Source organism: Gossypium arboreum, chromosome 11 (genome assembly GCF_025698485.1).
Source record: "Gossypium arboreum isolate Shixiya-1 chromosome 11, ASM2569848v2, whole genome shotgun sequence".
Classification (NCBI taxonomy): Eukaryota; Viridiplantae; Streptophyta; class Magnoliopsida; order Malvales; family Malvaceae; genus Gossypium; species Gossypium arboreum.
The window spans coordinates 26,790,904-26,913,287 of record NC_069080.1 but is presented as its reverse complement, the minus strand read 5'-3'; the positions used below and the strand labels follow the sequence as shown (position 1 = coordinate 26,913,287).

Below are 122,384 nucleotides of genomic sequence, written 5' to 3'. Positions count from 1 at the left end.
ATTAAATATAATTAATCTAAGTTAACCTAATTTCAATCGTGTAATAATAATAATTGACATATCAACAGGATGAATACCATGCGATGACAATGTATATGCTATAATATAGAACAATCGACAAAATAAGCTAACAGAATAAAATTTAAAAGTTAAAGTAGTATAAAACGATGTCAGAACAAAGGCGATCTAATGAACCAATAATTTATACGACATGCGAATTAATGAATTGAGATACTTTAAATCTATATAAAAAAAAAACTAGGGATATATACACTTGATACGTATTATAAAATGAACGAATTAATCGGATATCATACCAAAACATTAAATAATATTGGTTAAAAAATGAGGATTTATAGTATGAAAAATTTAAAATATGTGTAAAATATATTACAAATAATAATAATAAAAATGTATAACACGATATAGTCTTAAAAAAACATAATGGTTCTATAAATTATATGTAAAAAAATAATTTAATTTTTTAAAAAAATAATTATTTGTAAAAATATAAAAATACATGCTTTTGTGTAAAGAAAATGTATGTATATAATGTATAGATTTAGAAATATATATATATATATATATATATATATAGAATATGTGTACTAATATAAATAAGTATAAAATAATTTAAACTTACAAAATGTGATAATAATATAAAAAAACGTTTAAAATGATGAAGAAACAATTATTAAAGTGATTAAAAAAAGGCAAAATAGTTTATTAAGAATAGAAAAGGGGATGAAACAAAGGAAAACTTAATAATAATTAAACTAAAATAGCAGGGACAATTCGAAAATAAAACAATAGCAGTAAAAGGACTAATAATCTATACGTGAAAACAGCTAGGGATTAAAACTGGTAATATACCATATCCCAAAATGCTGCGCTTGGGCGCGGATCCAATTGCAAAAGGGTGTAAATCACAGGGGTAAATTAAAAAAAACGAAACAAGAATACAGGCTGATCTGAGTACATCGCAAAAGGGAGGGACCAACATTGAAAATAAACCCTCACCGCCAAAACGCGCGGGTCATCAGGGTCAGGAATTGGGTCGGTCGGGTCTAGCTTTGAACGCAGTCGTTTTGGAGCCATTAGTTTGGCTTAAAACGATGACGTCTGGAAGCCCTTTATGACCACCGAAAGAAACCCTAAAAGGGTCTACAGCCATCTTCAAAGGGTGAGAAAAAAAAGAACTAGGGTGCCCTCACCCTTCGCCGTTCACTGGTCTTTCGAAGGCCTATTCTCCTGCCTCTCCTTTTGACTCATTCGAGAGTCAATCAAGGCTTCATCGAATCGAAAGACTCACGCGTCTTGCTCATAAACCCCGAATCGCCACTCGATTTCGATCATGGCGAAGCAAGCAAGGGTTCGAAGGCATCAAACGCAGGTAAGCTTCGCTTCTCCCTTTTTTAGTATAAAACGATGAAGAAAAGCCCACTGAAATAAGTGAAGAACGAGAGTTCAAAAGGGAAGGGAAATCACCTTCTCAGTTTTTTCGATTGCTTTCTATTGTCTCTGTATTCATACAATATGCGTTGATATTTCGTTTTTTTGTTGCGTAACCCTTTACAAAGACTGAAATTCTAGCTTTATAGTCGAAAAAGAAAGAGGAAAAATTTACGAAAAATCAAAAAAATACAATGTTTTTCTTTTTTTGTTTCCCTTTGCTGTTGTTGCTTGTTTGTCTCTTTGCAGGTGTGGGTGTGCTGGCGCTCGGGTACGGGTGGTGCGTGAAGGCCGTACGGAGGTGCGCAGGGGGCCGTACGGAGGCGCGGGCATGGCTGCTGGAGGGTACTGAGCGTATGGCGCAAGGAAGGGGGACGACTTAGGGTTTCTGAAACCTGTTAAGGATATGGGTTTATTGGGCCTGTTCTTGTAGTTGGGCTATCGTTTGGGCCTCTGGGGTATTGGGTTAGGTTTTAACTATTAGATTTTAATTGGGTCTTGGGTTATGTTTTGGGTTTGTATATGGTACTTGGGGCATCGGGCCCATTGTATTTAGTTTTGGGTAATGGACTGTAAAAAAGGACTGTTTATAATATCTGTTGGGTTTTTAATATATATATTTATTTATTGTTATATATTTGGGTTTCTAGTGGGCCCGGGCAAATTTGCCCATTTACAGTTTGAATACCATAAGAGTCTTAAAAACTGACACTTAGTTTCCTATTTCTTTTTAGGTTTGTGTAGCCTTTTTTTTAATCATAAGACAATGGTCAATTTTCAATTTTAGCCTCTAAACTATGTTGAAACTTGATATGTAATCTATATACTTTAATTTTTTGCATAATTTAGTCAATCTACTTTTATAATGTAATTAGTTAGTCTAAATAGTTAATGCTGTTAACTACTTCAATCAAAATGTTGATTCTAAAAGAAAAAACTTATCTTGATGATTCGAATAAGTGTTTTAAGAAAAAATTAATAAGTATTTTCAACATTATTTTTATTGTTGCATGATTATAAAATGATTTTCTTTTAATTTCAAAAGTCACATAAAAGAATTTAATAGAATATTTTGAAGGATGGTAAAATAGAAAACTATATTTCTAAAAATAAAAATAGAAGAACTAAATTATAAATGTATGAAATGTACATAAATTTATAACATATTTTAATATTCTAATTTTTTATTTTATAATTTTATAATTTAATAAAATAAATAATCAACAGAACACGGAACAAACCATTCTAGTTTAAGGAAGAGAAATGTACTCCTCTTGATACTAAAAAAAAAAAAAAAAGAAGTTTGATGAATGTGTTGAGTAGTTGCATTGCATGAAACATTGAAAAGGAAAAAAAACTGCTTGTGTCATTAATTGAAAATAGTTGTTAGCTAAATTATTAGTTCGTAACTAGAGTTCCATGAGTGGAGCCATATATTGGCTAATAGGGTAAATTTAATTTTAAGCTGGGCGCAATTAGGGGTTCGCACGGCGCTTGTGACCTTAAAATGAAAAAAAATTAAATTATTTAGATTTTTAAAATTTAAAATTAATAAAATTTACTTTATATTTTGTTATCTTAAAATAATAAAATTTAATTTAATCCTTTAAAGATGATAAAATATAAATTATTAAAATAGTAAAATTATATTTTACTATCATAAAAGTTACAATTTAACTTCGGTAGTCTAAAAAAATTTTCTGATTTCATCCTTGTTTTTAAGCTTACTCTACCTGTATAAGAAATTTGTTTTGCTATTTAAAATTAATAAAATAATAAAAAATATATTTTTATATAAATATTTTATATATATTTTATAATTAAAATTAAATTAATTTTTACATTATTTAAGTTGAACTTGAATAGGATCAAATAATTGGCTAGAGATACAAAAACTTTGTCTAAGATCAATCCAAGTAGAGCCAAATCTCTCAGCTGAGTAGATTGCCCGTTCTATTTGTGATATGTTGTATTTTACATGGAGTTTTTATTTGACATAATGACTTTTTTGACACTCTAACTTTACAAAAAAGTCATTTTAGCTATTCATTTAATTTTTTTGTTTTATTTAACTTTTGAACTTGTATTTTTTATCAAATCATCCTAAAATGAATAAAAAGTTAATAATTATTAATTTTGTTGACGTGACATACATGTGAATTATCATATGGATGATATGTCAAGATTTAATTAATATTTTAAAGTTTAAATTTTTTATAATTTTTACATTTATTACAATAAATTTAATATTTTAAATTTTTAAAATATATTTTAAAATTTTTAAAATTTTAAAAATTATTTAAATTCTTAGCTGTCATCCATATGTGTACGTTACATAATTTCTTTTATATATTTAAAAGTGATTTAATAAAAATATAAATAAAGAACAGCTAAAATAAATTTTTTAAAAGGTGAAATGAGTTTTTACTTTTTATTTTTATTTATCATGTTGGTGTCAACGAATATAAAAAACCTGAATAAGGGGAGCATATGCGAATAATATCTTCGAACATGACATAACCACAAAAAGGAAAATGATCGAAGGCCAAAGCTTTAACCTCGTCCTGAATCGTTGGTTTTAAAGAGACTCGCTTGCTCGTTACATCCATTTCACTTTCACATTTGGCATTGACCCTTCTGCTTAATAATCGAAGAAAATGGCGATGGTTTCGATGAAATTCTTTGTCCCTTCCTTAAATTCTCCTAATCTACGCCCCACCAAGCGGTTAGTTCCCGTTTTCTCTCATGTTTTCAAAGGCAACAAGCAATGTCCAGTTTTAACTCTAGTACTTGGATAGCTCCTAAAACTTTGAATCCAATTGCTTCATATTCTTCTGCAGTTACTCAGGCATGGCTGTTGCAGCTTCAAACCAGGATGCTGTTGCTTTGGGGGTCACAGTAACACAAGGGGAAGGCAATTTACCCAGGCTTCTCCTTACTTCTGATCATGGCAGGTAATGTTCAAATCTTCAAAATTTGAAAAAATGACGCACTTTTTGCAAGAATTTCTTTTCTGGGTCTTTTCCAAATTTATTCAACTCCCTTGCTGGTTTAATTGCTGGGTCTTTTTTTCTTTTTCATTGATTAGGGTCTGAAAGAAATTTTTTCTGTCTTTGTTTTTGGTTGTTTTAGTGAAGCTGAGATTTATCTATTTGGTGGTTGCATTACATCTTGGAAAGTTCCAAGTGGGAGAGACCTTCTATTTGTACGGCCTGATGCTGTATTTGACAAGAAGAAGCCAATCAGGTTGATTCTCCATCCCTTACTCTACTTATTGTGATTTCTAATAAGCCATTGGTAAAGCTTGCTAGAATTTAGCTGATTAAAGAAGTAGATTATGTTTTGTATTTTTTGGCTAGAATTTGATCTTAAACCACTTCATTTCCAAAATTTAGAAACATGTTAATGACAGATGATAAATGGTAAATTTCCCAGATACTAACTGTATTTTTTTTATTTGGATAGTGGAGGTATTCCACATTGTTTCCCACAGTTTGGACCTGGTCTAATGCAGCAGGTATGCCCTTCGAATTCTTGTTCAAAGTTCTAAAAACCTCTAGTTACTTTCATTAGTTATGCTGCATTTCATATTTAGTTCCTTTGGTTTCTCATGAGCCATTTAAAATGGTCTGTGAGGCCTGGTTAATATCCTTTCGAGAATTGATACTAGAGGAATGATTGTTATCATCATTACTTTACGCCTGCGAAAGACCATCTAAAAAAATGAAAAGGAACAATCGAAACTAATGTTATTCTTGGCTGTGTAAATGTTCATGTGATTCACAGCATGGATTTGCAAGGAATATGGATTGGTCCCTTGTGGAGTCTGAAAATGTGGAAGGCAACCCGAATGTAACTCTTGAGCTAAAAGATGGTCCTTACAGCCGAGCCATGTGGGATTTCAGTTTTCAGGCTAGATATAAGGTCCGTTATCGATTACTTGCCAGTATGGGCAGGGCAATGATATTATGCTTATGAGTTATGACAACAGTAATTTCTTTGCTAATTTATGCATTAGTTTAAAGGTAACTGGAATAGTCCAGAGTAGGTATGTTGATTAATCCATGCAATTGTAAGTCATGTTTACTAATTAAATTGGCACTTCTTTTCATTTTGTTTCTTCAGGTTGTTCTAAATACAAAGAGCCTTTCCACCGAGCTAAAAATAACAAACACAGACAACAAGCCATTTACATTCAGCACTGCCTTGCATTCGTATTTTCGTGTAAGTACCTATAATTCTGTGGTTGATAAATGCAGTTTCTCTTAACATTTCCAAATTGACATTTTCCTTGTACAAGAATGGAGATTTATTTTTGGTGATAATGAAAGAAAAAAGAACTTATTATTGGCAAGGGAAAACGAAAACGACATACACATTTACACATGTATATTACATGTTATGTCTTATAATTGAGTTATATGGCATTTAAACTTGGATGAAGCTAGTTAGACATTGATGTTAAGACATTTTGATGCAGGCATCCATAACAGGGGTATCCGTGAAAGGTTTGAAAGGTTGCAAAACTCTGAATAAAGATCCTGATCCTAAGAATCCGATTGAGGGTAGGGAGGAAAGGTCAGTCATCAGTGCATTGTGCACAGAACTATTAGTGGAGGATAACTCGACTACAAATTTTCAAACCATAGATATTAAGATCTCTAGGTCTTCCTTTTCTTTTTGACAATGACTAGCTTCCTTATGAACTGAAAATTTATCAACTCTTATCATCTTTATATTTCTACTTTTCGCAACTTATTTGAGAATACTAGTCTTAAAGGTACTTGTGAGAAAATTTTTCCTGCACTTTCTAACTGGTATATTCACAACTCAGGGATGCCATCACTTTTCCTGGATTTGTAGATTGCATTTACCTTGATGCTCCTAATGAGGTGCACCTTGATAATGGCTTAGGTGATGTAATAACCATCAGGAATACAAAGTACGTGAATCCACGCCTCGCATCTCTGTTTTATTAGAAGCAAGTCAAAATATTTTCCTCATCTTTCTACTTTGCCCTGCAGTTGGTCAGATGCTGTTCTATGGAACCCACATCTGCAGATGGAAGCATGTTACAAAGATTTTGTTTGTGTTGAAAATGCTAAGGTACTTACATACTTTCTTCAACAGTAACTTGATAAACTTAGTGGGTGATGGGTTATATTCATGATTCAACTTTTTTGGCTTGTTAATAAGCTGCACCGCTCAGACTCTTCATTTTGCTTGAAATACCCCTGCCAGATTCAAATTCGGACTTGGCTGTGGGGATATACCCTTCCAAAGATACTTGAAATATATGAAAAATGAACTTCGAAAAATTGAACTTATACCTGTATCCAATGCTTACCCTTGAGTAACATTGTTAAGGGTTCAGTCAATGCATCCAAAATAATCATATCAAGTGATTGAAACCATTTTTAAGCTGCATTTGGCATTATCTACTGCTTATTCCCACATTGATGTTTTTCATTTTTATTAATGGTCACTCAGATTGGAACCATCCAGCTCGAGCCCGAACAGTCTTGGATAGCTAAACAACACCTCAGCATTGCCTGAATTCCTCGAGCATAGATTGTACAGTTTCCAAAGTAAATGGAATAAGTGCAGTCCCTTCTTTTGTTTTTGGAGGCAAAAGATTTTGGCTTCGATTTAGCAAAGCTTAGTAGCTTCATGCTGAAGTTTCTGTATTAATAAATGAGTTGATGATATTGTAGTGTTGTTCTTCTTTTCTCACTGTTGATCTCGCCAGGTTTTTCTTTGTTTGATCATTTTACCCTTTAATGGATCGAAAACAGATTAATCATTTGAACGAGTTTAATATATTACATACTCAAGCTATTTTAAATAAACTAAGATTTTCATCCAGCTACGCAAGGGAATTTAAATAATATTTATAAATAAATTTAAGTTTTAGTTTATTAAATAATTATTATTGAACTTAAAATTTTATGTAAAAACATAAAATAAATTGACATATGATAAAATACAGTAAGAAATAGTTAAAAATCATATACAAATAGCATGTGTTATACGCTCGTGGCACGTCAAAAGGACACTTGAGCAGCAAGTCAATTCACAGCAACTCGGGAAGTCATCATAAACCGAAGTCATCATAAACCCTATCTTTCGACACAATCATCTGGGCAAGCACAAACTATCCTGTGCCCAAACCTTCAACCTTCCATTGAGAATGTGATGTCGTTGATCACTAAACATAACATGAATTCAACAGCTCTATACCATCAAATCAAAATGAATGACAAAATTTGTCTCATCACAGATATCGTCCCATAAAAAACATATGCCCATATATTCTTTAATAACTAGATAGCAAATCCAATATGTTAAAATCACTTTACATGAGACTCCACCTATAAATACCTCTAAAACTGATGAAGAAATGATTGATTCTAAAAAGATACCAATCCTATACTCGATCAAGTTACCTCCAGCTCTCAACCTTGGCACTCTCCATGCCTCCACTTTTTATAACCTCTGCCTCAGTTGAGTTAACTTCCATGACAACCACCACTCTCGCCTATATACCTCTTCCTTGTTATATTATTATATCAACAACACAATATGACACAGAAAAGAAGTGATGCTACATCAATATATAAACTTTACAAAATTTATATAAAATAAATCATTAATACATAAAAAATTATGTTAAACTTAGAAAGATCAACACAATTTTTTTTATACATGATCAACACAAAGTTTCTCTAAATTGAATAATAATTAAAAGAATTTCATTTAATGAATTGAATACACCATAAATATAACATAAATGATATAATTAAAATATAATAAAATAATCATAATACAAAATATATAAATGTATTAAAATGCACAAAAAATATTGAAGTAAAATTATTGTATTGACTTATATAGAGTGATACTTAAACTATTATCATATATTTATTTTATACAAATTCAAATCTTATCACTCATCACGCTCCAATGTTATATAAAAAACTATTCAGAATTTATAATATTAAAAATAAAATCAACAAAAAACATATTTTTCCTTTCTATTTATCTTTTCCGTAATTTTCCCTTTTTTTTCCTTTCGGTTCTCTTCTTTCCGTTTCTCTTTCTTTATTATCTTTCCGCAATTCCCATACAACCAAGTGAGGGAAAAAAATAACACGTATGTCAATTGAGTCTAAACATTATTATCAATATAAATGTGAGTTTAAGTGCACTAAAACAGTTGCTATAAATAATTTTAAACATTATATAAAAAAAAATAACACGTGTCACTCTTTCTCTCATCTGGCTGCCCAGCCAAGAGATAAAAAAAGAAAGAAGGAAAAGTTATGTGTCGCTTTTTAAAGGCCTTACTTCTAAAGTACTTACTACAGTAATTGGTGTACAGTAAAACCTCGATAAATAAATATTTGATAAATTAATAATTTCAGTTAAATAATAAATTTTTTAGTCCCGACTTGGGCCAAGGGATAACATAATTACCTCGCTAAATGTATAAAATAATAATTTTTAGAAAAATCATTAAGGGCCCAATGAAAATATAAAATAATAATTCATTAAATTTATTGAAAATTTTATATACAATAATAAAACTAAAGTACTTTCTAGACAATTCTTTTTTTTTTTTTCAATTTTATTCTTTGCTAAAATATGCATCAATAGTTAACTGCTTCTTCTTTGCATGTGAATCAAATACAATTTCATCTTTAACTTTTAGAAGGGCATAAACCAAATCTGGTATATTCTTCTCCTGTTGTATTAAATAATTCTTCAAGATATCCACAGCTAGAAAAGTCTCTTTTGGAGAAACACGTGATAAAACATTACGATCATCTGGATATTGCTCGGCATCAGATGACACATCTATTACTCCTTGAATAATTTCTTCATCCGTAAGTGACTCTATCAAAGATTCATTTTCACTTGGATAATTCAAAATTTTCTCAACATCCATGGCATTTCTATAGTGTAAATCAGATATTACTTCTTTTAATTTATGAATGCCTTCAACATCACTAATTTCTTATTCGAGAGGCATATCCTCCTCGGATCAAATTTTGTAATGTCGGAAATAATTTGCAATAGTTGTAGGCTTCACATTAATATTCCAAGCAGTATTAATAAAGTGGATTTCATCTAATACATTAATCTTTTCAGGATTTATTTCTCCTTTCTCATAACCTTCCAAGATGCTAGAATAAAAGCGATGCCGATAATAAATCGTAACTGCTCTAATAATTCCAACATCACATGGTTGAATTTTTTATGTTGAATTTGGAGGCGAAAAGAATAATTCAACGTTTCTCAAGCCTTCAATAACCTTGGGATGGGCTGGTCGACTTTCTACTATAATCAACACCTCTCTGCCAATTATTCTAGCATCAAACCAGCAAACAAAATCTTGAAAAAGTAATCCAGTCATCCATGCTTTTTTGGTTGGCTCAATTATGATAGTTGAGATTGTCAATATTCACATGTTTAAAACATTTAGGATTAGCAAACTTACTAATAACCCAAAGAGGCATTTATCTGAATCATCCTGATTGCAACAAACCATAACAGTAAGTCTTTCCTTGTCCTTCTTCCGTCCTCTTAATTGCTTTGTACGCAGTGAATGATCCGCTTGCAAATGATAAAATAAGTCTGTTTCATCCATATTATAAATATCCTTTCAATCAAACTTTTCCAATTTAGCTCTTATTTGAGGTAAAGCATCTTCAGTATTCTCCATAACAACTGAACTACTTTCACCAAATCTTCTATAAAGCTTAATCCCATGTCTTGCTTTGAACCGTTCTAGCCAACCAATTGAGAAGTTAAATTTGGAATTTGAATTACCATACATTTTTTGCAGAAACTTTTTTGTTTTAGTTTGAATCATTTCTCCAATCATGTTTACTTTCTCTTGATATTGGAGAAACCACTCATACAATACCTTTTCTAATTCGGGATATTTGGCTGATTTGTGCATTTTAACATTGTTACTCTTTATCTCTTTTGACAAATATTCAGATGACCTTTTAAGAGTATTTGATATTATTGTTTGGCTAATAGAGAGATCAAATGTTTGTTGAACCCATTGTTGCAAATCTTTTTGACTTGAAGAGGGATGCTCATTTTTGTACTTACATAATGCTTTTCTCATCTCATCTGCCAATGCAGACTTTTTATATCTTTCAAATGGCAAGCCATGGAGGAAAATATTATATGAATTACAATATTTTGATACGGACGAATGTTTATTTATAATAAATTTTTAATATATCCAATGAATATATATGTACTAGATTTTGAAATCATTATCTCTTCTTTTTTTTTCTTTTTGGTTACATGAACTAATTAATTAACTTTTTTTTTTGGTTACATGAACCAATTAACTTTGATTCATTGCACCTACATATGCATATTATATTTTGATAAAAAAACCCATGCATAAAATATGAAATATTCTCTAAATTAATTTATTGATAAATTAATAAAATATTTATTTATCGATAAACTAATAATCTCGATAAAATAATAATTTTTCGAGTCCCAAAGTAGTATTTTATAGAGGTTTTATTGTATTCTCTTTTATCTATCTTATAGATTATAGTTATTATAGATATGAAACATGTTGGATCATTTTGCCCTCTTAGGACACGAGAAAGTTAAAGACTATAAAATATATATATATATGACTTAGAAATGATAAGAAAAGAGTGAAGAATTTATATGCAGTTGCAAAAGGAAAATTTTCTACAGTCTTTATGTATAATTTATAAAATTTTAAATTAATAATAATAAAATTATACTTTGACCTTTTAAAATTAATAAAAATTTATTTATTTTTTAAAAATTATAAAGATATAAATTATTAAAATAATAAAATTATATTTTACTATCTTAAAAATATATAATTTAATTCGTTCAAATTTTTTTCCTAACCTTATCCCAATTTATATGAGTAATAAAAGTTGGTATTTTGATGTGGTCATTCAACAATAAACTTTTCATCAATTCCAACTTAGTTAAGAAATTACCAAATACTTTTTATTTATATGATGATAAATATTATTTTGAAGGTATTTACATTTTTATTTATGTGATATTTGAACCAAAGTTATGGTGTTCATGAACTAAGCTGAGTTCAAGTCGAGTTTAAGCATGATACTAACACTTAATGTTTGTCCAAGCTCACCTCAAAATATGTGCCTAAAATTGTTTAAGTTCGCACATATTTGCAAGGGCGAAGCCGTAAAATTCAGAGAATGATGAAATTTTAATTTTTTATAGTTTATATCTTTATAATTTGTAAATGATTAAATCAAATTTTTATAATTTTAGGGGGCCAAAGTATAATTTTACCTTTATTAATTTAAAATTTTTAAAAAAATTTAAAGGCCTAAACAACAATTTTACATTTTAAGGGAGTTGGGGCCCATGCCAACCCCCTGGCTTCACCCTGCATATTTGTAAATTGATAACTCAAATTCATTTTAAGCTCGTTCATTTTTTTTTGAAATTTTTATATTATTTTAATTTAATACTTTTCATTTACTGAAATTATATATATATATCTTAAATTTTTAATGTTTAAATTATACTATTATATATTATTATAAATTAAATTTTTATTTGTTATAAATTTCATAATATATAAAAATAAAATAATATGATATATTAAAATTTTAATAACATGCCAAGTTGAGCTTAAGTCTTGAATGCTCAAACTTAAATGCAACCCATATTTTAAATAGGTTCAATTTTTTTATCTAAACTTAATCTATAACTAGGTTTAAACCAAAACATCATAATTTTATCTATTTTAATTTTATTATTTTAACTATAACCACATTTAATTTTTGTATCAATTTTATTAAATTTATTACACAATTGGGTCCGCCATAATTTAGTTTAAGTTGATATTTGGTTTAGGATTGGAGAGAAATATAGGCATTGAAAGGGAAACAGTAAAAATTTAAAGAAGAAAAGGAAAGTAGTCAATACGACGGCGTTCCGATGTGTCAAAGCGGAAACACACGTGGCAGAAAATAATTGAGTCAAATGACATACTGTAATACAATTAGCCGTAGGGAAGGAGACGATGGTTGCTGCACGCGGGGGATAGTTCTCTTTCCATTTTTCTCCACTTCGAAGCTTTTTACTTTCTCAGCTGAGGAAAAAAAAAAAAGATTTCTCTCAGATCTTCAAGAGAAAACAATTATCTCCGTCAATCTGAAGTAGAATAAGGATAAGAAGATGGGAACATTGGGGAAAGCAATCTACACGGTTGGATTCTGGATCCGAGAAACCGGCCAAGCCCTCGATCGCCTTGGATGTCGCCTCCAAGGCAATTACTACTTCCAAGAACAGCGTGGGTGCCTTAAAACCTAACTCCCCCTTCATTCAATTTTATAATTTGATCGATTTCTTCGACGGATATATGCTTCATTTTCAACTGTGATTTTATAGTTTAAAGAAAATTACTTCTTAAATCGAAAAGGAGCAGACTTTGATCAATTTGTTCGGATTTGGTTTGTTTCAGTGTCGAGGCATCGGACGTTGATGAACGTATTCGACAAAGCTCCAATTGTTGATAGGGATGCCTTTGTTGCACCTAGCGCTTCTGTCATCGGCGATGTTAAGGTTGGACGGAGTTCTTCTATCTGGTATGGCTGTGTTTTGAGAGGTAAGCAGTCTCATTTTTTTTTAATTAGCTGATGAGTGTTAACGCACGCATTTATGTTGTAAATCAGGTCACTTTTTTTTTTTTGGAAGTTTAGGGTTTGAGGATTTTATAATTGAACTAGTTTTGTTCTTGATTAATAATTAATTTAATTTCTGAAACCAAAGTTCCGAATGCATGGTTACAATCATTATTGTCTTAGGAAAATGAAGCTAAGGATGTTTGTTTGGTATTCTGTGTCAAGCATGCAGCAAATGTTGTTTGGTATTTTAATCATAAATTGCACTTCTTGTCTCAAAGATGGGACCATTTTACAATCAATATCCATCATGGAATTTGAAAACACTTCTGATGTCCCAAACACTGCTGATGTTTGGAAGCAATTATGTGGTTAGGCGAAAGGATATGTTTTAGCACATAGATGAGATGATCACCATGATACCAATGACTGTAATGAACGTGTTAGTATGATATGATGATCTTAGTTCTTAATCCTTTTGTTAAAATTATGACATCTTGTGGCATAAGGGCAAAACTAAGGATTATTGAATGGCGGAGCTGGGGTTGGTTAGAAACTTGTAGTTAAACTGTATTCTGTATGATTAATGGCAAAGTTCATCTATTGTTTTTACTAAAGTCGCATAAGCTGTAAGCCTTTAAGTCAGTTCGTGTTGGATTGTGTTACTTCTATGACAAATAAAAATATGAATATCACAGGATAAGAGACTTCAAAAGTCATGATCTCTCATTGATCCATCCATTTATGGTGTTCTATTGAAAAATGAGATCGATGTAAAACTCCTCAGTTTCTTTCTTAAGGAACTTTATGAGTCCTTTGTCTCCCTCATCTCTGTGTGTTGTGCCATGCTATAAGTCCATCCTGGATTTCCTTTTCTGAATCTGACTTTTGATGTGTGTAGGTGATGTCAATAGCATCAGTATCGGGTCTGGAACAAATATCCAAGATAACTCCCTTGTTCATGTTGCAAAATCTAACTTAAGCAGGAAGGTTTTACCAACGATTATTGGAAGTAATGTTACCGTCGGTGAGTGATCCATCCTTGGAAGTGGTACTTTTCTGTGGTTTTAGCGTCATGAAAAAGTAATTACTGATAAAAACTGGACAGGTCATAGTGCTGTTTTACACGGATGTACTGTTGAGGATGAAGCATTTGTTGGTATGGGGGCTACCCTATTAGATGGTGTTTATGTTGAGAAGCATGCCATGGTTGCTGCAGGAGCTCTTGTGAGGCAGAATACTAGGATTCCGTGTGGAGAGGTTAGTGGCACTTCTTCATTGACATTTAGGTGTTAATCTTGATTTAAATCTTATAGATTCTATTTTAATATCATAACTTTCTTGTTAGATGCAACTTTTATAGTTCAAAGATATATGAAATAAGTAAAATAGATATGATAGTACTGAAGACAAGATTGAGCAATAAATATGATTCATTTGCTAAAAGCTAGGGAATGTAGTCATAACTAGTAGGGTTTACCACTTTCGAAAGTTGAAGCTTGAGCCAACCTGCATTCTCATATCAGCTACTATGAATGTGGAGTGAGGAAACTCGCCATTGTCAAGCTTTGACAATAATGTCTCACAAAACTAAGGCAAATGCCCCTATCAATTAATAGTATAGCTACGGTGAGTAAAGATATCGTTCCCATGAAGACTAAAAATACTAGTAATTATCGTTTTTCTATTATTTAACCGAATAATTCGAGTGTTTGATTAAAACTAAAATTAACTAAATTAATTAACTAACAAACACAATAAATAACAAAACACAAAAGTAATTGATTAACAAATAAGTAAAATAATAGCCAGGAAAGAATTCACTTAAATTTCATATATCACTATCAATCTAAATTAAGCAAATTCTTTACTTAGTATCTTGATCCGTAGAAATCCCTAAATTATCCACATCTTGTCGAGCATAAGGGCAACTGACTTTAGGTTTTGATTAATTGAAATTTTTTTCTAATTAAAACTCCTATTATTGCACTAATTCGTACTATGAATTCCCCTGTTAGATTTGAATTTAATCCAGTATATTTATATTGTCTTATTTCTAGGATTGCATGCAATTCCACTCAATTACGCAAGATCTACTTTTAAATAGGGTTTATTCAACCTTCGATTTAAGCACATGAAACATGGATCAATACATTAGAAATATCAAACCAAGAATTAAACATACATAATTGAGAACAAGAATTAATTATTTATTGCATAAAATAAAAATCAAATGACAAAATTCATCATATGGTTCATCTCCCCTAGTATTTAAAAAATTAGTTCATGTTTGAAAATGAAAACATCCAAAATATAGTATAATCGAAAGAAACAAAGAAAGTCATGATATTTTTCTAAGAAGTCAACTGAGAATCTTCAATATTAATGGAAATCTACTTCGAAGTCGGCTTCAATGGTGTTTTTCGAGTTGTTTTCTTGATTATTCTCTGACGGCTCTCTTCTATCTTCTTTTTTTTGTCATATATACATCTTAGAAGGCCTAAAAAACTCCAAAACCGTGATTTTTCGCTGTTCGGTGTGCAATTCCGCGAAATCGACACGGTCTACCACACACCCGTTTGGGTCACACGGTTGTGTAAAATGGATCAGCCCGTGTGGATCTTGCAACTTGCTTCGGTGCTTCAGTTTTTGCTCCTTTTGCTTCTAAGTGCTCTATTAAACATTAAATCATGAATTTAAAGAATTAGGGATATAAAACTCACAATTAACATCGAATATCCAAAAACGCATTAAAAATGAGGTTAAAACATGTTAGTTTTAGCACTTATTAGACAAGAAAACCTTGGTGGTGGCTTTGCTCGTGGTCCTCTCAGAGTTAAAATTTTTAGATTAACATGGGGGGAGATGAATTGGATCAACTTTTAGCTCAAAATGCAAACGTTATAAAGGAAGTTCTAAACTTGTTAACATATATTTTCCTTTACAAATACAGGTTTGGGGTGGTAATCCTGCCAAGTTCCTAAGAAAGCTAACAGAAGAAGAGATGACCTTCATTTCTCAGTCAGCTCTCAATTATACCAATTTGGCGCAAGTTCATGCAGCAGAAAATGCAAAGAGCTTTGATGAAATTGAGTTAGAGATGATGCTCCGCAAGAAATTTGCACGCCGTGATGAGGAATATGATTCAATGCTTGGGGTTGTTCGTGAGACACCTCCTGAGCTTATCCTTCCTGATAACATTATACCAGATAAAGCGCCAAAAGCTGCTTAGGAGTGGTAATTCAATTTTTTTTTTTTTTGAGATTCAATGTTACTGGATATTTTGTAATCAGCTGAGAATGGCTGCATTTCAGCTGCAATAATTTTGGTGGTGCTGGCTGAGGTGTTGAAAGTTGAATTATAGAGCACACTCATTCGGCTAACCTTATCATCCGTTTTGGCTATTTAGAAGTCGAACTTCATTTTGCAAACTAATCTCTGGATGTTCCAAGTCATCCAATGTGATGTCTTATGTATTTGTAATTGAGCTCAATTGCTTTGATCATGTTTACTGCCAATAAGAACGTGCAGGTAGTTGTTTCCAGTTATGCTGCAAACTGGTGTTTGAGGATCCCAAAGATGCAGAGGGATTTTTAAAATTCAGAGGTGATTCTTCATCGATTGGTGAAATAAATATTTGAATTTTCAAAGTTCTTAGAATTTGAAATAAAAAAAAATTATTTTCAAAACCCAACACTAAAGGTGAAATTTGTGAAATACTTAAATTTTTTTCTAAGAGATAAGCATTTACTACTATTTTTATGTGCTGATTTTTCTTTTAATTCTAACTTTCTTTTTCTTATTAGATATATATTATTTTTAGGTTAATACGTATGTGTTTGACGAGTAATTTGCAAGTATAGGGTTGATTAATCCCCAAAATTTTGAATTTTCTTTCTTCCTGTTTGAAAAGAAAAGAAATAAGGAAAACAAATATCATTCACAATGCGGCTAACTACCCACTTTACTGAACCATCCCATCCTTCAGATTTTGTGTTCATTTTTTTTATTTTTTAAATCTGATCTATGATTAAATTGGTTAGATAATTAGTTCATAGGTTCAATCAATTTAAAAAATCTGATTCAATCAGTTTAATAGATTCAATCGATTTTTTAATCATTTCTACCTATTTGTATGGATTTCTATTCTAAACGATTTAAAATCATTCTCTAGATTAATCTCTTGATTGATTTCGATCAAACCAGTCTAACTAATTTGTGCTTACCATATTTCTCCATTAGCATTAGTTTGCTTCTAGCTAAAGCAAAATATATACTACTTTTGTCCATTTCCCTACTTTATGGTAGTAATTGCTACTACTTTTCTTAATTTATGAAAGTAATAATTAAGGTTAACTCAACGAGAAGTTGTTGAAATTATAGCCCAACTTTTAAACTTTTATATTCAGTCACAAAATTTAAAATATTTTAATTAATTTTTAAAATATTAATATCATATCAATCAGATTATTTTATTAGTTCAGTCATTAATGTAAGAGTTAAATTTTAGTTTATATATTTCATGGAACATATTTAAAATATATTCTATTTACTATTTGGATAGTTTGGACCGACATGTTAAAAATGAAGAAGATAAGAAATAATCTTTTAAATTTTAATGATATTGTCTCTAAATATCTGAGATTCAATTTGGCCATTAGGTAAGTATATATACATTTATAATTTAATTCATGTGTTTTAAATATATCCCACGACATATTTGAATAGAAATTTAATGTCTAAATTAATAACCAGGCAGATGGAAGAATTTAAATAATACAATGTTGATATTGTGAATACTAATTTAAAATTTAAATGATAGGTTAAACACGTTTAAAAGGAAAAGTAATATTTTTGTAACCAGATCACCAGTCAGGTCATTGGTTCTCAAACCAATCGATTCGATCAATTGATCTGATTGATTAAATAAATTATTAAAAATTTACAAAAAATAAATTGAACAAAAAAAAATCGAACTTCTTTCTCCAGATGGATATTCTAATTGGTTCTCAATACAAATGGTCCAATCGGTTTGATCTCGAGAAAAAAAGATAAAATAAGAAAATGAAATTTAAAGTAGTAATTAATAAGCTGAAGAAAAGGGTATGAAAAGCCATATAAATGGATGCACCAAAAAAAAAAAAATCATAGAAACCGTCCATCTAGAATGTTTCTTAAATCCAAAAAAAGACTTCGGAGACGAATATGGATGGCCAACTCTATAGCTTTTTACCTGAACTCATAACAAACATCATATTCATCTTACAAATCATCCAACCAACAGAACCTACTTTTATTGATAATTGTTGTGTATTAACCCTAATAACGACATTGAGCCCGTAATCTGTCTTTGGTCCTGGTTGTTGGGTTCCCTTCCTTCTCTCTCTAAACAATTGCCAAACCTATGGCGAAACTTGTAAGACTAGTAGTTCCTTCTGATATTTTTGGTTCCGAAACCAAACCTGCTCCATATCAACCACTCAGCATCTCTGATGTGTGGGACCGATTCCACTGTGTTTTTTTTCTTTACCAAGCAATTTCCATTCGTATGATAATATTGTTTCCCACCCTCCTTTACTCTTCTTTCAAATCAATTCTTTTCTTCTTTTTTTTTTATTTGGTGGAGATGTTGAATGAAATAAGTAAAACTTGAACCTTCAACTCCAATCCTTTTAAACAGGCTAACAATAATCGAACCAATTATAGCCACTTGAATACTGAAATAAAGTTGGTCTAAACTGCTTCATACATGGTTTATGTTGGGCTGATAGTCGGTAATTGACCATGTTTTTGCATTAACTGGTCAGGCTTCTTAATGTGTAACCATTAAGAGATGTTACATGATTAAGCAAAACGAGACAAGTTTAAGTGCAAGAATGATGAGTTAGTTTTGAGCAGTGCATAGGTATACATTGATGAAAAAGTGGCAAGCATGAGGCCCCAATTAGCCATCTTCTATGTTATGGTCGTTGGTGTATATATGACTGAGAGGTAATTGAAGGGTCCCCGACCCTCACTCGGTATTTCAACTCTCCAATAATTCTACTTTTCTTTTTTCTCTCAAACAGATCAATTACACAGTTCCACTCCCGGACATATTAACAAGGGAACTTCCGTTTAATGTAATAATATAAGAGGTACAATTTTAAACTTAAAATTTAAAAATGAATAAAAAGTTTTGTAAAAATTAAGACATCTTTAAAAAAATGAAAAAATTATCTTTTCTTCACTAAAAATAAGTCAGAGAAGTGACTAAATATTACCAATAGAATTACCTACTTATATACTAAAATATGTGTAAAAAATAACATTGGTACAAATGCATGGAGCTTGCATGAAGCTGTCTAATGGACCGCTTGGAACCAGGGTTGCATACATGGATGCAAGTGCAACCAAGGCTAAACCTTGTTTTGCATGTTGACAACACATGGAGACTCCTTTTCCTTTATGCTGCAAAATCTACACTCACTTTCACTTCCTTTCCCAAGCTCCCACACCTTTATTTAATGCTACTGATTTTAGCTGATTTCACTCCTTAGTTCTTGTTTCATTGCAACTTTTTTTTTTCTTAAAACATAAATTTTTATCATAGATTTTAAATTTTCTTTCTTCATCGTCTTCCTCAATGCAAAATAAATGATTAAATCTTAATTCAAACAGCAAAAACAAAGCAATTTAAAATTGATTAATAGTAATAAATAATAGGCTTAAATATAATTCACCCTTTGTTTATTGAAATTCTTTTTATTAAAAGTAGTAATTTTTATTGCATCACGGTATTAATGGTTAGTTAACAATGGCAAATAATAATGTCACTAAATCATGTGTGATATATGGGTGTAATTGAGCCAAGTTCAAATATTGTTAAACTTAAATTTGACTTAAAATTTGGAATTTGATATTTGCTTCAAGTTCAATCAAACATCTATTTTTAAGTTCGAGCTCGACTAGAGATATAATCGAGCTACTCAAATTTGAGCTCAATTAAACTTGTTTACCAAATTTTGTACTTCAGCTCGAACTTCAACTTGGCTCAATAATTAAATTTAAGGTTAATAATATATATTAAGGGTAATAATGTAATTTAATAATATAAAAGCTCAATAACGTCTGAGAGCCATTTGAGTAAAGTATTATTAAGCTCAAGTTCGGCTTGATCGATAACTCGAGCTTGAGCTCGACTTGATAACTATTTAATTGAGTTTATTTTTTTCGAATTGAACTTGAGTAGCTTGCAAGTACCAGTATCTCTTTTACACCCTTAGTGCAACATTTCACATAAAAATGCATATATAGCCATTGTCATGTAATTATTTATAACAAGTTATTCCAAAAAATGAAAAATTCTAAATTTTGAAATAAAATTTTAAAAATATAAAATAAAATTAATTTAAAATATGTTTTAAAAATTATATATATTTTAAAAATTCTGAAATTTTATAATATATAAATAAAATTAAAATTATATAAAATTAAAATTTTAAATTTTACTTTTTATAGTATATAAATTATATAAAATAAATAATTAAAAGTAATTACATAATATAAATAACTCAAATATATAAAATTTTGGGATAAATTTCAAAATTATACATAAACTTTGATTTAATGTGCAATTGTATACATGAATTTTAGTTTGGTGAAATTATACACGTCAAACTCTAATTGTGGTTCAAATGTATAATTAAACTTTATTTTTATTTAATCATTTACATTTTAAAAATAAATACATCAATTTATTTTTATATTGGATAAATATAATTATTTATGTATGCAATATATAAACATAATATTATATTATATCAATAATTCTATTAATAATTTAAAAGAATTGGATCAAACTAAAATTTCATGTATAAAATTATACAAAATCAAAGTTTGTATACACAATTACAAATTAAACCATAATTCATATATAATTTTGAGATATATCCTTAAAATTTTAAAATTAAAAATTCAAATTAAAACTTGACGAAAGGGTCAACCCTAGTCAATATCAATCAATGCTAATCAAACTTAATTTGAATATTTTTATTTTTAAATATATCAATTTTATATATTTTTAAAATTTCTAAAAGCATCTAATTATTTTGGTTTTTCTATATATTTTCTATAATTTTTATATATATATATTTTTTAATTTTTAAATAATATTTTTGAATTAGTTATGTATTATATTTTTATTTATATAATTAATATATGTTTACAATAATTTTTTGAATTTTCATACATATTTTAATTTTATTAGAATTTTATATTTTATATTTTTGAAATTATTTGATATATTGATTAAATTACCAAAAAATGCCGATTTTTTCCCAAAATTACCTAAATAGGCCAATTTTTGAAATATTTACAGGTATAGGCCAATTTAGGGGAAATCCAAAAAAACGCTTCCAACTAGAAGCGCTTTCTACGTGTCACCAATAAAAACCCCCAACGGATACTTTTCCAACAACTATTTTAAATAGTTGTTGCCCCCAAGATAAAAACAAAAATAAAAACTCCCGCCTTACTCATTTCTAACCAAATTCTCTCAAATTCTCTTAAAATCTAAATTATATTTTATATTATATTTTTATTAATATTTTCTGAAAATATTTTAAAAATAATTTGTATTCTATATAATTAGCAATGATCGGTTCTCTAATTCGTCATGATGACAAACACATTTTAGTCATTCAATTGCAAATGGTAAGAATAATTTTAATAAATTTCAATTTTGTTTAATTTTTTTATTTCATTGTTATATATTAAATTAATATTTTGTATATTTTTTACGTAAATAGGTGAAAGATTGACTTTTACAATGCGATATTCTTAATCTACCCGGTCCTCCATCACTGTTGATTAAACCATACTTGAGGGAAGCCGGTTTTTGGCATGTGGCCCTTGTAAGCCAGGGATGTAAGTTTGACCTGAAACTCATAGGCGCATTAGTGCAGAGGTGGAGACCCAAAACACACACATTCCATCTTCCATACGGCGAGTATGTTATCACTCTGTACGACGTGCATTTACAATTGGGGTTACCCGTGGATGGGTCGATAGTCACCGGGTCTATTCAGTCTGGTGATTGACTAGGCATATGTGGCGAACTTTTAGGCTCAGTCCCGGGGACGATTTGCGGAGGTCAGATCGAAATGGCTTGATTACAAAGAAATTTCGCGGTGCTAGATTAAGATTCGACTGAAGTCAAAAGAGAACGACACGCTCGGGTGTACATCCTTCAGATCATCGAGGTATTTTGATGCCGGACATGTCACGAACACTCGTCCATCTAAGGTGGCTATTGAAACTCGTCGATTTTAGAGGAGTGGGCGAACTCCATTGAAGGTCCGTTGTGTTGGCGACATTGTACCGGGAGATGTGTAGGTCGACGCAACCAAGAAAAATCAAAATTGGTGGTTGCATTTTACTATTGCAATCATGAGCACAATACCGGTTTTCATTTTTACGTCCTTGAGCGAACTACCCGTATACATTCCCACTCGTAACAAGGTAAATTTTAGTATATATTTTAATAATAAAATTGATTTAAATTAATATTATTATGTTAACAAGTTATTTAAATAGGTGGAACCATGGCCGAGTCACGTGGGATTACCTACTGAGTTTCAAGATATATGGCTTCTATTAGACCAACGATCAGAAGTGGATGTATCTATTTATGTAAATTTGAACTATATAATATTAACGTAGTTTATTTCATATTTAGTTAGTATATATATAACTAATTTTTTAACACATTAATATAGTTTGAATGGACACTATACGAGGATGCAACAATTCAAGAAGTCATTCTTGAGGAATTTTTTGTGAATCTCAACATCTAGCATGTAAAGGTCTTATTGGTAGTGTACGCTACCATTGAGATGCACGAAACCAATAGAGTGTTGCAGCAATTTGGATTCCAACAATCGATTCTCGTGGCACCCCAAGACCTTGATGATTTGCATCCTATCGACTTGCGTTAGTTGGGTGAGAATTAGTAGGTACTCCACTCCCAACATATCAACATGTGGAATAATCAGTATGATTTCTTACCTACTCGCGAACCTATTATTGTTCCGGAATTAGCATGCGATCTGGAGTACATGTCATAGTTTAGTATCCATGATAAAGTCATATTTGTATGGAGAAGAGGCGAGGTGTCGGCATCCCCATATGAGTAGGCTATGACAGCCCCCTTTAAATTCAAGGGCTGGCGAGACTAGTCAATCATCAACGCCCACGCAAGAACTAGCACCGACGGCTGTAGAACCGATGCCTACACCACCCACTAGTCAGTTGTACCATCTTATTCTGAAGCGTATTCTAACTCTATCATCTTCACACAAGCACCATATATTGCACCACATTTTTTTGCTTCTAGTCCTATGTCACGTTGGAATGTAATACATCTGTCCCCGATGTATTACATGCTTATGCCATCGGCACCACTGCCAACGACAATGCCGATGACGATGTATAAGTTGTCTATGTTTCAGGCACCGATGGAGAGTCCACTCATTATTCCATCAGTGTACGAGACTCAACATAGTTATGTTCATTTTTCGTTTGTGACGCAAACACCTTCGGGATCTTTAATCTACCAAGCTGGGTCATCTTCCCAACCACCTATTCTTAGACCGAAGAATGCACAATGACAATCGAGAATGCAAGGATCGCAATCAACTAACAGCAAAGAAAAGAAGCTATCGAGACCACAACCTCGCCCAGAGGCTGAACCAAGATGGAATCTAGCGTGCAACTGTCGACCACCCCGATGTGGCACAGATTCTGGCCGACATCTAGGCTGATTAATTTTATTGTTGTATCGAATGTTTATATTGTATTGATGATTTTTGTTATTATGTTTTTAGAGGAATATTTTTTACCATTTTACAAAATGAAAGTTGATATTTGTTATCATTTCACAGAACCATGCGTTTACATTTTACAATGGAATTGATATTTGTTTTCTAGTTTGCATCTTGCTCTGTTGGTTTGACTTGTCCCGAATATTCATGTTGTCGCGTATTCAAGTCAACATCGATCGACCTTTTTGTTTGCGACGCAATAAACTATTGGTTAACAACTTAAACGAAGTGCTCGATATAGATAGCTAAATACGATTGATGTAAATACGAATATTTTAAATATTGAATTCAATAATTACAATTATTATGTTAAAATTTTAATCAATTTAAAGCTCTAAACTCTAAAACTCTAACCCTAAATCTTAACACATTAAAAACCCTAATAACCCTAAAAATCTTAATGTAACGTAGGGAAAATGCTTCTAACTTAAATAAACCGATTTTTTTAAATTATTGAAATATGCTGTGTTTTTTTAACTACCGAATAATAAAGAAAAATGCTTCCAAAAATCAACCATTTTTCTTGATTTGGTTGATTTTTTAAAAGAAAAAAAAAAACATGACATTTTTACCTCTATTTGTAATAGCCTAAATTTTCAGTGGTGTCGGAGCAGTAATTCGAGACCACTAAATCCGAAAAATGAGTAGAAAATATTATTAATTTAGTGAGTATAAGTTAAATGTGAAGCTAGGAAAATTTTTGAAATAGTGAATAGTGTACTAGAAATAAATATTAAAATAATTAGAATAAAAAACGAGGTATCGAGACTTTGGAAATTTTAAACCGAGCCATAAATATTTTTATAAATATTTATGGAGTGTTAATAAGTTAGTATTAAAGTTTGGTCAAGAAATTTTAAAGTTCCGATAGTTAATTGAACAAAAAGAACTAAATTGTAACAAATATAAAATTATGGGAAATGATTAAATAGCTTAAATGATAAAAGAAAGAGGGTTTAAAAGGCAAATAGACCCAAGGTCTATTTAGGCTGGACGACAAGGGCATGAAGATGGTTTAAAAGGCAAATAGACCCAAGGTCTATTTGGGCTGGACGGCAAGGGCATGAAATCAATAAGAAAATAAGGAGAATTAAGGGAAAATTTGGAATATTGCAAAATTTACTTAATAAAGCTAGGACTAAAGTGGAATTATCTAGATTTCTCTTTATTTTTCTGCATTCTCAACAGCAAAAACACCATATAAGGGTTTCCTTAAGTTGGGTTTTCATATTTTACTGCAAATTAAGTTCAATTCTTGACTACTTCTTGAAATTTTTGCGTTTTTGTGACTTTTACAACTAGGTCCACTTGTTGAATTCATTAGTTTTTGATTCTATGAAAGAAATTGAAAGTTGCTATGAATATGTGCTAGAAGTATATGATGATTTAGAATGAAATTAGAGCTTTAAATTGTTTATATGTTGATTTTATTGAAAGAATTGAATAGAAAGTGAATGTTTGGGACCTAATCGTAAAAGAGTTTGAAGTTAGAGTTTTATGTGGAAATTTTGAATTTCAATAGTTGTGAAATAACTTATAATGTCTAGGTAAAGTATTAATTGAGAAAAATTAGCTTAATTAAGAGGTTAGTTGAGCAAGGACTGAATTGTATGAACTGCTAAATTTGAGACAAAATGGAAATCAACATTTTGCACTAAAACAGTTTTGGATAGCAGCAATAGTATAACTTTTAAAAATCACAAAAAATTTTAGAAATCGAATTAGAGGATGAAAAAAATATTAAATTAAAGTTTATTGAGTCTAGTTTCTTATAGAAGAAATGGTGTAAGCAACAGAATTGTAAATAATGAGATATAATAAATTTTATGAGACAAGGTCAGAATGATTTTGGGTTTCCCTATTCTGACTTTGGAAAATTATAAAAAATTGGATAAAAATAATTAGGGGCTTAAATTTATATGTTTAAAATCCTGAATGAGTCTATTTTCATGAGAAACAAATAGAAACATCATCTAAATTCTGTACAAGGAGATAATTAATTTTTAGTGCAAAAGGGTCGAAACTGTTAGACTGCAGAATAGGGGTGACTTTAAAGAATAAACTGTACTTATTGGCTAAACCAAAAATTATGAAAATTTTATGATAAAAATATATGTGAGTCTAGTTTCATGGAAAATTATCGGATCCTAATTAGGAGTTCTGTATCTCAAGATAAAAATAATTTAGTGACTATGACATGGATGGACAACATTGAATATACATAAGTAAATAGTGAAATTATAGATAATGTTACTTATAAGCGGGTTATAAAAATTAAGGATGTGAAATAGAGTGAAGGTGAAGTCGATACTGATAAGTGAATGATTTTACAATGATAGATCCAGAACCCGAAGCAATTCAAGGAAAAGAAAAAGTAGCTAATTAGTCCCTGAACTTTCACAAATTTTGCAAATCGATTTAATGATTACATGTTAATTTTATGAATTATATAATATATGATGAGGTATATTTATTGATGAATTGAGAATAAAATAACAATACGAAAATCGAATAAATGATAAAATTAAGCGGAACGTCGGATTTAAGTACTTTTGATCAGTGACAAGTGATAAGTGGTAGCCTCAGCTACACTTATCTGATCAGTGACAAGTGACAAGTGTTAAATGTGATCCATGTAAGATCGTGGCAAGTCTATGGCTTTGGAAAATGATAAGTGATCATACGCAAGAGTGTAGTTATACTATGACAAAGTGGAAGTGAAGTACTCAATTTTTCGTAACCGTTCCCTAATTTGATTAAAAATGGTATGTGACAAATGGGCCCAAAAGAATTAAAGTAAATGGATAAGTGGTAGTGAGTTTATACAAGGGAACTCACCAATGATTGTGGTTAACAAATGTAGTAAGTTTATACAAGGAAACTCACCAATGATTGTGGTTAACAAATGAACTTAATAATTGTGTATATTGTATAAGTGTATGAATATTTGGTAAGATTTATGTTTTATGAAGCTTCTATAAGCTTACTTGAGTGTATCCAATGTCTCTTGTAGATTGACGTGAAAATATATGAAGGATCGGATCAACACTGAGGATCACACTATCTAGATTATCTCCGGTAGCTTTTGTAAATTTCTTTTTTGATTTATATGGCATGTATATGGTTTGATGATTAAATAAATGCTAAGACTTGTTTAATGAATATGTATTAAAGTAAAGAGTGATGAATATGCTAAATGGTATAGTTATAATAAAAGTATGATTTGGTATCAAATTGGTTAAAATGAATTGGTTGGTTTGGATTGGTCTTGGTTTTAAAATTGTAGGGAATGTTAGATATTTATAAAGGGGTTATATTGAGCTTTAAAAAAAAAACTTTGGGATTTTGCAAAAAATTTCCTATGGTTTTGATTTAATTCCGGTTTGTTCTCGAAGTATGTTTTGGGCTTTGGAGGCCTAGCTAAAGGACATCATGACATGTTTCGCTAAATGAATAGTATTCAACTTGTAATAACGAAAAACTAATTTGGTAAACTCTGGTGATGCCTTGTACTCTACTCCAGCGACGAATACGGGTAAGGAGTGTTACACTATTAAACGACCTATTCTCGTAACTTGATCTGGTTGATTTTTCTAATAGAGGTAAAAAGGTTAGGTAATTTAAATATATTAGGTAATTTAATTATATTTATCCTAAGACGTTTTTGGTCATTTCATACAAATTGTTTTTATTATTTCTTTTTCATCGTTGTCCCTCCGACACTCTCTTAAGTCTGCTAGTGGCTCTTGTAAATAATATATTGCTTTAAGGAAAAAAAAACTCTCTCGGTGAGAGAAACCTTGAAACTTTCGTTTTCATGGAAAATCTCTCGCATTCTCGGAAACCAAACAGGGATTTTGCTCAAGCTACACTCACCAAATGAAAAACTTCTTGCAATGTGGCCACCAACTTCTCCAGCAAAACCATGACGATGACGTTTTTGGTGGTCCGTTGAGTTTCGTTACATGTAGTGGTCCGGCTTTGTCGCCGAGGCCCGAGGACTATAATGAAATTTTCAACGGATTCCAAGCATCTTGTGGCGTGTCGGTTCCAGTATTAGATCTTCCACCGGTAGACGACGGTGTCGAGGTAATGTTTGATGTACGGGACCCCAGGTTTGACTACGGCGACGTTTTCGGTGGATTTGACTGTTTGGAATTCGTTTCTTCATACGAGGAGCTAATGAGATCAGCCAATGGTGATGATGATAGTCATGATCTGGATGGTGATTCATCAGAAGAAGCTTGGTATGCTCATTACTTCTTTTTTAATGTTCTAATATCTTTATTTTTATTTTTATCTTAGTTTTTAGCTTTATGCTAATTTTACAACTAGAAATGAGCAAATATTGATTTCTTTTTTCTTTCTTTGGTGGTTACTGCCTAGGAAAATAAATATGATAGCCGCTGCAGTGTAAAGTTTTGAATTCTATTCATATTTTTTAGTAATTAAACTTTAATGTTTTTGTTTGCGGGCTTTAATAGAATGAACTTTCGTCTTAATGAAATCTTAATGTAGATGAGTTTCGTAGTTTGGTTACTTGTTATAGGGAGCTGTTTTGAATAAGTTTATGTACCTGTAGTTCTTGGATTCTGGATTTTTTATTCTTCGCTGAAGTGTAGACCCGTTCTTTTGGTGTTTGAATCAACATTATTTCGAACAAGAATTGATGCACATTGTTGATGTGCCTGGGCTTGTCGAGAGCCCAAGTGCCTGAAACGGAGTAGTAAGAACACAATACGTGGCTTGTTGATGTATCCATTGGCCTATGAACCCACCGCATGTTCTTAGGCTATCGACAGAGCTGAGGCACATAAACACACATTGATTCTATGTGTTTTATGTAAAACTTCTGGATATGTTATGTTTTGAGATTCCATGACTGATTTTTCAATGTAAAAAGGGGTAAATTTTGATGATAGATATCCATTTGTTTCCTCTTATAGGATGCAGGCAGAAACTGAGTCTCTTTCAGGAGGATCAGATCGTTCTGGAAAATATCAGTACATCACCGATGGAAGTTGTTTCTAGCTAGTTGATAGTAGTATGGGATTCAATATATCATACTATAAGGCTAATCTTAGAAGCAACGAAGGCATGTCAAATAGGGTTAGGCAGGTTGCTTAGCTGCATGCTAATCCTGAATATGCTTGTATAATCGAAACTCCCTTGCAAAAGGCAGACAATAAGAATCCACCATTGCATGTGACTAATGATATTGATTTTGCGATCACCAGGGGAATTACAAAGAAAAAATAGCTTAGAAGAATTGCGCCCCATCCTTTTAGCAGGACTACTAGTGAACAAATATCTACAAACGATTTGACCCAAAAAGAATGCAGAAGAAATAACACTTGTTCTAATGAGATGTTTGTAACAATTTCAGATATCAACCTAAGAACGGTGCTATTACATGTGCCACCTCCCTCTAAACCTCCGCCATCTGTTAATGTCAAAAGTGGTGGCTGTCAATATGATCCTTCTAGAAGGAGATTGGGTGATAACTCACCTTCTTTCTTAGATGTTGAGGTAGATGTGAGCTCAGCTGCTGCATTCTCTGCCTCTGCTGTGAAAGAAACTATGGACAAAACTCAAGTAAAGCTAAAGAACGCGAAAGAAGTACTCGATAGGAAGAGGGATGGCATTAAAAGCTCTACAAAACTAGGCTCAAAATCTAATGGAAAAGTTAAGAAGGAAATGGTAGGTAAGGCTATTGATGGGTCCAGAGATATAAAAGATGAGAGAGCAGAGGGCATTTGCAGAAAAGAAGATAGTACCATGAAAATACCCGTTAGAGAGGAAAGTCAAAAAGCTCTGAAAAGCCAGGTACTTGAGTCACTAGAAGGCAAAAAACTCTGTAATGTGCCCAAAATATTTGCAGTTGAGGTGCACAGGAAGGATTCCCTATCAACTCAAGAGTTTAATGGAACTAATGAATGGCAGGAAGCAACCCAGTTTTTTGAATTTTTTTAGAACTGATAAGTCAAGTATGGGTTTCAAGCAGACAAACAATGAGGAGGATTTGGTCTAGTGTACGAAATATCATGAGCTTCAGCATAAAGCCAAAAAGGTGAGCATCAGAGAACTGGAGCATCAACTAAAAAGTGATATGAAAGTAGAAGCTGTCAGGGAAGACCATGAACTAGTGAAAGCAGAGAAAGATATGAAAACAACTAAAGAAAGTCATGGAAGAGGGGAGTTCCCTACAATAACGAAACCACCTAAAGAGGCTTGTAGGCATAAAGAGCAGGAGAAAAAAGTAAAAGCAGTTCAAAATTTTACTGAACTAGAGGAGAATGGGCAATTTATAATAGCACGAATCCTTTAGAAAATTGTGAGCAATCAACTAGAGTTGATGAATTAGGAAAATATGAGAAAGGGGTATATGCTCAACAAAAAGACAATGAACTTGAAGTTGGGCTAGCTATGGAACAGAAAGAGAATGGACGGCAGGAGAAAGAAACCGGTAAAAGTAATGAAAATATGAAAAGAGTCTACGAGCGTCAAGAAAGGGAAGATGAGAAGAAAAGCTAGACGGAGAGTTTTGGGCAAGAAAGAACCGAGACAAAGCACGAAGAGGTTCTTGTAAAAACAGAGCCTGAGAAGAGGTTAAGAGAGGGTGTTGAGCAGGAAGAAAAAGAGACGATGATAATACTCTAAAACATCATATTTTTATGTGCTAATTGCATGTTTATTTTGAGTATGTCCTACTAATTTGGGCTATTTTATGGTTCTTTGTCTTGTAGGGACTTAATTGAAGATAAAAGGAAAATTGAGGGTGAAAAGTATGAAATTAAAGATGAAATAGGTCAACATGCAACATAGGGAAAAATGTGGTGCCAAAAATGCAAGTATGGAAGACATAAGGGCAAAAGTACAAAAGAAGAGATTTTATAGCACAAGACTCTATTTAATGTTTTATTATATTAGGATAATTATTAAGGATAATTATTTAGATTTAAATTTAGGATTTATTTTCATTTATCTTTATCTATCTTTAATTATCTTTAATTATTTGTATTTATCTTTTAGAATTTAATTAGGAATAGGCTAGGTTTTTTAGTACTATAAATAAAGGATGAAATGGCACATATTGGACATCTTTTTTTTTTCTAAACACTTTCTCTCCCCAAAACTCTGTCTTTTGTTCTCTCTATATTTTCTTCAATAAAAATCCCATTTCTATGATATTTATTTCTTCCCCAAAATTCATGAGCCACTAAACCAATCTAGCCGAAGGTTGTCGAAATTTCCCAAAAAAGGTTCATGAGGCTTAGAACCCGCGCTTAGCCTTCTCAACAGGGTATTCATCGCTTCTCTGCAATACAGGGCTGAAGCTTCCGTCCATGTCCTTTAATAGGTGATCTTTTCAACTTGTGTAAGGAACGGCCGCTTTGTACGTTTTGGGAAGGTTGCACAGTCGGTTCGTTGGCTTTCTGCGTCAGAGGTTGGCGAGTCCAAGAGACAAAGCGGCATGGTATTCACCGTTAGGAAATGATGATCTAGCAGAAGATAGTCCCACAAAAGCGATTATTGGCTAGAGTCAGGCTCCTCCAAATTTTAAGTCTAAATCCTTGGAGTTAGTGCTCGTAGACATCCTCTTCCACTATAACTGGCTTATTCTACTCGAGAAGAGTTACTTAAAAGCCAATGACTGAACCCAAGGCGGATCGAGACAACTGGAGGCTGGAATCTCGCCACATAAGAAACTTTCTTTTTTCTCAAACTCTGTTTATTTTTATTCTTCATTTTAATTTTCGTAATTTATTTAATTTCGTAATTTCGATTCAACTTAAAATTCTGTTTTTATTTTTCTAGATCGAAAATCTTAATTCTGTTTTTATTTTTCCAGATCGAAAATCTTAATTCTATTTTTATTTTTTAGGAATGCGAGTTTTCTTGGCTAAAAAATTGTCCAGGATTTCATGAAACAAGCATTCGTACAATCCGGTCCCTGAAGATTCGACCCTACTTCCTCTTTACTGTTATTTTTACTATTTTACAAGGATTAGGATTTTTTTGTGCTCTCAACGACGCATCAAATTTTGGCGCCGTTGCTGGGGACTGGCAACGTACTAATCTTGTTTTTTGTTTTTTATGACCAGATCTGCTCCAGGTACTCTTGCGTTTGATTTAGAGATTAAAAAGACAGCGAGAGCTAATCGTAAGGAAACAAGGCTAAGGAAAAAGCAGTTAGTAGTGGTTGGGACAAAGTAATCCACCGCCAGAAATTGAAATCGATGATGAAGTAGAGTCTAGGGTTAACACCCTACTCAAACATTTGAAAGCTAAAAAGTAAAAGTCGGCTCCCCATAAGAAGTGCTTAACGCTAGGGTTAATGAAAACCCTAATCTAGTACCGCAACATATGGCTCAAACAATTCGACAATTGACCGAAGGTCCAGCAGAACAACCGCCACTATGCATCGCGTATCTTACTATGGATACTGATTTTAAATTAAAGTCAGGCTTAATCCAGTTATTGCCAACTTTTCGTGGATTACAAAACGAAAATCCCCACAAGCATTTGAAAGAGTTCCATATGGTTTGCTTTAGTATGAAACCTCAGGGGGTAACTGAGGATCAAATTAAACTGCGTGCTTTTCCTTTTTCCCTAGCAGATTCAGCTAGGGAATGGTTATCTTACTTACCTCCTAGATCTATTACAACTTAAGCTGATCTTTCTCATTTATTTCTCAACAGGTTTTTTTCAGCATCACGAGCAGCTGAGTTAAGAAGGGAGATTGTTGAAATAAGGCAAAAAGAAGCAGAGTCTCTTTATGACTATTGGGAGCGGTTTAAGAAATTGTGTGCGATTACCCATAACATGGTATAACAGAATAGTCTCTTCTCCAATATTTTTATAAAGGCCTGAAACCCGTGGAGATGAATATGGTAGATGCCGCTAGGGGAGGAACGTTAGTTAACATGACTCACCAACAAGCAAGAGACTTGATCTCCATAATGGCTGCAAATACTCAGCAATTCCGAGCCAATCCTGAACCCCTTATAAGGGTTCATCAGCTAAGTAATTCAACCTTAGAAGATAAAGTTGATAAACTTACTAATATTGTGAGCTTTCTTGTTGCAGAAAAAGTCAAACCAGTCCGAGTATGCGAAATATGTGCTACACTTGAACATACAACTGATGCATGTCCCAGTTTGTGTGATGATACTATGGCTTTTTTAGATGCTGTGGGAAATTTTCCTGGCCCACCACAAAGGCGATATGACCCTTACGCTAATACCTACAACTCAAGATAGAGGGACCACCCGAACTTGAGTTATGGGGTCAATCCACAATATAACCAACCATACCAAAATCAGGTTCCACAACAGCCACAAGATTCAGGTAATTCTCTAGAAACTTTGGTCAATAAATTAATAGCTAATATGCTTGATTTTCAATAGAAAACTGAGGCATCTATAAGAGAATTGACCATATCAATTGAGAAATTGAACTCTCAAGGGAAGCTGCCTTCACAAACAGAACCTAATCCAAGACAACACGCAAAAGCAGTGACGCTGCAAAGTGGAAAGGTACTGGAACCAATTCCTGGTAGGAATCTTGGCCAAGAAAACTCCTAGAAAAATCTCAAAAACGAAGAACATGTCCGAGCGAAACCTCTATTGCTGAAAATTCTACCTCTATTTCTAGGACGATTAAACCAGTGTCGGAAAGGTAAAGAAGACAAGGAGATCCTCGAAACATTCAAAAATGTCAAGATCAATTTATCACTATTGGATTCCATCAGACAAATTCCGCGGTATGCCAAGTTCCTTAAAGAACTCTGCACCAACAAATGAAAATTAGCAGGTAATGAAAATGTAAGTGTTGGTGAGAATGTATCTACAGTGTTACAGCGAAAAATGTCAACAAAATGTAAAGATAGGGGCATGTTTGCAATACCATGCAAAATAGGCCATTTAGGAATTAAGAAAGCTATTGGTGATTTAAGGGCCTCAATAAATGTAATGCCTTATTCTATATATGAATCACTTAACGTGGGTTTTTTGAGAAAGACAGGTGTTATCATTCAATTGGCAGACAGGTCCATTGTGCATCCCGAAAGAGTCCTCGAGGACGTATTAGTCAAAGTCAACGGACTTATCTTCCTTATAGATTTCTATGTGATAAAAATGGAAGAGGATAATGCTCCTGGGTCTTCAGACATCTTGTAGGGGCGACCTTTCCTTAGTACTGCAAATACTAAGATTGACGTACGAAGCGGAACCCTCACGATAGAGTTTAATGGGGAGATCGTGAAGTTGAACGTCTATGGCACTATTAGTCACCCAAGTGAAGTCTTGGACGTAAACTGTGTCGGCATAATTAACTTATCAGCATCAGATCCGAAATTAAAACCACTTCTCAAACATCTCAAATTCACATTTTTGGAGAATGATGAAACCATTGCTCACTTAAAAGGGATCAACCCCTTGGAGGAAAATTTGAAACCAAGGAAAGAGGTGCAAGAACAATTAAACCCAAATATGGTGGATGTGATAAAAAAGGAGAATTTCCAAACCTATACGAATGAAAGAATTCAGCTGGAACATCCCCTATACTAGTTGAGGCGTCAAGCTAGCGACGTTAAACAAGCGCTTATTGGGAGGCAACCCAAATTTTTTTATTTTTTTATTTTACTTTATCTTACTATTTATTATTTTATTTTATTTTATTTTGGATGTTGATAAAATTCTCTTCTTTTGTCTAGGTAAACCAAAGCAACAATAGGAAGAACTCATTACCATAATGCGCGAATGACAGTAATTACATGGGGAGTTCTTCTAAACTTTTCTTCTGCCTATTTATTTATTTATTCCACATCGAGGACTATGTGTTTTAAGTAGGGGGACATTCCTCATTATTTCTTTCGTTTTAGATGCTGATTTATTTTTATTGTTGTTGCTTTGGTTGTTGCTGTCCATATAATTTTTTTTAAAGAATATTCTGCCTATTTTCATACCCAAGAATTTGACCACAACTTGCCCACTGTTTGACCCACATGCATGATTTTTGTCTACTGAGTTAGTTATAATTTTGCCTGTTTGATCACATCTCCATTGTTTTATTTCTTTAGGCTGAATAATTTTGATTAATAGAGTTAACCCTATTTTACTTTTAGTAAATTTGATTAAGTCTAAATATAAAGAGGACACTTAATACAACTGCATGCTTAAAATATGTTCATGACTATTAAGGTGGTTATTAAAACTTATTTTTTACACTTGATTGTTTTTCCTAAGTCCTCCAAAATTAAAATTTCGTTTAACAATAATGTTTCCGTGGTTATGAGTGTAGCTTAAGACGTGACTAGCTAAGTAACTGGGGTAGGGTGCATGGGTTGTCATCCTATTTCATGTCAAAAGGTTGTGTGACGTGTTAGGTAAAACTCCGCTAACCGAAATTAATTTTTAAGAATGTGTTGGGATGAGTAACCGGGGTGAGGTGCTTGGCTGTCATCTCTCTTCGTGTCAAAAGGTTCGATGTGTTCTTAAAAAAAATAAAAATTAGGAATGTGTTGGGCCTTGGCTGTCATCTCTCTTCACGTCAAAAGGCTCAATATATTCCTAAGTAAAAATAAATAAATAAAATTAAAAAAAAGAAAAAAAAAGAAGAGAATGAGGTATTAATAAAATTTGGGGACTAAAGGGAAAGATAAATAATGTGTCTTGATAGGTTTGGTAAATTACCTAATTTTTATGAAATAATTCAAGTTGATCTTAATTTTTGTGTGTGTTAATTGGAATACTTTTTTCAAATTTTACTTAAAGCAAGCTAAGGGTTCTCTTTATTTTTCATATGCATTTTGACTAATTTTTATAAAACTTTGGAGTAGTATTTCTTTCATGGCAGGATTTAATTTTCACAGTGGACACGAACGATACTTGAGGGCAAGCATGGGCTAAGTAGGGGGAGTTTGATAATACTCTAGAAATCATTTTTTTTATGTGCTAATTGCATGTTTATTTGGAGTATGTCCTACTAATTTGGGCTATTTTATGGTTCTTTGTCTTGTAGGGACTTAATTGAAAATAATAGGAAATTTGGGGGCGAAAAGCGTGAAATTAAAGATGAAATGCGTCAACATGCAACATAGGGAAAAAAGTGGTGCCAAAAATGCAAGTATGGAAGACATAAGGGCAAAAGTGCTAAAGAAGAGATTTTATAGCACAAGACTCTATTTAATGTTTTATTATATTAGGATAATTATTTAGATTTAAATTTAGGATTTATTTTCATTTATCTTTATCTATCTTTAATTATCTTTATTTATTTATATTTATCTTTTAGAATTTAATTAGGATTAGGCTAGGTTTTCTAGTACGATAAATAGGGGATGAAATGGCACATATTGGACATCTTTTTTTTCTGTAAATATTTCTTCTCCTAAAAACTTTGTCTTTTGTTCGCTCCATATTTTCTTCAATAAAAATCTCATTTCTATTATATTTATTTCTTCCCCAAAATTCATGAGCCACTAAACCAATCTAGTCAAAGGTTGTCGAAATTTCCCAAAAAAGGTTCATGAGGCTTAGAACCCTTGCTTAGCCTTCTCAATAGGGTATTCATCGCTTCTCCGTAATACGGGGCTGACGCTTCCGTCCATGTCCCTTAATAGGTGATCTTTTCAACTTGTGTAAGGAACGGCCGCTTTATACGTTTTGGGAAGGTTGCACAGTCGGTTCGTTGGCTTTCTGCGTCAGAGGTTGGCGAGTCCAAGAGATAAAGTGGCGTGGAATTCGCCGTTGGGAAGTGATGATCTAGCAGAAGATAGTCCCACAAAAGCAATTATTGGCTAGAGTCAGGCTCATCCAAATTTTAAGTCTAAATCATTGGAGTTGGTACTCGTAGGCGTCCTCTTCCACTATAACTGGCTTATCCTGCTCGAGAAGGGTTACTTAAAAGCCAATGACTAAACCCAAGGCGGACCGAGAGAATCGGAGGCTGGAATCTCGCCACATAAGAAACTTTCTCTTTTCCCAAACTCTGTTTATTTTTATTCTTTATTTTAATTTTCGCAGTTTATTTAATTTTGCAATTTCGATTCAACTTAAAATTCTATTTTTTTTCCAGATCGAAAATCTTAATTCTGTTTTTATTTTTTAGGAATGCGAGTTTTCTTTGTTAAGAAATTGTCCAGGATTTCAAGAAACGAGCATTCGTACAATCCGGTCCTTGAAGATTCGACCCTACTTCCTCTTTACTGTTATTTTTACTATTTTACAAGGATTAGGATATTTTTTGTGCTCTCAACTACGCATCAAAAGAAATTGAATGAAACTTGTGAACGAGAAGAAAAAGAAAAGAAAGAGAAGGAGGTGTGTGAGCTAGATGAAAGTGAGATATGGTGAATGACTCTTGAACAGCTAGAGAATGAGAAAAGACTAAAACAAGCACATTTGCAGGAAGAAAATGAGAGAGGAATGAGAAATGCTCTTGAAAAGGAAGATACAGTGAATAGACAACTAAAGGAGGAAACAGTGAATAGACTAAAAGAGCCTTATGAAAAAGAAGCGATTAACAAAGGGCTCAAAGCAGCTTGTGAAAACGAAGACATTGAGAAAATGTTAGAGGAGGCAATCAAGCAAAAATATTATAGAAAACAAGCGAAAGAGGTCCCAGATACGGAAGATCAACTGAAACAAAAAGTAGTTGAGCAAGAAGAAATTGAAGAATTAAAGGGAGAAAACTATGTGTACCAGTAAATTGAAAGAGATAAAAGTGGAAAGAAATAGAAAATTGCTCAATGAACTCATCAACATGTGGAGGGAGAGCATTATGGGGCATCTGATGTGCTAAATAAACTAGATTATAGCAAGAAACATCAGGAAAATCAATTGTTTGGAAATAATGATGATCAAAACTGTGATTAGTTGGAAGAAACTGAAGAGTTCATTCTTTTAGAAAATGGAAAGATAGAGATTGTATTTAGATGCAGTGAAAAGAATCCAGAAGCAATGGGGAAAGGAGATGTTGATGGGAAGTTCAAAGCATCAGGAATGTCACCTTCTAACTTGGAATTTGAAGTTAACCAGTTTAGAAAGGATGATATCTCCATCCTATGTCCCGGAAATGAGAGCATGAAGAGAACTAGTGAAGCTAGAATTGACATAGGTCAAAGAAATGCTAAGAATATTAATAATGCCCCTAGAAGAGACTCTGAAAGTGACAAGCAGGGGTTGAAATTTTCTTATGAATGGAGGGAGAGAGCAAGGAATATCAAGGAGGCTCAGGTTTCCTCACATCTAGAAGAAGACAAGGATGAGTATGTATCAGCTCAAACGATGAAAGAGTCTTTCGAAACTAGAAGGAAATCAGAAGCTGCTAAGGCATCTGTGATGGCTAAAAGAAACATTTGCGGAACCTTTCATCACATTAAGATAAGCCAAAGCATAGAAAGTAACGACAAGAATATTGACGACAACCTTACACCTGAAGAGGAGGTTGAAAGGATGAAAAGGGAAAGAGAACTGGAAAATGAACATCTTAGAACAATAGAAGAAAGAGAGAGGGAGAGGGAAAGGAAAAGGGGAAAAGATAGGATGGCAATTGACAGAATGGTTCTTGAAGCTCATGAGAAGGTAGAAAGGGCTGCTCTAGAGGGAGCAACTATAGAAACTCGTCAAAGAGCAATGGTAGAGGCACATGACAGATTAGAGAAGGCATGTGCAGAAGCTAGGGAGAAGTCTTCTATGGAGGCTAGACTCAGAGCAGAACGTGCTGCTGTGAAGAGGGTAATTGCAGAGGCTTGAAAGCATGCTGTGGAAAAAGCGATGGCTGAAAGGGCTGCTTTTGAGGCAAGAGAGCGAGTAGAACGGTCTATGTCACATAAATTTTCCACTTCTAGAAACAGTGGAATAAGAACAAGCTTTTCATCCTCTGTAAGATTATCCTTAATTTTTATTTTTTTAATGAATTCCATGTCCGAGGCAGCAATTAAGTGGACCTTAATTCGCAGATCTACAAGATCAACATTTTTAGAGCGCCAACACTTTTGGTGGTTTACAAGTCCCATATGCCTCTGTATATAGTGGTAGTTTTTATTTTTTAATTATTAGATGGATCCTTTTGACACACTGCTTTATAAGATCAGTTAAAGAGAAAACATTTTAGTTTGCTTTTCTAATAATGAATAAGTTTCTTTTTGTGTATGAAGGGATTGAAGGAGAACCTGCTTAAAGGTGTAAAGTTAGAATAGAGAGATATCAACGAATGGCTGAGTGTGCAGTATGATTTCTTCTCTCACAAAATTTCTAATGCTTATATATGGATAGCAGAATAACATGAAGTTTTTCTAATTGCAGGCAAAAACTCTTGAAGAAAAGAGTATGCGTGATCTTCTTGCTCAAAAAGAGCAAGTAGAAAGAAATGTATTTTCCATTGTCCAGGCCTATGATATATCTCATGATTACAGATCTTTGCATTGTCCACTAACTGTCTTGTTTAACTTTTGCACTTTGCAACTATTAGCAGAAATTCTAGATGCTTGTAACACCCTGAAAATTTCTACAGTAAAATATTATCCTTAATATAGTAAAATAAGGAAATAAAGTGACAAGAAGAGGAAAATTGAGTTATGTCACTGGGAAGTATATTATGACATAATGATTCAAGAAAGGATTAAATTGTAAAAGTGAGAAAAGTTTTGTGGCCCAAGAGTAAATACTCAAAATATGAGAGATTAAAGTGTAAATATGAAAAAGTTGAAGGACTAATAGTGAAAATATTTGAAGGGTGGAATGATCTAGAAACCAAGAAAAATTGATGAATTAGGACTAAATTGAATAGGTGAAGAATTATGAGGGACTAAATTGCAATTTTACCAAATTAAGTGATGACTCAAGAATGGAATTTCAAAAGATCACAAAGGGCAAAATGGTCAATTGGAAGAGAGAGAAATGTAGAAAGTAATGGTGGTGTTGGTGATATTTTATAATTATTTAATTAGATAATTATTATTTATTTAATATTTTAATAAGATATTTTATGATTTTATTATTTTATTTAGTGTATATATATGTGTGTTTGGGGGGGGGAATACACACACACTCCATCATTGTCCATGCATCCCACGTTAGAAAGAAGAGAAGAGAAGAAAGAAACTTCTCATTCTTTACAATTTAGTCCTTCCATAAAAAATTCACCATTTTCACCTAGAAATCAAAAGAATTTTCATGGTTACCAAGAGAGAAAAATAATAAGAAGACTATGGAAAGCTAGAATATCAAGTTAGATTCAATAAATAGAAGCTGAAGGAGAGAGAAAATAAAGTTAAAAGATTGGAAACAATAAGACAAGGTAAGAACATTAAGATTTACATGTATTTTTAAGTTTGATATTATTGAAAAAGCATGGAAATGAAGCTAAAGTAGAGTTTTCTTATATATGGTTCTATGTTCTTGATATATTAGTGAAGAGAAATAAGAGAAAGTGGTGGGAAATACTGTAGAGAAAGGAAATAAGGGTGTTATAAACTTAATAATTAACATTTTCCACTAAAACAGTTTTGGGAAGCAGCAGTAGTCTAACTTTCAAAAATCCCCAAAAAATGTATAAATCGAATAAGAGAATGAATAAAATATTAAATTAAATCTTATTAAGTCTAGTTTCTTATAGAAGAAACCATGTAAGCAATGGAATTGTGAATTATGAGATATAATAAATTTTGTGAGACAAGGTCAGAATGATTTCGGGTTCCTTTGTTCTGACTTTGGAAAATCATAAAAAATTGGAGAAAAATAGTTAGGTTCTTAAATTTATATGTTTAAAAACCTGAATTAGTATATTTTTAATAGAAACAAACAATAACATCATCCAAATCTTGTACAATGAGATAATTAATTTTTAGTAAAGAAGGGTCAAAACTATCAGATAGCAGAATAAGGGTGACTTTAAAGAATAAACTGTACTTATTGGATGAACCAAGAATTCTGAAAATTTTATGTTAAGAAGATACGTAAGACTAGTTTCATGAAAAATTATGGGATCTTAATTTCACATTATTTAGCTCAAGATATAAATAATTTAGTGACTATGATGCAAATGGACAGTTTTGAATATACATATAAGTAAATAGTGAAATTATTGATAATGTTTCTTGTAGAATGTTATATAAATTAAGGATGTGGAATGGAGAGGAGGAGGAGGAAAATATGTATGAATATTAAGCTAGCATGGCTAATTTGCATGTTTTAGGCTCAAGGACTAAATTGAATTAAAGTAAAACTTTATGGACAATTTTGTAAAAATTTTAGAAATGATAAATTTGCATGAAATGGATTATTTTATTATTTAAAATTTCAAAATTGAATGAAATTATTAATTTAGTTCAAGATCGGGAAAAACATGTTTTAAGGATTAAATTGAAAAGTGTTAAAATTATGGAAAATTATGATATTTTATAGAATTCATGGGTTGTTATGAATTTGTATGAGAATAACAGCTGGAAATAATGATTAAATTGCAAGAATTTTATTTTTTGAGCCTAAGGATGAAATCGTCATTAATTAAAAGTTTAGGGGTAAAATGGTAATTTTATTTAGAGCATTAATTGAATGTATTAGAACATAAAATAAATGAAAACGATGATCAAATTTATTTATAAAGATCCGGATGACTCGAATACGAGACTTGAACGTGGAAAAGAAAAGATATTGGATTAATGAAATTATAAACATTAACAAGCAACGAGGTAAGTTAGTGTAACTTGAATTATATTTTTAAATGCATAAAATATTGATATAATGAATTACCTGATTTATGTTTATGAAGAAATGACAAGAGAATGATATTTATCATGACATGTAAATATGTGATTATCTTTGATACGTTGATACAAGGAAATTAAGTATATTGAGACGAGTAATAAATTCAAGTAAAATATGTCGAGAAAAATAAGTACGTTTAAGGGACAATATGTTTGATTTTAATTGGTTCCAAATATGAACGTTAGATGAAATAAAATATTTGATAAATAAATTGGTAACTCCGGTAATACTCCGTAACTCCATTCTGGCGATGGATTCAGATTAGGGGAGTTAAAATGCTGATGTCAAGAAGTGGTCTAGTGGGAAAGAAGGGAACCTGCGTGCCTTGCTTTCAACTTTACAATATGTATGTTATAGCATCCAATATCTTTTCAGCCGAGCATTTATCATCAATTCCTTTATTTACCAAGGCATTTTATTGGCTTGATGCCTAGGTTACCATCATCAGTTTTCACTCGAATTATTGATCTATCTATTTTTCTTGTTGCTAATGTAGTTTGGTGCCCTATCTTGACTTGACATCATATCTTTAGTTTTCACAATTTACAGCTCTATCAGAAATTATTTAAAACCTAAGAACTTTCTTTACCACAGATCCCTGGCCCTGACAGTGGTTGGCATCCTATTCCACTAACTGAAGTCATAACTTAAGCTGCTGTAAAGAAAGCTTACAGAAAAGCCACTCTTTGAGTTCAACCCGAAAAATTACAGTAACGGGGTGCAAGTATTCAGCAGAAGTACATTTGTGAAAAAGTCTTTGATCTTCTAAAGGTCTGTTTACTCGTGACACTTTGAGAACTGATAGGAGCTTTTAGAAATCAAGGACACCGATAGTAAGTTGTAAGCTAACCTTTTTGTTGCTTCTTGATGTCAGGAAGCTTGGAACAAATTCAACTCAGAAGAGCGGTAGTGCAGTTTTTATATGAATTCACTATGTTTATGTAAATTTACCCTGTCAGCAAGGTAAATATCCCCATATCTATTTTATATTTCTACTACTACATGTAACTATGTAAGCCATAAAACATAAATATACATGGAAAACGTGATTATTATGTTTATTTTGATATCTAATAAAATACATAAATTAGGCAGGCCCTGTCTATGAACAATATTATTCAATAGAATTCAAAGTCTTCATTGCATCAATAAATGTCAATTTGTGAAAGGATATCTGCAGTTCACATGTTCTTGGAAAGCCCCACCTAACAATGAAAATGGTGAAAAAGCTATATATTTTATAATTCATTGTCAACAATTGTCACCTACCCCTCTTTGCCTATATTTACAAACTAGCCAAGCTTATCCTTCTTCAATCTCATTACTCCATGGCCATGCTCAGAGCTTTCAGTACAAGAAGAAGCCGTCTTGGCTATGAATGGTTACTTGAAGTTGATAGGAACCTAGTAAGCTAATAGATTCTTTTACTAAGAAATACAAGAAATAGCAAATGACTGTATTCAATTTTTTATTGAAATCGCATGATGGAATAGTGTCCAAGTATACGTATATATACATTTGAGAAACCTTTTGAGAAAGCTGTTACCAGCTCACTAGCTGCTTAACCTCCTAACTAACTACACATTAAACACATGTGTAATCTCATACTATAACATTCATCCAGCTTCCTTAACTGGAACAACCCGAAGAAGATGACGAAACCGAGTAAATGCTGAAACAGACAATGGCTTAGTGAGAACATCTGCTACTTGGTCACAGGCGGGAACTTCACCGACAACCAACTCACCACTAGCCACCTTCTCTCGAGCAAAAAACAGATCAAGTTCAACATGTTTGAACTTAGAGTGCAGAACTGGGTTAGCTGCAACAGCAACAGCACTAGAATTATCACACCATATCGTCGGATTATCAGCCGAGCGTAGATTTAACTCTGTTAACAACGAGACCGGCCACGTAACATCGCTAGCAGCAGCTGCTAAACTCCGATATTCAGCCTCAGCCGTAGACCGAGAAACAACTTGTTGTTTCTTCGAACACCAAGAAATAGGTGTGTGACCAAAATATACACAATATCCCGTAGTAGATCGACGATCATCAAAATCAAGTCCCCAGTTTGCATCGGCATAACCGACTAGAGATAGCCGATACGATTTCTGAAAAAGTAGACCATGAGAGATGGTACCACATAAATACCATAAAATTCGTTTTAAAGCGACCATGTGAACAGAAGTGGGAGCATGCATGAACTGACACACCCGATTAACAGCATATGCAATATCTGGTCGTGTCAAAACAATGTACTGAAGAGCTCTAGCTAGGCTACGATATTCAGTTGGATCGGCAAGAGGTTCACCTTCATCTTTTGACAACAGAGAAGAGCTCACTATCGGTGTATGAACACTTTTGGCATTAGTCATAGAACTCCGGGCAAGAAGCTCACGAATGTATTTGCGTTGGCACAAATGAAGTGTACCTGAAGAAAATCAACTTACTTCAATCCCCAAAAAATAATGAAGTTCACCCATGTCCTTCAGGGCAAACTTGTTGTGAAGCTGTTGAACAAAGCAAGCTATTTCATCAGATGAACTGCCAGTGACAACAATATCATCGACATATACAAGAACATAGAGAGTAGAATCCGAAGAGGATCGAATAAACAATGACGCATCCGATTTTGACAACAGAAACCCAGCAGAAACAAGAAACTGTTTTAACTTTTCAAACCAGGCGCGAGGTCTTGGCGTAAACCATACAAGGCTTTAGTCAATCGACAGACAAACTTCTCACCATTTGAACCAGATTGCTCATACCCAGGAGGTTGCTGCATAAACACGTCATTGGTTAAATCACTATTCAAGAAGGCATTATTGACATCAACCTGCCGCAGAGGCCACCCCTTAGATACGGCAACAGATAGAATGATTCGAATTGTAGCAGGTTTGACTACCGGACTGAACGTTTCCGTAAAATCACAGCCAGGAACCTGTGAGCACCCCTTGGCAACTAATCGTGCCTTCCGTCAATTAATTGTCCCCTCAGGATTCTTCTTGATCTTAAATAACCATTTACAACCGATTGCCTTCCGGCCAGGAGGAAGGGGACGAAGCTCTTAGGTCGAGTTAGCCAGCAAAGCATTAAACTCAGCTTGAACTGCTAAGCGCCAGTCGGGATGAGCAAGAGCCTCCTCAACAGAACATGGCTCAACCTCAACTTTGTTTGCACACAAGGCTTTAGGTTTAAAGATTCCAACTTTAGACCTGGTTACCATAGCATGAGTATTAGTAGCTGGGACAAGAAGAATGGTAGGAGACTCAGTAGGAAAAATCGGAGACGGAACTTCTTCGGGAACAGCAGAACTTGAAGGAGATCTATGCTGAGAGGCACTACACATAGCAGAGGAATCACCAGGAGAACTAGCTAGAGGAGTCTCAATAGCAGACATAGGAGCTGAATGATCCTCGGTAGGTATAACAGACCGCATAACTGGTACATAGGTAGTAGTGTTTAGAGGCAACTTGTCACCAGTAGCAGAAGATAGTGGAAACAGAAACCGAGCCTCATCAAACACAACATGGCGAGAAATAATAACCTTCCCATCAGGCAGAAGGCAAAAATACCCTTTATGATGCGGACTATAGCCCAGAAACGTAGAGGGCTGAGACCGAAACTCAAGTTTGTGTTTACCAAACGGACGCAAGTGCGGAAAACAACAACAACCAAACACACGAAGATGATCATAAGTCGGTGCACGACCAAACAGACTATGAAACGGGGCCTTCCCGTCGAGAACTGACGTGGGCAGTCGATTAATAAGATGCATCGCATTACAGAACGCATAACCCCAATAAGTCATCGGTAGATTAGCCTGAGCCAGAAGAGTGAGGCCAATCTCCACAATATGTCTTGTTTACGCTCAGCAACACCATTCTGTTCAGACGTGTGAGGGCAGGTAATGCGATGAAGAATCCCCTGATTGGCTAAAACAGAGGAGAATGCACGAAACTCACCTCCCCAGGCACTTTGAAATTGCTTGATATGTTTTCCAAATTGAGTGAAAACCATCTTCTGAAATTGACCAAAACACTCTATAGCTTGAGATTTACGACTTATCAAGTAGACCCAGGTAAACCGACTAGTCATATCAATGAAAGAGACATAATACAAATTCCCTTCACAAGGAACAGCAGCTGGACCCCACAAATCTGAAACAACCAATTCAAACAAATCAACATATTTAGTACTAGAGGGTGAAAAAGGCAACTTATGTGATTTACCTTTCTGACAAGCTACACAAACACTATCGAGATGACTTTTATTGCAAGAAATCTGACAATTTGTAAGAACAGTTTTTACAATATTATCAGCTGGATGGCCCAGCCTTTTATGCCATAAACTAAACACAGCAGTAAGTGAAGAGCAAACTTGAAGTGCAGCACTATGAGCAGAAGGAGTCATACTATCCGACCTTGTCGAGAAATGATAGAGCCCATTACAAACTTGGCCCCGCATTAAGATTTCCCGGGTTTGGATGTCCTTAATCACACATTACGAGGGATGAAACTCAAAAAAGACATTATTATCAGTAGCAAACTTAGAAACAAACAGCAAATTCTTTCGAATGCTTGGCACACACAGCACGGTAGAGAAATGTAGTAATTTTTGTTTCGTAGGTATAACAGTACTCCCGATAGAGAGAATATCAGTAGATACACCATTTCCTATTAAAAGATAGGACTTACCAGAGTACGGAGTGGAATCATGTAAATCTGAAGAATCTCGACAAACATGATGAGTAGCCCCCGAGTCTGGGCACCACGACGTACTTCCGACTAGCAATGGAACATAAGAATCATTAGTATTAAAATTGGAATTATAGGCCGTAGCATCCAAATAGTCTGAAGCATGTAACTCAGGAAGTCTGGGGGGAATCCCAACAAACTGAGACGAGTCATACGGAGAGGAATCCACACTAAACACACAAGCACGCGATTTGGTGCGCCACGGAGCTTCATGCACAGTCTGCCAGGAGCGATCAACATTTACACAATTAGCAAAGGGCCCAGGCAGAATATGATCATCATTTAACCGAGATCAAACCAACCCACTAGGCCCACGCGGTCGGAAAGTAAGCCCACCATACGGGTGGCCCAAAGAATCACCATCAAGGTGTGGCCCAAAGAATCACCATCAAGGTGTGGCCCAAAGGAACGACGTCCAACATCAAAGTCACGCCCATGAGAGCCAGAACTGAAGTTTGGGCCATCAAAATCATTCGGTCCATTACCACAATAACCAAATAGATTAAAACCATGATTGCCATAACCAAGTGGCCCACGTGAGACAACATTATTAACTCCAGCATTTAACCAATTGTGAGACCATCAATTTTGACCAGGAGACCCCCAATTTTGACCATAGGCAGGGGGTCGATTCTCACGCTCCAGCTCGCCTCTGTTTGCACCAAGATCAAACCCACGATTATGCATAGCCGGAGTATTTGCCTCCCACGTCGGAACCGACTGCCCATCACGATCATAACGGTAGTAACACCGCTGTGCGAGATGACCAAACCGATTATAAATCTGGCATTTTATGCGTGGACGAAAGGTTCGACCACGGCCACGACCAAATGAGCGACCACCACGAAGACCCCCGTCCGTCAGCTGTAACGGAGTCCCTTCCACAGCGTTCGCAGCCACCAAAACATCCTGAACAGAGTGGATCTGGCGAGCCTTACACTCAAGCAACGCATCAACTAGTCGTTAAAAAGATAACGGAACTGGAAAAAGTGACGCGTGAGATACGATGGCTTCAAAGTCAGTCGAAAGACCAGCGAGAAGAACCGCCGTACGTTCAGCCTCTGAGATCGGAGATCCAGATGCTGCAAGAAGAGCGCACAAATTCTTGATCCTGTCAACATATAACCGAACAGAGAGAGTACCTTTTCGAAGAGAATGAAGATCATGGTGCAACTGTGATTGCTTTGCAGTAGTATCGGCGGTAAACAAGTTATTCGCCATACGCCAGACATCACCGGCAGTGCTAACATCCGTGAATGAAGAGAGAAAGGAAGAGCTGATCGTGGACAGTAACCACGAGGTAAGTAAGTTATCTTGTTGTTCAAAAATGGATGCCGCTGAATTGGAAACAAGAGCCCTATCGGAGGACAGAATAAATCGCGATGGAGCCGACAGTGTTCCATCAAGAAAGCCGAGTAAGCCATAACCACGAAGAATGAGACGAACCTGTTGTTGCCACTGAATAAACATCTCTGCGTCAAGCTTTACAACCTCATGTCGAGGGAAGGACGTGACTACCCAATCACCAAGGAAACTGAAGCCAGAGTCAGACTCGACGGAATGCGCGGTAGCCATGGCTTAGGATCACCTTGCGACAGATACCTTGATAGGAACCTAGTAAGCTAATTCTTTTACTAAGAAATACAAGAAATAGCAAATGACTGTATTCAATTTTTTATTGAAATCGCATAATGGAATAGTGTCCAAGTATACGTATATATACATTTGAGAAACCTTTTGAGAAAGCTGTTACCAGCTCACTAACTGCTTAACCTCCTAACTAACTACACATTAAACACATGTGTAATCTCATACTATAACAGAAGTTGATGAGGATGTTACGAGCACTGGCCAGTTCGAAGCACAGTTGAAGAGGGCTCGAAGCGTGCCTGCCAGAGTTTTTGGTTTATCAAGAAAGTTTACTTCTGAAATATCGGCCTTGCCAGAGAATCATCGAGTGGAATCCTCTTCATCGACTAACAAAAAACTTACTTCCAAGTCCAAGAGTATTATTCACCCACTTTTCAGCCTCTTCGATGTTCGTCGTAAGAAGAAACCAACAGCAAAACCAGAATTTGGTAGGTATATAGAGTATTTGAAGGAAGGAGGGATGTGGGACATGAATGCTAATATGCCTGTCATGTACTACAAATGATCAACTGTTCTATTTTGTTTGCAAATAACACAATCAAACCCAGAATTTGTAGCATGGCTGTCAACTAGTATTTTGATTTTACATTAGTTGATTCAATATGTAGTTAAGCTTCCATTGATTTTTGCAGTTCCATATATGGGTTATTTCAACAGTCAACTCTAGTTTTCCCAAATTTTTTATTGAATTAAAATGAAATTAATGCATTAATTACAATTTTTTTTTTACAAATCTCACTTTCAAATTACAATAATCCTGAACTTTAGAATGGGGAAAAAATGATAGTAACAGAATTTAGTGAATTTGTATAGAATCTAGAAAGGCAAGGCAACAATATTAAGATTGTATAGTGAGTGGCTACAAATAATGAATATTTTTGGATAATTAATTTAAAAAATAAAAGAGATGCAATCGAGAATGTTAAAGACTTCCATAAAAAAAGTTAAGATCCCTTCTTTTTATATACTTGAACACAAAGTCAATGCTTGCTGAATGAGTTTGGGCTTTTTCTAGGCCCATATTTTTTTAACTCCTTATCCATTGATTCCATTCCATGACTCTTATTTTTCCAAATTGTTTGTTTTGTTTATAAGGGTAAGTTACACTTAAAGGTAACTCAAGTTTACACATTATTCATTTAATTTTAAAAAATTAAAAAAATAGTAATTAAACTATTTGAAAGTCATTGGCTCATTAAGTTCCAAATGGATGTTAGATGTAGGACAAATAAATTTACAATTTAATCACTCAACTATTAGTATATTTACAATTTGATAATTCTCGACATAATTTAATCATTTTTTAAAGGTAAATTCATTAATTCATTCAATTAATGGAACCATACAATTCAGAGAAAAAAATAGCAAATACTCATCGTAGATGGTGAAGGACAAGCTTCATCAACACAATGAAGATTTTAGCCTCAGCATCAATAGAACATTATGACACATTGACAATTGACTTTGTCACAACTCAAGCACGACATATCTAGAGTGATTGTAAGTACTTAATACGATAAGAAAATAAGCCTTGGATGGTCCAAAGCGGCGAGCAAAAATTGACAAAAGAATCGAGCATTCACTAAACTAGAGAGGACGACAACAAAATCATCCCTAAAATCATTTATAAAACTAAGATTACATGCATAAGGAAGACTAAAAAATATGCTTCAAGAGCAAACGAAAGCTTCTAAAACTGAAGACTTATTAAACAATGAAAAAATAAATAAAAAAATATAAAACTTAAGACAACACAAGCTCAAATCGACACGTGAAATCATTTATTATTCTAAAACAGTCTTAAAACATAAATAGATTAAGACGTTAACGAAGAGTCACCCACTTTCCAAGAAAACCTACTGGTGGCTGGTGAAGTTTTAGCGAATGACAAGCACTGTCATCTGCTTATCACAACTTGTGAAAACAACAAAGATACCCAGAAGCTGACATTAACGTTGAGCAAAACAAAAAATAAGAAGCAAACTGCTTAATTTAATATTTTTAATTGAAACAATTAAATAAAAATGTGTTATCAAGTTATTTTGATCCTACTAAAGAAAAGATTATTAAATTCTAAAAATGTCATTTTTAATAGAGCGTTAACTAATATAAATAGCCCTAAATATTATATACAAAAATAACAAAATTGGCTAACAATATAGCTTTTATCTTGTTGACTGATTTAATTCTGACAATTAATATGGAAAATAAGAAGCTTGTTCACAGTGATTGATTTCCTTCTTGTTTAGCAGCTAATGATCTTCACTTCACTTTTATCATCATTATCTTATCTAATTAATAACTAAATATATGGCCTGTAATAAATAACACTTTTCGTGGGTACTTAAAAGGGGAAAATTAAAAGAAAACCTTAGGATATTAATTTGGTTGAGAAATATAAAATTACTTAATAGCATATTTTATTTAATTGTTTCAATAAAAAAATATTAAATTATGTAACGCCCCAATTTTCGGGAATTCTGTGAATGTTGGCATAGGTTTAATTATGTTAGTGGGCCTCTAAAAGGCCCAAGCTTAAGATAGAACCCGGTAATTTTAGTTAATTTTTGTTCCATAAGAAAAAGGGAGTGAAATTATGAAATAGGACCTATGTGAAAATGTTTGAAAATGCTATAGGCTAATTTGTAGTGGCCAAATAAATAGGAGTGCAAAATAGGAGGATTTGCATGTCAAATTCCCACTTTTAATGTAGTGGCCAGCCAAGGTGATGGATAGTTGATAATGTATGCATTTTAGCATTTTAATAGTTAATGGATGATGGGCATTAGCATTTTAATAGTTAATGAATGATGGGCATTAGCATTTTAATAGTTAATGGATGATGGGCATGATAAGCATTATGGGCATATTTTTATTGGAATTATGGCATGAGTATGGCACAAATATTAGTATATCATTTATGTGTCATAAAATGTTGAGTGATAAGAATAACAAAAGGGAGTAAAGGAAGGTTGTTGTTCATTCTTTGTTCTCCATAGCTGAATTTGAGAGAGAGCAAATAGGGGAGGAAACCCTTGAATATTCGGTCACTAGGAGGAGGAAAAATTGAAGGTAAGTTCTTGGTACTTTGCTTCTATCTTGATGTTCATGAGTTCTTCTTGATTCTACCCTAGCTCATGAAGCATATTTTAGTTTTTGGTTGTTGTTTCATATTCTTTTGATGAAAAATGGAAGATAGGTGAAGTTGAGCCAAACAAATGAGCATGCATGTGCCTTAGATGCTAAAGGGAAAAATCGGCTAACATGTTGTGCTTTAAAATGATGAAATGGAGATTATACTTAAGTAAAATCATAGATATGTGATGATTGATTGGTGATATACATGTTTAAATAACAAGCATGCAAGTTAGGTGTGAAAGAGTGATTTGGTAATAAATCTGCTTGGGACAGCAGCAGTACCGTGAATTTGGAAAATCACCATAAATTGTGGGAGATGAATTAGAAGCTGAATAAATTATGTAATTAAAGCTTAATGAGTCTAGTTTCAAATGAAATAAACTAGAACATATTTTAAATTCTGTACAATGAGAAATTTGATTCGTAATGAAGAGTGATCAGATTAGTCAAACAGTGAAACTTGGGAAACTTTGAGAAAAATCTGGTATTTATTGGCTAAACCAAAAATTCTGAAAATTTTATAGATAGAAGATATATGAGTCTATTTTCAGGGAAAATTAACGGCACTTGATTTGGAGTTTCGTAGCTCCAGTTATAAATAATTTAGTGACTGTTGCTCAGGAAGACAGCTTGCAGTGAAATTATGATTATGTGGTAAACATTGACAAAAATTTGTTAATGAGTTACTTATTAATTTCTTATAAGCTCACTATGATCTGTAGGTGTGGTTGGCCGAATATTGTAAGGGGTTAATATGTAGTTTGTATTTGAATAGTTAGATTAACGTGTTAGTAATCCAATTGTAGGCGGTTCGTGTGTGGATCTCGTCAACATATCGTCGCAAACAGGTGTGTAACTAACACCCTCTTTCTTAGTCTAGATCGGCAAAAGTCGAAAAGCCGAAATGCCGAAAATCGATATTTTGTAGATTTGCGAGTGTGCAAATGCCTGTGAGGTAAATCGATTAATGTTTTTGGTAAGCTGCAATGTTTGGACCGCAAAGTGCATGATTTACGTGCCTCGATATTTTTGGGCTTAATGGGCCAAAATTGGAATGATGGGCCAACAGCCCAATTTGGTAAGAACCCTTGGTAGTGATTCATTAGTACGTGAAAGGTAGGAATATGCATGAAAAACCCTAAAATAGATAAATTATTGAAATACCTTTAAAAGTGGAAAATTTATAGTTTTACCCCGGGAGATAAATTACCAAATACCCCTAGGGTTAAATTGACCTAAATGCATGTTTGATTTTGTTATTTCTTGCATGCCATGTTGTTATTATCGATGCATGGGACCGGGATATTGACGGAGGAAGTACTGAAAGTGGCTTGTCCACGTCTTGGAGGCTTTGCCTCAATTCTTTCGATAATGAGCAGCAAGGTCAAATCTGTGGAGTGTTGAAATTTGGGTGGGTTGAGCTATTCCCACATGGAGTGTATGGCTGGTACGAATGGAGTGTAGTGGTTGGTGGGTTGAGTAGTCTCCCAAATGGGCTTGCATATGTTTACTGATGTTGCATGTATTTTGAAATGGGCCTATGGGCCATCTTATTATCTGAATAAGGGGCTAAGGCCCGGTTATTGTAATCTGAAAAGGGCTCGCCCAAGACCATCTATTACTTGAATGGGCTTAGGCCCAATGGGCTTGAGTGACTTGGGCTTTGAATGGGTTTTCCTTACACACTGTGTTTCCCAAACTCACCCCTTCTTTAACCTTGCGGTGAGTCTTGATGTGGGTGACTTGGAGCCGAGGGATTCAGAGTGGCCATTGTGAACACTTTTGGGTTTGAAAAAGAGACTGGTTTTCTTAAGTTATTTTTAATTACTATTTAAGTTTTGGGTTGTAATAAGGCCATTTTAACTTTATTTTCTTCTTTGATTTTCTAAGATTATATTATTTTAAACAACTTTAAATTGATGGATAATAATAATTCAAATGGGCTAGACTTAGGGCACGATTTCAAAACGATATTTTTTAAATAACACGATGACACGAATATTCAATTTACCAAAGATAACCATTCAAAGAAATTTCAACTTGTTATAACCAAGTGTGGCAATGGATGTGGACATGTCTAGGATTGGATCCAATCGGAGAGCTTGGTACTAGCGACCTTCATGGCTCACCTCCTCTGTTATGGATACCTACCGGTGCCCGACTTCCATTCACTTGGTTAGTTTGACAAAATTCGGCTTTTTTTTAAAACACTAAAAAGGGAACATGGGTTTTTGACTTCAAAGTGGCATGTCGGATTCGGCCTTAACGTCTGGGCCGGGTTTGGAGTGCTACATTTAGTGGTATCAGAGCCTAGGTTACAACAACTCGGCTGTGGATCGGGTCCAAAAAGGGTTTTCAAAACTTTATGCCAAAAAAAAAATAGAGGGTATTTTTGGAAAAACCTGACTTTTGAAAATAAAATTTTCTGTTTAAAGGAGATAATCTTCGAACTTATTTTTTTAACACAAATGTTTGGAAAATGGATTTCAAAAGTCTAAATCTTTTGAGTTTATCTGAAACCGATGAGGTGGCACATTGAATCCCCAAGCACCAAGGTCGTAAGTACTATTCATTTTATATCTTGAATCAGATCTTGTAGTTAGTACTAAACCTTAGAGATAGTACTATAGATAATATAGCGTAAAGGCTACTGGCCCCGAGACCGTAGGGTAAACTAAGCCCTAGGAAACGGAGACAAGAGCTAAATTATGGTTACGTGAGAACAACCTCGAAACCTTATCTGCTCATAAGATATTCAGAATAAACAGTGGAAACGATAAACTAATCGCATAAAATTCGTGTCGATAAATCGATATGAGTACGAGAGCTACTCGGGAAGAGGCCGTGGTCGAGGCCGTGGTCGAGGCCGTGGTCGAGGCCGTGGTAGTACTCAAGCCGGATCTTCGTCTTCTGAACACATACCCGCTGGAGTAGCACGACCACCACCGTAGATGAGAATGGGCCGTATGATCGGGTCATGGGGATGACGCTCTGTCCCGAGCTATGTTAAGAGTTTTGGAAAGGGTGGCTGGAGCTAATATCGGGCCCATGAATAGGGGGTCCATTTCTGAGCGACTTCGGGCCAACGGAGCGGAAGTTTTTAGGGGTGTATCTAGAGTAGCCCCAAATGTGGCTGAGTACTGGCTGGAAGCCACGGAGCGGATTATGGATGACTTGGAATGCTCAGTAGAGCAAAAGTTAAAAGGAGCAGTATCCTTACTACGGGATGAGGCGTATCAGTGGTGGATCACTGTGAAAGAGGGTACCCACCGGAGAGGGTAACTCGAGAGTTGTTTAAGCGATCCTTCAAGGCAAAGTATGCCTGAGCTAGCTATGTGGATCTGCGAAGGAAGGAATTCTGAACTGACCTGGGTGGTAAGACCGTTCTTGAATATGAGGCGAGTTTCGCGATTGAGCCAGATGCTAATGGTATTGTCTCTACGAGAATCTGGCGCAGTGTTCGCTTTGAAGATGGCCTCGAGGGACGAGCTAAGGGTGCTCATAGCTCCACAAAGAGAGCGCGATTTTCTCAGACTGATAGAAAAGGCTAAGATAGCCGAAGAGGTGAAGTAAGCTGAACGAGGGAACCGTGACAGGGATCGAAATCGATTCAGGAGAGATGCTGGACCAACTGGTGCTGCAAACCGGAATGTTAAGAGAGCTAGGATGGAAGAACCAGTTCGAGCGGTTTCGGTGAATACTGTTAGACCACAAGCTTGTGGAGATTGTGGTAGAATGTATCTGGGGAAATGTTGGAAACGTTCTGGGGCTTGTCTTCGTTGTGGATCAAAGGAACATAAGATCAGGGATTGTCCTAAGAGGCCAGCTCAGGCTCAAGTGGTTGAACAAAGGGCTGTGCAACCCATGCAAACAGCGCGAAGTAGACCGTCGCCGTTGAGAGGTCATGGCCGAGGTCGCGGTGGCAATGGCCATGGACGTGGGGCACTTGGCAAGGGTACTATTAACATTGAGGCTCGTCAGCCAGCTTTGGTATATCTTTCGTCATCACGAGGAGGGTGACGACCGACGTCATAATGATGCGTTTTTATTTTTAGCATGCCGTATACTGCCTTGGTAGATGTTGGATCTACTCATTCCTATGTTGCATGTGCCATATCTGGGTCGTTGGGTGTGCAATCTAAGGAGATTGTGAGTGGGGTATCTGTACTAAGTCCTTTGGGTCACTCGGTTAGGGTAGACAAACTGTATAGGGATGTACCCTTAGAAACTCAAGGTAAGATTTTTCCTGGAGATCTAATGGAGTTACCATTCGGAGAGTTTGATCTCATTTTGGGAATGGACTGGCTTGTTAAGCATAAAGCGACTCTAGATTGTGCTGCTAAACGAATGGTGTTAAGGACCACAAAGGATGAGGAGGTTATGGTATAGGTGAGCGAAGGGATTATTTGTCCAATGTGGTGTCGGCATTAAGAGCCAAAAAGTGGATTCGAAAAGGTTGTGAGGTCTATTTGGCATTTGTAAGTCAGTCAGAAGAGGAAGGACCGACAGTGGATAAGGTTAGGACCGTAAAGGAGTTCCAAGATGTTTTTCCAGAGAAGCTTCCAGGATTGCCTCCGAACCGAGAAGTTGAGTTTGGAATAGATTTGTTGCCTGGAACGGCGCCTATGTCCATCGCACCGTATAGGATGGCACCGAAGGAGTTAGTGGAGTTAAAGGCTCAAATTCAAGAGTTGTTGGATAGGGGCTTCATTAGGCCAAGCGTGTCTCCATGGGGAGCACCGGTGCTATTTGTGAAGAAAAAGGACGGGACAATGCGCATGTGCATCGATTACCGCCAGTTGAACAAACTGACGATAAAGAACAAATACCCTCTGCCAAGGATTGATGATTTATTTAACCAACTTAGAGGAGCTTCGGTATTTTCCAAGATTGACCTTCGATCTGGATACCATCAATTAAGGGTAAAAGAAGTGGATATTCATAAGACAGCATTCAGGACTCGATATGGTCATTACGAGTTCCTGGTTATGCCGTTTGGGTTGACGAACGCACCTGCCGCTTTCATGGATCTAATGAATCGAGTGATCCAACCTTACTTGGACCGATTCGTGGTAGTTTTCATCGATGATATTCTGGTGTACTCGGAAACCGAGGAGAAACATGAGGAGCATCTACGTATTGTCTTTGCAAGTCTTTGAGAGAGAAGGAACGTATGCAAAGTTTAGTAAGTGTGAATTTTGGTTGCGAGAAGTGGCTTTTCTAGGTCATGTGGTTTCTGCTGAAGGAATTAGAGTGGATCCTCGAAAAATTGAGACAGTTCTGGGATGGAAGCCACCAAAATCAGTATCGAAAATTCAGAGTTTTCTGGGTTTGGCAGGCTATTACCGAAGGTTCGTAGAAGGATTTTCTCTGATTGTTGCACCATTGACGAAACTGTTAAGGAAAGGGGTAGCATTTGTCTGGACTGAAAGTCAGCAAAAAGCTTTTGACCATTTGAAAAAGGTATTGACTGAAGCACCAGTGTTGATTCAACCGGAGTCTAGGAAGGACTTCACTGTGTACAGTGATGCGTCACATGTGGGGTTAGGATGTGTACTGATGCAAGAGGGTAAGGTGGTCGCTTATGCTTCCCGACAGCTTAAGTCTCATGAAGCAAACTACCCTATGCACGACTTAGAGCTAATAGCAGTGATCTTCGCGTTGAAAATCTGGAGACATTACTTGTATGGAGAAAAGTGTATCATATACACGAACCATAAGAGCCTAAAGTATCTGTTAACTCAGAAGGAGTTAAACCTTAGGCAACGAAGATGGGTAGAGTTGCTTAAGGATTACGACTGTTCGATTGAGTACCACCCAGGTAAGGCTAACGTGGTGGCTGATGCGTTGAGTCGAAGGGTTGTTTCTGATTTGATAGCCTTGTCTGCACGTTTGAGTCTGTTTGATGATGGAAGTCTGTTAGCGTAATTGCAAGTGAGGCCTATTTGGACCGAATGCAGTTAAAGAAAAATAGTTGAAGGATAACTCGTTGGTTCTTGGTTTGACAAGTTGAGAAGGGTGAGAATGAGGATTTTGGACCGAATCTTGAAGGAGTTTTATGCTTAGGAAGAATTTGTGTTCAAGGACTCGACTTGAGACAGTCAATATTGAAGGAAACTCATGGAGGACTTTGTGCCATGCATCCTGGAGGAATAAGTTGTATCACGACTTGCGAGAACTATACTTGGTGGCACGGGCTTAAACGAAAGTAACGGAGTTCGTGGGAAATGTCGACATGCCGCAAGTGAAAGTGAACATCAATTTCCTTCGGATTATCGCAACCAAAGTGAAAATTCCATTGTGGAAGTGGGAGAGAGTCACTATGGACTTTGTGAGTGGGCTACCTTTGACACCCACCAAGAAAGATTCGTGTGGGTAGTGGTGGATAGGTTAACAAAATCGCCCATTTCATACCGATTCGTCTTGATTACTCCTGTAAAGTTGGCTAGGTTGTATGTGGCGAGATAGTACGACTACATGGAGTGCCAGTATCGATTATTTTCGACAAGACCCTAGGTTTACATCTCGGTTCTGGAAGAAGTTGCAGAAGGCATTGGGTACACGTTTGGATTTCAAGATCGCTTTCACCCACGCATGATGGACAATCGGAGAGGGTTATTCAGATTTTAGAGGATATGTTAAGGGGTTGTATCATCAATTTTCGTGGGAGTTGGGAGGACTACTTGCCATTGGCTGAGTTTGCAAAAAATAACAGCTACCAAGCAAGTATTCAGATGGCTCCATATGAGGCACTTTATGGGCGGAGATGTCGTATGCCTACGTGTTGGACAGAGTTGGGTGAACGACAAGTGCTTGGACTGGAGTTGGTGGTAGATACTGAAAGTAAGGTTAAGTTGATAAGAGATCGATTAAAAGAGGCATCGATGAGATGAAGTCGTATGCGGACCTAAAACGCAAAGAGATAGAGTTCGCGGTTGGGGATATGGTTTTCTTAAAGGTTTCACCTTGGAAGAAGATCTTGAGATTCGGCAAGAAAGGCAAATTGAGTCCGCGGTTTATAGGGCCTTATCGAGTTCTTAAGCGGGTAGGGCCAGTAGTGTATCAGTTAGAGTTACCACCATAGTTAGACAGAACACATGATGTTTTTCATGTGTCTATGTTAAGATGATATCGATCGGATCCCTCACATGTTGTGCCAGTGGAGGAGATTGAAGTAAGGACTGATTTGACCTTTGAGGAAGAACCCATACAAATTTTAGATCGAGAGGTTAAAGTTCTAAGAAGGAAGTCGGTTCCGTTGGTAAAAGTACTTGTGGCGTAATCATGGGAGGAAGAAGCTACTTAGGAATCGAAAGAGACTATCGTCAACAATACCCTCAACTATTTGGATCAGTAAATTTCGAGGCGAAATTTCTTTAAGGGGTAGAGTTGTAACGCCCAATTTTCGAATTCTGTAAATGTTGGCATAGGTTTAATTATGTTAGTGGGCCTCTAGAAGGCCCAAGCTTAAGATAGAACCCGTAATTTTAGTTAATTTTTGTTCCATAAGAAAAGGGAGTGAAATTATGAAATAGGACCTATGTGAAAATGTTTGAAAATGCTATAGGCTAATTTGTAGTGGCCAAATAAATAGGAGTGCAAAATAGGAGGATTTGCATGTCAAATTCCCTCCTTTTAATGTAGTGGCCAGCCAAGGTGATGGATAGTTGATAATGTATGCATTTTAGCATTTTAATAGTTAATGGATGATGGGCATTAGCATTTTAATAGTTAATGAATGATGGACATTAGCATTTTAATAGTTAATGGATGATGGGCATGATAAGCATTATGGGCATATTTTTATTGGAATTATGGCATGAGTATGGCACAAATATTAGTATATCATTTATGTGTCATAAAATGTTGAGTGATAAGAATAACAAAAGGGAGTAAAGGAAGGTTGTTGTTCATTCTTTGTTCTCCATAGCTGAATTTGAGAGAGAGCAAATAGGGGAGGAAACCCTTGAATATTCGGTCACTAGGAGGAGGAAAAATTGAAGGTAAGTTCTTGGTACTTTGCTTCTATCTTGATGTTCATGAGTTCTTCTTGATTCTACCCTAGCTCATGAAGCATATTTTAGTTTTTGGTTGTTGTTTCATGTTCTTTTGATGAAAAATGGAAGATAGGTGAAGTTGAGCCAAACAAATGAGCATGCATGTGCCGTAGATGCTAAAGGGAAAAATCGGCTAACATGTTGTGCTTTAAAATGATGAAATGGAGATTATACTTAAGTAAAATCATAGATATGTGATGATTGATTGGTGATATACATGTTTAAATAACAAGCATGCAAGTTAGGTGTGAAAGAGTGATTTGGTAATAAATCTGCTTGGGACAGCAGCAGTAATGTGACTTTGGAAAATCACCATAAATTGTGGGAGATGAATTAGAAGCTGAATAAATTGTGTAATTAAAGCTTAATGAGTCTAGTTTCAAATGAAATAAACTAGAACATATTTTGAATTCTGTACAATGAGAAATTTGATTCGTAATGAAGAGTGGTCAGATTAGTCAAACAGTGAAACTTGGGAAACTTTGAGAAAAATTTGGTATTTATTGGCTAAACCAAAAATTCTGAAAATTTTATGGATAGAATATATATGAGTCTATTTTCAGGGAAAATTAACGGCACTTGATTTGGAGTTTCGTAGCTCTAGTTATAAATGATTTAGTGACTGTTGCTCAGGAAGACAGCTTGCAGTGAAATTATGATTATGTGGTAAACATTGACAAAAATTTGTTAATGAGTTGCTTATTAATTTCTTATAAGCTCACTATGATCTGTAGGTGTGGTTGGCCGAATATTGTAAGGGGTTAATATGTAGTTTGTATTTGAATAGTTAGATTAACGTGTTAGTAATCCAATTGTAGGCGGTTCGTGTGTGGATCTCGTCAACATATCGTCGCAAACAGGTGTGTAACTAACACCCTCTTTCTTAGTCTAGATCGGCAAAAGCCGAAAAGCCGAAATGCCGAAAATCGGTATTTTGTAGATTTGAGTGTGCAAACGCCTGTGAGGTAAATCGATTAATGTTTTGGTAAGCTGCAATGTTTGGACTACAAAGTGCATGATTTACGTGCCCTCGATATTTTGGGCTTAATAGGCCAAAATTGGAATGATAAGCCAACGGCCCAATTCGTAAGAACCCTCGGTAGTGATTCTGTTAGTACGTGAAAGGTAGGAATATGCATGAAAACCCTAAAATAGATAAATTATTGAAATACCTTTAAAAGTGGAAAATTTACGTTTACCTGGAAGATAAATTACCAAATACCCTAGGGTTAAATTGACCTAAATGCATGTTTGATCTGTTGTTATTTATGCATGCCATGTTGTTATTATCGATGCATGGATTGGGATATTGACGAGGAAGTACTGAAAGTGGCTTGTCCACGTCTTGGAGGCTTTGCCTCAATTTATCGTTAATCGAGCAGCAAGGTGCAATCTGTGGAGTGTTGAAATGGGTGAGTTGAGCTATTCCCACATGGAGTGTATGGCTGGTACGGTGGAGTGTAGTGGTTGGTGGGTTGAGTAGTCTCCCCAAATGGGCTAGCATATGTTTACCGATGTTGCATGTATTTTGAAATGGGCCTATGGGCCATATCATTATCTGAATAAGGGCTAAGGCCCAGTTTATTGTAATCTGAAAAGGGCTCTGGCCCAGTACCACTGTTACTTGAATGGGCTTAGGCCCAATGGGCTTGAGCTGACTTGGGCTTTGAATGGGTTTTCCTTACACACTGAGTTTCCCCAAACTCACCCCTTCTTTAACCTTGCAGGTGAGTCTTGATGTGGGTGACTTGGAGCCGGAGGGGATTCAGAGTGGCCATTGTGAACACTTTTGGGTTTGAAAAAGAGACTGGTTTTCTTAAGTTATTTTTAATTACTATTTAAGTTTTGGGTTGTAATAAGGCCATTTTAACTTTATTTTCTTCTTTAATTTTCTAAGATTATATTATTTTAAACAACTTTAAATTGATGGATAATAATAATTCAAATGGGCTAGACTTAGGGCACGATTTCAAAACGATATTTTTTAAATAACACGATGACACGAATATTCAATTTACCAAAGATAACCATTCAAAGAAATTTCAACTTGTTATAACCAAGTGTGGCAATGGATGTGGACATGTCTAGGATTGGATACAATCGGAGAGCTTGGTACTTAAGCAGCCTTCATGGCTCACCTCCTCTGTTATGGATACCTACCTGGTGCCCAGCTTCCATTCACTTGGTTAGTTTGACAAAATTCGGCTTTTTTTTTAAAACACTAAAAAGGGAACACGGGTTTTTGACTTCAAAGTGGCATGTCGGATTCGGCCTTAACGTCTGGGCCGGGTTTGGGGTGCTACAAATTATGTTGAGAGCAATTAAATTGTAAATCTACTAATAGTTGAGTAACTATATTGTAAATTTACCTATCCTTACATTTAATGCCCATTAGGAACTTAATAAGTCGGTAACCAACTTTTGAATGGTTTAATGACTAATTTATAATATTTTAAAGTTGAGTAACCAAATTGTAAACTTACTAATAATTTAGTCATATCGAGTATAGTTTATCCTTATAAAAAAATTAACCTTTGCAGCGTAAAAAATAGAGGTGGCAAATGGGTGAAATTTGGGTGGATTATGAGAAAATATTTGGTATATTTTCTGTAATGAGCCAAACTCGCCTGGGCCCAACAGACCCAATAAACCAAATCAAATAAATGTCCAATTTTACAGTTCATTAAATAAAGTCCAGTACACTAAGCCTAATCTTAAACCCAAAATCCAAACACCTAAAACTCAAAACTTTACAAACCCAAAAAGGCCCAATACTTGAAAATAAAATAACTTTAGCCTAAAATTAAAACCCTAGACCACAAAAACACAGGCCTAAGTGGCCCAAAGTTTGACATGTCCAGAAACCTTAGGGTTTCCATCTATTTTGTGTCGTAGCAGCCTCCAGTGCCTCCGTACGCCGTACGTCGTACACCTCCACGTAGCCAGCACCGTACCTGCAAAAAGACAAAAGAAACAACATAAATTGTGGCAAAAATAGGAACAAAATGTATTATTTCGGCTATAAGAAGTTCTTGGACCCAATGTATTTGCTTATTCTTTTTTACCTACATAGACAATCAATAAAAAAAAAACTAGGTTACGAACATATTTTCAGAGAAATCAAAAGCAGAAAACAAGTTTAAAAAGTATTTGTTCTTATTTTTTTATTTTTGTTTCCTGTTTGGTTTTTTTTTATAAATCTTTTTTAACAAAAGAAAAAGCTTGGAATAAAAAGAAAAAAGAAGAAAGAGAAATCTCATCGGAACAACCCCGCGGTCACGTCATCGGAAATCTATTCTCTGTCGTCAGAATCGGGCCTAAAGGGGAGGGGGAGGGACCTTTTCTTTCGTATTTTCTAAGCTTGGAAAGCCTTGCTTTTGGGCCCTCTTAAAAAGGGCTGAGAATCCAGTCTTTGCGTGGCTCTGACCACTATCCATGGTGGATCTACGGCGATTATGGCGACAGTGCAACCATGGGCTTTAAAAACCCTAGCAGAGAGAAAAGAGAGAAGCTTTTGAAATTTTTCTTAAAAATCGACTGGAATGAAATTTTTAAAAAAAAATTGGTTTAAATATCCTGATGAAACGGCGCTGTTTCACCCCCTCATGCGCCAAAAAGATGTCGTTTAAGAGGGGGAAACCTACGCAACCCGACCCAAATGAGGCTATGATTCGCGCAATTTGGCCTTGATGGGCTATTTGCATATCCAGCCCTTCCGCCTTTGCTGAGCTTTTCAATCTGGTCCTTGTACCCTTTTTTATTTTTGCAAATTTGGCCCTTTTATTTTGTTTCATTTTTAAGTTAGTCCATCGTCTTGCCGAGTGAAACGCTGCGCATAAGGGTCAGGATTAATTTCCTGATCAGTCCCTTGGCTTCTTTTGCGTGTTCACTTAGATCCAGATCTGTGTTTCATTAATTTTGCAATTTTTTTATTCATGCCCTAATTTCGTTCTGATTCGCAATTTAACCCTCAACCCTTTATAACTTCAATTTCTTTTTTTGTGTTTTAAAAATTGTTTCATTAAATATTTAATTTAATATTTTATCTATTTATTTATTTATTTATTTTACCCTTTTATGATTAAAATCCTTTATTTACCTTCCTTTTACTTTTATTTATATTATTTATTATTACTGTCATTATTATTTCATCTATTATTATTTACTTGCATATGTTATTACAAATTGTGACTTTAATTTTATTTATATTCTTTATATTTATTTACGTACTTATTTATTTATTTCTTTATCTTATTTATATTTATTAGTATCTTCCTTTTAGTGTACTGTTTTATTTTGTTTATTTCATTCGCCTTTGTGGTTTATTTTAATTGTTCATTATTTTAATGTATTACAAAGTTTAGATTTCATTATTATTATTATTATTATTATTATTATTATTATTATTATTATTATTATTATATGTTAGTTATCCTTTTATTAGATTGTACATATTAGCATTTAAATAGCACACATCTTATGAGATTATTCAGAATCGTTTTATTAGCATAATCATATTGTAATTATTTATCAATGTGCTCCCTTTATTCATACATTGTTTTAGTATTGCATTAATTTTCTCCAAATTCAAAAAAAGGAAAATTTTTAAAAAATAAAACAATATTTCGAATCTTAGAGATTCAAGGAAATCGTACCCTAACTTACGGGATTTCGATTTTTCTTGTCGAACCGAGATAGCCAAATATCCTTTCAATTTTCAAAATATATGAATTTTAAATAAAAATAAAGGCAATATTTCGTATTTGGAAATTCGAGATATCGTGCCCTAACGTACTGGGTTTCGATTTTTCTCGTTTGACCTAAATGATCGAATATCCTTTTAAAATTAAAATGCATGAATTTTGTAAACCAAAAGGCAGGCTTATTTTCGAGAGTTTAAAATGTCGTGTCCTAACGTACTGGATGTGACATTTTATTACTTCGGGACAAGAAGGTTTTTAGCATCCGCTTCGATTTATCCAAACATTTTTGTTCAATTAACATTAATAAAAGAGGGATCATATTTTAAATTCCTTTCGAGTTTTCAACTTTCGACATCAAGACATTAATTAATCAATTAGGTACCAAATTTAGACGTTACGAGGGTAGTAATCCTTCCTCACATGTAACCGACTCCTGAACCCGTTTTCTCGAATTTTATAGACCAAAATCGTTGTATTAGTAAATCAAAATATTTTATTAAAACGATCACATTACAAGGTGATCCAATCACACCTCAATAAAAAAGGATCGGTGGCGAATCCATTTTCGTTAAATCAAAGTCGACGTTGTTTTTAAAAAAAATAGTTTTGACATTGTCAATTGAGTTTTTAAACTCCAAGAGTAGGTGGGTTGACAAGTGTCTTGTAGAAGTATACTAAAATGTTAAAAATTAAATATTTAAAATAGACACATGAAAATTTTATAAAGTTACTTATGAAATAAAAAATATATACGGCCAAGATACCAAATAATAACCATTAAATTATTTCTATTTTACATTTAAAATTTGAATATTAAAAAAATTCTTTAATTTATACTTCCATAGGTAAACAAAATCGATTAAATATAATTTAATTGTTCGAACCAAGTTAATTTGAGCAAATCAATTCAATTAAATTAAATTTTTGGGTGAATAGAATCTATTAAAATGTGTTACCTTAAAATTTTATACTCAAATTCACACATAAATATATTATACTTATACTCAAATTCTCTCTCTAAAACTAAAATCCAAATAAATAAAACATCATTATTTAAAAATCAAACCTAAAATATATTAATATATACAACAACCAAATACATAAACGTTAAATAATTAAATTTGTAGAATTAACCCAAATCTAATTAATTTGTTAAAAATTTTGGATGTCACTCTTGCTTGTGTGCTCGATTTGGATGGCTTAACGTTTGGATATTTGTACTAACAATCAAATTTGTACAATTGCGTCATAATTAATCAACATAGCAAATATCATTAAATTTAAATAATTACTAATTTTGCATTTTTATTATATAATGATTGTATTAAAAGTATTTTTATTCATAATTAATGTTTTTAAATTTATTTTAATTTATAATTTAACCTAAAGATTTATTAATTACTTTTATTATTATTAATAAATTTTAATATAATTATATAATATTTATAAATATAATTTCATAAATTAAATAATTATCATTTATTTATCTTATTTTATTTTTAATTTAAATATTAGTATTTAATATACTAGCAGCATATTTTTTAACTCCACAAGAAGAGTTAAAAATTATTATGTCTCATATTTTTCTATACATTTATTTTAAAAATATTTTATTACACCCTACAGAACACTTGTAACCACTTCAATCTTAAATATATATTTTTTTAATTTTAAATAATAACATGTAATTAACTAATTATAATAATTATTGATTTTGGTTTTGTTATAAATTCAAGGAGGAGATTTGGGTTTTGGATGTGATTTATTTTAGGCTTGGAATTTTTCGGCTTGAATTTCAGCTCAAAATTTTAAATTTAAATCATTAAAGTGTTAATGATGAGCAAAATTTCGGGTTTGTCTTGTATTTGTTTAATTCAAGTTTGTTTATATCAACTGAAATTATTATTTTAAATTATTGATATATGATATTTTTATTTGATAATTTTATATTTTATTATTAAAACTTTAAATATTGACAAGTTAATATATTTTTAAAAATATTTATATTATAATATTATACATTTAATTTTTATATAATATAAATAAATATATATAAATAAAATAATATATTATACCTTATAAAAAAAAAGGGCATAATTGGCCAAGCTTAAGCTTTTAATATTTAAGTCCAAATTGGACTAATATTTTAAATGAATTTATTTTTTATCTAAATTTATTTTAAAATCTATTATTATTAATTACTGTTATTATCCAAACTCTATTAAATAAGGGAACAAAGGCCTAACCTTGGATACGTTACATCTGAAGCTTTGTTTACAGAAGTGAAAAAGAAATTAAAAAGATAAATTGGCTTTGGCTTGTCGGTGTGAGCAAGAAAATTGATGAGTAGGGGCCATGGGGGGTCCAAAAGGGTAATTTAAAGGTAAAAAGCCTGGAAAGGGTTTTATTCTATAATTATATCACTAACCTTACGTGGTATGCATCCGTAGAACTGGTTTTCACTTAAAGCGGTCGTTGGAATCTCTGCCTGCACCCTTCACTTGGTAGATATGGCAGCAAGATCATGTCGGTAAAAGGTGATAGATCCGTAGGTTACGCCAATGCTTTCGGGTCTAAAATTGAACTTCATTAATTGCTGTAAGATGACCCCATAAATCTGTCGGTTCAACAAATCTATGACTACGTACAAAGAAAAAGTATACTATCCAGGTTTCACTACAGTGTTGAAAGCTAAGCCTGTCGATTAGCCCAAAGTTACAAACAGACAATAGAGTCAACTGAGAAGTGATAGTGTAGGTAGACGAGAGTTAAAACTAGGTTCAATCAAAAGGTATAATGCTGAGTGGTTGAATTTGATGGAGCATCGGCACATGCAGTCCACTTAAGTGTTAAAACCTTATCCTAAAAGGAAATAATTGGTTTGGTTGGTGGGTCATGCAAAAGATGGAAACTCCCACATGCCGCGTGGTGGTTCAATGCAGACATTTCCATTCTATCTAAATTCTAAAAGATAAGTACGTTTAGATACAGTGGGAAGCCCCTCTGCAAAACCTTTTGGTAGGTTTTCCATGGAAGAGAAACCAACCACAAGCCCTGGAGCCTCCCAATTTGACCCCCAAACAGCAGCTTGATACTCTTTTTGACAGTATCTGTTCCCAAAGTACCCCATGTGCACAGTCCTGGTTTGCTGGATTACGTTGTTAGAGTAACGTATAAAGGTGGTTAGTCTGTTAAGTCTATTAGCAGCAGTTAATATGTTAGTTAATACCTGAAAGTGTTAGTCTCAGCTATATAAAGATATGCACACTATCCATATTGAATGAGTTGAATGAGTTGAAATAATGAAAACAGTTTTCTTGAAATGTCATCTTTGTATAGTTTAACATGGTATCAGAGGTCTAATCTTTCCTAGCGTTTGTTTTGATCATTTTTCTTTCTGTTCATGGCGTTTTCGAGTCCTTCTGCTGTTCATTCGGCTACACCAGATATGGTTTCCAATGTCGCTGATGGTTTCGACACTCGGTTCTTTTCTATTAAGAAGATTAGTGTGCTTCTTAACGATGATAATTATCTTCTATGGGGACAACCAGTACTGCTTGTGATCAAGACCTATAAACTTCAGCGCTTTTTGGACACCCGCACTGTTCCTCCTCCTCAAATGCTTCCAGATAATGATGGGGTTCCTCAAGAAAATCTTGAGTTCACTCGCTTTGAGCAACAGGATAGTGCGCTTGCGTCATGGCTCTTGTCTTCTGTAAGTCCCACTGTTCTTCCCCATTTTATTGGTCTAGACACGAGCGCTCAAATTTGGAATGCAATTGCTACTCTTTATGGTAGCAAAACTACCTCTCGTTTAATGTTTTTTCGTAGAGCTTTACATTCCCAATGCAAGGGCGATTTTTCAATGAAAGAATTCTTAATTAAGGTCAAAGGTTTCTGTGACAATCTTGCTAGTTGTGGCGAGGTTATTAGTGAGCGTGAACATGTCATTGTGATTCTTAACGGATTACCACCCGAATATGACTCTGTTATCACCATCATCACAGTGAGTCACACACACTATACTGTTCAAGGGGTCATGACTATGCTGATTGATGTAGAAGCTCGTCATCAGGCTGTTGTCTTTGAGTCTCCTAGCTCGGCCAACATGGTTTCCCATCAGCCTACAGCTTCGCTACCAACAGTGACTCACCTCCGGTCTATCGTCCTACTACAGCTACTCGAAGTCGTAGTCGTGGTAGGTCGTCTGGAGCATGCATTCAATGTCAGTTGTGTGGAAAAATGGGGCACTTGGTTGATCATTGCTATCATCGGTTTCATACGTCTTACAAAAGCACTGGCTATCGACCCCCTCCTTCTTCACAGGCGAATGTCTGCATGTTTGGGCAAAGGGCTCCCATTTCGCCTTGGATGTCATCGCCTATGAACGTTTTCCCATCTGCTACTCCTCACCTACAGCCTGGGTGGTTCATTCCACCGAATTCAGCACCTACATAGTCTTCCAATTCCTCACAACCTAGTCCCACCCTAACCTCTTCCAGCTCTCCGCCGCAAGCTTATATTGCAACCCCTGAGACTATTGGTGACAATGCTTAATACCCCGACTCAGGAGCAACGCATCATCTCACTCATTCAACCGCTGCTATTGGTAAGAGTTCTCCTTACAATGGCCCAGGTAAAGTCTATGTTGGTAATGACATTACTCTCTATACACTCTATTGGTCAGTCTTCTTTGCTCACTAGAACACGCCATTTATATATGCGTCTTTTGTTACATGTACTTGGTATAACGAAAAAATTGCTATTAGTATCTCAATTTACAAAAGATAATCAGGTGATGTTCAAGTTTCTTCCTACACAGTGTCAAGTGCGTGACCTACACACCAGAGAGGTCCTTTTGCGTGGCTCGGTGCATCGTAGGTTATACAAGCTCCACTTGAAGAAAAAATTCCAGACTAGCTCCTCCTCAGACTCAGCTCGTTGTCTTACAGCAAGTGCTTATGTGCCATTAAGTGTCTGGCACTCTAGGCTAGGGCATCCTTGTAAAAATCTTCTTACTAAGGCTTTACTTCATTGTAAGATACCTTTTGATACAAATAAAGAGTCATTCGATTGTGTTGCTTGCCATTTGGGTAAAGAACGAAACCTGCCATTTTGCAATTCTACTTCTGAGTATGTCACACCACTACAATTGGTGGTAGCTGATGTTTGGGGCCCGACACCAATCTCTTCAAATAGATTTCAGTATTATGTAGCCTTCACTGATGCATGCACAAGGTATACATGGGTTTATTTCATGAGACAAAAGTCAAGTATGAACCATCTTTCCACAGTTTCATAGAATGGCTAAGAGACTACTTGGCTTCAAAATTAAAACACTACAAACAGATGGAGGGGGTGAGTTTCAAGAGTTAAAGTTGTATCTCTTTCAACAAGGGATTTTACAAAGACTTGCTTGCCCATATGCCTCTGCCTAGAATAGTCTTGTTGAACGCAAGCATAGACTGATAGTTGAAGTTGGTCTGTCCATGTTGGCTCATGCTTCTATGCCCTTAAGCTATTGGAATGATGCCTTCACCAGTGCCATATACCTCATCAATCGATTACCTTCTTCCTCTTTAGGTAATATCTCACCCTATGAAAAATTGTTTCACACTAAATCGTATTATCTTTCCCTTCGGGTTTTTGGTTGTTTATGCTTTCCAAACTTGAGATCATACAACAGTCACAAACTCTAATTTTGCTCCACCCCTTGTACATTCTTAGGATACTCACCTTTACACAAAGGGTATAGGTGCCTGGCCTCTGATGGAAAAATTTATGTATCCCACCACGTGACGTTTCATGAAGCCACCTTTCCTTTCGAAGTTTGGGTCCCCTAGCTTCTACAAAGTCAAATACCTTTCCAAAGTCCAATTCTAAGTTTCTTGTCTTATCCTCAGCTACCAGACTGTGTACATCATCAACGTCTGTTCCTACAATAAATTCACCAGTACACTCTACACCTATAGCATCTCTGCCAAACTCTCCTGACCCAATACTTACTACCTCTAGCCCTCTTATGTCCAACTCACCCAACCCTACCATGTCCAATCCGTCCATTCACCCACCCTCTTTTCCTGTTAACTCTCATCTAATGGTCACTCGCAGTAAAGCAGGCATTTTTAAACCAAGAGTCTTTATGAGCTCAGCATCGTCGATCTCCTCTGATACTCCTTCTGATATTCATAAAGCCATGCAATATGATTCTTGGAAAGTTGTAGTCCAAAATGAGCTTCAGGCTCTCCTTTCCAATAATACATGGTGTCTTTATCCTCTTCCCAGCAATCGCAGAGCTATCGGATGCAAATGGCTTTTTAAGGTGAATAAGAAGGTTGATGGGACTATGGATCGGTATAAAGCTCGGCTAGTTGCTAAGGGGTTTTCTCAACATAGGTATGGATTTCAGAGGCACCTTCAGTCCAGTAGTTTGAACAGTAACCATTAGGACAGTTCTTGCTATAGCAGTCATGCAAGGGTGGCTCTGAGGCAAATTGATGTCAATAAGGTCTTTCTTAATGGCAAATTGACTGAGGATATCTACATAGAGCAGTCCACCGGTTTTGAAATGGTAAGTCATGTTGGATAGAAACTTGTTTGCAAGTTGAATAAAGCCTTATATGGTCTCAGACAAGCACCACGTGCATAGTTCCATACACTCAAGCAGTTTCTTCTTGACCAACTTGGTTTTCATGCTTCGAAAGTGGATCCCTCTTTGTTTGTCCGCTCATCACCCAGTGGTTGTTTGTTGCTTATAGTGTATGTGGATGACATAGTGATCACCAATAATGTGAATACTGACATAGATAATGTTGTGATGCAACTTCATCACAAGTTCGCTCTTAAGGACATGGGCCGCCTAAACTTCTTCTTGGGCATTGAGGTTCAACACAAATCGCAAGGGCTATTTCTCAATCAAAAGAAGTATGTTATGGTGAATCTTATATATAAAGGCTGGTATGCTTGGAACAGTAGTCACACCTACGCCCATAGTAAGCACGCCCAAACTTGTCGCCTCCGATGACAGTCCTCCATTTGTGGATGGTCACTTGTATCGAAGTATGGTTGGCATGCTTCAGTATTTTTGTATCACTAGACCTAACTTGTCCTTTTGTTAACAAGCTGAGCCAGTTTATAAACTCTCCCAGTGAGATGCATTGGAAGGCGGTTAAAAGGGTGTTGCGTTATCTCATTGGAACTATGGAGCATGGTTTGTGTTTTTCCAAAGGACAGTTCAAGTTAGAGTGTTACTGTGATGCTGACTGGGCATCATCTATGGAAGATCGATGGTCTACTACAGGCTACGTGGTGTACCTCGGACCAAATCGTATTGCCTGGTGTTCCAAAAAGCATGCAGTCGTATCCCGCTCATCATCTGAATTTGAATATCGTAGCCTAGCCAATTGTGTATTGGAGTTGTTATGGGTTCGACAGCTATTAGAGAAACTTGGTATATAGGTCACACAATCCCCAGTGGTCTAGTGTGATAATACATCCACTGTTTCAATTGTAGCAAACCCTACTCATCATGCGCGAGTGAAACACGTGGAGATTGATCATCATTTTGTGCAAGAGAAAGTTCTTGATGGTTCCCTCCAAGTCAACTATGTTCCATCACCAATCAAGTAGCTGATGTCCTTACCAAACCAATCACACCAAAACACTTTGTTGCGTTTAGAAATGCTCTTCAAGTTTTTTCAAGAGATGCCAAGTTTGCTAATTTGAAGAAAAACAGGGAGAATGTTAGAGTAACGTATAAAGGTGGTTAGTCTTTAAGTCTGTTAGTAGCAGTTAATATGTTAGTTAATACCTGAAAGTGTTAGTCTCAGCTATATAAAGATATGCACACTATCCATATTGAATGAGTTGAAATAACGAAAACAGTTTTCTTGAAATGTCGTATTTGTATAGTTTAACATAGGTTAGGCAGATTTAAGGAAACATGAAGAAGAGCCTCTTTCCTTCATTTGCATTTGTCATCAAATGATCGCTTTAATATGCGTCAAAATCCTCTAAATATATACATTAAAAATTTTAACATTAACATTGATCATATCTTGAAACCTTTTCTTTCGACCCCACTTGTTTCCCATGTGTTTACATGCATGATCATGTGATTAAGGGACAACTGATATAAGCTTGAAAGGCTACACAGTGAAACAAGGGATGCCATGTTTTCCTTTACAAGACAGCAAAGGAATTAACCTCAGAGTGACATTGGCAGTAACCGTGGATGTTTTTACTTTTCATGAGCTTTTGACAGTTATATAAAGACAAAACTGCTTCAACAGCCTCATCGTCTTTTCTGCAGCTTTTAAACACCACCCTTTCATCCATTTCTAGTATACAAAAATCCCCTTCACTGAGAAAACAGAAACCGAGAGATTCACATGAAATGAAACTACATTTGGCTTTGGGTTTTCTTCTTGTTGTTTTGTTCAACCAGAACCTTCTTACTGTCCATGTTGAAGCAGGGGATGATTTTGTAAGAACCCGAAGGGTTCATTTCTTTTTGAACGGCAACCCTTACTTTGCAAACGGTTTCAATGCCTACTGGTTGATGTATGTGGCCTCTGATCCTTCTCAGAGGCCCAAAGTCTCAGCTGCATTTCGTGAAGCAGCAGCTCATGGTCTCACTGTGGCTAGAACTTGGGCTTTCAGTGATGGTGGTTATAGACCATTACAGTATGCCCCAGGTTCCTACAATGAACAGATGTTTAAGGTACCATTTATGCAGATCTCCTTCTATATAACTTGGTTTACATATTAATCTTTACAATTTTTAAAGCTGATGATTTGGGTCTTTTTTCATTTTGGAATGCTTTTAAAAGGGATTGGATTTTGTGATAGCTGAGGCAAGAAAGTACAGAATCAAGCTCATCCTCAGCTTAGCTAATAACTATGAAAGCTTTGGAGGAAAGAAACAATATGTAAACTGGGCAAGAAGCCAAGGCCAGTACCTTACTTCCGATGATGATTTCTTCAGAAACCCTGTTGTTAAGGGCTACTATAAGAATCATGTAAAGGTAAGCTAAGAAATGAATCAATATTTTCCTTGTCAATACCTGATATATATGACATACTTTTGTTTTGGCAGACTGTTCTCAACAGATATAATAGCTTTACAGGAATGCACTACAAAGATGACCCAACAATAATGGCCTGGGAGCTGATGAATGAGCCTAGATGTACATCAGATCCTTCTGGAAAAACTATTCAGGTTTTGACAATCTTCCATATCTGAATTTGATTTTTATCTTAAAACCTGTTGCTTTTAAGCTAAAAACTTTCTTTTGAGATGAGATCTGATTGATTCTAAATCCAGGTCACTCATTTAATGATGCTTTTATTTTGATAGGCCTGGATAATGGAAATGGTTTCTCATGTTAAATCCATAGACAGAAACCACTTGCTGGAAGCTGGTTTAGAAGGATTTTATGGACAATCAACTCCTCAGAAGAAGAGGCTCAATCCTAGCTTGGATATTGGAACAGATTTCATTGCAAATAATCAGATTCCTGGCATTGATTTTGCCACAGTCCACTCATACCCTGACCAATGGTACTTAATGAAAATTAAACCCAGTTGTTATAAAAAAAAAGGTGAAAAAGCCTTGATCTAGATTCTTCATTGTTGCATGAGCAGGTTATCCAGTTCAAGTGAACAATATCAGCTCTCTTTCTTGAACAACTGGCTCGATGCACACATCCGAGACGCGAGAATCGCCCTCCGCAAGCCGATACTGCTTGCCGAATTTGGGAAATCGTGGAAAGACCCTGGTTTCAACACTTACCAGAGGGACCAACTGTTCAACATCGTCTACAACAAAATATACTGGTCGGCTAAAACAGGAGGACCGGCATCTGGTGGGCTGTTTTGGCAACTTCTAGCCCAAGGAATGGAGTCTTTCAGGGATGGATATGAGATAATTTTGAGTGAGAGGTCGTCAACAGCTAATGTGATTGCCCAACAATCTCACAAGCTGGACCAAATCCGAAAGATATTTACTCGAAGGAGAAATGTGCAGCGATGGAAGAGGGCAAGGGCCAAGAGAAGGGGTGGATGGCATGGTAGAAACAGGGGCGGGCACATTGGAAACTGAAAAAAAAATGCAGCATTTTTACTCTTGAACTGCAGTACTGGTTTGCTTCAAGTTTGTGAGGGTTATGGAAAAGGGTTTACTCTCTTAGTGATGAATGGTTTGTTCCTCCAGGAGAGTAGACTTTAGAGCTAAGCATTGGGTATTGTAATTTGTGTTGCATCATATATACTAGGTCTTGCTATATAGAACACATGATTTGAAAATATATAGCAAACGGTGTTCATTGGCTTTCTTCCTTTTCAGATCAAACATCATAATTAAAAAGTTTGTATAAAAATGACTTAAATTGAAAACTTCATAATTAAAAGGAGTCCTTAGCTAAAAGGGGGTCAAGGCTCTTCTTGTTGTCTCTACTACATACACCCTTCTTATTGAAAGATGGAATTCGAAACTAGTGATAACTAAAACTTGTACATAATTCCTTTGATAATACCTTTGATGATAGATGTGAGAAATCATATATATATATATATTAAACTGAAAACCAATATGTATTAGAAAGGAAACTCGAAATATACAAATTAAACGGGTAAAGCCCAATAATTTAGGTTCCATAAATGTATATATATTAAAAAATTCGACTTATTTCTTTAAAAATATCACATAGTTATCAGGTTTTTCATTGATAAACTTTAACGTATTAATTAATGAAGGTAATAATATTAATTTAAAAGTGAAATTTGATTATAATTGGAGGAGAAAACCCGTACTTTAACCACTTAAAATTCTAGGACACATGCATATCTCTAGCCTAATAGTTATGGGCTAAGTTCCGTCATTGGTCCAAGTATACCTCAGACAACACTTCAAGCTTTATTGGGTCAAGCCTGCTTTGCCACTTCTTCCGACAGAAACATGGTATCAACGATCAGAGTTCACAATCTCAGAAAAGTATGTACAGTTCCAAACATTGCTTTCATTGGAAACAAAGACATCCTTGTTTCACAAACAACCTCAATCAACTCCTTTCGCAAACAACATGTTCCCAACGCTATAAACATGCTCGAACTCAACTCTCTTCTCAAAAATCTAGTCAAAACGGGTGATCTACACGAAGCTCGTCAAATGTTCGATGTAATGCCTCAAAGAGACGAAATTTCATGGACAACCATAATTTCTGGTTACGTCAGGGCCATGAAATCAAGTGAAGCATTACTTTTGTTCTCCAAAATGTGGCTCTCACCCGGGCTTTCCATGGACCCCTTCTGTCTTAGCATTGCACTCAAAGCTTGTGCACTGGAATTTAATTTGAATTTTGGAGAATTGCTTCATGGCTATTTAGTTAAATCTGGTTTTATTAACTCAGTTTTCGCGGGGAGTGCCCTTTTAGATATGTACGCAAAATTTGGCAAAATTGAGCTGGGGATCATAGTGTTTGATGAGATGCCTATAAAAAGCGTGGTTTCATGGACCGCTATCATTACAGGGCTTGTTCATGGTGGGTATTATAAGAAGGGTTTGGTTTACTTATCTGAAATGAGAAAATCTGGAGTGGAATATGATTCTTATACATTAGCTATTGTGTTGAAGGCTTGTGCTTGTTTAGGTGCTTTGAATTTTGGTAGGGAGATTCATACTCATACTGTAAAGAGAGGTTTTAATGATACTTCATATGTGGCTAATTCTCTTTCTACCATGTATAACAAATGTGGCAAACTAGATTATGGTTTGCGTTTGTTTGACAAAATGAATACACGAGATGTGGTTTCATGGACATCTATTATTACGACCTATGTTCAGATGAGAGAAGATGTGAATGCCATTGAGGCGTTTACAAGGATGCAAGAAGCAGGTGTGAGTCCAAATGAGTTTACTTTCGCTGCTGTTATTGCCAGTTGTTCTGGTCTTGTGAGAATTAGTTGGGGTGAGCAATTACATGCCCATGTTTTGCGTAGCGGTCTTGCAGATACTTTATCAGTCGCTAATTCCCTCATGACCATGTATTCGAAATGTGGACAGATATCTTCTGCTGCAATGGTGTTCCATGGAATGTCAAGAAGGGATACCATTTCCTGGAGCACTATAATTGCAGTGTATTCTCAAGGAGGCTATGGGGAAGAAGCTTTTGAGCATTTGTCGTGGATGAGAAAGGAAGGGCCAAAGCCGACACAATTCGCTTTTGCTAGTGTGCTGAGTGTCTGCGGAAATATGGCGATTCTGGAGCAAGGGAGGCAGCTTCATGCTCACGTTCTTTCCATTGGGTTAGAACAAGAGGAAATGATACAGAGTGCTTTAGTTAATATGTACTCAAAATGTGGGTGTATTAAAGATGCTGAAAAAGTCTTCAACGAGGCTGAGAATTATAATATTGTCACATGGACAGCCATGATTAATGGATACGCTGATCATGGATATATACATGAAACTATTAATTTGTTCAAGATGCTTTCCAAGGTTGGTTTGAAGCCAGACTCGGTGACCTTCATTGGTCTCCTTACTGCTTGTAGTCATGCAGGACTAGCTGGTCTTGGTTTCCACTACTTCAATTTAATGAGTAGTAAGTACCAAATAAGACCTTCAAAAGAACATTATGGCTGTATGATCGATCTACTCTGCCGAGCTGGGCGACTAACTGAAGCAGAGGAAATGATTAAAAGCATGCCATTTCATAGAGATGATGTTGTTTGGTCAACACTTCTTAGAGCATGTAGAGTCCAAGGCAATGTTGATTGTGGAGAACGTGCTGCAGAGAAACTTCTTGAAATGGATCCGAATTGTGCAGGGACGCATATCACCCTTGCTAATATTTATTCCGCCAAAGGAAAATGGAGAGAAGCAGCAGATGTTAGGAAGATGATGAGGACAAAAGGGGTCATGAAGGAGCCAGGATGGTCCTGGATCAAGGTTAAGGATCGGGTTTCTGCATTTGTTGCTGGTGAACGATCTTACCCTGAGGGTGAAGAAATATATGGCATGTTGGATTTACTAGCTTCTAGAGTGGATATTTCTGTCCAGGAGTTAGGTTCTCTTCTAGATCTAGAGGACTAACACGAAATGAAGATTCAATTTCGTTGCTTCATGCAGGTTTTGGCCTCTTTCTCCTGATTGAATGCTGAATTTAACAGCAGCAAGGTTCTAATCAGTAGTTAACAAATGACTTCATGCAACCATTAGTACTTGATTTTTGCGCAGATGAAGTTATGAAGTCGAGGGCATGGAGCAGATCCAACAGATCATGCAAGATGGTGCTGCTGGTGCTTGAACAAATTTCATAGTTAAAATGAGATGACATCTCTATATGTGACTTAAATCATGAAATAAGCTGCTTACAGTTTGCACAAGATAATCATTGATATTGGGGTCAGAGGGTATATTACAAACATTTTGCAAGTGATGGCAGTCTGCATTTCTTAAAACTCATGGGATCTTCAGAAATGTTGCTCTAATTCAAGCAACATTTGCCCTGTCCTTTGCTCCAAGCCAAGCAAAAGCAGTGAAAATGTTTATTTCTTGGGCACTTAAGGCCTTCAGAGTTCACCTGGTATCTAGCCAAGAATTTGAAATTCATTTGAGCAAGGTTTATGTGAGGACTCTTCTTCCATCAATCCATGGAATATCATCAGATAACTTATTTATTTTTTAAGAAAATGTTCACAAGTTTTTCATCATAAGTAACATTTTAAATATATATATTTTATTTTTTTCTCTTTTTTATTTATTCATATCATGGATGTGTAATATTCTAGTATAAATTCAAGGATTTTGTTAGTGCTACTTATGGATTTCATGGAACAGTGTGGAAAAATTCCTGGATTGCTGAACTGTTTTCTTAATGGGAAGAAAAGATGTCATTTTCATCTTTATGTAGAACAGGTTTCAGTCCACAGAATCCATGTCACTAAAGAAGCTAAAGTTTTAGGCATCAAGTTTTAAACTTAAAGTGAAGATGCCTTCATCACCCTTTACAAATATTCTCTAGGTCTTTGCAGGCAAGATAGTCTCTATTATGTTATTAGAAAAAAAGGCTCTCATCTTTTGAATCAAAACCATTTTAGAGATCATCTTGAAAATTGTTAATGAACCTTGAATTGACTGCAGGTTCCATAGAGACAATTTTCCACCATTGAATCATCCTCTTTACCCCTTTTGTATGTAGTCTATCTTCCCTATCTCTTCAAGCTTTTGTGATAATAATCTAGATTTATGTGGAATTATTCTGTTTCGAAATAGAAGTAATATACATAGGAAACATGGAATAAATTCAGGGTAAACATTGGAAAAAGAAATTCTATTCTTGTTTGAAATCAAGGGTCTGGTGGAGAGGAATATAATACTATGAACTATAACTTTGTCTGCCAACTGTATGAAACAATTATTTGAGGATTATCTGATTCAAATATCTTACTATAGATCTATTATTACACTTCGCTGTGGTTGCCTGGACGGTTAAGTCCCCGAACAGTACATATAGATTTTCGAAGATACTCGAAACAGCCTTTCAGTTTGCAATTTGCCCAACACCGACTCATTAACCGCCATATCAGATTTCAACTATTATTTTATAGTGTCATTTTACTTAAGCTTAAGAACACTTATCCTTAGCCCGTTAATAATAACTTAACACATGACATCTCAAAACTAGAGATAACAAATATGTAAGGCTTAGTTCTTAAGGAAAAACTTAAGTAATCTATTTATCTGACTACCCTATCTGACAGCTCTTCGTTCTATTCTAAACAAAAGTGAATTACCCATTTCTATCGCCTTTCTATTCATGTATAAATAATATTTTATTTGGTATTTATTTAAATTCATGTGTAAGTCTAACACAAATATATTCAATTTTTTTAATCATTATATTTGTTTTGGTAATGTCAAATATTTCATACTTCTGTATCATATACAAATATTTAAAAGATATGGAAATCAAAACAAGATAACTCATTGCAATTGAGTCACCCTGGTCCTCCATTTTTACCAAATCTCTTTCTTCAAAACCATTTATTCATAAAATTTCCAAATAAGTTGTAACAAAATTTTAAAGTTTTCTCCAAATAGTGAAGTAGGAACTTATCCAAGTGGGGGCTCTTGCAATATCAACCAAGCCTCACATCACATAATTAAAATGGGATTTTTTTTCTCTCTTTTATATATTTCAAGAGTTTTTCCCTTGACTCTTCGACAAATTGAAGTTAGACTTAGACCTCTAGGATTTGATGGTCTAGCTTTGAGCTGCTTGAATGCCCCCGAGAGTTTCCCAAGTTCACTTCAAGTTAGAATGCAGATATCTTATCAACAAGATCAATGACACTTTGGGTTTTTGTAAGTTTGCTAAGATAAACACAAAAGTTAGCCAAACCCAGGTGATATATAAGTCTAATTGCCCGACAATTGCTTACCCCACTCTCCAACTTACCAATGAACATTGAACACAAAGGTCAGTTTGGCAAAGGTAATTTCGTCTATGGTTTTTGGCCTTTGGGGTCAAGCTGGTGCAGAAACAGGCAATGATTTGGATAGGTTGTAGAGGGAAAGTGGGGGTGTCCTAATCAGATGAGGGATTTTGCCAAGTGTAGAGAGCAAATACCACAGTCTTCGGGGAGGCTGAAACACTAGGGATTAGGGAGGTATCTATCAGGGGACCCTCTCAGGGTATCAGTCTCAGTCTCAGTCTCAGAGAAGAAGAGAAAGGGATAGTGGGTCAGTGAAAGGGAAAGGAGGGATTTCCATCGAGTTTGGTTCACAACTGCTGCAGAGTAGAACAGAGAGCCAGCCTGCCAGTCATTGCTTAAAATTTTTACTTTCAAGTACTTCTGCTTCTGCATGAGTGATTGGTAACGTTGGTAATTAATTTTTTTATAAAATAATAAAGTTTCTGAATTCCAAAGCTTAAGAATCACCAATTAAAAATAATAATAATGGTTGAAAAGAAAGTTCTCTAACAAAGTTCAAATCATCTTCACCCATTCTTTTGACAGGAAAACCACAGTAAAATTTACACTACTATGTGAAAAAGTCCATAATATTAAGACACCAGCAGGATTCAATCAGATATATAATTGCATATAAGCAATGTGAAAGCCAAATAGTTGTTTCTCACGTGCATGCCATTGTTAAGCCGGGTCAAAACTCGGGTTCAAGTGTTTTTTTCGTTTTTCAAAGTTTAATCATGCAACTATGAACCAGAAATCTTTATGGGATGTGTAACTTAACAAAAGCATATGAAAGTCGTTGCACTTGTTTGCAAAAGAAGTGGCCAAATCGATGGCAATAATAACAGACGTCTGTTTGCATAAGATGTACAGAAATCATCATCGGCAACTGAGACACAACAAATCATTTAAAACGAGAAAGAAAAAACACAGAGAGAAAAAAAGGGGGAAGGGCACGCACAACATGATCGCGTGTCTGACAATCACGTCTTCTCTATTTCAAGTTCCAAAGACACCCAGAACCGGACTTGTCAAAACAAGAGTCCTTTCTTTTTTTCTTCTTATAAAGAAAGAGATTGAAATGTGCAATAATGGCCATGGCTGGGTTTCCTTTTTTTTTTTTTCTCTTAAGTTCAGTGATCGGCCACGTGATTGCAGACTGGTTATGGTCTGTGATGGTATGTACGGACATGGTCACTAATTCACCTTCTCCAAAAAAAGGAATTGAACTTGTAATGCTGCCGTAAATCAAATAATCAATCGTGTTTCATTGGTTGGAAGGCACGTAAAAGACACTACTACATCACACTACTATTAGATTATATGACACCATGTGGGTATGTAAAAGAAAATATTTTCCAATTTTTTACAGGAGAAGATTGTTATTTGAGTTCAAGTATTATCTTTTACACTTTATAATCTTCCAAATATTTAAATCAAGAGGATAATATATATTTAAACATGTTCAAATTTATATCCTCTTACTTGTTATAATAGTAACCGTCCCAACTAAGCTAAGCGGTAAGAGCCATTCATGATTCGCTTTGTCACCCAGTTAAGCACTTTGTTCTTAATTTTAAGTACATGGTTGAATTAAATGGATTAAATATTCGCAGAAATTGAAACAATATCCCCTACGATTATTAACACATCCCAAGTTTAACTCAAGCTTTCTTGAAATATCTAGATAACTCTTAACTAATCGGATTTGACAATAACTATAACGATATGAAAGTCAATGGTGTCGGAAATGGTAGTTTCGGAATCACGTTCTTTGATGATAGAATTCGTATATTTTATTAGTTAATATTTACGATTTAATTATAATATTAATTTGAATTTTGGTCTGACGAATTTGTTATTTCGATAGTTAGTTAAGATAAAAGTGTATTGAGCCTAAAGTCAGTGGTGTTAGAAAATAAAATATCAGGGCCTCATTTCTATAAACGAGCTCGAAAATATTTTTATTAAATGGTTACGGAGATATGACATAGATGAATTAAATTTTGGATAGATAATTTTATTGAATTGATGACTAACTAAGGTATAGGGACTAAATTATAAAAGTGGTTAAAATTAATTGTTCTAGACTTCTATTTACTAAAGGATTAGGTAGTAATTAAATCAAAGTTAAAAATGAAAAATACACCATTATGGAATTTAAGTGGGCGGTTAGGGTGATTATAGTTTATAATTATATAGAATTTATAAATTAAAGTTATAATGTATAAAATATAAAATAAAACAAATGTGGTGGAAAGAAAGAGAAAGCATTTTCTCTTCTTTTTTCCCATGCACCAAACCGCCATAGATGAAAGAATGAAGCTTTCAGTCTAAGGGTTTTGAAATTGGAAGTTTATGTAACGCCCCCTTTACCCGAGACCGTCGCCGGAGTCGAGCACGAGGCATTACTAAACTATTTGAGCACTTAAACAAATTCAAACAATTTATATCACACTTTCCAGACAAGCTGTCCAACTGTGTCATAGTTGCTAAATAATTCATATCTCGAGTTATAAAACTCGAAATCCAAATCCATAAATTTTCTCTGAATTTATACTCATATATCTACTTACCAATTTTTTTCTAGAATTTTTGGTCAAGCCAATTAGTACAGTTTATTATTTAAAATCTCCCCTGTTTCAGGGTTTGACTACTCTGACCTTTGTATATTACGAATCAGACATCTCTCTGTACAGAGCTTCAATGACTATGCCGTTTGTCTATACTAAAACTAGACTCAATAAGGAATCTGTACATATAAAGTATGACTTCTAATTATCTTTGTAAAATTTATGGTGAATTTCCAAAGTCAGAACAGGGGATCCAGAAATTGCTCTGGCCCTGTTTCACAAAAATTTAAACATCTCATAAAATATAGCTCATATACCTGTTTTGCTTCTTCCATATGAAAATAGACTCATCGAGATTCGATTCCATAATTTATTCATTATTTAATTCCATTTTTACTATTTTTAGTGATTTTTCAAAGTCAAACTACTGCTACTTACCGAAAACTATTTTAGTACAAATATTGTTAACTAGTTTATAACATCTTTACTTCAATTCATTCAAACTCTATACATGCCATATAAATCTTCAAACATAAAACAAAAGCTACCGGAATTGATCTGGATAGTGTGCTTTGTTGTGTTGATTCGATCTACCCACTTCACTTCACGTCAATCTACATAAAAATATTAAACACACACAAGTAAGCTTATTGAAGCTTAGTAAGTTCATAGGTTAATAGTAATGCTTACCAAACATAATATTTCCAAACAAGACCAAAACATTTACTAAAGTTTCCTGCGATTCACAACCATTGTTATAATAATTCACATAGTTGAGCTCAACAGTAACAACTACTCAATCTCTTTCATTTGGATCACTTCTCTTTTATTTCTTATAATCAAATTAGGAAACGGCTTACGAAATTGAGTACGTCGTTGCTCAATGCCACGATTCACAACTCAGTATGGTTTTCCTCATTGAAATACCATACCTACATTTTCAACTCGGTATGGGAAATGCCAAACCTACATTTCTTAACTCAAGATGGATTTGATAATACCATACCTACATTTCATGACTCAAGATGGATAATACCATACCTACATTTCACAACTCAGTATGGATGATACCATACCTACATTTCACACTTTGCCATGGAACAACCATGGTCTTATCCAATCAATTCATCACACGTCACGATACTGAACGCATTACTCAATCCTGCGTTTTTCCTAATTTGCATTTCCACATTTATTCTTTCATTAACAAAATCTACACAATCCCACAACAAATTCGTATATAATAACACATTATAAACTTCAATCATTCACAAATAAACATCTAAATTCAACCATATGAACTTACCTGGCTAATTTGTAGAAGATATTGAAATTTAGGGACTATTTCGCAACTTTTTCTTTTCCTCGTTCTTCTTTGGATTCTTGATCTATAATATAAAATATTTCTACTCATTAGCATTTATTTGATTTCTATTTCACTTCAAAATTTATGCTGTTCAAATTTCGAAATTGCACTTTTACCCCAAAATTTACAGTTTTCACAATTTAGTCCCTGCTCAATTCACCCATCAATTGAACTAATTTTCTCAATTAACACTTTATTTTATCATTATAAAATATTTCAAAACCTTTTATATTCTGAATTTCAACAGCAACCTTCAATTCACAACTTTTTCACAATTAGGTCCTAAATATCATTTCCTATCAAAATCACTTAATAAAACCACCTTAATATGAAATTAGAACTTAAATTTCATAATAATTCATCATAAAATTCCTTATCCATCCAGGGTAACTTCCAATTTCACCCATAAAATCAAAAACTAATGAATTCTACAAGTGGACCTAATTGTAAAAGTCATAAAAACATAAAAATTATCAAGAAAAAGCAAGAATTAAACTCACATGATGTAAAAATATGAAAACCAGCTTTCTCCAGACCTTCTATGGCGTTTTGGCTGAGAAAATATGAAGAAATGTCTGGATTTTTCAATTACATCATTATTTAACTATTAACTTTTATGCTATTTCCAATTTTGCCCCTTGTTCACATTGTTTTCTTGCTTATTTCATACCCAAACCGTCCAGCCATTAACCTTTGGGTCTAATTGCTCTTTAAATCCATCTTTTTAAATACTTAAGCTATTTACTCACAATTTAACAAATTTTGGCTATTTTCAATTTAGTCCTTTTTAATTAATTAGCCATCCAAACGTTAAAATTTTCTAACGAAACTTTAATACTAACTCAATGACACTCCATAAATATTTATAAAAATATTTATAGCTCGATTTTCAACTTTGAGGTCTCGATACCTCGTTTTTGACCCGTTTGACCTAATAAATTCTTTTAATTCACTAATTTTACCATTTCACAAATTCTTCTAAATTCTTACTTGACTCATAAATATTAAATTACTATCTTGTTCAATATTATTTGTCGAATTTGGTGATCTCAAATCACCATTTCCGACACCACTGAAAATTAGGCCGTTACAGTTTAAATTGGTGAGTTCAATTTAGTTCTTCTCTGTAATTTTTATGTTTTTGAGGTCTTAGGAGTTTAATTTAGTTAACTCGTGTGTTAATTTTCGAAAATGTTGAAGTTTATAAATATTTCTTTGTTGAATCTTGAAATTCTTTGTCTTAAATGGTTAGATATAAAGCCTAGATATGAAAAGTGACTAGTTTGTAAAGAGAAAGTTGTTAGTTTTGAATATAGGAGCTAAAGTATAAATATTTTGAAATTGGTATGAAATTTATATAATTATGGATAGTAGTTGGCTGTAGAGGGATGAAATTGTGATCAGATTCGAAATCGAGGCTCAAATTTGAAAGTTATGACTATTTCGGTTTTAAGGACTAAATTGAATAAAATAAAAAAATTAGGGAGCATTCAAAAAATAAAATTGAGCTGATAAAAGTTTATAATAGAAAGAAATAAGAGGGTTGAAATTGATAAATTGAATTGAATAACTGAATAGATCGGGAATTTGACCAATTCAGAAATAATCGGGGAAAAGACAAAAAAAATTCAACTTGTATACTATTTTAACCAAGTGAGCTCATAGGTATGGTTAGATATAATTGTAACATATTCTTGAATTATGAAATTGTTTTTATGTGGTTGTAATTTGAATTGTTTATAATTTAGTACAAAAAGGTGTGATATGGACTAAATCGTAAAGAAATGATAAATTGATTGATAAATTGAATATGATAAATTACAATTTGAGATACTTTATGAATTGATATTTGATTATGATTGACCGAATAGGATTGTATGAATTTGATTGATTATCGAGATAGAGGATTAAATTGAATAATTTACAAAATATGTATGACTTGAAATTGAATATGATTTGAATCGAATTTGATATTATACCATTACTGAATTATTATTTACAGCTAAAAACGACACAGGATCGTCGAAAGGGAAATGAAAGGGGAGAGTCGATGATGGGTGATGTGAGCTTTCAGTTGTATTTCTATGACTTGAAACTAAGTTTAGTTATTGCATATTTATGATATATTGACTTATATAGCATTTATGTAACAACCTGATTTTTAGTGGTGACGGAACAATAGTTTCGGGACCACAAATTTCTGTCGTATCTACTCATAAATATTATTTTTAGAATATTTATAAAGTCATTATAGTCGTATTAAAATTTGGTTAAGAAATATTAATGTTTAGTTAGCTAATTAAAGAAAAAGGACTAAATTGAAAAAAAGTGTAAAACTTGCTAATTATAGCAATTAGGTGATGAAATGGTGTTATTATTAATTGAGGAAGGACTTAAGTGGAAATTAAGCCCTAAATAATATAGTAGGACGGCAAATTGATGGATAAGGACAAAATAATGAAATTATAATGGCAAACTTGTAATTTAGTTGAAAGTAAAACAAAATTAAGTAAGAAGAAATAGGTTTTTCTTCATTTTCTTCTTTTGTCATTGTCGAAACATCATAGAAATAGCTTGGAGAATCGATTGAGCATAGGAGCTTCCATGGGAGCTCAATTCTTACCCATATCTTGTAATTTTTATATTTTTTAGATCGTTGCAACCAGGTCCAACTAACTCATACCTTCGCTTTTGATTCTGTTAAAAATTTTGGAAGTTTTCATTGATAAATATTATATGTTTTTTTATGAATAACATGGATTTGGAGCTTTGATTGTATTGTGTGTGGTTTTGTAAAGTGATTTTTGTTAAATATTGATTTTAGCATTAAATTGTGAAAATGTCAAAATATTAGAGTTTGATAGTGAATTTTAGGTTTATTAGGGGCTGTATGAGGGCCTAAAATATTTAGATAGATTATTGATTTGAGAAAATTAGTTAATTTGATAGATTAACTAATTAAGGGATTAAATTGCAAAAGTTGTAAAAGTTTGGGGTAATTGCGTAAATTTAAAAAATAAAAAAGTATTAATTTTAAAATAGATTGGAAATGAAATATATGCTAATAAATGAGTAATTTTATATTTTAGATCAAGATCCCGCAGATACTTGTAGAAAAGGAAAAATAGCGGAATAGTCGTTGAACTTATGAAATTACTACAATTCAGTCCAGGTAAGTTCGTACAGTTAAAATTTAACATTTGTATAAATTGATGATTGATATTATGCATATATTCTATTGTTGGAAATGAATTATTGTTTGAATTATAATGTTGAATTGGACATTTGGTTTGAATTAAACGCATGATTTGAGTACATTCGTGATTTGGTGTATGACGGATGTTTGGAGTGGAGAAGGAATTGGAGAAAGATATCGACATTTTATCCAAGTAAACCGAGGTTCAACATTTGTTGCGAATTCTCGTGTTTTACTTTCTGTTTGGCGTGATTGGGTGGATCAGCTCTTACGAGCTTCTGTTGGCGTATTCGGGAGGACCAGCTCTTATGAGCTTCTATTGACTATGTACTCTTACTTGTAAGTCGTTCTTCGAATGGGAAAATCTCGATAAGGTGATTTATTTAATGAATTTAAAAGACATGTTATTTATTTTTGTATTGATTTGAATACATATGTATTTATCAATTGAAGTTGTGAATGACAGGGAGTTGTCTTGGATGATTTTTATTATTTGATTTATTATAGTTAGTTCGGCAAGAATTTTGTTTAACTCGTCGAACTTACTAAGCTTCATTAAGCTTACTTGTGTTGTTTAATATCATTGTAGATTTTCAGAAGGTTCACACTATCCAGTTTATCTCGGTAGTTTTTGAAACATTAAATTCGGATTATATGGCATGTATAGGCTCTAGTGCTATTTTGGTTAATGTTTGACTTATGTAAATGTTATGAATGATATTTTGTGCAAATAACTAATTTACAAAGGGTGTGAGAATGAGGTATAGTTGTTATGCTAGTATGTGTGGCTTACATATATTTGATTTGTTGTGGTTGTGTGGTAACTTTGTTAGGTGTTTTGATTTGGTATTTGCTTGAATGAGTTGATGAATTGAATTAATGTGTATTTTGAGATTAAGTTGTATATAACTGTGGTACCAATGAAGGTACATTGGTTAGGCACATATTAAGTTGGTTTTGATGTGTTTTTGACCCGATTAATGTCATTTTGATTTTGTATTTTTGTTAGTATTTGAGCTCCTTAAGGTCCAAACAATTTGATTATGTTTGTATTAATGTATGAATTGAATGATTTACTATTTTGTTGTCCTGTAATGCTCCATAACCCTATTTTGGCGATGGATACGGGTTAGGGGTGTTACAATTAAGGTAAGATATTAATAAATGTTGAGTGAAAATGCTAAGAGTGGAAGTGAATATCGAGACTTGGATTAAATTGAATAGAATAAAATGTTGTATGATTTAATTAATTCATGAAATTGGATGTGAATAGTGATACTATAAAAAGAGCATGTACTTGGTAGAGTCCTTTGTATTTTGCTATGTTTAGGATATTTGAATTAGAAACAAATAATGCTTATAATTATGTTTTGAAAAGTTGGGAATGGAAGTTAGTATAATTTGATTATATGTTTTAATATTGGTATGGAACCCAAAGGTAGATTTTGAGCATATTGGTATGGTGATAGAAAGGTTTTGAAATGGTTCATGGTGATATGAATTGGTGCGTATTTTGGTTAAGTATAAATAAATTATAAATAGGCTTGAAATGTTATAATAGTGATTAGATTTAGTAGTTAGATAAATATGCTAATTAGTTTAAATGAATCATGTCTTTGTTACATGAAGGGATATGAATCTTATGTGCTTTGGGCATAATGCGAAGCATATATGAACATCAATACGAATGAAAAAGTTTTGAAAGCCCAAAGGTAAGACTTGAACTTATGAATGGCTTGGAATTTAGATTGGTTGAATGGTTCATGTCATAGAAACCTTAATACGTATAAGTATCATTTGGATGTTAATGGTTATAATATGCACATAATACTTGTGATTGATGACTATATGATAGGTGTTTAAGTTTTGTTAAATGTTTTGTTTGAATGATGTGGAAAACTTGTAAAGTTTTATGTAATCTTTGTGTTTGAGGTGTCAATTGTGGCATACTGGTTGAATGAATATTTAGACATGTTTTTGGAATGCTTTTTGTGCAGGATTGAATGGCTTTTTATGTATAATTTGAGCATTTGGTTTTTCTTACACAAGATAAGCACATAATGACATATTATAGACACGGTCGTGTGTCCATTGGAAATTAGGAAACATTGAACCCACATAGTTCCTGATTGTCACACGGGCTGGTTGCACACCTATGTGAGCCTTGTAGATTTGGTCATTTAAGTTTCAAACGACCTCAATTTGTTACATTGTCTGGACACACAATCGTGTAACCCCTGTTTTGCATAATTACCTTTATCTAATGAAAATGTTACATTTTGATCCCTGTTTGTTTCCAAGTCAATTTTAGAGCTTTTGTAAACTCGACTTAGACTCGATTTTGTTTGTTATGCATGATATATGAAATAATAGCATGTTATACTGTATTGGATAGTATTAGAATATAAAATTTGATAATGAGATTTAACATAAACTACAATTGTGAAAGATTATGTATAGCAGATTATGATCCGAAAGGTTGGTATGAAATTTGGACGAATTAATCGACTCAATTTGGTATGACAGATTATTATTTTGTAAAAGAATTGTTTTTAATCATTTTCCAACTAAGTGAGTGTCCCAATTAACTCATGATACCAACTCAACCAAAGATTTAACATACAGATCATAACTCCGAGTAAAGTTTTGATTCTTTGTGTACTAATATAAATTTTAAGTAATATTTGAATGAAATTTGAAATTTAATTTTGTATTTAAAAAGTTTTATTGCTAATTTTTATTTATATATCTTAACCGTTGTATAAGACAAATCTTAATCTAATTCATTTGTTATCATTTTGGTATTTTTTGTAAAGGATAGCTAGTATTTTCATTAAAATTTTACATCAATACAATTATATCAATTTTAAAAGTAAATCATTACGAAAAATCTATAGTAAGAAAATATTACCGAATGATTAAATTAATTTTTAAATTTAAAACTAAAAAATTACTTTTCAGCATTTTTTAAGACATCAAATTTTAAATTTAAAAATTAACTTATGACAAAATTTTACAAAAATATCAACTTAAATCACACAATACAAAGTGAAAGAAGGCTAATCTCAAGAAATCCTCTCTCTAGGCTTATCTTTGATGCATTAAAACTATCAAATTTAAATTTATATATATATATATATAAGTTAAATGAGATAATATTTTCTACTAATCGATCTGAACTTAGATATAAATTTACTAAAAATTCATTCTATTTATAAAGTAATGAATATTATTTTAAAAATACTTATGTTTTTTTATATTTTGATAAATTTAAAAAATTCACACGTATAAAGAGAATTATAAGATCTGAATTTAACATATTATAATCTTTACCTTTTCAACTAGAGCTACATTTTATTTTAAAATATTTTTTATATAGCTATAAATAAAATCTTAAAAATATTGTATTATTTAAAAAAAAAGTGGAAAACGTGTTTTATTATTAAAATGATTTTGTTCGAAAGTGTTTTTAAGTCCTTGTTTTTTTTTTTTTTTTTACAAAGTTGAAAAAGTTTCACTTGTTAAAAGTTAAGTATCCTATAATTTATTGTAGTATTTAATAATAAATTACAACATATATTATACAATTATTATAGACCATGTTGGTAAAAATAATTATTTAATAAATTTATAAAATTAATATAAATATGAAATATGTTCTTTTGCTGAGATAGTATATTTAAGAGAGTAGATTTTATGTTGATTGAGTTTTAGTTCAGTTGGTATTGACTTTGTTGTTAATATAGGAGAACGTGGGTTCGAGGGTGTTAAAGTGCAATTGTCCTCCTAATTAAAGGTCGGAAAGTGATTGTGGGTAGTTTTAGGCATTATATCAAAAGAGAAAGAGTATAGTTTATAATGTTTTGAGTTCGAATCATATCATATGTATGTATTATATTTACCTTTTGTAAAATATAAGGCTTTTTTTAGTAAACTCATTACTGAGTTGAAACTTGGTTGACGGTGACACCAATTCAATTAAAACTTTAAATATTCATAAGTACAGATTATGTCTAAATTAGTTGTTCATTAATCTGAGTCTCAACTTAATTGAAAAATTACAAAACATTTATTTCTTTTATAAAAAACCAAACATTTGTTATTTTATATTTTAAGTTGTCATTTTATTTTCTATACATAATTTAGGAAATACACATAATAAATTTAAATTTAAGACACAATAAATTATTAAAATCTCATTTATTTTATATTAATTTTTATAATATATTATTATAATTTTTAATCAAATTTAGTCAATAATAAGATTTTATAAATTAAATAATATTTATTTGTTTTAGTGATTAGTTGGCCTTTTATTCGGTTTTTCGTCAGTTATAATTAATCACTGCATTGTATTGGTTGGATTTTATAATATAATTAATTAGATATATATTTATATTTATATTTGTATTTGTATTTGTAGTACTTAAAACTTTAAAAAAATTGGAAAAAATTGACGTCTATTAACAAAATTCTTATTAAAAATAAAATAAAAATAATTTCATCGGTTGTCTATATAATAACAATTACCCTACGATTGAAAAGGAGGAGAAACCTCACTGCTCTTACACTGCGACTCCAAAACCGTACCCCCTCTCTCCATCCTTTTTCAAATCCGGCATTTATTTTCCCGGAAAGTTGAAAACCAGTTTCCACGGAACCAAACGAAACTTTTGAAACTTTCCAAATTCCTATCGGTTTTCACCGTTGAATGCCTCGGAAACGTTGCTGTTATGGATTCCTTTTATTTCCATAACGTGAAAACAGAGAAAGTTAAGGCGATGAAGAAATACAATCGTCTTCAAAGCATAGCAAAGGTGTTTCGTATTTTTGAAGTGCTTTCGGCTTTGCTGTTTTTGGCGTGGACTGCCGAGCGCGTGCCTTTTGCCATCAAAATCTCCGGCGAGTTTGTTTTGAAACTCGGCGGCATCATCGCCAGTCCGTTCTTCGTTTTCCTCATCTGTAACCTCATCATCATCACTCTAATTGCTAAGTCCGGTATCTTCTCCGCCGTTCGCAATGCCGATTCCAAAGTCTGCGAGGAAATAATCATCAAGACCGCAGACACTCACTCCAAATCGGTGTCTCAAGAAGAGATTGTGTATCAAGATAAGGAGATCATCTCTGAAGTGAACACATCTACTCGCGAGTGCGAAGACATGGAACCAGAACTGGAGCCAGAGTCAGACTCTGACTTTGAAGCCGATAATCGGAGAGTGTATAGGAGAAGTAAATCGGAGAAGTTGGAAAGGGAGAAAGTGAAAAAGGAACTACGACGATCGGAGAGCGAGAAGAAATGCCAAAAAATTGAAAACCTGGACGAAAAATTATTTCCTGAAGACGATTTGAGCAATGAAGAGTTTCAACGAGCGATCGAAGACTTTATTGCTAAACAGTTGAGGTTTCGCCGAGAAGAGTCTCTGTCTATTGTTCTTCAAAGCCAAGCTTGAAAAAAAAGAGTTTTCTTTTTAGAAAAGTTTAACCACCAAAAAAAGGAAAATGGCTATTTACTGGACTGTTTTCTTTTTTATCTGTTTAAAAAAAAAAAAAACGCTAATAGCCTGGTTATGTTATGCTGTACAGTGGTACAACGACAATGGAGGAACTGGTAACTACCATCATTTTTGTTAACAAATACTAGTAAGTGTTTTTCGATTATTTTTTATTCCTAGTAATTAATATATAAATGTGTTTAAAAATAATATAAAAATATATAATTTAAAAATAATTAATTATAATAATATATGAAATATGTTTGATATTAAAATAAAAAATAAGTGGTGACACCAATTCAACGAACAATATTATCAATAAGAAATTCTATCATACATATATGTATGTGGAAATAACAATTTAGAATATAAATATGTGTTTAAGAATATCATACAATAAGTAATGGAGCGTATGATTTGAAATTAATTGGTCATAATAACACATGAAATATGTACAATATAAAAATAAAAGTTAGATTAAATTGTAAGTAAAATGAAATTCAAACACATAAATACATCATATTAACAATATTAAATGCACTACAATTGTTTACTATGGTATAGTCATCAATTGTGAGTTAGTGTCGAGTTAATTTGTGACATTAACTCAATCGGTAATATTATCTATATACACATGTTGAAAGAAAACATTTTATTTTAAAAGTTAATTTTTTAAAAAGTTACTCAATAATTATTTTTGGTGTAGTGGTAAAGAATTTGTTTGTAAATTCATCTAGACATTTTAAAAGTATATTAGTAGTATAAAACTATATAAAAGTACCAAAAAACAAAAATGCCACCACAATAATAGTCGTAGTCATTTAATAAAAATGTATATTAGTCAATTCCTAATAGAGTAGGTATCCGGCTAACTCGTGACATCAACTCAGTTAAAGGTTTTATTAATAGTATAGATACACAACTTTAGTGAGAGAACATATTATGTTATAAGTTAATTTTTAAAAGTTTACTTAAGTATTATTTTTGGTACAATGGTAAAAATTTGTTTGTAAATTTATTAAACACCCAGGATATGTTAATTTTAATTTTTTATTTAAAATATATAAAAATGTGAAAAAGATCATTTTAATAATTCAAATTGCATGGAATTAGATTAAACACTTATAATCTCTCTCAATATTTAAAAAGAGGATAAATGTGTTTTAATATGCTCAATTCATATTTTTTGGACTAATAACAATATCAATACGAACCGAGTTAAAACTCAATTCATATCTATTATTTTTAAATTTTAAAATTTTATGTGTGCCGAAAGTTTTAATTACTACATTTTACTTTGGAGTGGTCTTTTTATTTTTGCCAAACTTTATTACCACTTTCCATCACCTTTGCTCCCTTTTATTGAATCAGGGCAATGGTAATTAATTTCACCAAGAAAACATATGGGAATGGTTGAATTTGCTACACCTATTTGGATTTTGAAAATGGATTTTTTAACCCAACTTATCACATAACTTTTGCTTCAATTGGTCAAAAAATATATATAAACTTTTAATCTTCTCCTTAATACCAATATAAAAAGAAAAATCAAAAGAAAACACTTTGGCTTTAATCCTTTTATTTTCTTCAATTCTTTGATGCAACGGCGGATCCTAAAATTAAGTTTAAAGGTTTAATTAAAATTTTTATGAGATTAATAAGAATAGGGCAAGGAAAAATTTAAATTTCTCAAAATTTTAGGGCCTTTAAACATTCCGCCTATGCTTTGATGTCTCTTTTATTTTGTCCAAATGTTCCAAAAAAAAAGTTATAATTAATTTAGTAATGTTTTTGTTAAAATCATTCAGACCTTCAAGTTTTAAATTCTAAATTTTAATATTAAATCCTATTTAAAAAAAATTAATATTGATCAAGTGATTGAGGTATTGATTTGATATAAAAGATTAGATCATTTAATTAGTGAATCAATATGAATTAAATTAAAAATTGATTAAACTGATAATTAAATCAATTAAATTAATTAATTTAATTTTTAATATATATTAATAATTTTAATAATTTATTTAATTAAATCATCACGAATTCAATTCTATTGGTAATTCCAAAACAATCATACACCATAAAAGCTTATAGTTATCTTCTCCAAACCCCTTATTCATATTAACTTAATTAATTATTTCAAGGAAAAAAGCAGATGGAGAAGAAAAAAAATAGGTTTAAGACTTTTTGAAAAGATAGTCCCGAAGGGGCCACAAAATCTATTTGATTTAGGGATAATGATGTGGTGCTCCATGTTTTAGTGATGTTTGCCTTTTTCCCCTAATTTAATTGGAGGCTTTAATCACTGTAAGAGATGGCATTCTATTCCCCAATTTATTCCTGAAAGTGACTATCACCAATTTTGAGAATCAATTCCATTTTTCCTCTCCTTTTTTTTTCAATGCCTAAAGTTCAGAGCTGTTGATCCAGATAATGTAGATTAATGTAGTTAAGATTTGTTTCCAAAATTTAACTTCACCTTCTGTTAATGAGATTTTAGGACAGTTGATAACAGAAGAGGTTCAAGTTTGAATTTCATCATCCACAACTATGATACGTGGTTCTTAGTCCCTCATATGTTATGGGTTTTGTTTGGTTCTGTTTGATTCTTAGTTTGTTCACAATTTCTGCTTTGCTTGCTTGCTAAAAACATAGCACACATTTGAAACCACCCTGATATAATTTTCTGCAAATGTATCTTTCCCAAAATATACACTTTTTGCAGGAAAAGAAATTCAAAGTTTGAGCATCAAATTCAAAGCATCATCAGCCGCCTCATCACCCAAAATCAGAACAAATTTCAAAGGGTGCTTGAATACCCCATAGCAAGCAATCATGAGCTAACAACTGCAGGGGAGCTTGAGACAAAATATCCTTACATATAGCATTATGTAGTTCAATTGTCCAAAAGCTTAGAAGTTTGAACACAATATGTCTTCAATTGTCCAACTCTGTCTTTGTTGTAGTTGACAAGAAACCAATTACAGTATCCTTAAAAAGGAGATTGTGCTCACATTTCCACACACTGTCTCATGCCATATATCTTGCAAATATGTATCCTTTTTTCAATTCAATAAATAAATAAATAAATAAAAATAAACATCGCTTTCCAGATACTCTGAAATCAAGGAGAATTTATAGAGCAATGCATATAATAGTAAGATTATGGGTTCAAATTTCTGCTATTCCCTATACGTAACCAAAGCATGCGTGCCATTGGAGCTTTATGCAGGTGTTGCAAAGCAATTAAATGATTAATATAAAAGAAGAGAGAAATTTATACACATTTTCTAATGCTTGGTGATAAAGGTTAGGTAAGTTTGATCTTGTCTGTATTTGTTTGTAACATTTCCTATAGTCTTCGATAAAATCATATTAATTATCTGAGTCAATTTGGGCCTTAAGTGCTCATTTTCTGTAAAAGTAAAAAATCTGCAGTCAAAATCAATGGATATCATCATTGGAATATATAATAAAACCGACAAAATCAATGGATCATCCATGTGGCCGCCAAGAAAGGGCCAACCCCAAGCCATTTGGAGGAAGAAAGACAATGGATTATGGATTCAAATTTGTTTTAAATTTGAGTACTATTATTTAAATTAGCTAAAATTTATTTGAATAATCCAAAAATTAATATCTACATTTGCTCTGAATCCATTTACATATAATAATTCAAATATTATTCGAATATCTGAAAATACTTAAAAATCGCGTTATTCATTTACCATCCCTACTTAATCATTTTGTAGCTTACCATTACTGTTGTTTTCATAAAATACATTAGCTAATACATTACATTCAAGTATCCATTCCTCCGTCAACAATGAACAAGGCATTAATTTGATCAGGAAATTAGGTAAGAGAAGATTGTCTGTCTGTAGCACTATCAGTGATGTATCGATATAGCTCCGTTGTTGCCAAATCATGTTGTTCTACCATTAGCTCTCCTAAGAGCTCAACCCAAAATCACCTCCCAAGAATCATGCAATTACAACTTCCAATAGCCTTTAAGAACAAGTCACATAGTTGCATTGCATTGAAAAGTCACATCCACCCAAAAAAAAAAAAAAAATTACTTTTGAGACGCTATTATTTTTCTCAAATTTAATATTAAGTAAAATGGTTTCTCAAAAATAAAAATACATTGATATAATGATAAATTTAGCCTTTAAAATTTACACATTCTATCAATTTGATTTTCAATTAATAAATTTAGCTTGCAACATTTACACATCCTATCAATTGATATTGATTTAATAAATTTAGCCTTCAATATTTATACTTTCTATCAACATTTATACAGAATATATAAATATTAATGGCTAAATTTGTTATTACATCAATAAAAATTATGTGCAATTGACGGAAAACATTAATGTTGTGATTAATTGTTTTAGTGGCTCATTTTAAAATTAACAATGATTAAATTGTTTCAATTTTCTTTTAGAGAAATCGTTTGTACAATATTAAAATTAAAAGAGATTGAAGAGATATTTTTACCTCCATATTATCACCACAAAAGATGCTTTCAAGAGGAGTGTTATGCCCCCAGCTCTGGGTTCTCTATGCCAAGCAATTTTTTCCAGCTTGTTTCTAAAAATATTTTGTACTTCCAAAGGTTTATAAGAGCAACCAAACCAATTCCATTGTATAAAAGCACCCTGTGTTGTCATGAGTTAGAGGAAGAAATGCATGTGGCTTTAAGAGTCTTTTCCACCACCAACTATGCTGTCTCATGAGGGGGATGTCCAAAATACTCCTACCCTTTAGAATACCATGCCCTCTATAGTATATATTGCTGATAATTTTTTTCTTCTTGTAATCAAATAATGTCTAAGAAAATATGGCAGTTTTTTTTTTTTTTGTTAATCATGCTAGTTACACAGTTAATTGCAATTCATTTTGTAATCAGACCATATACAATACAACTTGTCATATTTGTTAGCATACTGATAATCTTTTATCTTTCTTTGAGGATTTTAAATAAAAATAGATCAGATTGTGATTGTCTTTTTAATTAATGGAGTTTTTCAAACAAACCAGGGTTCTTTCCAAATGTTTTAGCATGATCCAATTATCATATTTAAAGAGATCTTTTTACGTAGGTTCAGATACTGAAGATATTTTCTTATTTCAAACCTTATTAAAGACCAATTAAAGTGTAATTTTGGTGGTGTCTTTTGATCATACTATCTAAGGAAGTACTAGTCTACGATTCCCTATTTTAACGAAGTTTATTTGTTTATGTACGAATTAAGAGAGTACTTATTTGTTTCATTAAGATGAACTTGTTGTAAGTGCAAAGTATTAGGTAAATAAACAATTTTCATGTATAGGAGAAAGATTTAACTTTATATGAGTGGATTGAACTTAAATCACTATTATTTATATTATTAAATCTTAGTGGATTACTTTTTAGACAAGACTCTACGAAAAACGGTTCTGAATTACGTAACCAACTCCCGTACACATTTTTATTACTTTACTCTTTTAATTATTTTTGTGGTTCCAACTTTACTTGTAACTAGCAACAAAACACTAACAAAAAAATTAATGCAATTGTTTATGCTATATAAAAATTATCTTAAAATCAAGAAACATTTATGTTATATGTCAAACAATTTGAAGATTGTGAAGTAGAAACAATAAAAATATTCATTTCGACCCTTATAATTTTTTTAATCCATTTTGAACTAAATTATGATTAAAAAAATAAATTTCTCAAAAAAATTTAAATATGATGAAATATGATCCAATTTCTTTCTATCAAGATAAAAAGGGTTAAAATCCAGTTGCAGAAAAAGAATCTAGATTTAAAATGGTTCAAGAGTTAGGTAACCTGTCAGACTTAGTAAACCCAACCCGCCCAGTGTTCTTGTTTCAAGCCAGCTTAATTTGACCTAAATGCGATTTATATAATTATAAATATTTTTAAATTTAAATTTAATAATAAAAATATTTTGTTTTATTGTAAACAGTAAAAGGGGTTAATGGACCGGATCAACCCAACTCAAAAAAGGGCATGGCCTGAACTTGAGTACGGCCCAGCCCTCCAATATACATCTCTATCTAATTTTGTAAAGATGTGTGCCGAATGTAGCTTTTGCCTTTCATTGAATCTCGAGCATGTTAGTTTACCCATGAAGATAATAGCATGAAATTTTGATAAATATTATATGAAATTTAGTGAGGATGTTTCTAAGTTTTTTCTTTATTTCAATATTTTATTTAAAATTATAAATGATGCCATTAAATTTCTATTTTATTTTTATTCATTTTAATAAAGGATGAAAATATATCAAATTTAAACTTTTATCTAAGCAAAGCTACAAATAGAAAAACTGATATTTGTGTTTTTTTTCAATTTCTTATTTGTATTTGATAAAAATTATATATTTTGGTTCTCAAATATAATAATGCTAATTTTTAGTGTTTAATTTGAGTTTTAGAGTTGATTTAATGAAAATCAATTACTAATATTATAAGGTTTGAATTTTTATGACTTTGTTAATAAAATAAATTTAGTGTTTATTGTGAATTTATTTAATTTTAAGTTTAATCTGTTCAATACAATCCAACAGAAATAATTTTATTTAGGTTTTAGAGTTGAGTTGATAAAATTAATTGCTAACATGAATTTTTATCGTATTAACTTTAAGATTTAAATTAAACGCTAAAAATTATATAATTTTTTAAATATAAATATGGGGTTAAAAAATAATATAAAAGAGTAGGCAGATAAAAAAGGAACTAATTCTAATTGTTATGGATTAAGATAGAACCGATAGTGAGAGAATCTGCAACAACACAATAGGGATGTGCTTTTAAGAGCAACATTCCCATATTGGAAACGGGCGGAAAATGGGTACTACAGCTACTGTTTTCTGTGTCGGAACGGCTGATACTAAGCTTGAGGAGCTCCGGTTCTTGTCTGAGTCAGTTCGGTCCTTTCTCACCACCATTTCCAATAGCTCTTCCTCCAGGGTAGGTTTTACTTAATGCTAATTTCATTACATCATGTGAGGTTTAGTTGAAATTGATCCGTAAACCATTAATGACTTGCACGGGTTTCTTTCTTGTTTTCTTAAATATTAACTTAGCTGAACATTAGTGAAAATATTTTCCAAGTTAATCCCGTCAATGATCAAAATTAACAAGTCAGGCTGAATACAAGGGATAAAAGCAAGCACTAGAGATTGTTTTTGCCGGTCAATTCCCTAAAGTTTTACACCCCAAAGACCTATTTTGTCTCAAGGTAATGGATTTACCAAATGAATTTTTAGTTTTTTTTCAGCTACTTATGTGATTTTGTACAGAGAAAAAGAGATTTTTTTTTTATTTCTCAAATTGAGTTTTTACTAAAGTTATTTTTTTTAAAAAAATATATACTTTTTCTAATTTGGAGAATGTCAAAGTTTAATTTTTTATAGCGACGGAGAGGGAATAAGGAAAGAGAGTGTCAATTGGCAAGTTTGATTTAGGATTTCGATACTCATGAATTTTAAATTCTATTTTATGAATCTTGAAACTCATTAATATCGAATTTAGCTTAATTTTTATTTTTTTCTCTTTCTTTCTTATTATATATAATACAAAAATTGTTGAGAACTTGGATTTATTTATAAATGAAAGCATAAATATAAAAAAAAACCTAAAATGCTATGTGACATCATTGGGAATTTTACAATTTTCACTAATTCAAAACAAAATAGAAGGAAGATGAAAGAGATAAATTCCTCCAAATGAAAATATTCATTTTCAATTAAAATTAAAATATGAAATACTTTCACTAATTACTGAAAAATATATGGTAAAATAAAAATTCCCCTCTTTCTTAATTTTTATATTGATTAAATTGACCATTCTCAAAAAATTAAGGCAATTTACTTCATAACAATTTTGAAAGTGAGTAACTAATCAATCACCACATTAATGTGTTTCATCAATTATACATAATTTTAATTGGTACAATAACAAATTTAGCCCTTGATATTTATATATTTTATGTAAATGTTGACAATATGTAAATATTTTGGGCTAAATTTGTTATTGTACCAATAAAATATATATAATCAACAAAAACATTAACATGAGAATTAATTGTACTTAGTTGCTCACTTTCAAAATTGATAACTATTGAATTGCTCTAATTTTTAGGGACCAATTTGCTTAATATCAAAATTAAGAGGGCAAAAGAGGTCTTTTACAACATGGAAATTTAGAATATATAATATTACTTAAAATGTGAAATACGAAAATTGTAAAAAAACATGAAATATTCCTTAAAAATTAAATATAAAATAACTACTAAAAAGAAAGATAGTAAAAGTAAAATAGTGCATTCATAAATATCACTTATACTTGTTTGGAATGACAAGTAAAAAAAATCATCTTACAACTTTTAACAACCAAAATGATCTTTCTTAGAACTTAAGTGCTAATTAACAATGCTCTTTCATATTAAGAGCATAATTGATGATCTTTTATTTGATTTTACAATAATAAGAAAGTAGGCAAGTGTTGGTTTTTTCTTTTATGAGGTTCTTAGCATTTTCTTTAGTCTTAATTCAAGTTTAAGAATGTTATCAATGCGATTATTTTCTTAATCTCCTAAATTTTCTGTTCTGATGGGAAAAAAAACATGTAAAAGTCTTTTCTTTTTTTAAACTAATGGAAATGACAGGTAGAAGTTGTGATAGTTGATGTTTCTGCTGGTCAAAAGGAAACTAAGAGTTTGAGTGATTTCAAGTTTGTGACCAGAAATGAACTTCTTCTATGCTATTCTGAATCAGTTGGCGAAAACCCCATTGTGCTTCCAGATGATAGAGGTAAAGCTGTTGGTGTTATGAGCAAAGCCCTCCAACATTTTATTAAGAAAGCTCAGGCTGATGGTGTTGTTGCTGGAGCTATTGGCCCTGGAGGCACTGGTGGCACATCTTTGTTATCAACACCTTTCAGGTCTCTCCCTCTTGGTGTGCCGAAGCTCATCGTATCTACTATAGCTAGTGGCCAAACTGAACCTTACGTTAAAACATCAGATTTGGTATTGTTACCATCAATCGTGGATATCTGTGGGATCAACAATGTTAGCAGAGTAGTGTTATCAAATGCTGGAGCTGCTTTTGCTGGTATGGTGATTGGAAGGCTTGAGAGGTTCCAAGAGTCTTGTAATGAAGGTAAAAAAAGGAACAGTGGGTATAACCATGTATGGGGTCACAACACCATGTGTTAATGTCGTGAATGAAAGGTTAAAAAAGGAAGGGTATGAAACCCTCATTTTCCATGCCACTGGTGTAGGTGGCAAGGCTATGGAATCACTGGTTAGAGAAGGATATATACAGGTATATATATATATATATATATTTCTCTTTCATTTATTTGCTTCCCAAAATCTTCATTGAAAATGTGAATTCTTTTCACATGTGTTACGGAGTTTTGGACATTACAACTACAGAGGTTGCAGATTATGTAGTTGGGGGTGTGATGCCTTGTGACAGCTCTCGTTTCTATGCAGATTATGTAGTTGGGGGTGTGATGCCTTGTGACAGCTCTCGTTTCTATGTTATTATAGAGAAGAAAATCCCTTTCGTCCTCAGTGTCGGACCCTTAGATATGGTGACCTTTGGACCTAAACATGCCGTACCTACTAATTTTCAGAAAAGGAAGATTCACATCCACAATGCTCAGGTGATGATGAGTCTTTAGACCACCTTTTTTTAGCATTGTCCATGTTTGCTGTTGTCTAATGTGTCTTCTATGTGTTAACGATGGGTGGTTGAAGATATCGGCCTTGCGAACAACAGTCGACGAGAACAAAAAATTTGCAGGCTTTATAGCAGATAAACTGAACAAGTCTGCAACAAAGATTTGTGTTTGCCTGCCCCAAAAGGGTGTTTCAGCATTGGATGCTCCAGGGAAGCCCTTCCATGATCCTGAAGCTACTGGTACTCTTTTAAATGAACTGCAGACACTGATTCAAATAAACGAAGACCGGCAGGTGACTAAATTTTAGTTCCTTAATTATATCCTGCATGTTTGCATCTCAATTTTTCCTTGTGAAGTTAGAAAATTATGTCTACTTACAGTTAGAGGTGTGTCCTTACCATATCAATGACCCTGAGTTTGCGAACGCATTGGTCGATTCGTTTATGGAGATCTGTTCGAAGAATCCTACAAAAAGATCATGACCATTTTAGCTCTTGGAATTATGACCCCCGATTCCATTTGCATTCAGCAAATATATATGCAGTAATCAGTATATTGCATCTAGGGTCACTTGTTTGATTTGTTTCTAGAGTTGTTAAATCTTTAATTCAAGTGTTTGAAGTTGGTATGAGTTTGATAAACAACTAAACAAGGGCCTAAGGGCTGAAATAATGATTTTCAATGTATTTAACCTGTCTCAGAATAAAAATAAAAGATGCTTGATTCAAATACATTTAAACCTTCTCCTTTCAAATGCTGACAAGGCCTGAAAATGGTGTCAAACAAATAAATCAATTCCTCTTTACATAAATATATGTTTTAGGAGAGAGATCATACAAAAATGTAACTATGAAACTAGTGTAAATGGATTACATTCTTATATTCGATATTATTATTGTTTTGTTTACTATATAATTATATCTTTTAATAGGTCGGGTCACCCAATTTGTCCAAAAATTGAAAGGATTTGGATAAAAATAGAGGCTTGAAAAATGAGTTTAGGTAAAAAATATGAATAAGACTTTTTTACTGTTTTTATTGTTGTTTTTACTATTTTGTTGTTATTTTATTATTATTTTTATTTATTATTTTGCTACAATTTCATTATTATGTTGCTATTATTTTATTCTTATTATTTAGATATTGTATAACTATTGTTTTATTGTTAATTTAGTTACTATTTTAGAGGCATTTACTTGTTAAATTGTACCTATCTTAGTATTATTTAAGTATACATATTTTTATTATTGTTTTCTTCTCTTTCTAAGCTTGGGATTTTCTTTTGGAGAAGTGAAACAATTGGTGGCTGATATTTGGCTCTGCGTTTAGGAGCTTTTCCTCTGGCTTAAGGTGGATTTCTTTTGCTGTTTTGGTAGTTTCTAGATGTGCTTATTACTCTACAGCTGGGTTGGTTTTGTTTTGTTGTTTGATGTTCTGTTTTGATTGTGACTTTTCATTTTTTATGCCTTGAGCCACGATTTAATAAATATCAGTCAGTATTTGAACAAAAAAAAGTATACATATTTTTTTTAAATTTGTTGGGAAACTTTTATTTTAATGTTTTTAATATTTTTAATGTATTATATTTTAAAAAAATTATATATAAAAAAAAAGACTGGCAGGCCAGACCTAAATTTTAGCATTTTTATCCTGATCGAGCTTGGACAAACTTTTACGCTCATTTTTTAGATCGGGTTAGGCCTGGGCCTAACAAATAGGCCTAAATTTTTGGTTGGGCTGGACCCAAACTCGGCCCAGTGTGGCCTATGGACACTTCTTTATATAATTAACATATATCATTTTTTATACAATATGATTACTAATTTTATGTAGAAAATATGCCATTAGTTTTTATACTCTTATCAAATTTAGAATTTAGTTTCTATACTTTCATTTTCAAGAATTTAATTTTTACTTTCTATACTTTCATTTTCAAGAATTAAATTTTCTACTTTTTTAAATTTCAAAATTTAGATTCAATTGTTAACATCGTTAATTCTTTTAGTTAAATTTATTGGTGTGATGTTTTGAAATAATAATAATAACTCATTTGGTATCCATGTAACTAAAAAAGTAACGTTGTAATGAATCAATTTAACAAAATAATTTTAATTGTGTTAAAAGTTGGATCTAAATTTTAAAATCTACATAATAAAATATCTAAATTGCTGAAAATAAAAGTGCATAAACTTATGACATCTTTTAACCTTTAAATAATTATAAAATATATATAATACTTTTTCATATATAAATTATTGATACAATATAGTGATATTTAATGAATAAACGAAATCAATAAATAATTTATTAGTTTTAAATTTGGGATCTTTTATCTATTTAAAATTTATATAAAATTAAAATTATTTGAATCAATGAATTCAAATCATTTCAATTTGAATTAATCTAATTAAAAAATTAAATTAAAAATATTCCAGTCAAAGATAATAAGAAGTTAAAATTATTTGACCTAAACAAACATAAGTCTTTCAGAAAAAAAAAATCGAAAATTATCTAAAATTAAAAAACATTTTTTAAAAATATTGCTTCTAATTATTTTCTTGAGTTGTTTGCTTCTTAAGGTTGGGTTAATGTCACACCCTAAGTTTGGCAGGTCTAAGATTAAGGTGTTTAGTAGTAAAATAATTTGTCTAGCAAGTATAATCTGCCCAATTGCTTATTTTGGCGTATACGTGTGGGTGTATAGTAACCGTCATATAAGTAAGTTAAGATTTTATTTCAGGATATTCTACTATTCAAAGGAAAATATTGTGTTAAGCGAAAAGGGGTAAGTATGGTATGAGTTATCGCCAAGGTCTAGTATGCCTTGTTTGTTTGAAGTATTGTGCTAGTTAGGTTGTAAAATAACTTGGTTAGGAATCAACTGGATAGATTAGTATGATATTTGTAAATGCAGGGTACTCATTTATATTTCTCCCGGAAATTGTAAACCATTAAAAAGACAAATTCTGAAATGTGTGACACTTGTTAAGTTTCACTAAGTAGGATAGGTCATATTTATATGTGTGAGAAGGGTTCTGATAAAGGTTATTCTTTTTCTTCCTTCAAAAGTACTTTCTGATTCTTTTTCTTAAGTCTAATTGTATCTCTTCCTTGTTAAGCTAGAAGTTATGGTTCTTAGTTAATGAGTGGTTATTCTATTTTCGGGTAAGTATTACAACTCTGTATGTTAAGTTCTGAATAAGTAAGTCTGTATATGGTATTTGAACAGTAAGTTGTAAGTATAAGGTTTTGCAAGAGGGTTATCGTTGATTAAGATGATAGCAATTTATATGTAAATAAGTTTTAATGATGGTTTTATGTTCTGTAAGTAGTTGTTGTTGCTGGTTTGAGAAGGATGTCTAAGTCTGGAGCTTAGAACTACAGTAGGTGAGTCTTTACCCTGACTCTTTTATGTAAGTTGTTCAAGTAGAAATACATATAGAAGATGATGATATGTATAAAGTTTTATTGAGAAGAATGTTGATTGGTAAGTTTAGGTAAAGTTAGAGATGAGAAAAGTATGAGTCAATCAAGAATGTGAATAAATCTGGGTATGTAAATGTTCAGAAATGTCCCTTTGTGAAGCCTCTAGTAGGGCAGTAATATTGCTAATTAGATAAACTGAACAAGTCTTCAACAAAGATCTGTGTTTGCTTGCCACAAAAGGGTGTTTTAGCATTGGATGCTCTAGGGAAGCTCTTTTATGATCTCGAAGCTACTGGTACTCTTTTAAATGAACTGTAGACACAGATTCAAATAAACGAAGACTAATAGGTGACTAAATTTTGGTTCATTATATCATGCATGTTTGCATCTCAAATTTTCCTTATGAAATTAGAAAATTGTGTCCACTTATAGGTAAAGATGTGTCCTTATCATATCAATGACCCCTAGTTTGCGGACACATTGGTCAACTCGTCAATGGAGATTTGTTCGAACAATCCTAGAAAAAGAATATGACCTTTTGAGTTGCTGGTGTTATGACCCCCCGATTCGTGGGTTTTTCCCTCTGCATTCTGCAAATATGTAATATATTGCATCAAGGTTATTTCTTTGATTTGTTTTTAAAGTTCTTAAATCTTTAGTTTGAGTGTTTGAAGTTGGTATGAGTATGATAAACAAGGGTTAAGCACTGAAATAATGATTTCCAAGGTATTTAACATGTTAGAAAGTAACATGTATGCCTTTTGTCACAACAAATGTTTAAACATTAGTTCAAATAAGACAATGTAACATGTTAAAAAATGACTACTGCGTTAAAAAATTACTACTGCAAAACAAAGACGTTAATATTGAAAGGTAAAAATAAAAGAAAAATAAATAATTAATGTGTCGTAAAGAACCACTGCTTTAGAAGCAATTTTGTCCTGATTAGTGTAATCGGAAATGGACGTAATCCCCTAAAGTGCTTCAAAATTCGTACACCCAAATGAGGAATATGGAACTCAATTGGTATTTTTTTTCTATATTTACGGGAAATAAGACCAACATAAGTTTAAAGGTGGTCAGAAAATTTGGTCGGAAAAACCACACTAGCATTAATTCCCAGGAAAATTTGGAGTGGTCACAGACAGTCCCGCTTAAAACCCAAACTCCTAGAGAGAACTACCTCTAATGTAATTTTTAGTAAAATAACAAAGCTTTTAAAGAAAGAAGAATGAGGGAGACAAGAAGAATGATAAAAGCTATGTTTTTTTTAACCAAAAAGGTAAAACTGATAGATATAGTTTTCTAAAAATAATTCAAAAAAGATATTTTCTGCTGACCAGATTTTTCTTTATTTTCTATAAGATAATACAAAAGTTTTATCCAAAATGTTAACACGAACACAGGCCAAACGACACGCATGTGTTAGGCTTTTAGCCCAATTACTCAATGAGGGTAAGAAGTATGACTATATACCCTTTCATTAGCCTATACACAACCAATGCAAGATTTCTTTGCGTTACCCACATAACAAAGACAATAAACAAATAAGACAAAATGTGAAGTAGACACACAAACTTTGTTAACGCGGTTTGGAAATAAGTTTTACTCTACCAAGTCGTACTCAATAAATAATCTATTCAACGATTGATCCAATAACTTATTGACTAAAATCCTATCCATGCCTACACAAATAGTAATTACATCCCAATAGATACAATAACTCACCCAAATAACCTCGTTTACAATCAATTAATAACTCTTCAATAAAATCTATACAAAAGCTTAACTGTAAATACAAAAAATGTAGCACTAACACTCCCAAAAAATATATCGAAACATGCTAAAGTGTTGCCTATTTTTTTGCAAAATATGACAGCTTCTTCAAGTAGCTTAGTGTTAGTTTTGGAAGATAATAACATGGAAAATTTATTTAAGATCTTTGAAAGGTTTTTTTTTTTCCTTTTATCTTTCTTAATTCAATATTTTATTTAATAAAAGATAATATAAGCTTTGTTGTAACAGTTTGTTTTTCAGTAGTGTCGAAAACAGTGATTTCGAGATCACAATTCTACGTGTGAGTCTGTAAATATTAATTATTTAATATTTATGAGGTCATTAGTGTCATATTAAAATTTAGTCTAGAAGTTTTAACGTTTGGTCTAGATAAAAGTTGCAAAAGTTAATCGTTATTAGTGTTTAAGTGCAAATTGAGTATAATAGTATAAGAGGATAGTTTTATATTACAATTTAAATATAATATTGTGGTTGGAAGATAAGTGGATATGGTTTAACTTGTGTTTATATGCATATTTCAGGTCACATGGGCTAAAATACAGCTTCACACACGGTTGTGTGGTCTATGTGATTTAGTTTTCATTTTGCACACACGACCATAGTTAGTTACACGACTGGAAGACACGATCGTGTGCCTCCACCTATACAGTTTTCATCCTCTTACATGGTTGTATAGCACAAACATGTTCTATGGCATCACACGGTTTAAAATTGTCACATAGTCGAGTGACCCCTATTTGATATTTTTACCTTACTTTTCTATTTTGTTTCATTTCGAATTAGTCCTTATTTGTTTTGAAATTGATTCTAGAGTTTCTTAGGCTCGATTTAAGTCTTATTTATGTACAATTAGCATAATTAAATAATGCTTATTTATTTAATTATTGATTAAATTGAATTTTGAGTTGAAATTTTATGTTCTTGCCCTATTCATTGTTGTAGCATCCTATAACCCTAATTCGATGACAAAGATGGGCATGGGGCGTTACATTTGCCCCTAAACTTGACAATTAGGTCCAATTTGCTACCTGTACTTTTTAGTACTTGTACTTTTTCTTTGTTGACTTTGGTACCCAAATTTGATAACTAGATCAGTTTTAGTCCCTGAACTTTGATTCTGTCAAAAATTTGATAACGTGACTAGCATTTCTTGGAACATGACAGGATTGGTCATGTAACACCCCAAACTTGGCCTAGACATTATGGTCAGATTATGAAGGTTACAACTGTAACACCCCCTAACCCCAAACCGTCACCGGAATAGGGTTACGTGGCATTATTGGACTTATACACTAGAATTGATACAAAATCAAGTCATAAGTTTTCATTACAAATCAAAACCTTTCAAATTTCATCTTAAAGTCTCTAATATGGGACTACGGGGCCCAATATATGTTTTAGAAGTGATTCGGAACTAAACTAGCAACTTTAGAAATTTTTCCTTGAAGATAGGGGCACACACCCGTGTGGCCTGGGACATGACCATGGGGCCAGGCCATGGGCAGATTCTGACTTATTCACACGGCCTGGGCACACGCCCATGTGACTTGGCCATGTGAAAACATGATTTTTGATCATTTTTAAACCATTTTCACATGCTAAACACATCTATTTCATGCCCAAATATTTACTAATAGTTCTTAAATCAAATATCATTCATTATGCCATTCGAACTTAGCAAATATTCATTCATTCACTTCAATACCTCTTAAGAATTATGTACCACAATTCATATCAAAATTATACAACATTATCATACTAGTCAAACTCATGTAAGTTTAACTTCCAAAATATGCATATTTCATACCATGCTTCAACAACTTTCATGTTTATACACTATCATATACAAAATAACACCTTAACAACCTAGGTACATGCCATTTTACCAAAAGAAAAGTATTCACCACTTTGAGTCCAGATTGGCTTGGATGCTGAGTCCTTAACTTTTTTTTTCGTACCTAGTCCTACGCACAGAAACATACCGTACGCTGAGTATACATTCAATGGTATTTCTATAAATTAATACTTAAAACAATAATAAGCTATGTATATACATTGTAACATAACTTTTTATTTCATAATCTTATTAGCTTCGTCACTTACCTTTAACTTATAGCTCTTAAATGTATTTAAACAATTCTTTTTATAATTTTCATATCATTCAATATCTTTCAATACTTGTATACCAGTCACATAATCAATAGCAGACAGTCTTTGTCTTTAGTACTTTCAATTACCCCTATTAACATAACTCGGACTTGGACAAATACACGGATCCAACCCACACACTGGGGATAATGTACAGTGTTTCATCGGCCGAAGCCAGAATACACCGTAAGGGTAACAGTAACAGTAGCAGTAACAGTCATAGTCAGGTACAAAGTACCTCTTCGGAACGAATCCGGAATAGTCACAGTAGTCGACACATATAGTGTCTCATCGACATACATTTGGAATATCCTTGAACACTTCCAATCCTATGGCATGCCAATTATATCCGACTAGTCCGACACTTGTTAATAGGGTGTACAAATCGTTATATTTCAATACAAAAGCAGTAATAATTTCTATCATATCATTCATTATACATTCTAACTACTAAGAATAGCAATTACATTGTATTAAATCATTAAGCATAGTTTATAGAAATACAAACCGAATTTCTTGAGTTTACTCGATATCCTCGTTCACTTTCTCCTTTCCCTTTTTCGATGATGTTTCCGGTGCTATGTTGGCTACATAAAATTTAACATTTAAAATTATCAATATATATTATTTAATAACACACTCTTGTTTTTCCATGTATCTTTTACTTAAATTCCAATTTAGTCCTTCCACCATAACTATTCTTTTTCTTCAAAACAAATCATATATTTTCATCCAATTATCATTTTAAACTATTCCAACTCTTAAATTTACAGCATAAAACACTAATTATAACATCTTCTCAATTCAATCCCTATTATTGCAAGACCTATATTTTCTTTCACAATTTAATCCTTCTCCCACTTCTAACTTGAATTTCCATCAAATTAACACTTAATTCTTCCATTTATTCAACATAATCAACATCTAAAAATTCAATAACTTTCTAAATTTCAACATAACTCAAGTAGTATTCTTTCCTAGGATTCCATAGACATCAAAATTACAAGAAAATGGATCAAATTGACTTACCAATCAAGCTTGGAACTCCAAAACCCTAAATTTTCCTTTTCTTTTTCTTTCCTTTTTTCTTTCTTTCCCTGCTCTGTTTTGTTTTCATTATTTCTTTTATTTCTTTCTTTTATTTTATTTTTTTATTTAATTACTTTATTATATTATATTATTATAATATACTTTAATCATTATTATTATTTTCTTATAAAATAAATAAATACACATATTTATTACATGTGTACCATTTATATTTTTACACATTTTATTTATTTTTACCATACATTTGCTAATTCCTCAGTTTATAATTAAACCTTCACACTTTATTCAATCTAGTCCTTTCACTAAATTAGCCTTAATTCAAGCTAATTCACTTAATCAAAGTCTAATCAACTACACTACTAGCTTCGTAAATATTTCTAATAAATATTTACAAATTCATTTTGCAAAAATAATGACCTGAAAATTTCAATTTTACCAATGACCTTAAAATTTGGGTCATTACAACAACTGTAACATCTCCAACCCGGCCTAAATATTATGGTCATATTGCAAAAGTGAAAATGCTTAAGTAGAAGTTACAAAAAAATACAATAATATTTGAAAAACAAGTAAAACTTTTAGAGTCAAATATATCAATCTAACTGCTCAGAAACTTCAGAGTTTAACAGTGTTTCAAAATTTATAGTTAAATTCCTACGTCACATTTTCATATCAAAAACCCTATTTTACGAAATCATCTAATCGTTTTGTAGCGGAAAGAAAACCTTAAATTCCTACTGTTTAAAAAAACTGGTATTCATTTTAGCTATCTTAAATTAGGTGTCGTAACCCAGTTTAAGTCTTAGCTTGATAATAATTTATATCGGTGACCCTGATAACCTAAAAAATATAAAATATCCAAAATTAACAAACCCAATCAAAATGTTTGTAACATCCAAATTAAAATAAAAAATTCTTAGTTTTTAAAAACACGTGAAACTCTAAGCTCCATGTTACTGTCTAATCCTAGTTTGAAGGGTTACCTAAGACAAGACAAACAAACAATATTGTGAGCTTAAAGCCTAATGTGTGATTCAATCTACACCCACAGTACATAGAAGAATACTTTTAACAGAATATCACATAACTTATTTTTCACATATCTCATATCATATTAAAACTTATACGATTTATAGCTTATTATACCATAACACATCATTCCAGGTTATATCAAACATATCATGTCAAATCATAACATACATAATATATCTTACCGTCATTTGCTATACACCAGCTCTGTCCAGCCAATCACACCATATTGGACTACACAAGTCCATCCACTCAATCACACCAATATGTGGCAGTGTGCCACTCATAAAATTGCAGTTGAGCTACCATACATATAGCTTTGCGGTCGAGTCTCCATATGTAACAGCCCGGTTTAGACCCTATTCAAAACAGTGGTTTTGGGACCACAAATCCGAGTAAAAAAATATTTTAATATCATTTTTAGTGTCTACAAGATGTTAATTTATATGTGTGAAATTTTCGTGATTTAATTTTATTGTTTGAGTGCTCGATTTGATTAAAAATACTTAATCGCGTAAAATGTAAAAGTGGCTAGCTAATTGTGTAAGTGCCGAATTGTTATTGTTTTTATAATGTGCGGTCCTTAAAAGGAAATTAGACCATTAAAGGGTAGCATGGACGGTTTTAGGTTTATAATATATGGTTTACTTATTAAATTATAAAGGTTAGTTTTGTAAATTAGTAATATAAGTTAATATAATAAAACATAATTAAAATAGCCATGCATGTTCATCTTATTTTGGCCGAAACTCAAAGAAAATAAAGCTTTTGAAAGCTTTAAACATTCAACACTTCGGGATCTTGATTCAAGGTTAGTTTTTGTTCAGTTTTTGATAATTTTTACGTTTTTGAGATCGTTGCTTCTAGTACTAGCTAGCCCATGCTTGAATTTTTGAATTTGATGATGTATTCATGAATTGACATTGTTTATATCTTGATGACTTTTGTGTTCGATGATGAAAAATAAATATATGGTGTTAGATTGTCAAGTTTAATTAAGTGATTTTTATATAAAAATGTCTATTTAGGACTAAATTGTAAATTTTGTAAATTGAGGGGTCAAAATGTGAAATAAATGAAACAGATGGGCTTAAGTGGACTAGGGGTAAAATTGGCCTAACATGGGTGTGGTGAAATTTTGAATATTTTGTGTTTTGTGAAAGAGGAACTAAATTGTGAAAAATGTGAAATGTTAGGGCAAAAGTGTAATTTTCCCATTTAAGTGTTTTTGGACTAAATTGAATGAATATGTTAATAAACAAGTTAAATTTTTATTAATTTAGATCAAGAAAAGAGGAAATCAAAATTGGATCGGGGGAAATCTAAAGTTGTCAAATAGTCATCCCGGTTCATTCTTTTTTTCCGAGATAAGTTCATAAGTAAATAAATGTCGTTAAATTCGATTGTATATATATTATTTGTGCAGAATTGAATTATTACTTGTATATATATGTTCAAGTCGAATTTGTACAAGTATGGGAGAAGTATTTACGAGTCTGAATTGATCGAGTTACGACATTCGAAAGCCATGTACGAACCTTAGGAATAGTTAGGATACATATGTCATGACATAGGGTTCCGATATGTGATTTCGTGTAGGATCACGTCTGGGACGTTGGCATCGATTTGTGATTTACATGTAAGACCACATCTGGGACGTTGGCATTGTACGAGCTTTTCGAATATCTTAGTATCCTTATTAATTCTGAATGGTTCAATGGGCAATATCGAATATTGATCGAATGTAAAATTGAGCCAAGAGGTCAGGTATGTGCTAAGTTAAAAGGTTGGGAAAAATAAGGTAAGTGTGTACTTGTGATATATATATATATGAAATATGCATATAAAAGTTAGTTTTATATATGTTTATGAGTATATGTTTATTTGGCCATTAACATTAGAATGTTAATGTTTATGAGATATGTTTGAACTTACAAGAATGATATACATTTGGTTAAGGTTTGTTTGGTTTGGTCCACTTTAATTGAATTAAGGATGTTATCAAAAATAAATTATTTGCTTATGACTTACTAAGTTATTTTAGCTTACTGTGTGTATTCGTTTGTTGTTTTATAGATTTTGGGAGTTGGTTACGAGCTCGGAGATCGGCAAGGAAATCCGTCACACTATCGATCGTTATTTCGGTATTACAAAAGTCTAAAAGTATGAACTTATGGCATGTATAGGCTAGCCTTTGTGTTAGTTTATTTTGAATGTGTATATATTTAGCCATGCGAAAATGGTTATTTGGCTATATGGTTTGGCTTGATTATTAAGTTAGTTGATGGTTTTGGTTATTTGGCTATATGGTTTGGCTTGATTATTAAGTTAGTTGATGGTTTAGTAATTTGACATGGGATAAGTAAATTTTGGTAAGAATGTTCCATGACATGTTTGAATGGTGTTTTGGTTATATATTTTAGTCGAGTATTGGGCTATATGTTGATAGATGGGCTATATGTTAATTAGTTCATGTTGATAAGCTTAATACATGGGCTATATGTTTGTGATGTTTGGTTATATGATTCGGCAATAAGAAATGTAGGTATAATGTATAATAGGCTTAATAGTTAGCTCATTTTGGAATTATGAAATGTGGTATAATTAGGGTGATGGATGATTGTATATTGGCTTTATAGGTTCGATTGCTAAATGGTAATTAATGAATATGCTTCATGATTGTTTTGGCTGATTGTTTTGGTATGGATCCAAATGGTAAATGATGGTTATGACTAGGTATGTTTTGGTTAGTTTTAATAGATAGTTAAAAGTGTCAAGTTGATGCTAATATTAATATAGGTATGCGTACATGTGTGGTTGTAAATTCGATTACGATATTTAGTTCATTTTGATATGCATATGATATTGATAATGGTGTGACCGAAATAATGATTAGTTAATAGGATGAAATATGAAGTTTAGGTATATTAATATAGATGTGAATTAGGTATACATTGGAATGTTATTTGTGTTCCGATGTTATATATGGCTTTTGTTTTTAGGGTAAATTGCGCATTATATTTATATGCATCATTAGTATGTTCGACCATTTTGTAATGTTACTAAAGTCGCATATGTGATTGCATAATAATTAAAGTAATATGGTTCGAATGGTTTTATTATGTGCTTGTGCAGAAGTTATCAAAGGATATGTTTGATATTCAACTAATGAAATAGATATTGGCATATATTCGATGTATGGAGTGTAATGATATATGATGGATATGTTTTAAGTATATAAGTGCCATTAATATTAGAGTCATGTGGTTCGAACATTTATATGTATTAAGTATTTGTAATTTGACTTTGTTGCACATTATTTAATCCAAATATATGGTTATATAAATGATATTATTGTAGTTGAAATTTGAAGCATTGTTTGTATATGTATTATAAATAATAAAGCATGATCAATTTTATCCGGTTATGTGTTCAATATGTGTGAATTTTACTAATATGATTTAGTGGATGGTTACTATTGGATTTAGAAGTTATATTGTATAGAAGTAGATGTTCAGTAATATCTCGTAACCCTATTCTGGCGACGGATGTGGGTTAGGGGTGTTATACCATATTTGCGGTAAATACTTCCATATACAGTTCCTCCATCATAGCATATCTCACCCCAAACATATACATATCATATTCATATTCATATATTATACATATCGTAAACAGACAACATACAAACATATAGAAAATGTTACACGACATGGTTATTTACATAATTCATTTTTCACATAACACAACTTATAATTTAGTTTTAGCTTACTATAAAAATATCGTGCTTTAAACACCACCCATACAAACTTAAGTACTAAACTTACAGTTTTTTTCTGACCCTTACGGCATCCACGGACCCAAATATCAAGTCCCCTAAATGAAATTTAATTGGGCCCTAAAATTGGTGAAAAAGGCCTATACAGCCATGTGCCTCACACGGTCCAACCACACGGGCTGCTTAATCTCACACAGCCGTGTATCACACAAGGTTATGTCACACGGTCTTTAAAACCTTACATGGTCGTGTGTCTCGTACGGCCCACCACTCGGCCGTATGGAAACTGAACAGTTTTGCAACATCCTCTGTTTCGCAATTTTGGTCATTTCTAAGGGATTTTGGGTCATTTTCACACACCTGATAGTTGATGGAATTAACCATGCTCCTAGAACTCTTGTAACCTATATTTATTCAAAAATTACACAAATTAATCCAAAAATATCATGCAAAATAACCTCCTTAAACCGAAACTCCAGCCCTTAAAAATGAAGTTCAAATACTTACTTCCTTAAACCATGCCAAACAACCGAATCTACACTGCCGGAGGGTTAGAGTTCTCATGTCTTTCGCCTAATTAATCACCACAAAAGCACTAACCAAAATATCGAATGCATACATACAAACATAAGCCACCTTGCTCAAGAATCAAACTAAACTAAAATAATAAGAAAAATAGGAAAAATACCCAACAAACTTACATTATAGCTGGAGTAGAATCAATGTACAAAAGTGTATGAACAAATGGCAATATCCAAAGAATAGCACAAAGCAAAGAAACCCAAACCAATAGAAAAAGAAAGAAATAAAATAGAATAAAATAAAAAATAAAGAAGCCAAAATATGAATGATGCAATTCGACAGAACAAATAAAAAAAAAAGAAAAGAAAAGATGAAAAAACGTGCAATGGGAAAGGGAGTAAAACAGTTTTGGGTAAAAGGAAATTTAGAAATTAATAAAAATAAAATAAAATAAAATAAATCAAAAAGCAAGTTTAAATTAAATCTAAATCTCACCTACATTTTATAGAGTCCAACTAAAACTCTAATGTCCAACTAAAGCCTACGCAAAAGAAATAATATACCACGCTTGAGCACTACGAGATTCGAACACAAGACCAAATGCAACCATCTAAGACACTTAACTATCATACCAAACCAATCTACTTGGCAAACAAAAATATTTAAAAATCCAAAAATTTGGGGCGTTATAACTCTCCCCTTCTAAAAGAAATTTCAACTTTGAAATTACCTGACTCGAAAAAATAAAGATACTGTTGGCGCATCGAACCCTTAAGCTACCAAATAGCTTTTCTGAAACCATGATTATGCCAAAGTACCTTTACCAAAGGAATGGTCTTTCTTCTCAGAACTTTAACATCACAATCTAAAACTTGTATCAGCTTCTTACTCAAAAGACAAATCTAACCTTAACTCAATCTCCTCTACTGGAACCACATGCGATGGATCAGAACGATAATGTCTCAGTATAGACACGTGAAAAGCGTCATGGATACAATCCAACACTGGAGGTAACTTAAGCTAATAAGAAACTGACCTAATATACCTCAAAACCCGTTATGACCTAATAAAATGAGGGCTCAACTTACCCTTACGACCAAACCTAAGAACTTTTTTCTAACAAGACACCTTAAGAAAGACGTGATTCCCTACCTCATATTCAATCTATCGTCTCTTAAAGTCTGCATAAGACTTTTGTCTATCAAAAGAAGCCTTGAAATGATCCCGAATCAAACGAATTTTGTCATCAGTCTTAGTCACCAACTCAAGACCCAAAACTTTCCTCTCTCCCAGCTCAGTACAATAAAGGGGAGTGTGACATTTCCTACCATATAAAGCCTCATAAGGCGTCATCTTAATGCTAGACTGAAAGCTGTTATTATAACCAAACTTAGCCAATGACAAAAGCTTCTCATAACTCCCTAAAAAGCAATCACACAGCTCTGAAGCATATCCTCCAAAATCTAAACCACCCTCTCTGACTGACCATCAATTTGTGGATGAAAAGCCGTACTAAAATGAAGATAAGTACCCAATGCTTTATGCAATTTCTACCAAAAGTGGGAAGTGAAATGAGGGTCTTTATCCAAAATAATAGACACGGGAACCCTATGCAATCTAACAATCTTCGAAACATAAAGCTTCTCTAACTTCTACAATGAGTAGTCAGTCTTAACTAGTATAAAGTGGGTTGACTTGGTTAACCGATCCATAATGACCCAAACTGAATCCTTCTTAGTGAGTGTCAAAAGTAACCCACTAACGAAATCCATAGTTACCCGTTTTCACTTCCACAATGGAATCTTAAAGGGTTGCAAAAGTCTAGAAGGAGATTAGTGCTTAGCCTTAACTTGCTAGTACATTGATATACAAATTCAATTACCTTACGTCTTAGCCCCGACTACCAATATACATCACAGAGATCATGATACATCTTATTACCCATGGAATGCATAGCATAAGAACTACTATGTGCTTCTCGTAAGATAGACTGTCTCAAATTCGCACCCTTAGGCACACAGATACGACCTTGAAAACACATAATTTCATTTTTATTATACCGAAAATCTGTAGTCTTACTTTCATCCATCTGGTGAACTCGACTAATCAGTGATTCATCCGTAAGTTGCTTACTCTTAATTTCTTCCAACTAAGATGTAACAACCCTAACCCGTAGCCATCGACGGACTAGAGTTAAAGGTATTACCGAACCATTTATAACATATTACAATATATCACATACATAGTATATCACATACATAGCTTACACATTATCAAATCACATTCACAATGTCCCTTAAATAGGTCAATGAGACCTTAAACATACTTAAGAGTGGTTCGGGACTAAACCGATTACATGTAAAAATTTTCAAACACTTAGAAAAATTTTACATTCATAGGTCACATGCCCATGTAAGCAGGTTGTGTAACGCCCCAAATTTTTTTAAATTTCAGCTTTTGTAAATCAGTAGCACAAAAATATCTATATATGTTTTTGGTAAATTATGACACAAATCTATATCTACTTTAGTGGTTAAGTGTTGGGTGTGTATGTGAGGTCCTAAGTTCAAGCCTTGTCTTGGGAAAATTTTTGGTATTTTTTCTGAATAAAGCCCTATCTCTAATCGATTGGCTTTTATTTAATTGATGGTAAGTTTATAATAGAATGGGCCTACCAGTCTAGTGGATAAATGGAGTGTTGGTGTGAAGGAGATCCTGTGTTTAAGTCTTTGCTTAGGCAAGGGATTTATTTTGCTGCCGGCGGGTGGTAGGAATTTGAATTAACTGGGTTTCTAAGTAGTTTGATGATAGTGGGATTAATGGAGTGATTTGGGGGACTGGGCAGTATCTGAATATTTTCTTTTTGGCAAAAACTCAATCTTTCTCTCTTCCTCAAACTCTTTGACGTCGTTCCTATCTCTTTTCTGTATTCTCCACTTTTCTTTTCCCCATTGCTGTTGAAATCCTTATTATTTCTCTTTTAATACATCATTTTCTCGTGAATCTACATCTTTGTTGGCACTCGTACAAGTTCAGTAAGTTTTCTCTTTTCTTTTCTGTAGCGGAGTTTATAACAATTAATTAGTAATCTGGTTCTTTTGTTAATAATGGCGTAGGAGGAGGCCTTGATCAGTGATTTTCGTATCCCTTGTGTTAGCGACTCTAATGAAAGATTTTTGTTGGCGGTAAGTTGAGTCTTTGTTACTCCCTAATTATCGAATTCGTATATTAATCAGCTAAATCAATGATGGATTCACTGTTTATAGGTACTGGAGTGCTTGAGAGTGTTTAGGCATAAAAAGTGATACAGGTATGTACCTGAAACACTGAAAATGAGTCTCGGTGAAAAGCCGAAAAAGCCTACTAAAAATGGTAGCCCGTGTGGCAGATTATATGACTGAACACAAGCGTGTAAATGATGAGATAGGTCATGCGCGTATGACACGGGCACTTGACACGATCGTATAATGGCCAGCGAGGCCGTGTTCGAGACACGGGCTTGATCAATTAGGTCGTGTGGGCCACACGAGAGTGTGGGCCCATACGAGTTAACCACATGGGCGTGTGGGATTTTTGGGCTAGGCTGTGTGGAGGCCAATTTGGGCCGTGTAGGCCTACACGGGCAGGCCATAAAGGCATGTGAGCCCATTTTTCTAAAATGATCTGTAGGGTTGAACGGGTCGCCCAAGTCAACTGTGGACCTATTGTAGGGTCGGTAAGCGTTACTTAGACCCCTATTTATGTGATCTGATTATATGGTGTCTGACTGAGCATGATATGTGTACTGAAGTAAATGTATGATCGATTACTTGCATGTTGCATGTCATTTGGTATGTTACATTGCGTCGGGGAGGGTTGATGATTTTTTGGAGGAAGTGTCAGAAAGGCTTTAAGCCTATTATCTGGTAGGTTAGTTGCATTATTCTATTGATATGCCGTATTTCGGTACAGTGTAGTGTGTAGAGATGAGTGGGTTGATTATATCCCCACATGGTGTGCAGGGCGGGGCGAAAATGGTGTGTAAAGACTGGTGGGTGGATTCTGATATTCTGATCTGTATTTTGTGTCTGATTGGGCTGAGGCCCTAATATATTCCTGACTCTGTATATGAGTTGGGCTAAGGCCCTAATTTATATCTAATTCTATATTTGAGTGGGCTATGGCCCACACTGATTCTGTAATGGGCTTAGGCCTAAACTGTATATACATGATTGATTTCTGATATTATGTTGTATGCACGTATAGTGGGGATTACACACTGAGTCCGAAACTTACCCCATTTCTGTTTAAATCTGTTTAGGTAATCCCTAGGATTAGACGGATCAGAGCAGCGGAGGATTCGGCTTTGACCACTACTGTTTCGTAATATCTTTAATTCAATTTTTTTAAAATTTATTTTATTTCCTCGCTAATAATTTGGGTATTTGTTTTTGTAAATATGGCCATTATAGATTTTTACTTAAGTATGGGGTTTTACATTGTTTACGACTTATACCTGCTAGAAGTAGGAAAATACGGGTTTCAAAATAAGGAAATGTTTTAACGAAATACATATGGCTACGCAATTGTTTTGAAAGTTTCCGCTTAAAATGACGTTTGAAATTGGAAAACTTAAAGTTGACACAATTTGAAAACCAACTACAAGTTAGTTAAAAGTTTTAACGAGAAATGAGGTTTAGCGATGATTCCTCTTCAAAAGGCCCTATCATGTAACATCGTCAGATTCAGCCATAACGTCTAGGCCGGGTTTGGGGTGTTACAGGTCGTGTGCCTCACAGGGCTACCAGACATGTCCGTGTTCTAGGACGTTGAAAACAGAGCATACATACTGACTTGTACTACACGGCCAGAGACACGCCCGTGTGCCTTGGCCGTAGGAAAATTGAAAGGGTTACTGACTTGGGTCACATGGCCAACCACACGCCCGTGTGTCTAAGCCGTGCTCAAGACTGACTTAAATTAGTAGAGCTATCCCAAGAGACACACGGCCGTTTAACATAGCCGTGTGTTGCACACGGCCAAGGCACACGTCCGTGTGGACAAAATTAGGTCATTTGAAAAGCTAATTTGCCACCATTTTCTCATGCACACATAGCAACCAAATTGGTACCATTTCAACACATATATAGGCAACCAAAACATGTTATTCCAAACACATAACAAGCTATCTATCATCACCTAATTCAACTACTAAGTTTCATATACAAATATACCAAATCCATCATAATTTTCCATTTTTCAAACATTGATAACTAACCAAATCGGCATCCATTTAATTCTATCTACAACTATAGCAAATATATCAAAACAAGCCAACATATAAGACATTATAAGCATCGCATAAATCACTTATCAAGCACACAACTTAAGCTAACTTAAATGGCTAAAACATACCTACATTTACATCATTAACAAGCCAAAATCACATGGCTACATTATAGCTCAAAACATACCAAAATAACACTAGCCTATACATGTCATATACTAAATATACTCAACAGTTTATATAATATAAAACATCAATTAATAAACACATAGTAGTTCTTATATCATCATTCAATTCTAATCCGCTACCATTTAACATGTATATACAAATTCATCAAGCTTTATACATATAGTATCAACTATCATATAGGTATCGTACATACCTGAACTTTCCCGTATTTATTTATTTCATTCTCACCTCTTTGTTTAATACATTAATTCGTTCGGAAGTCTTTCAATGCTCTAAGAATTTGCACACTTTGTGCATCAGTGATTAATCGAAGCTATAACGATCTCGCACATTTAGTGCCATCACATTAAATCAAAGCTATCTTAGTATCGCACACTTAGTGCCTCATATAGCCGAAGCTATTCCAATTTGAACACTAAGTGCTATTTATAGCCGAAGCTATTTTGAAATGCACACTAAGTGGCAAACATAGTCGATTTATCGTCGTATGCAATCGTAGTAACATATATACAATTTATGCATTATTAAAACATTAAAAACATAATTATAACTTCATTTATCACGTACGAACTTACCTCGTACTCGGAATTGACGAATCGAATCAATTACTCAATAACCTTCAATTTTCCCCGATCTAAATCCGAGTTCTTTCTTTCTTGATCTTAATTAAGCTTGTAAGTGCCGAACATCAAAACCCTATTTTAAGCTTTCTTCTTTGCTTCATTCGGCCATAATAGATGATAAAATGGCCATCATTTTATTTTATTTTAATGTAATTACTATTATTTCACTAATTATTATTTTAACCTTATATTATAACACAAAAATTCAATTAATGGATGACTATTTTTGTCCATCCCATTAACCAAAGGTCAAATAACCACATAAGGACTTACACATTTAACTTCATAGTAATTAAAGCACTTTAACAAATAGAATGCAACTTTTGCATTTTATGCGATTAAGTCTTTTTTTCTCAAATTGAGCTATTAAACGATAAAATTAGCTCACAAAATTTTCACACACATATATTCACATACCATAAACACACAAAATAATATTAAAATAATTTTCCAACATCGGATTTGTGGTTCTAAAACTATTATTTTGATTTAGCTAAAATCGGGCTGTTACACAAAATGGTTTAACTTGCAACCCAACCAGAATCCCACCATCGTCGAATAAACTTAAGCGAGCAAACGTCACCTTCAAATCAGTCATCGATCTCCGACTAAGAGAATTGACCACCACATTGGCCTTACCAGGATGGTACTCAATCGAACAATCATAATC

At 33.3% G+C, this 122,384-nt stretch overlaps 7 protein-coding genes, 3 long non-coding RNA genes and 2 pseudogenes across 12 annotated transcripts; 10 read left to right on the top strand and 2 right to left on the bottom strand.

Annotated features, from left to right (window-relative positions):
* The first annotated feature begins 932 nt into the window (after positions 1-932).
* Positions 933-2,087, top strand: LOC108471019 (uncharacterized). The gene is made up of 2 exons (XR_001869443.2): positions 933-1,393; positions 1,702-2,087. It is a non-coding gene; the product is annotated as an uncharacterized LOC108471019 (long non-coding RNA).
* A 1,834-nt stretch (positions 2,088-3,921) lies between these two features.
* On the top strand, positions 3,922-7,301 carry LOC108471196 (putative glucose-6-phosphate 1-epimerase). Its single transcript, XM_017772804.2, has 10 exons — positions 3,922-4,177; positions 4,293-4,406; positions 4,585-4,698; positions 4,918-4,969; positions 5,239-5,376; positions 5,578-5,676; positions 5,933-6,030; positions 6,287-6,394; positions 6,477-6,558; positions 6,943-7,301. Exons 1-10 carry the CDS (start codon positions 4,110-4,112, stop codon positions 7,006-7,008), a joined length of 939 nt encoding a protein of 312 aa, XP_017628293.1. The 5' UTR covers positions 3,922-4,109; the 3' UTR covers positions 7,009-7,301.
* A 1,778-nt stretch (positions 7,302-9,079) lies between these two features.
* LOC108471963 (uncharacterized) lies at positions 9,080-9,400 on the bottom strand. The gene has a single exon (XM_017773498.1). The coding sequence runs from the start codon at positions 9,398-9,400 to the stop codon at positions 9,080-9,082; it is 321 nt and encodes a 106-aa protein (XP_017628987.1).
* Positions 9,401-12,488: 3,088 nt separating this feature from the next.
* Positions 12,489-16,783, top strand: LOC108470372 (gamma carbonic anhydrase 1, mitochondrial-like). Of its 2 annotated transcripts, XM_017771645.2 has the most exons (6): positions 12,489-12,802; positions 12,974-13,117; positions 14,035-14,160; positions 14,242-14,393; positions 16,087-16,370; positions 16,448-16,783. In XM_017771645.2, the coding sequence occupies exons 1-5, from the start codon at positions 12,688-12,690 to the stop codon at positions 16,363-16,365; spliced, it is 816 nt and encodes a 271-aa protein (XP_017627134.1). In that variant the 5' UTR covers positions 12,489-12,687; the 3' UTR covers positions 16,366-16,370; positions 16,448-16,783. The 2 variants fall into 2 exon arrangements, with proteins under 2 accessions (XP_017627134.1, XP_017627133.1); XM_017771644.2 differs by having other exon boundaries at positions 16,087-16,783.
* A 20,570-nt stretch (positions 16,784-37,353) lies between these two features.
* LOC108471962 (auxilin-like protein 1) lies at positions 37,354-42,679 on the top strand (annotated as a pseudogene).
* A 5,344-nt stretch (positions 42,680-48,023) lies between these two features.
* LOC108471961 (uncharacterized) lies at positions 48,024-48,684 on the top strand. Its single transcript, XM_017773497.1, has 2 exons — positions 48,024-48,096; positions 48,353-48,684. The coding sequence occupies exons 1-2, from the start codon at positions 48,024-48,026 to the stop codon at positions 48,682-48,684; spliced, it is 405 nt and encodes a 134-aa protein (XP_017628986.1).
* Positions 48,685-60,122: 11,438 nt separating this feature from the next.
* On the top strand, positions 60,123-61,314 carry LOC128283677 (uncharacterized). Its single transcript, XR_008274077.1, has 2 exons — positions 60,123-60,234; positions 61,102-61,314. It is a non-coding gene; the product is annotated as an uncharacterized LOC128283677 (long non-coding RNA).
* Positions 61,315-61,955: 641 nt separating this feature from the next.
* LOC128283441 (uncharacterized) lies at positions 61,956-66,894 on the bottom strand. 2 transcript variants are annotated; one of them, XR_008273785.1, is made up of 2 exons: positions 66,506-66,894; positions 61,956-62,328 (listed from the first exon to the last, which is right to left on the bottom strand). It is a non-coding gene; the product is annotated as an uncharacterized LOC128283441 (long non-coding RNA). The 2 variants fall into 2 exon arrangements; XR_008273784.1 differs by lacking the exon at positions 66,506-66,894 and adding an exon at positions 62,644-62,856.
* Positions 66,895-72,255: 5,361 nt separating this feature from the next.
* LOC108470972 (mannan endo-1,4-beta-mannosidase 7) lies at positions 72,256-74,503 on the top strand. Its single transcript, XM_017772514.2, has 5 exons — positions 72,256-72,799; positions 72,909-73,103; positions 73,175-73,297; positions 73,436-73,638; positions 73,723-74,503. The coding sequence occupies exons 1-5, from the start codon at positions 72,473-72,475 to the stop codon at positions 74,177-74,179; spliced, it is 1,305 nt and encodes a 434-aa protein (XP_017628003.1). The 5' UTR covers positions 72,256-72,472; the 3' UTR covers positions 74,180-74,503.
* A 374-nt stretch (positions 74,504-74,877) lies between these two features.
* LOC108472926 (putative pentatricopeptide repeat-containing protein At3g47840) lies at positions 74,878-77,940 on the top strand. Its single transcript, XM_017774492.2, has one exon. It carries the CDS (start codon positions 75,035-75,037, stop codon positions 77,165-77,167), a length of 2,133 nt encoding a protein of 710 aa, XP_017629981.1. The 5' UTR covers positions 74,878-75,034; the 3' UTR covers positions 77,168-77,940.
* Positions 77,941-91,220: 13,280 nt separating this feature from the next.
* On the top strand, positions 91,221-92,321 carry LOC108473113 (uncharacterized). The gene has a single exon (XM_017774672.2). It carries the CDS (start codon positions 91,420-91,422, stop codon positions 92,134-92,136), a length of 717 nt encoding a protein of 238 aa, XP_017630161.1. The 5' UTR covers positions 91,221-91,419; the 3' UTR covers positions 92,137-92,321.
* Positions 92,322-98,919: 6,598 nt separating this feature from the next.
* On the top strand, positions 98,920-103,400 carry LOC108473235 (toMV susceptible protein tm-1(GCR26)-like; annotated as a pseudogene).
* Positions 103,401-122,384: the final 18,984 nt, after the last annotated feature.

Coding starts and splice junctions, on each gene's coding strand:
- LOC108471196 (XM_017772804.2), top strand. CDS start 4,110: ATGGCGATGGTTTCGATGAAATTCTTTGTCCCTTCCTTAAATTCTCCT. Junction 4,407..4,584: donor CTTACTTCTGATCATGGCAG/GTAATGTTCAAA, acceptor TGGTTGTTTTAG/TGAAGCTGAGATTTATCTAT. Junction 4,970..5,238: donor GACCTGGTCTAATGCAGCAG/GTATGCCCTTCG, acceptor TGTGATTCACAG/CATGGATTTGCAAGGAATAT.
- LOC108471963 (XM_017773498.1), bottom strand. CDS start 9,400: ATGGATGTTGAGAAAATTTTGAATTATCCAAGTGAAAATGAATCTTTG.
- LOC108470372 (XM_017771645.2), top strand. CDS start 12,688: ATGGGAACATTGGGGAAAGCAATCTACACGGTTGGATTCTGGATCCGA. Junction 12,803..12,973: donor TTACTACTTCCAAGAACAGC/GTGGGTGCCTTA, acceptor GGTTTGTTTCAG/TGTCGAGGCATCGGACGTTG. Junction 13,118..14,034: donor GTATGGCTGTGTTTTGAGAG/GTAAGCAGTCTC, acceptor TGATGTGTGTAG/GTGATGTCAATAGCATCAGT.
- LOC108471961 (XM_017773497.1), top strand. CDS start 48,024: ATGTCGAGGGAAGGACGTGACTACCCAATCACCAAGGAAACTGAAGCC. Junction 48,097..48,352: donor CAGACTCGACGGAATGCGCG/GTAGCCATGGCT, acceptor ATACTATAACAG/AAGTTGATGAGGATGTTACG.
- LOC108470972 (XM_017772514.2), top strand. CDS start 72,473: ATGAAACTACATTTGGCTTTGGGTTTTCTTCTTGTTGTTTTGTTCAAC. Junction 73,104..73,174: donor ACTATAAGAATCATGTAAAG/GTAAGCTAAGAA, acceptor TTGTTTTGGCAG/ACTGTTCTCAACAGATATAA. Junction 73,298..73,435: donor CTTCTGGAAAAACTATTCAG/GTTTTGACAATC, acceptor TTATTTTGATAG/GCCTGGATAATGGAAATGGT.
- LOC108472926 (XM_017774492.2), top strand. CDS start 75,035: ATGGTATCAACGATCAGAGTTCACAATCTCAGAAAAGTATGTACAGTT.
- LOC108473113 (XM_017774672.2), top strand. CDS start 91,420: ATGGATTCCTTTTATTTCCATAACGTGAAAACAGAGAAAGTTAAGGCG.